This window comes from Sebastes umbrosus, chromosome 24 (genome assembly GCF_015220745.1).
Source record: "Sebastes umbrosus isolate fSebUmb1 chromosome 24, fSebUmb1.pri, whole genome shotgun sequence".
NCBI lineage: Eukaryota > Metazoa > Chordata > Actinopteri > Perciformes > Sebastidae > Sebastes > Sebastes umbrosus.
In genome coordinates, this window is record NC_051292.1 from 1,520,604 (window position 1) to 1,648,300 (window position 127,697).

Sequence of the window (127,697 nt, forward strand, 5' to 3'; positions counted from 1 at the left end):
CGACTCATGTCAGCTTGTTTGTGCTGGGGGGTGAGTGGCTACCCCACCTGGTCAGGTGAACCTAACATAAGGATAGACTGCCATGAACATAAGTCAATGTCTGGGATTGAGCTAAGCCACCTGACATTATATGTATTGGAGGTTATATTTGACTCTACATTTACAACTGTGACGTCATAACTCATTGAACCGGATAACAATAACTTTACAACTACCTGCCAATCCTGGGTCTCGAACACATCACCTCAGGCAGCTCACAATGCCCAACCAGCGTTCTAAATCACTGAGCTATACCATCTGACATCCAATTTAACGGATGTTATATTTGACTTTACATGTAGAACTGTGACGTCATAATTCATTGAACCAGATAACAATAACATCTCAACTACCTGCCAATGCTGGGTCTCGAACACATCACCTCAGGCAGCTCACAATGCCCAACCAGCGTTCTAAATCACTGAGCTATACCATCTGACATCCAATTTAACGGATGTTATATTTGACTTTACATGTAGAACTGTGACGTCATAATTCATTGAACCGGATAACAATAACTTTACAACTACCTGCCAATCCTGGGTCTCGAACACATCACCTCAGGCAGCTCACAATGCCCAACCAGCGTTCTTAATCACTTAGCTATACCATCTGACATCCAATTTAACGGAGGTTATATTTGACTCTACATGTACAACTGTGATGTCATAACTCATTGAACCGGATAACAATAACTATCTGCCAATCCTGGGTCTCGAACACATCACCTCAGGCAGCTCACAATGCCCAACCAGCGTTCTTAATCACTTAGCTATACCATCTGACATCCAATTTAACGGAGGTTATATTTGACTTTACATGTACAACTGTGACGTCATAACTCATTGAACCAGATAACAATAACATTTCAACTACCTGCCAATCCTGGGTCTCGAACACGTCACCTCAGGTAACTCAGACTTCCCACCCAGCGTTTTAACTCACTGAGCTATTTCATTTAACAAGGAACTACTTGTCGGAGGTTATACTTGACTCGTGAATATGTCAATAAAGATATAAAAATCTGACCTAACACTCATGTTTTTTTTGGTCTTATTTGACTTCTTCATTTTGGATGTTGGCCCTTAAAACTCACCACTGCACCACATAAGGATTGAACCCACAACCTTCAGTATTCCAAATCATCTTCTCTCACACTGAGCTATCTGTCATAACGCAAGTGATGTGTTTCTTGGTGTATTTGACTTCTTCATTTAGGATGTTGGACTTTAAAACTCACTGCACTTCAAAAGGATTGAACCCACAACCTCCTGTATAATATGTCGAAAAAAAAGTCATAGTTTAGTATATCGAAAAAAATAAAAAAAAGTCATAGGATAGTATTTTGAAAAAAAGTCAGAGTATAGTATGTCGAAAAAAAGTCTTCAAGAGGAAGATGCCACAAGCCATCAAAGAAAGCCGAGCTGCTTGAATTTTTGCACCAGGAGTGGCATAAAGTCACCCAACAGCAATGTGAAAGACTGGTGGAGAGCATGCCAAGACGCATGAAAGCTGTGATTGTAAATCAAGGTTATTCCACCAAATATTGATTTCTGAACTCTTCCTAAGTTAAAACATTAGTATTGTGTTGTTTAAAAATTAATATGAACTTGTTTTCTTTGCATTATTCCAGATCTGAAAACACTGCATCTTTTTTGTTATTTTGACCAGTTGTCATTTTCTGCAAATAAATGCTCTAAATGACAATATTTTTACCTGAAATTTGGGAGAAATGTTGTCAGTAGTTTATAGAATATAACAAAAAATTTAATTTTACTCAAACACACACCAATAAATAGTAAAACCAGAGAAACTGATAATTTTGAAGTGGTCTCTTAATTTTTTCCAGAGCTGTATATATACTCTATAAATATAAACTCCCATGATCCCACACTACTCCACAACACCAAATTCAGTCTTTTGTTATGGGTTTTATTGAGAGGCCCCTAGTGGCAGAAAATTGCATATTGTGTGTTAAAAAAATAAATTCCCCCATTTCCAGCTAATAAAAATGAGCTTACTTGTTGTAAATGCATGAGAGAACAGTTTGCACATATTCTAATCTTAAATATATGTTTCTCTCAGTTGCACAGATGTGAATCCTGCAGCAGCACAGTGCACAGCAAAGACGGCTTCCTGTCACAAATGTTTGCAGCCTGTCATCACATCCCTGGTGAGACTGTGAAAGATTCATCAGATATCTGGTGTGAAGAACATTTTCTGATTTAAGCCCTGCAGAATAAATGAAAAATAAACTTTTTTTGTGTGAAACTAAGGTGCGTTTACTGTTCTGGTAAATTTAAAGCATACCTCTACAATAATAATAAATAAGTGCCACACAAAATGACTCACCCAGGCGGGTTTAATAATGAAATATCAGTCTCAGCTACATGGACATTCAAAATCCCCAATTATACTAACACACATCCGGTCATAGAACAGTTCAACTGCATTAGCTCCCATCATTTGTGAAACCCAAAGCTAATGATAGTTTCTTAAATAAAAATCTCCATTTAAGTGCTACAGGAATGCAAATCACGATTTTAGCTCACAGTTTCTGCTAGAAAAATGATATAGGCATGCAGAATCACATTCTTCAATTTCACTGTTTTACTGGGATTACTATGGAGTTTAAAGTTCACATTTAATAAAAAGAAATATATATGTACACAATTAAAGTGACAGATCATGTCTAAGCTCTATATAAGCCCCATTTGGACTGGATTTATTTCTCTAGGGGAGATTACTTTGATGATGAAAACTTAAAAACAAGCAAGTTCAAGATCTAAGGACGTTTATTCTCGATGGACAGACCATATCTAGATGGCAGGGTTCCTACACATTTTCCAGACATTTTGGTCGATTTTCGTGACTTGGTACAGAGGATGCTGTGACATGACAACGGGGCTTTTGCCTTTGCATATGGCTTTCAATTGCCACCTCCCCCATGATTTTACACAAAGTTTGTATCTATCTTTCTTTTCCTACTTGGAATCCTTAGCCAGCCAGGCTTTATATTTGGGATTGTCCAGCCAGCCCCTCGGACAACTTGCATTTCTCCATTGTGGCCGTCCAGTCCACACTGCTACGCGAAAAGTTGGACAATATTTGACTTGTCCAACATCTTCCACTTTGGGGGGCAGAGCTGTTTTGCCTGTGACGTACAGGCGTAGAGAGGCAGCTCTGTGCAGGGGTGGACTGGGACTGAAATTCAGCCCAGGACTTTGAGACAGCGTAGGAACCCTGAAATGGGGCTTTAGGGGATTGGTTACTGTACCTGTATCCCATTATCTGAGAGTTTCAAAGTCCCCTAAGAGCGTTTTATATGAAGGAAAGAAGAAAGTACAGTATGAGGACGTGGATGAAGTGAAGAAACTCCCTCAGTTTTGGTCCGAAAACTCTGCACTCATCTGGGAAGAAAAGATGAGAAGGACAACAGCTTATTTGATTGTTCAATAAATTTAAGTCCATTTTTCTTTTCTGAAAGAGGAATAAAAAGGTACGGAGACACAAAGTGAAGCAACTTGTGCTGAGAACTGTATCTTAGAAGCAGTATTAAAGGGACTGTTGGTAAGAATCAGAAGTTACAAACAGTCCCTTTAAGTGCAACATCCCAACAGATTAATGCAACAGATTAAAGCTGCATCTACCTGAACGTCAAACTCTCCAAATCCAGAAATCAGATTGTTGGTCTGAAAGCAGAGCAAGACGACAAACAGACAGCAAGATTTACAGCTGGACATACAGAGAGACATAAACTCAGCTTAAATCTATTTAAAAAAAGAAGACCCAGTCAGATCACAGGAGAAATTAAGAAGGAGAAAGAAAACTTCAGATTTCATTTTACAGCATTATAAATGCAGGGTACTCTTTGTGTGTGTTTTAATTTACCTACTGTGATAACTGTGTTGTGTGATAACGCAAAATGTTTGTCGTAGGGTAGCCCTTACGTTAAGATCTTACATTAAAGGTTGAGTCAGCAGTGCAAAGCAGCAATGTGTTAACTAATAGGACAAAGCAGTGCTCACCACAGCATCAATGTCTCTGGGACTGACATACTGCGACAAAACCTTATAGTCGTCAGGAGACATCGGCATCATGTTGTCGTGCAGTCTCGACGGATGTCTGGACAGAAAGCATTGATATTGTCTCTGTTCAAGCCGTTACTAATAAAATATAAAATCATATTAATTATCATAAATACTGCTTACACTTCTGAGACGGATATGAGCTCCGTCTTCATGTAGCCACTCTTCTCTGGACCATTCTCCACGTCCATGGGCTCTGGAGCTGGAAGTCAGTTGAACACAGATTAAAATGTTACAAATTGAATGGAGTTTGGTATAAAAATGTGTATATTGTTACTGGGTAGATTAAGTGTAAGTGGTGAATATTTGATGGTGTTTAATTATACAATATACAAAATATAAGAGTTCTGCAAATTATTATGATTATTGTTTTTTTTTAATTGAATTGCATTAAAAGAAGGTTTGATTAATGTTATTTACCTCAGCTAGTAATTTCAGCTGTCAAATACATGTGAAGTGAAAAGTACAGTATATTATATATATAAGTACAGTAATTGTACTTTACACCACTGGAGTTTGCTGACTTACTCTCTGAGGGTTTGGGGTAGTACTTCCCGAAGGCCTTATCTTTTAGGATGTTGGGGTAGAGGAAGCGGAGCGGGTTCTCCGGGATGTTCTCGGCGGCCATCACCTTGTAGGTGCGGATGATGTCGGGCAGAGAGACGGCGGACAGCTCCTTCTTTGTGTACGGCTCCACGGAGTGGAAGAGCGCCTTGTCTGGGTTCATTAAGAGAGACGTTCAATCAGTATTGTTGATGTGAAATTTGATTTGATGCTTTCCTTTTTCAGACATAACAGGAAACCATTTATAAATGCCCCGATCTTTGCCGAATATATTTGTGTTTTGGATTTTTGGTCTGACATAACAAGACGCTTGAAGACACACCCTGGGTTGTGGGAAGTTATAATAGGAATTTTCCCTATTTTCTGACATTTTATAATTTATTGATTAACTTATAGTATTAAGAACTGCAATAGAACTACACAAAAGGTCATATTTATAAATAAGCTTCAAGGCCAAAAGACACTTATTTTTATGATTTTGCTTTTAATTACTTTTTATCATTTTTAACACCATTGTTTTTATGTATTGTACTGTTTTATTGGTCTTATTTATTGATACATTTTGCCCCTGATGACCTCCGTCTTTAACACCTGTGTTATTGTTTCTATTCATTTTATTTTGTTTTTTGCTGTACAGCACTTTGATGTTTGAAATGTGCTGTATAAAATAATAAATAATTTATAAATAGTACATTTATTATTATTATTTTAAAAAGTGAAGATTTTAAAATCTCCTATTGTTGTACATTTCTTGCAAACTTTCAAGTAACTTGTTTGAGTGAAATGGTATGACCAGCAAATGTATTTAGAAGCCGTTAATTCACTTTTTCAGTCTGATTTTGAATGTAAAAATCACACAATAGTCAACATAAAGGATTTGACACTGTGCTATAAATTGCCCAAAAATCTTTGTGATGTAATATTAGTAGTATAGTAATAGTTAGTAGCTAACTAACCAGGACTAGTGACTTCCTTTAGGGACTGAAAGTTAAAGACAACAAACAGGTGGGTAGCCTTTTCGTGTTGTTTTCTGACTAATTTCTGCGCAGACAAAAAAGAGTGAACGAATTTGTAAAACTATAAATGAATCGCTGAAATTTGGAGGTGTTTTTATGTGGCTGAGGAGAGACTTTGTGGTCACCGTGGACGTCGTGTTCGATCCAGGTGAAGGTGATCGCTCCCTCCCTGCTGCTCTCGCTGAACCTGAGCAGGAAGGTACCAGGACACTTGTCACTCAGCAGATGCTTCTCCCTCTCCTTACTGATGAAGCCCAAGATGGAGCTGCAAACAGAATGACAACAGGGCTGGAATGTAACTCAGTACATTGAGTACTCAAGTACTGTACACATTTGAGGTACTTGTACATTACGTGAGTCTTTTCTTTTCATGCTTTGTACTCCACTGCATTTATCTCAATAGCACCCACCCGTCGTTCCAGAGGGAAAGCAGGTGTCTTTTAATCAGATCCAGGATTCCTTCGATCCACAACCAGAACGGAAAAGATTTCTCGTTGGCACTCTGCTGCTGGGCAAAAGAAAAGGTGTTTATTTTAGCAAAGACACGGTGAAGTGTAAAAAACAACAACAATGAGAACAATAAAATAGTAACCTGACAGAATAAAACCATGTGAAAGAAGAAAAGAATGTTTTTAATGTTAATGATTATTTTCATAATGTTATTGTCAGCAAATAGTGAATTGATTATTTCAGTCAGAAATCGTTCTTTGTAGTTTTTAAAAAGACTGTGACTCACCTTGCAGAACTTGACCCAGGGGATTTGTCCCTCTGGGTTCCTCTGGGCTTTAGCTCCTGCAGAGAAACATTTGAAGTTTTACATTCACGCTTAATTCCTCTGTGCCAAAGGCCTCCACTGAGCCCTAACGGTGTAAAACATCTGCAGGTATCAGAGGCGTTCATCTTTAAAAAGGTGTGCTTCCTACCAAGCAGCTTGTCAGCCAGCATGTTGAGCTGCTCCTGGTTCAAGCCTCGCTTGGTGGCGGAGGAGAACTGCCAGCTGAGGATCTCGGACAGCTGAGACCACTTCGCCAGCGGAGGGGTGAGGAAGAACTTCAGATTCTGAGGATGACGAGAGAAAAGAAGAAACTTAAATAACAACATGTCAAACATACCTGAACTTTTGAAGCTAACACCAATATTTATATATATATTAGCTCGTCATGAAGGAGGCTAAATAACGCTCCAAATGTACGCTACATTTTGGCGAGGAAGAACTGGCATGGCCATTTTCAAAGGGGTCCCTTGACCTCTGACCTCCAGATATGTGAATGTAAATGGGTTCTATGGGTACCCACGAGTCTCCCCTTTACATACATGCCCACTTTATGATAATCACATGCAGTTTTGGGGCAAGTCATACTCAAGTCAGCACACTGACACACTGACAGCTGTTGTTGCCTGTTGGGCTGCAGTTTGCCATGTTATGATTTCAGCATATTCTTTATGTTAAATGCAGTACCTGTGAGGGTTTCTGGACAATATCTGTCATTGTTTTGTGTTGTTAATTGATTTCCAATAATAAATATGCATAAGATTTGCATAAAGCACTATATTTGCCCACTCCCATGTTGATAAGAGTATTAAATACTTGACAAATCTCCCTTTAAGGTACATTTTGAACAGATAAAAAAATTGCTTTTAAATATTTTAATCGATTGACAGCCCTAATTATATCCCATACTATATTATACTTCTAGATTAATACAGACAAATACTAAGTATCATTGCTTAATCATGTTTTATATTAGTCTGGTGTACGCTGTTTACAGCTGACTTTGCTGTTACTAATCACACCACTGTCAATTAAACTTGCAATTTTGACTTTAATTGCTCTCTTATTTTTGTTTTCGATACTTCTAATCTGTCAATCTGCGACTGCAACACCTGAATCACTTGTGTATCTGCGATAAGACAATATTTGCCAATAGTCGAGAAGGACCCTGACCATCTATTGGATGAGCTTTAAATCAATGCATACCTTATCTTTTGTGTGTGTGTGTGTGTGTGTGTGTGCTCACCTTGGGCTCTGTGGTCAGCATGTTGTACCAGAGGATGGAGGCCCAGCCGCTGGGCAGCTGACAGACGTTAGAGATGACCACAACCGGCAGAGACATGGCCTACAACAACAACACACAACAGGATAAAATCATGAACAAACCCACATAGAAATCCAGAGTAAATAACAACTCCTGTCGTCTGATCTCACCTCCAGTTTGATGTTGAGTCCCGACTGGTTGAGCTGCAGCTCGGACTCAAAGCTGAGCGAGTGAAGCTCCTCTGTGACGATCAGAGGACCCTGAACAAACACACACATATTCAGCTCGCACTAAACTATAACACACACAAAACCTCCACAACTCTCTGAAGGAAACAAATAAGGAATAATGCAACACCTCCTCATTTTCTGCACATGAGCAAAACTTGTGTGTTGTTTAACATGCTGTCATTGTTTCTGATGTTTTATGTCTCTGTAACGTTTTATTCTGAAAGGGTGGAGAAACTTGTGCAATAATCATAAAAACACTAGAGTTGTGTACACTCTGTACTGATGCTTCTTTTAGGCCTAAATTGGCTAAAAATTAGAAATACATAACATTTGAAACCACTTTTGAAAACTAAATATTTAACAAATAATTAATAAGAGACCAGAAATGATCTATAATATTACATTTTTCTTCACACTTCATGTTAGAGTACATTTAACAAAGATATATGTGGATGATTTTATTTGTTAAATATATTTGCCCTTTAACCAGCGGTGGGAAGTAACTAAGTACATTTAAACAAGTAAAATACTTCAAAATTGTACTTAATTACAGTACTTTATATAAAGTACTTTATACTGCAACTCAGAGAGATATTTTACTTTTTATGAATACCTGTAAGCTGTTAATTTTAAGCCGTTTGCTCGGTTGCCATGTTTGCAATAACTTCCTTTTATCCCCTTATCATGTAATATTCTTGCTATTTTGGATTAAAACCAGAACAAGTATTTCTCTCAACAGTATCAGCAGTATCACTGAGGCTCTTACCTCGTTCGTTCGGTTGCCGGCGACTTTCTGCTCTTTCAGTTGCTGCGTGAAGAACAAGAAGAAGTTAGAGAAACTTGCTTTACATAAAAGTTTCCATCATCCGTTTATTTTTAGGTTTAACCCGCCTGCACCTCCCCTCATCAAAGCACAAACAACTTTTACTCTTTATACAATTACCGCTTTCAAATTCTACGTTTCCTGCTTTTAAACAAAACAGCAAAAGTCGATTAAAAATAAACAGAAGTCTTACCAGATGTCTGAACTCTGCTGCCAGGCTGCCGTTCGACTCCTCCATGTTCATGACTTTGGTGTTTGTTCCCAAAATATTGAACTTCCGAAACCTGAAAATAGACACAACATCAATAAGTCAATTTATTAGGAGTCGTTAACAGTAATTTATTAAACATTTATTTACATTCAAATAAGAGGAGGAGGAGGAGGAGGAATATGGGAGCGAGGAGGAAGGAAGAATATGAGGAAGAGGAAAAGAAGATGGAGAGGAGGAGAGAGGAGTTGGAAAGGGAGGAGGAGCAGGAGGAAGAAGATGGAGAGGAGGAAGAGGGAGGAAGAAGAGGAGTTGGAAAGGGAGGAGGAGAAGAAGGAAGTAGGACCAGGATGAGGAGGAAGAACATGATGAAAAGGAGGAATATAAGGGAGGAGGAGGAGGAGGAGGGAAAAATATGAGGAGCAGGATGAGGAGCAATTCAAATATTTTCTAGAGCCCAACGAAAGCTTTTTCCCCCCTGAAATTGTCCTAACTTCTCTTTAGTTATTATTATTAATAATAATAATAATAATAATAATAATAATAATAATAGCTTTATAAGCTCTATACAATAAAAATACATAAAATATATACTGAAATGTGTGTAAATGGATTTGAGACGTACCCTTTCTTCTCCGTCACATCTCTGAGGAACAGAAGAAGATTTATTATTAAACAACATGTTCAACCACACGCAGGTTAACGTGAACTCTTGAACGCAGCTTACTTATCAAACAGGGCCTTGACTTTGAGCTGGTAGTTAAACTCCTGCAGCTTCACCAGGAACCTGAAACAAAAACAAGACTTTCAACTGAAACAGGACGTTGATAGAAGATGGAGAGGAGGAGAGAGGGGGAAGAGGAGGAGAAGGAGGAGGATTTGCTTTGTTTTTGTCCTTTCATCCAGAAACACAGGTGTAATTAATAATATTAATAATTAATAATCCATCATTCAGCAGTCAGACATGAAGCTCAGTTTTTCTTACCGGAGTTTCACTGTGAACTGGACGCCTGTTTTCAGCACCAGCGGTCTCTGTGGGTGGGTGGGCATGCACGGCTGCCTCTCTACAACCAGAGAGCTGCACACACACACACACACACACACACACACACACACACACATTATATTTTAAGTTTGAGCCGTACAACAGGATGAGATTAATTTCCTAATTGAAAATCATTAATAAGGTGATCAATAACGTGTGTGTGTAAGAGGTTCCTTACTTGGAGAGGAGGTTCTTGAGGAGGTCCAGAGCTCGGGCCTCCAGGTAAGCTTTCTTCTGTGTGATGGGGTCGCTGTCGTACGTGAACTTCTGCTCCAACTCCTGCAGCTTCTTCAGGTGCTGACGGACCTGCTGGAGACTCTCCGCTACTGCTGTGAACCTGCAGGACGAGGAGGAGGAGAAGGGGGAGAAGGAGGAGGAGGAGGAGGAGGAGGAGGAGGAGAAAAGGAGGGAGGGATAAAGAGAAGAGGATGTTTAATACAGTCATTGAAGGAAAGATTCTGTTGTTGTTGTTTGTGTGTTTTTCGGAGGATGTGTGTCGACAGGAAGTCTCACCAGTTCTGCAGCTGGTCCACGCAGGCGTTGGGCGGACCGCCGATACAGGCGATCTGCTGCCGCTGCTTCCACTCCGGCAGCTCCTCAGAGATCAGGTCTGACAGCAACAGCTGAGTAACGTTCAGGAGGTCCGTCAGCTGGATCACCACGTCCTGAGAAACACGGCAGACAAGTCATCAGGACGCCTGAAACCAAAACCACCTCTATCTACATCTACATCTACATTTAGATCTTTATATCTATATCTACAGTATATCTAGATCTACATCTACATCTGTTTCTATAAAAGAAGCCAAAACTTCCCTTAAAACATGTGTTTTCCATAATTCTCGCCAATCTTTTCAAGCGTCTTCACAAAGTCAACGCATCTCCGTTTGCTCACCTGTCGTTTGGCTTTCAGCTCAAAGCACATCCTCCCGACCGTCATCTTCTCCTTCTCCAGCTCCTTTGGTGTCATGCCGTTCGGTTCATTCTCTGCACAAACGTAAATAAATCCAGAGTTTAGCTTCACAAACTAGCCTCGTCGGCATCATTTCTTACTGGAGAAAACAACACAGAATATAATATGTACAGCGTCCCCCGTGCACACTATTTCTCTTTCCAACTTGTGGCGTCTTGTAGACCTAATAACACCTTCAACACCAACCTCTGTTCTTCAGTGTGTTGACTTTGAAGTCGTACTCGTCCTGCAGATCTTCCAGGTTCTTAATGTTCTGATCCGCCACCTGAACAACATTTGAGAATAAACTCAATGACATTTTAACAGTAGAAGAAGAAAAAGAACAGTCTTCACACTTTAACTCTGTGAATATGGTGTCATATCACTTATTAATCCATGTTGTTTTACCTGGACTCGGTCTTTTATCTCCTTCACTTTGTTGTCCAGCTTCTGTTTCTCCACCACCATGGCCGACACCGTCCCCTCACCCTCCTGCTGCAGACATGAGGGAAACTTTATAGTAAGAGAATTGCTCCATTTATAACCAAAGTTAATATTTATTTATTATTATTGGAATCTTTATTCTTTATATCTGTGTTGAACAATAAAATATTATAAATATAATTAGCGTTTTCAGTCCAAAATGGCAGCAGCGGCTATTGTCAAAAAACACCAGTTTCGTCTCCTTACTCTTTGATGTTAGCAGTCATTTGGTGGTTGCCTAGCAACATATAAAATAAAAAGACGCAGCAAACTGCAAAAAAAAACAAAAAAACGCTCCATCTGATCGGGCAACAAAAAGGCAGTGCGGTGCGCCTCGCGTTCTCCACTGATCAGGGCCTTACCTCGGCGCTCTTCGCACTGGCCAGGATCTTCTGCTCCTCCTTCAGGTTTCTGGAGATGATCATTGCCATGTGGACCGGATCTTCCTGGAACCGATCCTGCAGAGAGACACTTAAGTGTTTAAATTACAGCTTACACACCACACAAAGGTTAAAGTCTCTGCTCCGGCTGGGTTCGGACCTGCAGGTTCCTCTTGATCTTGCGGATGTTGTGCTGCAGCAGGAAGTTGTTCTCCAGGGCGAAGCGGCTGTGTTGGTCGTCCAGCTGAGCCAGGAGGTCGTGGAACCGAACGGTGGCCAGAGAGTCCTGAATCGCCACCGTGTCCCTGAGGAGGCCGAGAACACACCACTACTACTACAGATGCAACCAATGACTATTTCTAATAATTATTTTTCCAATTAATTGTTTAGTTTATAAGATGTAGAGTCCAAAAGAGGAGGTCTGGCATTTTGCTGTGATAAATGTATCTATTCATCAAAAATGGCATTGAATTAACATAATCTTCTTTAATTAAACTGCATCTTCTACTATGAATAGCAATAGCGATCTTCCTGGATAACTTAGAGTTAATCAGTGAAAACCCATTCTCAAAGAGGTCACTAATTAATTGAATGATTATTTTTTTGTGTTTTTGACCCGCGTTCATAAGTCTTTTTGTATTTATTTACATAAATACTAATTAATTACAGATCCCTACATTAAGAAACGCAACATTTAAAAAGTCTAGAGCTTAAACAATTAATCGATTGATATTTTGAAAATAATTTATTCGCTTTTCGTCATTTTTCGAACAAAAAAAAGAATGTTCTCAGATTATTGATTCGTCTTCTGATTTAAATTAAATATATTTGGGCTTTTGGCTGCTGGTCTGACAAAACAAGACATTTAAAGACTAAGAAAATAAGCGCTTTATTTACCATTTTCTGATTATTTTATAGATAATCAATTAATTGAAAAAAGTGTTAGGCAGATTTATAAATAATAAAACATATTCATTAATCGCTTTGACAACTTTTAAATTAAGTTTTGATCTGTTTTTGTAATAGGGCTGCAACTAATGCTTATTTTCGTTACAGATTAATCCGCTTAATTAATTGATGATTGGTTAATAAATTGACCGCTTCAAATGTCTTGTCTATGTGGAACAATATTTATACAAAATTGGTGTGTCTTTTTGTAAAGTAAAACTTTATTTAAACATTATAAAAAGATCTTATAAAGAGCAAGCCATCACTTTCAAGTTTGTGCTCTCACCAGTCGATGCTCTCGATCCACCTGCTCAGGTACTGTCTGATGTCCATCGGGAAGGAGTCATCATACAGCTGGTCCACCTGTTCCAGGTATTTGCAGTCCAGCATTTGGAGCTGGCACCACTGCGCCATCTTCTGTTGAACAAGAGCAGCTTCATGAGGATTCAGGGTTCCAACTTTTAGGTTTGTTCAGGTAAAAATTAGAATCTGACCATGATCAGATATTTGTTTTTCAACCATAAATACAAAACATAAATTATTTTTTTTTTTTATAAGGATCTCTTGAATATGTACAGTTGAAGAATAAACCTTTTCAAAGCATAAAAACTCATCAAAAATAATACTTTTATTGTTTATAACTGAGTACTATTTCTTATTCAGATTATGAGCAGTACTACTGTTGCTTCTGTTACACATTTTGTATTTTTGTTTATGCTGCAGTCGTCTTAAGACCTTCGGAATATATGAATAATGCAATCAGTGTGGTCAGAGGTCAAAGGTCAGGGAGCTCTGGAGCTTGAAAGAAATCAATGTTTTGCACAAGGGCACTTCAGCAGAGTGAAAGGCTTGAATCCAGCTCCTCTCTTCACTCACTACACCAATCCAGCTGCTTGTTTACAGAGCAAGAAACTGGGAAATTAGAAAATGCTGACTCCATAATTATTATAGGATGTGTGTCTTCTCCTTTTGGTTTCAAGATGCATTCACTGTTAACAGGAAAGTGCAATATCTGAAACTTTAGAGTGCAAAAAAAAGGAAGACAAATGAGTAATATCCTGGAGGAAAAAGAACATGGATTTGACTCATTCTTGCATTTGAAAAAGATGAATATATTACAACTGCTTCATTAAACATGAAATTGATGGTTATTGCTGCATCAAATTTTATTTTATATTATTCAAATCACATTATTATAATTTGTTTTATATATATATATATATATATATATATATATAAGTTGGCAAAGGTGAGTGTAGGAGGAGAAGTCCATAAGTTTCGATTTCCCCACTGCTATCACTCCCTCTGGTGTCAGACTATCCCACAGTGGAAATCTCACCTGAACCAAATTCCATCCAGAAATGTGACTTTTTAAGGATTTCTTCTGTATTGCTATAAATACCAGCGTCACAGCAAAAAACATAACACTTAATCTAAATTGTTATATTTTCACTGGTGAATTCGGCATACGTGTGATTCACCTGGTGTTACCTTGAAATTAGCTAAACACCTGAGACAGGTCGCTTAATTACTTCCTAACTAACATGAGTGGTGGGCGGTGACAGATTCAGTAAACACCTTTAAAAGTTAAATTCTGATATAAATAATTAAAACTATCAGACTAAAACTATCAGACTATCCCAGGGTGGAGATCTCACCTGAACCCTCCTTAGGGCTGATTCTAGCGAACCAGACTCCGTCCAGAAATGTGACTTTTTAAAGATTTCTTCTGTATTGCAATAAATATTAACGTTACAACAAAAAATACAACACTTAATCTAAATTGTTATAGTTCATTAGTGAATTCGGCATACGTTTGATTCACCTGGTGAAACAAGAAATTAGCTAAACAGACGTTTTTAACGTTATAGACTATCAAGTTCAACTAGCTGCTAAATTTAGTAGTTCAGCTTGTTTGAAGAGTTTTCTCTCATTAAGAACAGATAGCTGATTTGAGATACATTATGTAACTTCATGAAGCATTAATTGATCAAACTTACCTTGTATTTTGAGGAAAAGTGTCCAATATATTACCGAAAAAGTAAGTTTTTCCTAAATGGTGCAACCAGTTTGCAAGGCAGCTGCTGCTACTGTAGTGTACAGGAAATAGCCTCAGCCAATCATCGCTCACGCTTTGCGACATGGGCCCGCCCCTTTTCTTTTGACAGCCAATCAGAACGATGCAAACCGGCTGTTCTGTCAGTTAGCTATCCTCCCCATAATAACAACTATACACAGTATGTTTTTTTTAGATTTAGTGATATGAGCACAATATCAAGAATAAACATGTGTAAACAATTTTTTTTATCATACACTCTATGTGTGTCAAACTATATGTAAAATACTATTTATATGATTAAAAGCAAAATAATGTAGTTTCCCAGGGAGAAAAGCCACTAATCAGAAGAGCTTACAGTAACCACGTGTTTTCAGAGAAAGAGAAAGTAACTCCTACAACTCTGAAACTGAAACCTATGATGAAATAACCAGTTTGCATATTACTACATTGACCAAAATAAGATAAGAAAATTATTTTCAAAACACATGATTGGAAAAAAATGTTAGATAATAAAACATAATACATGTGTTTCAGATTTGGCCCCAATAACAATAATAATAATAATATGCTATATCACAAGTGGAAGAACCATAGTTATCAAGATTATAATTCTTACAGTCTTTATATTTTTAGATTATAATTTACAATCTTTAATGCACATTTTTAGACTATAATTTACAGTCTTTGATGCAAATTTTTAGACTATAATTTACAGTCTTTAATGTACATTTTTAGACTATAATTTACAGTCTTTAATGTACATTTTTAGACTATAATTTACAGTCTTTAATGTATATTTTTAGATAATAATTTACTGTCTTTAATGCACATTTTTGCACATTTTTAGACTAATTTACAGTCTTTAATGTACATTTTTAGTTAATAATTTACAGTCTTTAATAAACGTTTTTACACATTTTTAGACTATAATTTACAGTCTTTAATGTACATTTTTGCACATTTTTAGATTATAATTTACAGTCTTTAATGCACATTTTTAGACTATAATTTACAGTCTTTAATGTACATTTTTAGACTATAATTTACAGTCTTTAATGTACATTTTTAGATAATTTACAGTCTTTAATGCACATTTTTAGATTATAATTTATAGTCTTTGATGCACATTTTTAGACTATAATTTAAAGTCTTTAATGTACATTTTTAGATTATAATTTACAGTCTTTAATGCACATTTTTAGACTATAATTTACAGTCTTTAATGCACATTTTTAGATTATAATTTACAGTCTTTAATGCACATTTTTGCACATTTTTAGACTATAATTTAGAGTCTTTCATGTACATTTTTAGATAATAATTTACAGTCTTTAATAAACGTTTTTACACATTTTAGACTTTAATTTACAGTCTTTAATGTACATTTTTTATATAATTTACAGTCTTTAATGCACATTTTTGCACATTTTTAGATTATAATTTAAAGTCTTTAATGCACATTTTTAGACTATAATTTACAGTCTTTAATGCACATTTTTGCACATTTTTAGATTATAATTTAAAGTCTTTAATGTACATTTTTAGATTATAATTTACAGTTATAATAATATGTATATAATAGTATAATAATATAATTTAATTTGATTTAGTATAATAACATAATTTACATAGTGTACATAATCCTTATCAGGTTATCAGGAAAACATTCATTTTGGGGGAAATATCCAGAAAAGTGTGTATTAACGCCCTCTTGTGGCCACGGTTGGTAACCGCAACTACATCAGTGTCAAGTTAGAGTTATTGCATACAAGCTATGATACTTCCGGTCATTATTCAAAATAAAAGTCTTATAAAATACATTAGTGGCCTACGGTGGCCCTGAGGGCTCACTGCAACAACGCGAACGACGTGTTTAAGTTAGCCGAGCCAGCCACCTTCTAACATTAGCTCTGATTATTTCCTTGTTGTAATATAAGTAATATTTGAAAGTATTCGGCAAACAAGCTACATCAGAAAAATTTATAAATAACATAATTCGGAAAATGTGTTTTAACGCCCTCTTGTGGCGACGGTTGGTAACTGCAACTGCATTGATACAACGTCCGGTCATCATTCAAAATAAAAGTCTTTCTTTCCGTAATATAAGTAACATTTAAATGGAAAGTAGTCGGTAAACTAGCTAAAGCCTCAGCAACATGATATCCAAGTAACATCATATTCAGTCTGCCTTCATGCTAATGATAATTATATGTAGTTATTTATAATAATAATAATAATAAAATAAATAAATAATAATAATTAGTATAATAATAATAATAATAATAACAATACTACTAATAATACTTATTATTAATAATTAATTATTATCCATTCATTATTATTATTAAATAAAATGTATAATAATACTAATAATAATTATTAGTATTGCATCTCTTGCTCTTTTATTTTGAAGGATTCAACCGGAAGTACAGCTTCTATGTAATTCGTCTAACTTGATTAAACCGCAGTTATAGTTACAGACTGAATATGATGTTACTTGGATATCATGTTGCTGAGGTTTGTATGTTGTATAATGTAATATATAATAAGACTTTTATTTTGAATAATGACCGGAAGTATCATAGCTTGTATGCAATAACTCTAACTTGACACTGATGTAGTTGCGGTTACCAACCGTGGCCACAAGAGGGCGTTAATACACACTTTTCTGGATATTTCCCCCAAAATGAATGTTTTCCTGATAACCTGATAAGGATTATGTACAGTATGTAAATTATGTTATTATACTAAATTAAATTAAATTATATAATTATACTATTATATATATATATATATGTAAATTATAGTCTAAAAATATGCAAAAATTTACATTAAAGACTAAATTATTATCTAAAAATGTACATTAAAGACTGTATAAGACATTATTATTAAATTAGATGTATAATAATAATAATTATTATTATTATAATCGTAATTATAATAATAATAATATGTAATTATTTATAATAATTATAATAATAATAATTATTAGTATTATAATAATAATAATCCTTATCATAAATAATTAATTATTATTAATTAATTATTATTATAAATCTTTTTCGGATTTTTTTCAATGCGAACTTTGTTTCTTCGTTTCCTGTAGTGGATTATTTTACCTTATCTAGTTTACCTTATCTTATCTTACCTTATGTAATGGTGATTAATGTTGTTTTTTTTGATGAAAAGCGCTCTATAAATAAAATGTATAATAACAATAATAATAATTATTATAACAATTATAATAATAATAATAATAATAATAATAATATTTAATTATTTATAATAATTATAATAATTATTATTATTAGTATAATAATAATAATATGTAATTATTATTATTTAATTATTATTAATTAATTATTATTATTAATTTTTTTCTGCTTTTTTTCCAATGCAAACTTTGTTTCTTCGTTTCCTGTAGTGGATTATTTTACCTTATCTAAAGAAAATCACTTTTTATAGAGATGAACATAATGACACAATAAAAATATGATTTCATACAAGCAACACTTCCTGTTACATCCTTCAAAATAAATCTTTATGAATTAAACAGTGAGCTGCTTTTAATGTGTAATTAAGGTTGTTTATTTTTATGAAAAGCGCTCTAAAAATAAAATTTATAATATACATATGATACATACAATACATATAATAATATGTTATTATAATAATAATAATTATTAGTAGTATAATAATAATACTACTACTACAAACAATAAGAATAATAATTATTATTAATAATTAATTATTATTAATTATTTTTTTCTGCTTTTTTTTTTCAATGCAAACTTTGTTTCTTTGTTTCCTGTAGTGGATTATTTTACCTTGTCTAAAGAAAATCCCTTTTTATAGAGATGAACATAATGACACAATAAAAATATGATAGAACTGCTCAGTGACCTGACCCCTTTTTTTTGTTTTTGTTTTTGCAGGAAAGCAAACCAACGTGCACCAAATAACTTGGATGGACATTTTGTTCACTGCAGAATCACAGACGTGAAACTGTGTGTCACTCGTTGACGTTCCGTTCCAGCAGCAGTACAAAGAGTTTTGGGTCAGAAACCCCCGTGATGCACAACAACAGTCAGGACATCTGCACTGAGCTTCATATCAGATCAAACCTCCCTCTGAGATCACAGTTCCTGCCCTCACATTGTAATTGGCTGATGGATCCCAAACTTTGCTGGCTGTTTATACACTATTTTACCACTCAGTGATTAGATCTGAAACAACCTCTAGATAAAAGCTGGTGCTGATTTTCTTGAGTTTTTTGCTCCAGCGAAGGAAGGTTGGAGTTAAAGTTTGAGTTCAGAGGTCTGGCTTTGGTGTGGAGCCGTGCAAATCAGAGTATTATTGCTTCCCACGGCATACAAATATTAGTTTTATCTATGATCCAGTATGTGCCGTCAGCTGCAGTCGGTCTAATGTCCACTAGATGCAGCTTCACTCTATTACACAGGAAAATGATTGTGTCCATACCAGGATAATTAAGATTTTCTGTACTTACTTGTTCGTAGCTTTTATTTCAGTATCTTGTACCAACTTTACACCACCTAAAATCTTGTTTTTGCTGACCTTCAGTGTTTTAGCTTCTCATCCTGCTGCAGTGTTGTAGAAGTTTACTCCAGGGTGTGTCAGTGGGTGTTGTTACAGGTGCAACAAATCACCTTTCAGCCACTTTCAGTCTCTTTTTCCTGCAAATGTATAGTGCTTGCAAGCTATAAAACCAGAGAAGAAAAATTGCAAAATGCCAGAAAAGAAGAAGAAGAAGGAAAACATTATTAAAAATCAGCTTTGAAAATCTTCTGACAACCTTTAGGCCTGAAGAATAGAATTGTGAACTGTTTGATTACAGGTCTACAAATCGTACAGGTTAAGATTTGATTGGAGGTCTGCCTTGATTGACAGGTCTCTCATCCTATCACTTTCCCTTGTGCTGGTCGTCAACTCATTAAATACACTCATAAGGGGAGACGGGGCAGCCATCTCAAAGGAAGAACATTGCTGACAACTTTCTCGAGAACAGATCACAGCGAGGAGTTTGCAAACAAGCTTTGGGTCAGCTCAGAGTCAGTAGGTTCATGTTTTTCAAAATAAAGGCGCACGTGGAAGACACCCTGCAGGGTTTGCTGTTGTCAAAGCTCAAATCAGAACACGTTTTCACAAGACAGGAGGACAGGAAGCAGTAGGAGTCAGTCTATATATCTTTTTTGAATATGCATTATGCAATTTTGCCAACTTCATATCTAATTCATTAATGAATTATACTCATGCTTTTTACCATTGCATCGTTCTCATTGCCAGGAGGATTAAAAAGTTCACCCACTAGGGGACAGTCATTGAAAAAAATCAGGTTTTGCACAACATAAAAATGCCGATAACTGAACATGGTGATACTTCTGACAAAGTTACTTTATAGTGAAGAAAAAGTGACTCTATGTGTTTCTCTTCAAAACGTTCCACCATTGTTCTTGCTTGTTTACTGCAAACCTTACTTGTCATCCCGATATACTGCCACCACTTTTCACAGTCTAGAAGTTTAGATTAAGAACTTCTGAGATCTCCGTTGTGCTTTTCTGATCTTTAGTTGTTCCTTCAGAATAACTTCTTTCTATAATGTTTAGTCTGATATCTAATTGTTGTAGTTGGATAAAAGCACAAAGTATGAAACTAAAAATAGGAGTCCTGTCCTTGAGAATACTCCTTGCATCTCTTTCATAGATGGGATAGATTTTTAACAAAATATTGATTTTTTTTTCTTCACTTTTGCTGAAAACAAAGCTTCTATATGTCCTGCAGACGCCGCGGCTTCCTCAGGAGCAGCCGCAGTGGTCGACCACCATGGATGGGATCTTTCCGTAGATGATTTGCTCCTTGCGGTTGAAGTAGAGCATGTTGATGGGTGACATCTTGGTGGGCGTGCAGCAGGGCCCCGCTGTGCCCCGTGGGTTGGCCTTGTTCACCAGGTGTGCATGTGGGTACTGCTGCAGGTGCATGAACTCGCACTCCCCCGAGCAGTAGTTGGCCCGGTAGCGTTTGGGCGCGATGATCCAGTCCCAGCCGAACTCCTCGAAGTCGACGGTGAGCGGGTAGCGGCAGCAGCGGGTCTCTGCAGACTCCTCGTCACAGTTGAGGCCCGAGTCACGGCGGGATCTCTTGGGGTTGTCGAGGATCTTCACTTCGATGAACGGTTGCTGGAAAGGAATTCAAAATACATGTAGGCAATGCAACAGACAAAGCACCTGCAACCAACATGTCGTAGTTCTGTCTGTAGCCGTGGTGCCATGCAAATACATGATCAGCACTATGCTTTCCACTCTACTTAGGTCAGCTTCACGTTGGTTTTATTTTAAAAATATGAGAGCACCGCTATTCAAGATAACTTCATCCCAACGTTTAAAGAACCAAGATCCAAATCCGATCTTTAGTAAACTTCCAGAGTCCATGTGCTTTGAAGGTGTAAGTTAATATGTCTGTATCGTATATCGTATCGTATCGTATCATATCGTATGATTTGTGGTTCACTCACCAGTCCTTCCTCTCCGGGCTCTGCTGAGGTGACGGCCAGATCTCCTCCACTGGAGTCGTAGGCGTTGATCTCGAGCCCGTAGTTGGTCTCTGGTTGACGCAGCCAAGCCTGCAGCAGTGACTTGATGTCAATGCTCTGCCAGGAGCCGGCACCGGCGTCCGTGTCGATCTTCAGGGAGCGGACTCTGACTCGGGTGTTGTTTCCCTCCTTCCCGGGTTTGAGGCGGGAGATCTGCAGGAAGACGGTGGTGACGATGTCGGCCGGCCGCAGGTGAACCCACAGCTGAGCACGGAGGATGTTTTTGGGTTGGATCTTCGGACTGAGGCTGAACAGGCAACAGGAGGACAACTCGTCCTGGGCGATCGGATCAGCTGGAAGAAATCATTCAAATGTGAAATCATCCTGTTTAATACAAACAGGTTGAACATTTGGCTTTTGTGTAATCAACTGGTCTGTTTGTCCAACAGTTTGTCAAAACTACTGAACAGATTAGCATGAAATTTGCTGTATGTAACCCAATTTATACAATATTTAGACCATTGCGCGGGTTTTAAACGTAAACATTCTAAATGTGTCCCAGTTTATTTCCTGCTGCAGTGCATGTAAATAACATCAGCTGACAGGAAGTACACATGGACCCAAACTGTTGCCTAGCAACGCAATTCTGTTGCAATTCCGTTGAAATGAGCTAAAACGGAGCGTTTCAGACAGAGGGTAGACAGTATGAGGAAAATAAAGTTTTTTTTAAACATTAAAGCATGTAAACATGTTCTAGTAGAAACACAAAATACAAGTATGAACCTGGAAATGAGCACGATATGGGACCTTTAAGAAATATTAGTTTTAAAAAGAAATTTCTAAATTAAAAATAGTCAGTGATTAAGGTTACATGATCCATATTTCTACTGTCTGTTACCACTGACTCAGTGTTTACTAGGGGTGGATGAAATTATTGCAATATTGTGTTTTGTGATACTGTATTAATTCTCAAAAACCCTGTATTGAATTCTAATTAATAGTTTACATGCATAGATTAACTCACGAAATACTTTACTTTATTTACAAAGATATGCAGATCCTACTATTCTGATTGCATATACTTTTTTATGCTCAGATTTTATGCATATAGCAGTGTTATTTATACTATGATAGTTTTCCTAAAATTAGATTTTAAAAAAATCGCAATATATTGCCTTACTCACAGTATCGTAATATATCCCAATATATTGCCAGTATTATTGATAGTATGAGGAAAATAAAGTGTTTTTTTAAACATTAAAGCATCTAAACATGTTCTAGTAGAAACACAAAATACATGTATGAACCTGAAAATGACCACGATATGGGACCTTTAATATAAATATTTGAAACAAACGAAAATATATAGAATATTTTTGTTTGGTAATTACGTTTGGTAGCCATGGTGATGATGGTTCTCCATTAGAACAGTAGTATAGTATATATAGTATATATATAATATTTGGTATGGTTTGGTAGTTACGCTTGGTAGCCATGGTGATGATGGTCTCCGTGGTGGCCCGGTCCTCGTCCTCTACTCTCGGGTCGTACTGGTCCAGCAGCTGGGTCAGAGGAGGCGCTTTGGGCAGCAGCTGGCGGATCATGTCCCGGCTGATGTTGGGAGCCTGTTCCAGCCGCAGGATGCTGAGGATCTGGGTCTTGATGCTGTGGAGCCTCATCTGCTTGCTGTGCTCCCTGAAGTCACAGGCTGAACACTGCTCTCCTCCGTTCTCCACCAGCAGCTTGGAGGTCTGGTTCATCTCCATGGAGGAGAAGCTCTCAGAGAAGAAGAGGAGCAGGCTGAGGAAGAGGAAGAGGAGCATCCTGGAGAGACGAAGAGGTCAGTGCAGAGTGACGCTGTCTGATATGAGTCTGTCCTCTCGAGCCTCACCACTTCATGATTGGCTGCTAGGAGCAACTTTTTTTGGATCAGAAGGGAGATTTAAAGAGGTAGCAGGATTTAGGCTGAGTAAAGAGGGCTGCTTTGTGTGATGGGGCTTGATTTTATCACAGATTTATTTTTAAAAATGTGACAGACGAAATAATTTAGAAATGTTATCAATTTTATTTGATAAATTATTTATTTTAATATTTCAAATATATATATATATATATATATATATATATATATATATATATAGAAAATGTTATCAATTGTTATCAATTGTATTTCATAATGACAGTTTTCAGCAATATATATATATATATATATATGTGTGTGTATTTTTTTTTATTAGAATATTCTTTTAACTTTACTTAAAGCAAAAAATGACCACTTATAGTAACTTATAATCACATTATAAAGCATTATAACAGTGATAATAATGTATTATAAAAAAAGATTATAATTAATACACTATGATCCTTGCAAAAAAAATTGAGTGACCAGCAATTATGAAGTATTATTGACCTTATAAATCATTATAAAATGCCTTATAATGTGTTATGATTGTTGTTATTACACACTAGGGATATTTATGAGTCCTAACTATACTTATACAATACTATAAGCAGATTATAACGCATTGTATGTATGTTCAAACAACTTTTGTCAATGTTTATAACATTAAAGTGAAGTTCTTTTCAGTCAGTCTGTAAAGAAAATAATAAAATCATAAAGTTCTTTTTGCCTCTGCCATTGTTTAGTCTCATGATTAACACCAGTCATGCATACGCCATCAACAGTATCTGATAATAAAATAATAATCTCTGACAGGTCAGGTGACTCACTCACACTTCAATCCACCTTGTTGCCTGGAGCGACAGAGGTGAAGCTACACCCTCCACACCTGTCACCTTACCTGACACTCCACCCAGAGGTGTTGGCTGCATCTCGGCACTGCATGCATTGTGAAGTCTGAGACAAACAGGACTCTTTGTACTACTATCGTTAGTTACTCTGCACATAAACAATAACATGATCCAGCTGCGGTTATGAAAACAGGAAAGTCATTTCCTGTCACACTGGTTGCATGAAATACAGAAAGACCATTTAAGTTTCCAGAATGTTTTATTTCATATAAGTGTAGACATACAGCGTTTCATCTCATTTAATTTGCACAATGGCATAAGGAGTTTGACGTATATGGTGGTCCGTGTGTCTGCTGCCTGGAAGACAAAACAAGATAGTTTTATAGTACAGTTCAGCACGAGAAATGAGCTTCAACAAGACAAAGAAATACACAAGAAGCTGTTCAGAGCACCAGTGGTTAAACTTTCCTTCAAATCTTATCTGACCTTTTTGGGGGGAAAGACAAACTTACTGACTGGATCAAAAATGAATAATAAACTAAAGCGAGCTTTAAAGACCCTGCAAAATTGGCTTCAAATCTTCTCACTTAGTATTTATCTGTTGTTTATTAAGGCGTGAATATTGAATGTAACAATCAAAGTTTATAAAACGTCTTTAAGCTTTGATCCGTCATCAAATTTTTTTCCAACTGAGCCCCGCCCACTTCAAACTAGTGAGGAGAGCGCAGAGAAAAACCCACAAAAACAGACATTTCTGATAGAAAATAACCAAAACTGCTCCAACTCTGGCACAATTGATTGATTGGATGACAGAAAAGGTTTTCAGGGCCTTTAATTAACTTTGTATCTCACCTGTATTCAACAATGTCCATGTCCATGTCCATGTCCACCACGCCCACGGCCGTGCCCGCCATGCCCGCCGCCATGCTTGCCATGCCTGCCGCCATGCTTGCCATGCCTGCCATGCTTGCCATGCCCGTGCCCGTGACGTTTTTTACGACGACCACCATTCCCGTCATCGCAGCTGCTGCCGCTCCCGCTGCCGCTCCCGCTCCCGCTGCCACTCCCACTCTCACTCCCACCACTGTGGTCACGACGATGAGGGCTATTTCCACGTTCTCCATGGCGTTTGGGGCTGCGTCTGTGCCGATCCTGATCGCGGCCGGGGCTGTTTCTCCTTTGGTTGCCGTCACGATCCTCGCCATGGTGGTCATCTCGAGGGCGGTCACGGCCGGGGCTGTGTCTCCTCTGGTTGCCGTCGCAATCCTCGCCATGGTGGTCATCTCGAGGGCGGTCACGGCCGGGGCTGTGTCTCCTCTGGTTGCCGTCGCGATCCTCGCCATGGTAGTCATCTCCAGGGCGGTCGCGGCCGGGGCTGTGTCTCCTCTGGTTGCCGTCGCGATCCTCGCCATGGTAGTCATCTCCAGGGCGGTCGCGGCCGGGGCTGTGTCTCCTCTGGTTGCCGTCGCGATCCTCGCCATGGTAGTCATCTCCAGGGCGGTCGCGGCCGGGGCTGTGTCTCCTCTGGTTGCCGTCGCGATCCTCGCCATGGTAGTCATCTCCAGGGCGGTCGCGGCCGGGGCTGTGTCTCCTCTGGTTGCCGTCGCGATCCTCGCCATGGTAGTCATCTCCAGGGCGGTCGCGGCCGGGGCTGTATCTCCTCTGGTTGCGACCACCTCTATCAGGGTCCATGTTGCGACCCCCATGACGGTCCCTATCAGGAAGATCATCTCCAGGGTGGTCTCCACCATGAAAATCATCTTCACGATGACCCCCATGACGGTCTCCATCAGGAAGATCATCTCCAAGGTAGTCTCCGAGATCAAGATCATCTTTCCATTGACCCCCATGACGGTCTCTATCAGGAAGATCATCTCCAAGGTAGTCTCCACCATGAAGATCATCTTTCCATTGACCCCCATGACGGTCTCTATCAGGAAGATCATCTCCAGGGTGGTCTCCACCATGAAGATCATCTTTCCATTGACCCCCATGAGACCCCTGGTCCCCTGGCATGGGGTCTATGTTGAAGCCGGATGGGTGTGTGCCTGTTTCATCATCTATCAGAATCAAATAACGAGATTTGTTTCAAGAATAAAGCTACAATTTTGAGAAAAATGGCACAAGACTCAACAAGAAACTTTTACTTGCGTCTCTACAACAAAGGAAGAGATGAACTGTGCATCTTACCGCAATTTCCGAACATTTTCTGCCGACGTTGTTGTCTTTGAGGCAGATGATTTCTTAATGCGACAGCACTAAATAAAAGAAAACAGGGAGGTTGACATGTTACAGTTAAACCAGTTTGACTGGAAAATGACACTGCATTAAAAAAACCAATAAGTTTAGTCATGTGAAAACTTAATAAGTTCAATCCCTTTAAGTTTGGAAACAGCTTTTAAATCTCTGAAGAACCTTTTCAATCATACTAGAATTAAATCTGTCACTTTAGTTTTTAATGCAATCCTGGTTCGCTTATTTTCTCAGTGTTATAAAATAAAAAACGTTGTTCCCGATTCTGACTTTGACAGGAAGTAGCTCTTTAATTTCTGTTGTGCTCTGCTGATCACTTCTAAGCATCTGTTCAGTGTTAAACAAAAACCAAGTTAATTAATTCACATTATCAACAAGTGACAAAATATGCCTCTGCCTCGACTGGAAACACACTAATCAATTTAACCGTGTTTTATTTCATTCAATCTCAAATTCTGCAAAACATTCTTTGACAAATTTTAGGTGAAAACCTCATTCCCCAAAACACAAGAAAAAACTGTGTACTTACATGAGATGAACCGCAGTCAACAACTATCCCGTCAGTGAGTGGAGAGACGATGCACTATGATTAATAAGCACTGTCTGTCACAGCTGCATTCTTGTTCCATCACGCCACCGTACGAGGCAGGTAAACAGATAGAGGTGTTGTCCTCTGACATTTGTTAGTTTGATCCTGAGCCAAACAAAATCCTGTCACCCACAGATGGATTTTGGGACAGTGGGCCCCTGGGAACAGACATGTAAAGGGCCCCCACCCCTCCTACATAAGAACAAGAGCCACAGATTCAAAGAGACATATTTTTTCGTTGTTTTGCATCTGTTTGTAGTTGATTTGCATCTCTTTTTGGTCATCTTGCATCTTTTATTTTTGGTCTGGCATCTATTTTTGGTAATTTTGTGTCTCGTTTTGGTCGTTTTACGTCTTTTATTGGTCGCTTTGCATCTCTTTTTGGTTGTTTTGCATCTCTTTTTTGTTGTTTTGTGACTTTTTTGGTCGTTTTACATCTCTTTTTGTGTCTTTTATTGGTAATTTTGCATCTCTTTTTGGGCATTTTGCATCTATTTGTAGACATTTTGCATCTCGGTTGTTTTGTATCTCTTTGCGTCTCTTGTTGGTCATATCGGATCTCTGTGGTCGTTTTGTGTCTCTTTGTGACTTCCCAACAAGAAATGTTAGCAGTAACTTCCTACAAAGGCTCAGTGCCCAGTAGGCCTGTTCAGTAATCCATCCATGCTGTTACCTATTATTCTGTATTTAAAGACAACAATAGCTCATATTAATGAATGTATGTGTTGTCTTTGGAGGCAAACACTACTGAGATGATTTAGCTAGAATCCAGATGTATTTCCATTAACAGGCAGACATGATGATCAAGACTTAAATCTGGCAGTCCAACATTTCCTGAATTATTGACCCTTGTCAGCGGTGGAAAGCAACCAAGTACATTTTGAGGAACTTGTACTTGTGTCTTTTAACTATAAGTATTGAGGGTACACTGCCAAGTAGGTATTATAAATGTAATTTCCAATGAGACCACAAGATAGCAGCATACAGCAACTTTAAAATCACATCACTGGCTTCAGAAAGGTGAAGCTTAATTAGTAACTATTAAAGACAAACTAGCAGCATGTTGCACTGCAGAGTGCAGCTGTGAGTCATATACAAACATGAGAGGTTGAGTGAGAATTATTAAAACAATTATTTCCTTTACCGTTATCCATCTGGAAGCAAGTTTTCAGGTCATGTCGCCACCATCCCAACAGCCTGCAGGAGACAGAAGAAGAATGTCATAGCTTTCTTCTCAGTGCTAACATATCTGTATCAGTCTGTCTTAAAACAACAACAACTGAAGTTGAGATTTCAGCAGTCTGAGTTTGACAAATCAAGTGGGTATGGGACATTTGTATTATTTATATGTCAACTAAATTACCCCCTAATTTCTCTGAATCATGCAATCTTTTTTCTTCTTCAATCTTTAAACACAAACTCCAAAGTTTCTCAACGTATCTTTGGAAACATTTAGATAAAGTCAACAATGTCTGACCAAACAACACGAGTTTGTGAAGACTGAACCAGATCTCAGCGGTCATGAAATCTAACTGTTCTAAACCTCAACCAGGTCTTGTATCACATGTGCTGCATTGTCCCTTCATGCTTTATAGCTATGTATGTCCATATGTGCCATGTTGCTGATAAATTGACTCCTAAAGTCTTGAATGTTGTAAAAGAAGCTCACCTCAGACATGACCTTCAGGAAAGCTTTACTAGAAGTGCCCTCTACGTCAAGCTGATTAACCTTTGACCCCATTCACCCTGCCCTCTAAGTTTACAGATGATGGATGATTGTTCCTCCCAAAACAAATGTGCGGCGTTTGATTTCCACAAGAGCTGGAAACAATAATTGCAAATTAGCTTGTCGTAACTTCTCTAAGACAAACTGACATAAACAAAGAAACCAGTAAACATGTTTTTAACACGACTGTACTCTTAAAAATGTTTTAAAGACATATTTGAGCCATTTTCCACCACAACAAATGTAAAGAATACGTATCTATTGCATCATGTGCGGTTAAAAACACGGCTTTGTGTTTGGAGGAAACACAAGTTGGTGTTTTGAAAAGTTGAGCATGCAGACGTGTTAAAAATGACTCATGGTTTTTAAGAGTTCAGAAGCAATATGGCTGCAAGATGTTTTGGTTGCATTGTAGCCGCTGACATGCCTCTTGTATGTTCTCCTCTTGTTTTTCTCACAGTAAAGGAGGATGTGTGACATCTGGAAGCGCTCAGGAGGCAAGACCGAAACTTCCCCCCCTTGTCGTTTCTCAGGGCACAAACATCAAAGGAGGCGGCAGATAATGTTCTGAGGCTTCAGCGAGGAGCCGCCACCGCTGCAGTCTCAAACCAGGGAGGTTGTCAGGAGGCTGTCGAGAACCTAGTGTGAATGATACGGCACTTCTGAACACATGCGGGACAGGTGTGAAAGGCCTGAGAGTTACAGGACAAATTGAGGTTTTAGTGCAGGATGACAGGTGAGCGTAAACAAGGAGTCCCCCTTTATGTCCCTTGTGTCTTGTGTGAGGTTTCTATCTGACCACCAAGTAGGGTTGGCCAATCTGGACGTACATATCAGGAGATTAGTTACTGAAACACATCAATATTTTTCCATTATTGTTAATAATGTCTCTGGTTGTATGCGGCCGCTGAGGTTGCAAGTTTTTATGCAGTGAAGCAACTTGGTGCTGGAAGATGTGGTTCGCCTAGACAGACATACCCAAAATAAAGAATAGCTCCCCATCTACCAGATCTATCTGCATGATCTTGGTCTCTATGGATAGGTAAGACCTCAGAGAATTCATCCTCAGTGTCAGTAACATTGTGACTGTTACTATGCCTGAGTAAACTGTGTCGAACCAAAGGATTTACATTTTTATCCTCGCCTAAAATGTTTTCTAGATTAGACAGTGGATAACACCATTAAAGCAATGATGCCATGCACAGAGATGCCACTGAATTCATTCAGCAACTCCATGTGTACAACAAAGCCAAAGCAGATATAAATAACACAAAGCACATAGATTCTACAAAGGTTTTAGTCAGGATAGGACCAGGAGGACTCTCCATTTGGCCACTTGGATACCCAAAGTGTGCCAAATGGGATTTCTACCTCTTGAAAGGGAATCAGGCTCTAAAATACTGCTGATATATATAATATGTGGTGGTTGCCACGAGTAAGTAGAGCAGGGTTAAGCCAGAATGAATCACTAGACCACTAGGACACCTCGAACCCTTTAGAGCACCCGTAGCCGGCTTTCTGCTGGTTTGAATCCCAACAAGAAAAATCTGCTTGAGGAAAATTGATCCCCGACTGTTGCAGTATGTTGCAAAGGGTAAACATTTTAGGGCTTTCCTCAACCGAAGACATTTTTAGTCGACTAACATACAATTTAATTGACGAATCCATTAGCTGATTTAATCGACAGATCTGTGAAGTTTCTCCACAAAGAATCACACAATAGCACCACTTTAAATCTGGTGTTTACCAGATATGTGCTCATAAGTTTCTTGGAAATAAGTCATTCAGCATGAAAAAAGTATAAAAAAACGACTGAAAAAGGGATCGAAACGTCTGATTAGTCGACTAATGGACTGAGAGGGAGCAGCCCTAGTAAACATGGTTCAAACATCTAGCGTTTCAGGTCCAAGTCTGACAACTGAAGGGGTGAGACTTTCTCACACTGTTGAAGTGAAGAGTGAATGAAAAGGCGCAGAAACACCTGCTGCTGCTCCTCTCAGGTCTTTTATTAAGAGGAAAGGTATGTCTTTGTCTCTGTAGCCTCCAGCACCTGATATTTACTTTACTTTTACAGCTCCGCGGGTTCTCACTTCAGTGAAATCATCTCAGTTACAAAGCAAGAGACAATTTACTGTTTAGAGGAGTTTTAGAGAAGGATAACGTGTACTTTTGGTATTCGAGCATGAAATGAAGTATAAAGTACCAAGTTTTGTTTTGTTATTTGGTTGAGGAATGGGTCAGGGTGAAAGCCTGTGCACTCTTACAAGTTATACCTCTAAAAAGAAGTATACTTCAATTTTATTTTATGATGTAAACTAAAGCATAGTTCAAGTATACTTTATGTAATAAGTATACTAATATCAATGTACTAGTAGTAAACTTGTAAGTGTGCTACTTCAATACTTCTTGGGACTAAATTGGCCCACTTTTTAGTTTATAAAAGTATACTTTAAATGTAAGAGTAGTAAACTTTGTGTACACAACTACATCCAAGTTGTATTTTGTACTGCAAGTGATACTGTTAGTTTATTAGTTATACTGTATAGTTGTAGCCCACTTTTTAGTTATACTTTAAAGAATACTCTCAGTAAACTACTAGTTTAGGTTTCTTTAAGTTAACTTATAGTACTTGCCAAATACACTTTACACTTTTCTGTATACTTTTCAGGATAAGCCAAGTACACTTAAGTATAATTTTGTTAAGTTCATCTCTGATAAGTACATAAAAAGTCACTTGAAGGCATACTCTCTTATTTTAAGTTTTAAAAGATGTATACTAATACTTGAATGAACTTCTTTTTTGTAAGGGTATTATGTGAATTTTGAAAAAAAGCATTAGATTGCATGATCTTTTTTTTAAAAACTATATAAACTATGTTAAATGGCAGTATTTGATACAATTTTATGATACAATACTACATAATTAAAAACAAAAACAGATTTATAGAAATTCAGCATTAAAATTCCCCATTTTTTAGTATTTTAAATAAAGCCTTTCATACACGTGTTCTGCACTGTTAATAATTAATTTCATATGCATCACTTTATCATCATGTTTCCCTAAATTAAAGCCTGACTGGACGCTCACTTCCTCTACAGCTGCTGACATGCTGTGAGTTTATACAAGTGTAGAATACAAACAGCTTCAGAATATCTGCATGTTATGTGTAAAGTCTGCTGCACAAATGTGAGCCAAACTTTTTTTTTTCACACCAAATTCTTGGTAATTAAAATGATTTGCAGGAAAATGCAGAAAAAATATTTCAAGATGAGTCAGACATTTGGGCTTCAGAGTTTGGATTGTTGTAGAGATGTCAGCAGCACATGTGTGTCTCTGATGACTTTCATCTGATGTTATAACTCTCATGCACGGATCTGCGTCTTGTGGTTCCCAGAAGTGAGTCTAAACAGTTCAGGAGTGTTTATGGAGACGCTGTTGGGAGGATTTCAGCTTTGATTGGGACGGTTGGGATGGACCATTTATTGATTTGCATGCACGTGATGTTGATGGAGAGACAGAGGACCCACCTCTAGGAGGAGAGGACTCCTCTGTAGTTCAGTGCCTCCTCCTTTTGGTCATCTTGCAACCTCCGCACAGGAAAGCCTCTTTTCTCTAATTATCAAACGGGAGCAGGGGGGATAAGTACGGTTTTCGCCACTTTCGCACCGTTTCTCCAAACTCTCAATGGGACCCGACGACTGAAGCCAGCCTACATCTCTCACAGACCTGCAGCTGCAGACATGGACTTTTACGCGTTTGGTTCTGCGCGCCTGCTGTCCCATGGATCTTTACGCATGGTGTTGCTGTGGGTCGTGCAATTAGGAGCGTTGGCGCAACATGGTAGGAGGATGGCAAACTGTTTTTACGACTCAAGTTATCCGTTTGATCCATGAGGCACATGATTTAATAGCCGAAAATAACTTTCATCTTCTTTTTCTTATAATATATGTAAAAACAAACAATAACAAACAAACAAACACTGGTACAGTTCAGATCAAAAAATGCATAGGAGGTCATAGGAAATAGTCCATAGTGCAGGGAAGTCACAGGATATATGAGTTCATGTTCAAGAGACTCCTTAAGAGATAATGGAAGAGAGATCAGGTCCAATATAATTCAGATAGGGCTGCCAAATATTGTGGAACTGATCTACTTTGGCATGTAGAATGTTTGTGAGATATTCCAAAGGGACCATCTCAAGTATGACTTTTCGCCTGCCTTGGACAGAGGGTTTCTTATCACTGATCCACTGTAGTAATATATTTTTTCTAGCAGCAAATGTAAGAATGTTATATAACCTTTTGTTGGCTGCAGTAGTTATATGTGTACTTGAGATTCCTAATATCAAAGACATTGGATTCTCACATATATATTGTTTCTAATCATTATTTCTTTAAATAAAAAGCAGAAAAAAAGAACATCTTGCCTGTTAAATGCAGCAGATTCTGCAGAGACTTGGCCTGAGGATGCATTCCTGTCACTCAGCAGGTCCAGAGGTTAGATGGACCTGCAGAGACAGACAAGAGATCACAGATCAGAGCAAACCAAGTCACACACAGAGGACAAAACTGAGACACTTTACTCAAAGAAAAATTAAATTTGTCAGGTTAAAATCTTCCTCACAGAGACTTTTCCTCTAATTGATGCATCAGTTATTATCAGACCACTCGTTTTTGTGCCCATCAGGGAAGCTTTTGGAGATGATTCAACAAAGAAGTTGCTCATAGGGGAGATGACAATGTGTGTTAAATATTATTTACCACACTGAACTCAATTACAATCAGGAGTTACTGAAGAAAAGGGGCAGTAAAAACAACATGAAGAGAAATAAAAGAAACAGAAGTCCTCATAAACATGCAGCTGTAATTGACTCCTTAAAAGAACATAATACACTTTTTCAGTGTCTTCTCCCATAATGCCTTTCTCTCTCTGATAAGAACTTTATTTGACTAGAGCATAAAGCTGCTGTCTTCGTCAGTCCAACGTGTTGCTCATATCTTTGTCTCCAGGCCGTCCACCAACACATCAAAGCACACAGTTGTAAACTTTAAGGCAGGCCATCGTAAAGTGAAACTCAGTGGGTCCTCGCAGACAAGAATACCAGGCATTTCTGTGCCAAAACAAAGTCTACCGCAACTCCTGTAACTCGAGGAGACACATTGTCCAGTTGACAAACAAAACAAAACAGTATTGGTTTAACTTGCTGAAAGAGATGTGTTTAAACAGCACTTGTAAAATACTCCCCCAGGTACTTAAAATGCCTTCTCATCCATAAAAACATCTTGTTGTGCCACCAAACATGACATGTTTACTATGTTACAAAGAACCGTGGGTCAACGAAAAGATCACAAGATGGCTCAAGTTGCAAAAACAGATTGAGACAAAAACTTGGAGGTGTTCAATGTTATAAGTATATAATACGAACATTCAGGCTCAGCATATTAGCATGCTAACAGTGATTACAAATCATCTTGAGTGGGATATGAATGTTGTGAACCAAATTTTTTAGCTATCTATCCAACAGTTGTTTATGCATTTGAGTCAAAATGTCAAACTCATGGTGGCACAAAGTCATCTGGATTCATCCTCTTGGAAACACACACATTTCATGGTTATCCATCAAATTTTTGTTTAGATATTTTGGACCAAAGTTGGCAACCAGGTGTGAAAAATCAATTGAGATCCTCTTCTGTATGTGAAGCCCTAACTTGTCCTCTTCTTCCATTTTGTCTGCTCTTTTTATTCTTGTCTTCTTTCAAAGACGTACTTGTTTTTTCCTCTTGTGCAGGGTATCATTTGAGAGCTTTTGTGTCTCTCAACGGTATAAATGCTGCTTTTCCACCTTGTCAAGAACCTTTTCCATCACAACTGGTCTTTAAGAATCCATATTTTCCAAATCCTGCATCTTAAATGCAGACAGTCAAGTGTGTTTTCCACCACAAAACTGCTGTGATAATGAGTCTTAAATCATTTAAGCAGATCTCCTCCTGACCCATGACCCTGTCTGTGGCGGTCTGACTGAAGTGTCCGTTATCGTGGTGAGTGACAGGCCCTCTGGGAAACAGAGCCGAAGCCTCAGTTGTGTTAACATCACGCTCTCCCAAATTAATCTTCTTTCCTGAGAAACTGGAGAATTCCCTGCAGAGTCACTGCACATCTGGGCTGCTGAGGGCCTCCCTCCCAGTGGGATCTTTCTCCCTCCGGGGGCCGCTTCATTAGCTCACCACCCCCCCTCCGGCTCGGTAAACTTATTAAGCAGCCAATTGGACCAGTTTAGCCGCCAGCCCAAGTCTCCCCGATTGTCCTCCTGCCTGAAAACCTGGTTGTTTGGACAACCTGTGACCTTAAATCTTGTCAGAGGAGCTCCCAGACGCGGCGTACACGCAGACAGGCGGCGATGTAAACAAGAGCATTTGCTTTCAAATGGCTGTCAACATGACGTTCAGCCTGTAAGACCTTGTTTAGGCTTAGAATCACCGGCAGTAACTTCGCCCTGTCCATTCAAGGCTTTGACGGTCTCAAGACATCCTAAATACCCAGATTGTTTGTCTTCCATGATGTGACTTTACTCAGCCGCCACAATCAAACTCAAACAGGGAGACAAGCTGAAAGAACAGCCCGTTCTTTTTGTTAAGAAAAGCCTCTGTTGACGACTTTGACCCATTTCACTTGACAGATGTAGAGCTTTTGAGAGTGTGCTATAGTGTGGAAAACTACATGTTCTGCTCAAACAATTTCCCCGGTTGTTTCAGCCTGCAGCTGCAGGCGGTGTTCAGAGGCCAGTCATGCGCCATTGGCTTTATCGTCCTTACCCGGGGCGAGTTTAGAGAGGCGAGAGGCTCACAGGAATGTCTGTTATTCTTAGCAATTTAGATAACCTCTGGGGGTGAAATGATCCTTCCTGCTCATCTCCTCAATGACCAACTGACAGTTTAAAGAGCAGATCATGACTTTGGCACCTTTTCCGTCTGACCGTTTCCTTTGATAATGAAGTTCCTCAGGAACAAATCATTAATTTACAAACATATTCCCAAAGGATCTAAAAAATATAGATTGTTAAAATATGCTCAATTAAATCCTTTATCCAAGCCTTTAAACTGAGTTTGTTCCAGTCAGTCAGTCAACTGTGCTTGACCTTGTTGTGTTGAATAACTTTATTATTATAAAGACTTAATAATTAACTTTTATTTTGAGCAGCTGAAACTCTTAATGTGCATTAAAGGAGGTGGTTTTGTTCTCAAAAAGGGGCTTCATTTTTGAGGGTGAGAGAAAATGAGACCTTAATTAAGATTGTTTTGTCAAACTACTATTCCCAAGGCCGAGAATAAATGTCCACACAAAGTCAAGCCAAGGACAGTCAGGCTTTTGTGCTCTGGTTCCCACGATGACATGAGCTGCTTTTGTTTTGTCTATCTTGATCACATCTGTCCTCTTAGACCCTTCCTGACCACAACCAGCAGGACTCAGTCAAAGATAAAGACGTGACTCCAGGGTAAACCTGATCGCGGCCTGAGATTCTTCCGTTTTCATTTCCTCTTGAATAACTTGACAGCTCTGGAGCTCAAAAAAGACAAAGTGAGGGGAGGAGATTTTACGTTGGAAAACATATTTTTTTCAGCAAAGGCGTGCATCCAAAGATATTACACACATCTGCTAAATGAGTGTGTAATTTCCACCATCCTTGTTGTTCGTCACACCTCAGCTCCAGAGTGTCACCCAGGAGGTCACCGGACTCTGCGTAACCCCTATCGCAGCGTCGACTTTGACTCCACAGAGATCCAGAACACAGCCATCCAGGACCTGATCTGTGACCACTCGCTGTCGCCGGGCTGGTACAGATTCAGGATCAACAACAAGCCGGCGGAGATGCCGACCACCTGCGTTGAGGTAAGACGCCAAAGATAAAAGATGTTGTGTTCACATCTACCTCCTGTGTCTCTACTTGATTGTCAAAATCAGTAAATAAAAAAGCATCCTCTGCTTGCGCAAACATCTAGCATCCATCAGGTTGGTTTAATGAGCACCTTCAGCTCAGGTGGAGAGTATAATAACCCCCTCGCTGCAGGTAATGACTGTTTCTGTTGACGCCCCCCCACCTGCAGATGAACCGCTGTGGTACACAGGCTCCGGTGTGGCTGTCACTGAAGGACGCCTCCCTGCCGCGGCCCGGCGAGGTCCGCCAGCTCTCTGCCTGCGCCACCTGGCAGTTCTTCCACGGCAGCACCAAGGACTGCTGCCTCTTCCGCATCCCCATCACGGTGCGGAACTGCGGCGAGTTCCTGCTCTACCGACTGCAGCCCACGCAGGGGTGCATGGGATACTGCGCTAAAGGTGAACATGCTGGATGGGTCGACAGAATCTGTTTTCAGATGCTTTGTGCTAATAGTAAACATGTAGAACATCAGGACATCAGATTTTTGAGGCAGATGCATGTATTGATATTTGAGAGTTTTAAAAATCTGATAACGTTATATTGGCTAATATTTTTGCACAATAATAACGAGAAGAAATCTGATAAATCTCATGTTTCAGTTACTCCAGATTTGGGAACAAGACTCTGCCCGCCAGGTGAGGTAGAAGTCAACGGCAGATGCAAAGGTGAGACATTCTGATAATATAAATCAAACCACACACTGTTCATCATCGAGGTACTTTTAGATAATCTGCTGTCTGTGTTTTCAGCCACCGTCCCGTCCCTGCCGTCCCGGCCGACGATCACCCCGGAGCTCATCGGCCACAGTGTCCACCTGAGGTGCTCCTTCATCCCGCCGCCGTGGAACCAGCCGCTGGGCTTCCAGGTGGTCTGGGCCAGACACATCGGCCACAGCATGAAGGCCGAGATCAGGCAGGAATCCACAATGAAGCCCTTCTCTCTGGTGGAGATGGATGGCGTTCACTTCAGGCTCGGAGAAACGGTAATTTCTCCCAGACCGTGCTGAAAGTTTCGGGGAGCACATGTGGAGGGTTTGACCCCTCGAGTGGGCAACGTAAGCCGTGGATCATGCTGACCTCTTTCTGCTCGGGTTCAGCCTCACAAAGTAAAGGCAGAGAGGCAACGTGTGTCATATCCCGTTAAGAGAAAGCAAGAGGAGGGCGGGGAAGTTAAATCAGTTGCAGGTTGGGAAAGCCTCGCTTCACATGCTTTACATTTAAACCTCTCCATTTAAATCTTCACAGGGAATTCTGGGGATTTTTACATGATGCACACATACAACAATGCTGTTTCTTTACACTGGTTTCTTGATAGCTCAGCACTTGTACTTGGCACTTGGGAAATTTGGGAGGCGTGCGCTTCTGCAAGCATCTGCAACCTACAGTTCTTGTCCTTATTTTAGGAAAGAGAAAGAAAAGGCAGAGCAGATTCATAGTGGCATGGAAATAGTAGGCTAGTTTGTTGTATTTGTGTTTCCACAATGTTTGAATACAGACTTCAGAGCGGTTATTCCTCCTCAGTGTATGTGCATGTTGGTGGTCATCAGCTGTATTCTCTTTCCAGAAGAAACTAGGTGATGCAAAGCATTTGATCAGCCAGTTCTTTGTCTTTGCAAGTTCTTTGAGGTCGGCTTCGTGCGTCCAGACCATAAGTCACTTTTTCAATGCAGGATCAAGGAGCTCGGAGAGGAAATGCATCTTACATTCAGCTGCGGTTGTCGCTGTTTAGATTGGACAAGGAAAATCAACATACAAGTGAAGACGTTTGTGCTTGTCACGCTAAATTATCGCTCATGAAACTAATTCTGGTGAGCAGGGAAACGAAGAACAAATCTGAACGTTTCCTCACACAGGGGTTTATTTCTTACAGCTGAAGTACTTCCGCATTGGGAGTAATAATTGTTATAGTTAAACTTCTTCTTGAGGCTGCTGACGGCTCTCATTTACTGGAGAAATCACCTCTTGCCAGGAAACATTAAGCTATTAGATTGTCACCGTGATGCTATTTGAAAGTGAGGTGATGTCACTTGGACTATTCACCTTCATACAGCTGTGGACCATTGTGCTCGTTGTCCATATTTGGACACCGGGGTTGTATTAGTTGTGTCTGGAACGTGTTGCAGAGGGCTGGGCTCGCTCACTCAGCCTTTCTTTAACACATGTTGATGTAGCAGCTGAGTTGGGTCAAAGGTCAGGAGAGTTAGTTAAATGTTAGTGCTCTTAGAGCTACACAGGGAAATGTTTTGATACATTTCCAGTTTATTTAAATGTTAACGTTTAAACATCGTGTAAACCACCGAGCAAATGTCCTGCGAAGGGCCATGCAGAGATGAAGCAGGTCCGTCGCCTGAAGCCGGAGGAGGTGAAGGATTTGTGATTTTGGGCTATGAAAATAAAATTGACTTGACTTGACGAACTTTTGCTTGAAAATCAATTTTGAATTTAAAAACACAACCAGATCTTGATCTGATCTTAATCTTGATCTATGTAGGTTTGTTTTTTTAATGAATCAAACCCTGGTAGAAAGATTTAAACTCTATTATACCTTTATCTTTAAGTTTTCTTTTGCATATGTGTGATGTTTTCCTTGCAGTTCTCCTGCAGTGTGTCGACTTTCAGAGTCAACTCCAGCCACAGCAGATCTCCTCCAAAAGAAAGTGAGGGTTTCTACGCTGGACTGAAGGTAAACATTCTTGTGTCATGTTTTAACTCCAATCTACACCAACATACAGAGCAGTTATCAGTCTCTATAAGCACCATAGATGTGGGTCAATAGGGACTTATTTTATTTTAAGGTAAAACACAATGTTTTTCCCTAAACTTAACTGTGGTAAAGTGGTTTTGTTGACTAAACCTAAAGAGCCAGTATGGTGCTTATAGCGACAGATAACGCCTATTTAATGGCCTGATAACTGTTGAATCGGGTGCCAGCAGTCATACAGTAGCAAATGTAGAGAAAAGCTAACCTAGTAGAGCTGAAACCTGCCCAGTCAAACTCACCAAAGCCTCTTTGTTCCCTCTTTCTCTTCAGTTCTCTCCAGACTCACTCCACATAGCCGAGAACAGTAAAGATCACGAGGTGACCGTCCACAGCACAGTGCCCATCCCCTGCTTCGGCCCCGACCACGGACACCAGTGTGGAGTCCCTCTGGCTCTGAGCGTCCACGACCCAGGTCAGACCTGCAGGGAAACAGGAGATAGTGTTTGAGTATACAGCAAGTTAACCATCTTGTTGTGCTGAGACAGAAAATCCTAATTTTGGCAACGGGATGAGCCTGCAGCAACCACCACAGCTGACCAAACATACCATACTTTTAACCTTAACTTCTTATTTAGGACATTTTAAAAGGAATTGTTCTCGCAGAAAGCTGTTTAATGTAGAAAACTCTTTTCATGAGTTTGTCTTGAGTTCTTCTTCTGTTATGCTCTGACTTGCCCCGTACATCATTACATCAAAGCCAGCTCAGGAAGACATTATAACAGTTGTGCAGGCAGCTGCATGCTGTCCGTTAACACTAACTCACTGCTGTGTTGACATCCACAGACGGTCTCGGACACGAGGCCCCAAATGTGGCGCTGTCCGCCTGCCAGGTGGAGCTCCAGCCTAACGCCTGCAGTGGAGGCAGCTGCGGCGGGGCAAGCTTTTTTGTCACCGCTGTCACCGATTTCACACGAGATGGGAATCGGCCAAGTCTGGTCGGAGTTTTGCCGGGACCCAACGCACCACGACTCTGGAGAAACTACGTCCCAACGTCCCTGAAAGTGAGTTGAAATGAAACTCCTTGGATGTTCAAAGATAAACATACATAATGTTTTCTCATGAGTGTGAAAACCAAATGTGTGCATGGAGTGATTATCATCTAGATCACTGTTTCACAGCTTCACGGGGATCACGAGGCCTTCTTGATTTTAAGGGGTGTAAGACAACTTTAAAAAAAAATATATATATGTCACTTAGTCAGGGGTTTAATTAATGATAGAAAAGGGGTCCTTTTAAGGAAAAATGTTGGGAACCACTGATTTAGAGCATGTTTAGGGTGAAAGGTTAACAACATAGTCAACGCAGAGGTTCTAGGGATTCACGAAAAGTTGATTTGGAGACATGCAAACTGTAGCGAAAGCTCTTCAGTGGGTCTTAGGGGTCCTGTGGTATGCAAACTGCCAAGGCCGTGGTCCTTACTGCCGTTCCTGGACTCCTTGAGACCAAGGGGTCTTTGAGGAGGTTCCAGTGGCCCTTGGGGATTCCAGGAGTCCTGGGGGGAATTTATTTAAGAGGGCAACTAAATGAAGAATAAAGTAATATAATTATCAAACTTTAATTAGAAAGACGGCTCTAATTACAGGTCCCTCTGTCATACTGTTTACATATACACACAGTGCTTTATAAAACTGGAGGGGACGGTGGGAGTTAAGGGCCAAAAATGTGCCTGATGACTAGAGCGCTGCTCTACGTAGTCATTAGCTGCGTCAACACAAGCTATTACATTCTGTAAGACATGATGTCAGCCCTCCAGACATTGTGTCTCTAAAGGGCCTGGAGCAGAGGAGTCTGGTGAAAACTTCAAAGCTCGAGGTCAAAGGGTCACATGGTGGAGCCCCCTAATGTATGTTCTCCTCTGCACCCAGGTGACGGTCCAGGACGTTCCTACTTCCATCTGCTACTCTCTGACTGACCCACATGTCATTACTCTGGACGGCAGGTAATGTACCTCTTTATCGGTTATCAGCAGGCGTCAGATGGTAATTTGAGTTTCACTAAAACATCTGTATGTCTTTCTGTTTTCTGTGCAGGCGTTATGAAAACCAGCAGACGGGCACCTTTGTCCTTTACCGGAGCCTTGTCAGGGAGTTTGAGGTCCACTCTCGCCAGTGGGACTGCGGCAGCCGACATTACGCTGTCGCCTGCAACTGTGGCGTTGCGGCGCGAGAGGGGAACGACGTTGCCATCTTTGACATGTGCAATGGCCAGCCGCAGGAAACCAGGCCGCAGCTTACCCTGAAGAACCTCGGCGACAGGGAGGGCAGTCGAGTCAGGGTGCTGGAGTCCCACCAGGGGAAGAAGGTCACCGTAGGTATCCGAACATTTTGACACTGGTGCAGATTTGTTTGGAAAAATCATCAAACATCTTTTCATGCTTGAACCGTCAGTTGACTTTGATTACATCCATCACATAAATTTGATCAAGTTTGCGCAGCTCTTTTGCTGCATGAGGAGATTATGTTAATGAGCTGCTGGATGTGACTCTCCTCTTGTAGTTGATCTTTCCCTCCGGGGCCTTTGTTAGGGCCGATGTTGGCGATTGGGGGATGAGCCTGTCCGTACGGGTGCCCAGCGTTGACTACAGCAACACGCAAGGCCTCTGTGGCACCTTTGACCACAATGGAAACAACGACTTCCACGGCTCTGATGGCGGCTCCTATGGCCCTGATGACCTGCATCGCTTCATAGAGAGCTGGAGGTCAGTCCGCGACAATTAAAAATAAAAATGAATGTTTGTTTTACTTCAAACTCTAGCTTTAGATTTGGCTGAAATGGTGGATTCTTCACAGAGCTATTTGTTCCTGTCCTTTCTTCTGCGTGTGTGCTAGGATAGCTCCCGGTGAAAGTTTATTTGACAGGACGCCTCCTGGGACGACGCAGGAGTTCAGGAGGCCTTTCTGTCAGTGCCAGAAAGGATACAGCACTTCTCATGACGCTGGCACAGGGATGAGGAACTTATACAATCCGTCCGCTCACTCCGACTGCATAGCATACGATAATGTGGATTACACATCTGTGTTCCCCTCTATGGACACAACAGTGGAATACATCAAGAGTCCAGAGAGAGAGGAAAGCATCCTGGATTTGTCTGTCTTTAATGGTCATCCTCTGGAAAGGAGGCATCTTCGGTTTCACAATCAGAACAGTGACGGTGATGTTGAACTGGACGATGAGTTCAAGGAGGATCTTCTGCTTTCCATTGGCAGGACGAGGAGACAGGCGTCATTTGAATTCCAGCCTGTCTTTGCTGCTCAGAGCCTCAGCCAGGCCGACCTGGAGAACCTTGCCTACTTCTTCCCTGAGGATCACTTGGCGGAAGCTCGGCCGGAGGTGCAACCTCAGTGGCCCACGCCAAGTGGCCTGACCTCAGCCAAAGCTCTGGAGGTGTGCCAGATAGCTTTGGCCAACTCCACTGTTGGTGTGGTGTGCCGGGGGCTGCTGGGACGCCGTCTGGACGAAGCCGTGGATCTCTGCATTCTTGACCTGCAGCTCAAAGACGACCTGGGCTGGGAGGAGGCACTGCTGCCATACCTGGAGAACGAGTGCGAGAGGAGGCTGTTGGAAAACCGGACCCAAAGAACCTTGGAGGTGGGCCCACCGGAAACGTCCAGGGAGGTGGTGACGGCGCTGCGCTGCCCCAACTTTTGCAACGGAAATGGAGAGTGTACAGAGTGGGGCTGCCAGTGCTATCCTAGCTACAGCTTCTACGACTGCAGCCTGGCCATCAGTGAGTATCCAGAGACTGTTGATCCAATCCTTAATGGGTTTAGCAGGTCAAGTTTTATGTGTTTAACATGCTCAAACTACCCTGCCTTACTACAAAACATAAGCATTTTTCTGATGATGAAGAGTAGTCTGTTAAATAACTAATATTCTCTCTTTTGATTGGTTTGTAATGTGCTCCTCTGATAGGCCAGCCAGTAGAAATAACAGATTTGGAGAATGGAGGACTGTGTGACATCCGCGCCTTCAACTGCCGCAACATTCGAGTCTTCGGCCTCGGCTTCATCGACTCTCCCGATCTCAGCTGCCATGCCACCAGACTGAAGGTGAGGAAAGGCAAGGTCAAAGGTCGGGCTGAAAGCCTTGACACACCAAGCCGATTGTCAGCTTTCGGTCAGTTTAAGGCCGTCGGTGAGCGTCTGTTTGCCTAGTTTTTGCATTGTGTCCCGCATCGTCGGCTCTAGACTGCCCATGTAGGAGGCTTTTCAGCTGATTCAGCATGTTGAATCGGCGGTGGAGCTCGTCGGTGAGAGAAATCACTCTGATTGGCTGTTCAGCTTAAACGAATCAGAGCACGAGAAGAGAAACAGACTTGAGGAAAGCAAGCCAGCGAGTAAAGTCAAGAAGAAAAACACGTAAGGCTCTTCTCATTGTTCATCTTCATCTCATCTGATCATTCCAGTACACAGATATTTTCACAGCGACATGGCCGTCTGGAATGAGTGAGAGTGGTCTGAAAATGGTCGGCAGACGCCGCTTTGTTTCATGTACGTATCATAACAACGGCTTGTATATGCGTTGTCCTCGGTCTTCCGGTTTCCCATTTTGAATGACGAATACAGACTACCGCGCCTCCTGGTGTGGAGAGTTATTTCCTGTCACGCAGGCGCAGAACGTACGTGTTAACTAGTCCTCAGCTGTAGTCCTTGCGCTGTGTTCGAGTGCAACTTTTTTGCCAAGACATAGGCAACAGTCGGCCTTCATCGCCGCTAATTCTTTGACGTCGAGTAGTTGGTGTGTCTGGGCCATTAAATATGTCCCCTGGATGGTGTTGCTCTGCCTCCACAGTACATGAACGGAGTTTGGGTTCCAGGGGAAAAACAGCGAACAAAAGCCACCTTCCTCAGCTCCAAAGCTTTAGACTGCGTTGTCCCATCTCTGAGCAACACGGCCGTCAATACAGAAGACTTCATGATGGACGACAAACCATACGCACGCTGGGAGATTAAGGTAATGTCTCTGATCTCGTTTGTTGTTTGTTGGCTGTTTTGTCAGAAGCTTTTTCTTTTCCAGCGTCAGCTCCTCTCTTTCTTATCCCAGGTCACCAATGATGGCTCACAGTACAGCCAGGCCAAGGTGCTGACAATCTACGATGGCGTCTGCCAGGTCTGCGAGGCATCGCGCTCAGGACTCTGTAAGTTAAAGGTAACTCGCATACAAAAAACAAGTGTTCTTCTCCATGCCCAGTTGTTCATCTCCTCCACACTGATGACTCAAAACATTTACTAAAAAATGACTATTTCAATGTTTTTTTCAAGCTCAGTCCCAGAAAACCCATGCCACCAGTTACAGTAAACAAACCCTTTCATGACTGTCAAAAACTGCATTTATTAAAATCTAAGTAGACAGAACTCACAAAAACAAGTTCAATCTGCCAATTTACATCCCGAATAAAAAAACAAAACAATGATTAAGACTTAAAACTAAGGCAACAAATGATGAGGCACCTTAAGTTAAAGCCAGGCAAAAAAATATGTCTTAAAGTTTCTTTTAAAAATGTCCACAGAGGTGAAGCTTTCACCAACTTCTTGCGTTTTAAGGGAGGAAAGTCATCATTCATATGACTGCAACAGGTCACTTGTTAACAGAACTAGGAGACAGATGTGATTCAGTGCGTGTTTAGTGGAAAAGTGTGGTGAAGCGATTTATACGCTCTGAACAACTTGTAGCTGGTTGAATGACTAAACCAGAGACGGTGTGATTTCCTCCAAACATGCAGCAGCTGGCTTTTTAAAAACCCGACAAATGTACAGAGGGGGTCCTGCTGTTACTGGAACAGCTTTTTATGGGACTGGAGACAGGACAACATGTAACCTTACAAGCAAGACACCAAGAGATGTGCTTGCCAAAGCTGAACTAAATTGAATTAACTTAAGCAGAGATGGAGCAGATGATATGCTGATTTCCTGTTATGTACCTGGCATCTCCAGATAAAACCACACAAGAAAAACAAACCTTTCTGGATTCTGCCTCAACATGTCAGCGTTTTAAAACAACGTTGTAAATATGAGTACACAAACAAACCTTTTTTTTTACTGTCTCTGGCTGCCAGGAGAAGACGTGTAACATCGACGGGATGTGTTTCGCAGAGGGAGTCTCCAGTCCCAGCAGCCCTTGCCTCCTATGTGACCCGGACACCTCCAAATTCACCTGGTCTGTGAATCAAGGTACAAACAACTCATTGTGAATCTCATCCTACAAAAAGAGAACAACCTTTTTAATACATCAACAAAATCCCCACAGATAATCTGCCTGGACACGTTTCATTTGTACATATCAGTCAAAAAATAGACATTGTTATATAAAAAGTACACACTATATGGCCATAAATATGTGGACAAGGGTGTCCTGCACCCCTTTTAGTCTGGAGCTGCTTGGCCCCTTAGTTTCAATGAAGATAAATCTTTTTTTAGAGAATAGTGTTCCTCCAGGACGTGTTTCTGCCTCAGCTTGTAGCCCACTAATGATGAATAACAGTATTTATCTTACTGCATTAGTGCAGTGGCAGTCGTGGTAGGCTGTTACTGTGGTAGCCGTCCCACTGTGGTCCTGTTTGTCCCCATTAGCAGATCAAAGCAGCGGAGGTTTAAGTTTCCCAGCATGCCCTGACCTGTCACTTAACCACTCTGAGACAGAGGGGAGCGGAGGAGAGGGGGTAAATCACATGCTTGATTACCACAGCTGCACACACTGACAATCATCCTTACTTACACTCAACAAACCACAGGTCCGTTGTAACAGTGAGGCTGTAATAGCTGTGCACTGCGATGAATGACCAACTTAACACATTGTTTAGTCTCACATTCATCCTTCAGGCCTGAATTTTAAATGAGTTTCCAAGAATAATCTAATAATAATAAAATAACGATAAAATAGAATAAAATGTTACAACTTAAATACCATAAAATAAGTAATTAATAAAATAACAATAAAATAGAATAAAATGTTACAACTTAAATACAACATAATAAGTAATTAATAAAATAACAATAAAATAGAATACAATTACACAACTTACTGTTTCCAGGGCGTTATAGCTAGACAGTTAGGTTAGGAATTAATCAGTTTCTTAACATATAACCATCATGCTGAGAAGGTGTTTCGTGGGATTATTGTCACTTTCTTCCTATTAAACATCTGCGGGGAAATAGTGATCTCAGTAAGTGAATGCCACATGATCTGAGAGCTCCATGTGGAAAGAAAAGCTGGAAACCCCTCCAGACATGGACATGTGTGTTTACAATGATTCTTCCAGGAACAGCCTGGCTGGAGGAATGTTTCTGCCAAGGCAAGCTCACTTGTAAAGAGTTTATTTCAGGACAGGAAGTAGATTCTGTCACCGAAACACAAAGGCTTGTAGTTGATGTAATGGTAAATAAGAAAGGAATAACTGTTTCTCAAATTTGTCCTCCTCTGTCTTCAGTCAACGAGCCGCCGGCCTTCCACCGGCTTCAAAGCCACCTGCGGACATTTGCCGGGGAGAACTTTGTCTTCCAGTTCGCAGCATCAGACCCCGAGGGCTCGGCACTCCTCTTCCAGCTGGAGGAGGGGCCGAGGGGGGCCGTCCTCTCGCCCGCCGGCCTCCTCATCTGGAGGGTCCCATCGTTTCCTGAGGAGGAAGGACGTCAATCGAGGCGCTCCTTTCGCTTCACGCTGTCGGACGAGTGCAATGCCCAGAGCACCTTCGCCGTGGAGGTAGAGTTGGAGAAGGAGAGATCAGAGGGTGCAGGAAGGATTTATGGGCATTAATGCTCACAGTACTGTTTAAACATTGTTAAATATATCAGGTTGTGTCTTAACAGTGTCTCTCTTTTCCATCTATAACACAGATTGACGTGGTGCCATGTGGGTGTCAGAACGGAGGTACATGTGTGACGGACGTCAATTTCCCTGCTGGCAGTGGGAAGTACCTGTGTGTATGTCCCGAGGGTCAGCAGGGCGACCTCTGCGGCGAGGATGTGGACGAATGTCTGTCAGCCCCGTGCACAGCCGGCAAGTGCGTTAACACAGCCGGCGGGTACAGATGCGGGTGTCCTCCGGGGCTGAGAGGTAAGAATAATGAAATCTATCACAAAAATAGAGCCCTTGATTTTTAAAGCTCACTAAAAGCTTTACATCTGTTGGGTGTTTCTGGCATAACGTTTGCAGGTGTAGAGGATCACAGTTATGCTTTATGATCGCAGAAACAATTCCCTGTGTGTGGTTTTGGCAGGTGTGACGTGCCTGGAAGATATCAATGAGTGTGAAAGGAAGCCGTGTTTCCCAGGAGTCCAGTGCTTCAACAGCTTTGGCTACTATGGCTGCGGCCCATGCCCCAAAGGCATGCTGGGAAACGGGACAATATGTACAGGTAAGCATGAGCACACTATGCATATGTTTAAGGTGTTTAAGATACCGTGCTTGTGGCTTAATTGTTCAATTTTGATCAGCTACTAAGACAATATTCACACAGAACTTCTTACAGTGCACACAAACAAGACCCGTTATACATGATGATAAAGCTCCTACCACCGAACCTGGATCACATTAAGAGGCATAACATCAGATACTGCTGTTGAAATGACGTGTAGAGTTCTAAGAGCTCACATAATAAAACATTTTCTATATAATTATTTGCATGCAAAGATTTCTCTGCGGCTGTTGTACTATCAAGTTGGATAAGAGCATCAGCTAACTGCCCTGAACGTCTCTGAAGAACACAGTACTGGCGTTGAATGGAAACCAGATGGCTGATGGCCGCTGATACCTCTGCCTCCTTCCATGTGCTCACTTTGAGTTGCAGCGACTGCTACCTGGAGTTAATGCTTTGAAAACACTGCCGCTGTGGGAGAACTGCTTCCAGCTAAGCTTAAATTGCTCAATCTTGTTTGTGTACATGCACAGAGTACACAGTAAACACATCACTAATAGATGCTAATACTACATTTTTATACGTCTGATATTAATAAAGGTCCTGCAGCTGCTTCACAGTGAACACCTCCCAGCAGCTAGGAGTCTGTAGTAAAGCAGGAATGAATGCTGCAAGGCTGCATAACTTAAAGACTCATTTGTGGCTTCTTGTTTGTGGCTTTGTTTGTATTTGTTAGTTAGTGGTTAGTGGGGAACTCCTCTTGGTTGCAGACACACTTTGTTTTGAGTTAAAGCGGCTGTTTTGTTACTTCCTGCAAACTTTTCAAGGCTAATCAGTCTCTCTTTCCATTCTGAGGTCATGTGAACGCAAAGTTGTTTTACATTCATGCTACCAGCGAACACATCACCATGCTTATTTGAGGCAGCCAGGTTCGTTTCTAGCTGTGGTGACAGGTTGACATAGATGTTATGATGTGCAAAAGTTCAACAAGGTGCTAGCCAGATAAATGCAGAACTTGTGTATTTAAAGTTCATAATACATGGCTTTAAAACAAACCTGGGCTGATTAGCAGTTGTAAATCATCTCAAGTGTTTGTGTTGGGTTCTTGCAATTGCATTGTTGTCCTTTGAGTAATCAAAGAACCTCCAAACCTGGCATCTAAGCAAACCGAGGTGTATGTTTCAAGACATTATCATCCCTGATGGAAAACTTGGCTCACGGCAAAACACGCAGCATGAATTACTGTCAGCAACGTATTGTTTGTCATTTTTATGGAACTTTGTAAAAGTAGACTCCTTGGATTTCCTCATCCTCTTTGTTTTACTGCTTTAGTCCTCTGAACGTCTCCAGCAAAGGGACTTTGGTTTGACTTATTTGACCTCCTTGTTCAGTTCAGTGCAAAAGATGCATGTGTCAGGGGGCCGTTAGGAACTGCACCGGGAAGTTCCTAAATCATAAATGTCATGGATGCAAAGCCGACTGTGGTGAAGGTTTTTTCTTTGACTCTTTTTCTTTTTTTCTTTCGTCTGCTGTTGACATCAGAGCTGCAGTCAAAAGCACACGAGTCAAGACTAGGTTCACATGTCTAAAGTACAAATACTGCTGAAGTAGTTTCTTAAAGATCAGAAGCTCTGTTTTAAACAACATCAAACTAATCAATTTACGAAAAAGTCAAGACTCAGAAGCTTTGTGATGATGTAATCTGCCTCTGTTAAGCAAGAGATGTTGGCCGAGACAACGCAGGGTAAATCAGAGTCAGGTTTGTTTGACTTGCTGCCAGTGTTTCCTGCTACGCTCGTGGCTTGTAAATGTGTTGATAGGCTGTGAGTGGTTCTCATGCCTCATTGAGATCTTTGCACAAACTCGATCCAAAGTCTCATCTCTTGCTGAGCGTCTGTCTTATTAAAAACAACCACCCAGGCTACAGTATATTCTTCAATCCTTCACCTCTTTGCTATTGGTTCATTGCAATGTGGGTGATCTAGAGACTGAATAGGAAGTAATTCCAGAGCATCAGATAAAGGCATCATATGGCAATCCAAAATATAATCTTTGTTTTTCTTCATACAGCAGTCCCCATCTCTCCCACATCTGCTCCTCTTCCGACGGTCTACAAGATACCAGATGTTCTGCTGCAACCACCCAAAATAAAGACAGACACTTTCCGGAAGACCTCAAGTGGTAGCTCCCCGCAGTCAAGGGCTGAGGCGGGGAAGACAATTCCAAGGATTGACCCAAACCGATCACAAACTAAGACCGCTGCTTTGAGATGGATTCCAGGAAAGAGCCTGAACCCGGCGCTCACTAAGGCAGAAACTAACAAGAGCGTCACAGCAGTTACACCAATCATGTCCCAAACAAAGACTAATGCTTTGAGTAGAATTAAACTTAACACATCCACAACTAACACAGACACTTTCAGTAACATCTCAGGAGTTACACTGGACCAAGTCAAGCCTGATCAGCCCAAAATCAGCAACACTATTGCCAAGACATCCACTGTAGTCCAACCTGCGGGAAGTGGCAGACTAGCTTCAGGTAAGCCCAACGTTTCCAACAATGTCTATCAACTTGTAGTGGACTCTGCTGAGTCCATTTAACAACATTTAACAACTTATTAATGGACGCTTGGAAGGCCCTTCTGACCACAGTTTGTGTCTCAGGATCTGGTCAGTCTCCGGCTGTGAATGTGTCGGCTACGTGTGCCAGCAGGCCCTGCTTCCCTGGGGTCCAATGTATCAACCGCAGGCCGCCACACGTGGGCTACGTCTGCGGCCGTTGCCCGCCCGGCCTGTACGGCAACGGACGCGTCTGCATGAAGAACGCCAAGGCAGGTAAGGGATTTCTTTCTGAACATTTGATTTTGCAGTTTTGTAATCAATGGACCTGCAGCTCTGACACCTAGTTGTGACATCTCCATTCACATAAAAGAAAATTAGAATACAAATAAAACAATACATGCATGAATATCAACATACATGACTAAATAAAGCAGATCCAGATGAAAACATTTGTCAGGAATGTGGAAACTCTCCAAACATTGTGGGCTACTTTATTTTGTTGTTACTATGTTCTGGTTTCCCTGATGTTGTTTTTCTTGGTTGGAAGGAATCACAGTTATTGCAGCAGTTAAATCAATTTTAGTGTTCGGAGACAGCCTGGACGCTCGGCCGCAAAGTTTCAACAGAAGATTGCTGAACATTATATTGTCACAAGTGGAGCAGGGGGATCTTAACTACTGAGAAGAGGCACTTTCATTCCAACTGAAGTCCCTTTACTGTGGATGGTGTTGGTCTGGAAAGTCACAATGCGGAACAAAGTGTTAATGCACATGAGTCAGTCAGCCTCAAACAAGACATGAATCCCTTAAATCATTTTGCAATGCTGTTCTGCAGAAAAATTGTTCTCTTAACATTTTATTTGTGCAAGGATTGATTGTCCAAGATGCCATTATTTAAACAGATTTCCCTTCTCTCCCGCTTGACTTTACTTTATTATTATTTTTCTATTCTCGTGCAGCACAAATGCAGTTTACAGATTTGCCACCATCAATTTGTGTGGAGCATGTGGAGAAATTGTGACAGGCTAGTTACGGTTTCTAAGCTATGATTGGACAATAACTGTTTGGGCGGAGGGGTTAATTTGCCTGAGGCACTGATGTCACCTCCTGTCTTTCCTCAGCATCCAATCACCTCCCTCAGCAGCAGACGCTAGGCAAAACCAGCCGATCCCAGCACGGAAGCAGCAGCAAAGTCTCACAGCTCCACCTTCCCAACCTGCCCAGCAGGCACGGCATCAAACACCTGTCCTGGTCTGTGACCAGAGCTAACCGAGATAATGCACCACACCAGGTTCCTGCTTCAGGGAGGGGAGGCGGGACAGGGAGGAGAGAGGCGGTCACTGTTGCTTTGAGAGATATTCCCAGAACATCAAACAGCGCCCTCCATGTCACTGCAAATACTCACATCCCCCGCCATAGTGCCAACCTCAGATCGGACGCCAGGACGTACACCAGATCTAGCACAACTATCTCCAGGGATTTTATGGTTCCCCATGTGACGGTCTCTAAGGTGAGTTGACCATTTTTGTGCCTCATCTTGATGTATAGGTGACAATCACCTTCATTCTATGTTTATCTCCCAGCAGTCTGAAAGGGCATTGACTGGTGCCACACCTGGCAAAGTGACGCAGTCCAAACAGACAACCCAGCCCCAGCTCAACCACCTGGCATCCACCCAGACCAAACCCTGGACCCCTCCAAGACCCGCCTTCCCTCTTACAGCAGCCCTCACTGCTCCGTTGTACTCGCTGTCTGAGTCAGAGTTCTCTGCAGATGGTGATGAGGCTGAGCCTGGATCTGAAGGTCCAGAGATGCCGCAGATGGGCCCGGCATTGACCTTCACAACGCCGGGAAAGACGGTGTACAGCCCCTCACTACAAAGAGCTACCGCCATCCAGCCAGGAGTTAGGATTGGTATGACGGTGGACAAACATGTGAGGACTTGCGCTGACCGGCCATGTTTTCCTGGTGTCCCGTGTGAACCAGCCATGGATGAGGGTTTCCGCTGCGGGAGGTGTCCTGTAGGATACACAGGAGATGGACGAGCCTGTCGAGGTACGGCTCTTCAACTCGTTTAATGATAGGAAGAATTATGAAAAACATTTATCCCCTTCAGCTTTAACATCTCTGTCTGTTTTTCAAGCTGTTTGCAGGCATACGTGTGGCAGGAACATGGAGTGTGCTGCGCCCAACACGTGCCGCTGCAAACCAGGCTACACTGGATTCGACTGCCAGACAGGTAAACAAATAAACGGCTTATATAAATTATTTTAGCTATTATTTCTCTATATGTATTTATTTGTTTGTATATTGTTGTTATTTTATATTCATCCATATTTTCTCAGCCATCTGTGAGCCGGATTGTGTGAACGGGGGTGTTTGCGTTGCTCCGGGTGTGTGTCACTGTCTCAGAGGGTTTCATGGAGAAACCTGTCAAGAAGGTAAAGCTTGCCTCCTTTTCCCAGTTAAAGCTACTACAAGGAACTTTAATCATGTGTTGATTTGGGCGGTCCCTGTGGACAAAAGCGGTAGTCTATGCATCTTCCCATAATATTACAAATTAATTAATTTTCTTAAATTTGTCGTGGTAGAAAAGTAAAGATTATAAACCATCACATAATGAATGAACTGTTAGAAATGATATGACTAATTGAAATGCGTCTCTGCAGCTCTGTGCAGGTTACCGTGTGAAAACGAAGGCACCTGTGTGGGACTGCAGACTTGTTCGTGTCCTTATGGGTTTGTTGGACCTCGTTGTGAGACCAGTGAGTTCACCGTTACTCCTGTTTTTTCCATATTCACTTCTCTTACTCCTACTGTCATGGTTGTGATGTTTTCTTGTTGTTGATCGTAGTGGTGTGTAGCCGTCACTGTCACAACGGAGGCCGGTGTGCGTCTCCAGACGAGTGCATGTGTCTGACAGGCTGGACCGGACCGTCCTGTGAGACCGGTGAGTGTGTTTAAGAGTGTTTTAGTGTGTGTGTGTGTGTGTGTGTGTACTGACCTCTCAGTGCTGATGCTCTCGTCTCTCTCTCCAGCTCTCTGCTCTCCCGTGTGTCTCAACGGAGGTTTGTGTGGTCGGCTGAATGTTTGCGAGTGTCCTCGGGGTTTCTACGGAGCACAGTGTCAGAATGGTACATTTACAACTTCAGCCATCAATAAGTGTTTCAGTAGTTCAAGCATTCATTGGGTTATTCTTAAATCAGGTTTAAAAAGGCATCATTTGAATTTCAGACAGAGTAAGTTCCCATGGTTGATTTTTATTTTCTTTCTTCCTCGTCCAGCTGTCTGCAGTCCTCCCTGTAAGAACGGCGGTCTGTGTATTAGAAACAACGTGTGCTCCTGTCTGCAGGGATACACCGGGAGGCGATGCGAGAAAAGTCAGTCTTTCGTCCTCCTCCCTCCTCATCATCATTTCTTTGTCCAATTTATTTCCATCATCCTTCCTCCATTTGTCAACATTCTCCACTTGATTCTGCTTTTCGTCCCTCTCTTCCTCCTCTTCGTCCTGCTTTCCTTACATCTTCCTCAAGCAGTATCCTCTTCATCATATTCATACTTTGCCACCATCTTCTTTCTCATCCTTCGCTCTCTTCTTCTGCCATCTCATTCTCTTCCTCTTTTTTATTTAATGAGCTGAATTTTCTACATAAGATCAAATAAAATCTGGTCACTTAGTCCTGTAATGTTGCTTCTCACTTCACCTTTAAATCATTCCTCTCTCTCTCTCTCTCTCTCTCTCTCGCTCTCTCTGCAGGTGTGTGTGAGCCCATGTGTATGAACGGCGGCAGGTGTGTCGGCCCAGATGTTTGCGATTGTCCGTCAGGTTGGCGAGGAAAGAGATGTGATAAACGTAAGTGCCGTGGTACAGGAATCAGATCCGTACAGATTCTTTACATTTAAAACATCATCCTCCTCCGGGCCAACCTGTTGGATCCCATGATGCATCAGTGTGAACACCTGCCTGTCTTTCCCTCTCAATGTCATCACAAATCGACACCAAAACTTGTTTGTTAAGCACGAGATCAATCTGTCCAGAAACTATCCAGCCAACAAAGCAAAAACAGAAAACTCATAAGATTATTGTTCAGTCCATAAAATATAAAGAAATAGTGAAACATGCCCATCATAAGATGTCTTCAGACATAGTTGCTTTGTCCGACCAAATCCAAAGATATTCAATTTACAATGATACAAAACAGAGAAACACTGAAATCTTCACATTTGAGAAGCTGAAATTAGAGAATATGTGCTTGATAAATGGCTTAAGAGTGCGTCATCTTAATGTAAAACTCACCAAACTGGAGCAGGAACGGTGACACTGTCCAGCCGAGTTGTGAACAGATGCTTCTTACAAAGACGCTTCCCATATGGAAAGCATCAGCTCTAATGTCTGCAGGGTTTTATGGGGCTGACCTTCAGACTTCTCAGGGAGATGCTGCTGAAGCGACGGCTACCTAAAAGACATCCAAACATCAAGGAAGAGGGGATTAACCACAGCTAAGCATTATCTGTTGAAGCAGTGTGTAATCAGCCCCGCCCTCCTCCTTCATCAGTGAACACCTTAGACACCTGTCACTCATCTGGATGGCCTGTCGTCTGTCATTAGGCATCTGTAAAGTCTCCACACCTGGTTTGATCTTTACTGCAACATTTGGTTTCCTTTTTTTTTTTGCCTCCATTTCCTTCATTGTTGTTGTTACTTTCTTGACCTCTCCAACATAATTAAAAATAATGAAAGAAAACTAAAATGACTGAAAAACAAGAGGAACTGAAGTATTAATTACTCAATCAATTACTCGCCCCGTGCTACCTTGAATTCTTAAAGAAAACTTTGTTTTTCTCTCATGCCTCCGCGGTGAATGGAGAATCCAAAAACGGTGAAGTCTTAATGAATTGAAGTAAATGGAGGCCGTTTTCATTCTTAAAGTCTCAGAGCAGTCATGTCTTCAGTCCTTGCAGCTCTAATGTGTTGTGTCGTCTCTCAGCCAGCTGTCTGCAGAAGTGTCTGAACGGAGGGGAGTGTGTAGGAGCCAACACCTGCCACTGCGTCCCGGGCTGGCAAGGCATGCTCTGTCAGATCCGTGAGTATCCCAACAAAATACACACAAACTCATCCACAGAAAATGCATTTCATCTACTCTTAATATCACTCGGCTGCCAGTCAAAATATGCCACAGAAAACTTGGCTGATTCATATGATTGCATAGTCCAGGAGTTACTGTACCCTCTGACGTATCGTTTGTATGTGTGTTACTCCTCAGCTCACTGTGAACAGAAATGTCTTTACGGCAGTCGATGTGTCCGACCCAACGTCTGCGCCTGCCGGAGTGGATATTCTGGTTCTCTTTGCTCCAGAGTGGTAAGAAGGACTGAACATGAAGCGTTGATTTTTAGTTAAAGGGGGCTCAGCGTTTGACTTTATAATGACTGTCAATCACTTAAACTTAAAGAAAATAAATGTGGCCTGGAAATGTTCCTTTTTCTTGGCTATTTAAAAGTCTTCTAGTCAGGTTTTCACTCCTTCGAAATGAGATAAAGGTCTGAAACAAATGCCATAATTGCATTTTAGGTGCCTTGCTGAGCAGCTTTAGGAAGGAATGCACAAACGTCTCAGTTATGTTCTCTGCAGCTGGTCTGAGACTCACACATGTATGAGAAACACGTGAAAATGCATCCAATCTCATGAATTGACCAGTGACACATGATGATGTATTATGTAAGCGCAGTGAACAAAAAAATATGGATGTGAATGCTGCAGTGATCAAAGCAAAATGCAGCGCTGCGGTGTTTTGATTGTGAACATTTTATCTTTTTAACTTGCCAAAATTCAGCTTCAAGATCTCCAGCTGTTTAACCTCCTTTTGCACCATGCAGGCACAGGCCGTTTGTTTTTCAGCTGGAAACGAAAATGATGTATGCAAATCCTTCCTTAATATCTAGGCTTCCTATTTGTCATGAAAGTTAAAGAAGGCAAATCTGAGAATCTGACAAATTCATAGGGGAAGTCAGGAGAAAAGGTTTTAGGCTGCTACTTTGACATGTTTTCTTGTTGCTTTTCAGTGTCAGCCATTAGAAAAGCTTCTTGTTTTTTTCAGCTCCCTATTGCCCGAGGTTGAGACCCACTTACAACCAACAGACACCAGACAGTTGGAGTTCAATCAGCACCGATAAAACCTTCAGGTGAAACGGAGCGTCGTCAAATGGAAACCCAAAGTGTCTCTTCACTGGGAAACAAAGCTGAGTAAGGTTTCATCTCTGAGCACTTAGAAAAAAACTGGAAGCAGGTGGGGAATTTAGGTTTATACAACTTGATAACAGCAAAAACACGTGAAAAAAAGACTTTTAGAAGTGGTTATTTCTTGATAAACTACCATTTATGTGTTCTCTGCTAAGCATCTGCAGCTGCAGCAGGTGTTGACAGGTAGGATTAAATGATATGAGGATGTTACCTGTGTAACCTGATCTCTCTGAGTAACCTGGTTTCTTGAGTGCATGTATGAAAACTGGATCATTGTGATGATGAAGTGGTTATTTATCCAGAAACACTTCCAAACTCCAATACTGACACATACAACATGTCAATTAAGCAGCTTTGGAGCTCATAGATCTCGGCTAATGGTTTCCCCTCGCTTCCAGTCTTTGTGCTAAGCTAGGCTAATGAGACCATTTCATCATTCAGTATCTGTAACACCATATTCTCTTTAAATGGCAGATTTATTATTTCATCTTACATGAAACACTTCATGATTACAAGCAGCTATTTCATTCAATGGTCAGACTGATCATTTAAAAGCTACAGATTTTATTGTAAATCGTCATCATGTTCAGGTTCTACACTACAAACCCAAACCTCTGTATGAGTATTTATTTATTTGGTTGTTTTATATTGTCACATACTTCTTGTTGTATATATCTTAATCCCTGTATAATCATTGTTATTTCTTATTCAAGCATTGTTTATTGGTTGTTTTGTAAGAAAACAAATAAAGGTCCTGTAAAGGTGTTTATTTCTTTTTTTTTACATTTTTGGATCTGATTTGCTCAAATGAAGGCGACCCGGACTTGGAAGAAGTCAGAGGACAAGTTCCAGTTTGAGTTTGTGTCAGATTAGATTAGAAGAAGCTTGTTTGTTGGATCAAATTTTATGCAATCATTTTTAACATAACCACATAAGTTATTATCGATTCCAACTTCACTTTTGATAAACGTATCAATAGGTAGGTCAGTCCTGTTTTATTTCAAAAAATTTGATGATTTCTATCATTCTATCAGTTATTCATGCATTTATTTTATCAATAATTGACTATTGTAATTCACTCTTCACCTGCCCAAACAATAAAACACGTTCACGCCTTCAACGTATACAAAATGCTGCAGCCAGGCTGTTAACTCGATCAAACAAAAGAGATAATATAACCCCCATTTTAGCCTCCCTGCACTGGCTCACAGTTAACTTCAGGATTGATTATTTTTAAAGCGTAACATGTTCTATCCCCAGCAAACATCTGTGAACTTTTATGCCCCTATCTTCTAAAGCTCTACAAACAGTCCCCCGATCTATAGATTAAATCTAAGTGTGCTTTAGCTGTCACAGCACCAAAACTCTGGAAAAGCTTCCTGTTGAATTTTGTCTTGCAACCTCACTCATTTCTCTTAAATCGCTACTACAAACTCACTTTTATAAACTTTGTTGGATGTGTTTCTTGTTATTTTGTATTATTTAAATAAAGTTATTATTATATGATCCCATCATACTAAAATAACAATAACACCTGTTCAATGTTGGGTTCCTAAAAGTGTCAGACCTCACCTTTTGTATCATGGTTGGATGTACTGCATCTGTCTCCTTGTACCCATAATCCCTTGTTAACAGCTGTTCATGGAGCTGAAGACCTCCAACATGGCCACCAGAGGATGAGTTACCTGAAGGTCAATAAAAGATGAGTCAATCACACAATGTTCAAGATGTTTTAATAACATTATGATGTTTAGAATTTGTTTATGAGAAGCGTTTATTTAGCTGATGTTTTTTGGGAGCGGGCAGCGCCAGAGAAGCATTTGACTTTGCAACAGGGGCCAGACAAGTTCACGGCCAGCGGGTACGGGGCCACAAAGGCGGAGAGGAAATGAGGATTAAAAGATTAATGAGGCCGCATTAGCTCCAGACCAATTAGGATTCCTCTCTGCCTGCCTCTCCCTGACTCCTGCCTCTGCACGGCCGAACACTAAAGAGCCGGCTGACTTCTTACGACTGATTAGGACGGAGCTGGACGGTTTGTTAGGACCACAGCAGGAGCAACAAGCTCGGTCCTCTGTTGATATTTGTTGCCATCACTCTAATCCCTGTGTGATTCTTTACAAATTTAAGGAAGATATATCTGCTTCCTGTTGCAAGAAGGTGACCTTTGACCTCAAGAAATCTTATTTTATATGCTTACTTACTGGAAACAGGCTGGAAATCTTCAATATTTCGCAAGAAAAAAACCTTCTAGAAATTATCATTAGGGCTTTACTGCCCTCTGGTGGTAATAATAATAATAATAATATCAAGAATATAAAACTGCACAGAAATGCAGATAAAACTTAAAGATCACATCAACAGGTTTAAATTAATTTCCCGTTCATGACGAATGAAATCAACAACCTGACTTGTAGGTCGCTCCGAGCTTTTACAGCAACACTCACAAGGCATCGTCCCTTCACAGATATTTATATCCACCCCCAAAGATGGCACTGGGCAAGGTGGAGGAGGACGAGGAGGAGGAGGAGGAAGGGAGGGGGTGCATGTGTTCATCCTGGTGGGCACTCACAGGACGGGACGGGCGGGTCCACCTGGACTGTTCACTCAGTGGAAGCTCAGAGACGCCGCCAAGGCTGCAAAGTTGTCCTCTGTCCTGCAGGACGCCAACAGGCGGGACACAAACATACACACACACACTAGTTATTAGTAACCTGCAGTGTGAATCACTACGTTAAAGTGACCACCAAGTTCATCTGCTGAGTGTGAAGGAAACATGATGTGTGAGAAGATTTCATTTGGGTTAAAGGAGTTTACTCCTCTTTCTCTGCATTGGTTGATTGGTCAACTCTGAATGAGGACACAAAATAGGAGGCAAAAAATAAATGTCATTTTTGTGTAAATTAATGCTTTAGTTGAGGGCAGCAGAGTCATTTCACCTGTCTAATTTCTTTGTGTGTAAAGCATTTTGTTTTGTTATGCACTACAGTGAGATATTGAAATGAAATGAAATGTTTTGAAATAGAAATAATCCCCTTTTCTGCAGCTATTTGGTTTTATTTAAACTGCACTGTGTTGATGAAACACGTTGCATCATGTATGGAAGGTGAAGCATGATATTTACTTTATTTCCTGAAGTGTTTTGATTAAATGCATATTGGCACAGACATGTTGTCTGCAGCAGCGTCAATCTAAGACCCAGCCCATTGACATGTGTCCTCTGTAGTGGACATTTTGTCCACATGCATATCCTCTTACTCTTTTGACCTACTCTATCAACCCTTGGTGTATTGTAAAGAGGACATCATGGGCTTTCCAGTGATATGGCATGTGTTTTTTTAATCAATTTGAATGTATTCTTGGTTTAATATCACTCTACAGTCTTTTCACACTGAAATAGTCCTGTAGTCCACTACAGTGGACAATAAAAATAAAGTTTAACAACCTAAATTGTTAAGATTTTCTTTTAACCCTAAATAGGAAGGAAATCACAAAAAAAAGTAATTGGAAGACTCTTTTTTTAACTCGGTTCCCAGGAGGATATGATCCAGAACATGTTTAATAGACTTCATGATTAGTCTGTTTGTTATTGAACCCTGAATATCGCCACAAATATCCATATTGTTGCTCTGAGTCTATCCTCGGCTGTGAAGGCCTCATATCGGTGGAGCCTAATTTAAACCTGTATCCTCCAGACCACAACAGGTGCCTCCTCCTCCCCTCCTCCTCCCTTTAGGCTCCACCTGTCTTCCCTTCTCCGCGGCGGCCTGGCGACCCAGAAAGCAGCCGTCATTCATTAGCAATGGTATGCCGATGGGCCGGACGCACGGCGCAAACCCCCTCGGTCACCGGATCGGAGGCAGCTGCTCGGCCCCCCGGTGCTATTTTCACCCTGAAGGATAAAGTGATGTGCAGGAGCCGCACGCACGGCCCCAGCAGCCCTAGCAGCTCCAGTCAGCTCCTGCAGCTCCAGTCAGCTCCAGCAGCTCCAGCAGCTCCAGTCAGCTCCAGTCAACTCCAGCAGCTCCAGTCAGCTCCAGCAACTCCAGCAGCTCCAGTAGCTCCAGTCCTCCCCCAGCAGCTCCAGTCAGCTCCAGCAGCTCCAGTCAGACCAGAGCAGAGCCAGGATGAAGTCCACTGCAGGCACCGACGGCTTCACCTCTGACCTGGACGACCTGGACAGCGGCAGCGACAGCTCGGACGGCGGCTGCAGCCCCCGCAGAGAGCCGGGGGAGGTGGCTGAGGAGGAGGCCGGAGGAGGCTCCCGGAGAGGCAGACGGAGGAGAAGGCGGAGACGCAGCAGCGGTGGAGACGCGTGCGTCGCCGGTGTGAGCAAACAGAGGCAGGCGGCCAATGCAAGGGAGAGGGACAGGACTCACAGCGTGAACACGGCCTTCACGGCACTCCGCACGCTTATCCCCACCGAGCCCGCCGACAGGAAGCTCTCCAAGATAGAGACGCTGCGCCTGGCCTCCAGCTACATCTCCCACCTGGCCAACGTGCTGCTGCTGGGGGAGGACTGCCGGGACGGACAGCCATGCCTCGGTTACCAGAGCATCCTGCACGGCACCACGGTGCACAGCGCGCCCTCACTGAGGCCCATCTGCACCTTCTGCCTCAGCAACCAGAGGAAACTGGTGAGCGGCCACTTACACCTGTTGCACCATGGTAACGTGCAAAAAAAGAGCCCATTACTGTCTCCTGCAATGCAGAATTGCTCGGGGGCTGATTTTTACGCAGCATCTATTTCAAGGTCACTCCATCGAGTGTGATACGTTTAGAGCAGATGATGCACCTGTGCAGGCTGCATCTTCTCTATGTTTGAAATAGAATTTCAGGTGCTGAGTTTGCGCGGGTCAAAGGTGATCTGAGTTGACCAAAGTTGACACCTGTTGCACCAGTGATTGACGACACAAAAAGAAAACAAGCTGTGGTGCCTTCAAAGGTTTTAGTGCTTCACTCAGTTACACTGGATCCTCCTCTGTAGAATGGATCTTAAAATGAGAAAACTGTTTTAGGTAAATATCTGGCACACTCCAAAACTAATGGATTAATGTGATGTGTTAAAGGAGAATTGATTATGAATAATGATGAATTACAGGTAACCAGTTAACTCCTTATATTTATACAGATAACACCAGTTTGAGAGTGCTGTAGATGAAAAATTAGGTTCCAAAATGGATTAAAAGACACCACAAAGCACCATGGTAATGGAAAAGTGCTGTAAATATTCTAAATGTAAATTGATATTATTAATATTAAACGACACTGATGACTTTCACCCAGTGAACGATCATTTCTATCCTAAATACACACGTGTAGTAGTGGATTAGAAGTGTTTACAGTAGTTTGGCTGGACACCTTGCAGTTATAAATAGAGGCTAGAAACTGTCACAAGATCATTTATATTATGTCAATATTACCTTTATGCAAAACTGTATTTTCACATTACAGCAGCGTAAACTTTAGTATTTTTACTGGTGCTCTGCAAACATTTATTTGTCTCATAAAGTCTTCAAATCTTAATTTTGCCTCCACAGCTCAGAGATGGAGGGAAGCACTCAGCTGCTGTGTGAAGCCACGCGGCTCCGGACAGACGGGGAGTCCACCTTGATGTTGTTTACATGTAGACATACACCTGTAGGACTTTGTACATAATATAAATATATTTATTTTTTGGATTAGACTAGAGAAACAAATTAACACTGAAAAGCACTTTCTGTTCACGTTGGTGAGCTTCTGAACCTCGGTGTTTTGGTTGAGCTGTAACCTGAGCCGATGTGTAAAGTTGCACCTGACGGGGGGGCTATTTTAGTCCCACGAATAGTATAAACTACCCCACCACCGCCACCCCATGCCCAACTCCTTAAAAAAAGCCTCGTCGCCTTCAGTCACATGTAGGAAACTGAAGAGCAGCTACTGCAGCGGTTGCTGTCAGTTGAGCGGCGTTAACGCTGCTGTCAGAAATATCACAATTATTCAGAGGCACTTTAAAGGATCGTTAACTTTTCTACCATCTCTACCGTACCCTGCAACAAGGGATAGCACTATTTGTTTTTACCTAAAGCACTACCATAAATATGTGCTTCTGATAAATATGTTGCTCGATTATCGCAAAAAAAACTTAATCACGATTATTTTTGGTCAATATTGAGATCACGATTATTGAACACGATTACTCATTGACTTGCATTTAACGTGCATTTATTGAACTTAAAAAAGTGGATTTCCTTGAACTTTAAATATATAATTTAACAAAAAAACAAAACAATTATCTTGCTTCATAAGCGTCGGAAGGAAAAAAAATGAAAATAAAGTTTGATTAATGGCCCAGCCCTCATATCCGTTACATCTAATCTTTTATTTTTTGGTGCATTAAAGGGTTACCTTTAAAGCTGGGTGAATTTTAGATGCACGATTGCATACAAAGCTAATGGAAAGACACGATTTAGGTGTACAAATTGACACAAAGCCAAAAAAGTGTGCACATCCCGAGGCTTTATGAATCTACTAACGTACAGAGACGAGAGGAAAAAGAATGGCACATGTCCACAGGATCTGTCATTTCCACGCTTCCCATTCATTGTCTATGTAAGGAGCTGTGCAATGCATTCTGGTATCGCCGCGGTGCGATTTGAGAGACAGGGCGTCACATTGGATGCTCCTCATTTGCATAAATTTGAGGTCTAGCCTACTTTATGCAAATCAGGGGAATCCAGCGTGACTCGCTGCCTCTGGAAACGTTTAAACTAAAGACTCGGTTATACTCCCAAACGGAGGCGTACACGGACATCTGCGGACACCTCGCGTCCAAAAAAACGCCCCGTGTCGACATCGTTCACCTATTTTAATGCCCGTTGTTTTACCATAAGTGGAGTAAATTTGGGGGTTTCACGGTGCTTTGCCTGCTTTGACAATAGGAGGGAAAACGCGTCACGTTAGTTTGGATAAACTCAGGGGGAGATTTCAGGTAGCTTTATGTAAGAGTGGTGCCCTGGTTGGTTTCTATTTGTTGGTAAGTTTGGGGTCATTTGATTGGTTCATAATGAATTATTCGAGTCCTAATTGTTGCCGCCTTAATGCACAAGTGGAAATCAGACATTTCAAAACTGGGTACTGATGGAAGTTTTAGGCACCTCAAAAGCTCAAAGCTTTTCACAAAATTAAGATTTGTTCCTGATGTGAAGATCCAATTGGAAAATGATCAAACTGAATGGGAGACTACTTTAACCCTTTCTCTCTCAGCCTTAAGTGGTTGATAAACATATATTTGCAGTGTGATGAAATGTTTACTTTTGCATTGTTGCACAATCTCTGTATCACTTTAAAAACGCAAAACTGTGACGTTTTGCGTGCACATGGCATGCAAAGTGCATCCTTTTGCACTAATCTGGAGAATATATAAATGTAATCCTTTTACAATCAACTGGATCCCTTGATATTTATTATACAGCACATATGGATGAAAACGTTGCACACTACCTCAGTTTTAAATATGAAGGCCTACCTCTAAATCTAATGTGTAACATGACTGTATAAAAATGTACTTGAATACCTGACAACTGTGTCCTTTGCACATCGCAAATACTGGAGAAGCTGCTTGAAGATAAATGTATTTTTGTACAATACAAATAAAAATGAGAATAATATCAAACTTGTCTTCTTTGTTCATTGTCCACAAATGCTCAAAATGTATTTCTACTTTATGTCAAAACAATTGTAGTTTGTGTGGGGGGACCCAAGTTCAGTAACAATGAATGAATTTTGATGTTAGACTGGTTATTTGTATAAGATGTCAACCACAAAACACTCATGTCAAGTCAACATTATGATAGTAATTAACAGTATGTACATTTGATAGATACATAAGTTTGACTAATATTTTGTTTGTCACAATTTTCTTTCTCTGGCAGAAATTTGTTTCATAAATTCCCAACAGATAATGTATATTTTTTTACCTCATTACATTTCTTTCTGACACATGGAAACTTTTTCCCACATTTATGTGGCACAAAAACATCAAAAGTGGGTTAAACATTTTTCAGTTTGTGTTTGAGGCTACACATTTTACAAAAAGTGCCTTCAGATTTGTTGGAAAAATTATTATATGTTTAATGTTTTAATGCACTTTCTTCCAACATAAGGTCCGTGTTTATTATCACAATTCAGAGTAAATTAATAAAGCTCCTTTTTCTATCTAAATACAAAAATGTTGATAAAAATAACAATGCCAAAGAACACAGTCGAACCATTTCAATAATCTTTTATTTTCATAAAAAAGTCAATCGGTTCATATCAGATTAAAGAAAGTAGAAACCAATAATAATCAGTTAGCTGGCGAGGCATCTTACAGGGGGCGTGTCCTCTGACGGACTGATCTAGACACGCGGTACACGTTTACCCAAAAGTCAAGAAAGGAGGCGAAGTTTAAGAGCCAACAGGAGCCAAAACATGAGCTGGGTGAAACAAAAAGTCAAAAAGGGGAGAAGAAAAAAAGAAATGTTGGCAAAATTGCTTTTTCGTCGGCCTCAGTCGCATGGCAAAAACGCAAACTCGAATATCAAACAAATCCTGGTTGTGATTCATACGAGCAGCGGCCATCGAGATCACATGGAATGTTTTGTATCCAAATTACAGAAGGAAATACAATAATAATAATACCAAAATAAAAAAGATGAGGGGTAGTATTCATCGTTTTCCGCTTCCACCGTGAGCCGCGACACCTAATGTTACGCATCTTTTTTTTATTTTGTTTAAATGCGTTTGAGTGGTGGAAGGCTGTTTGGGGATAAAAAAAGTAACAGGAGGTAGAAGAGAAAGAAGGAAAAAGACATTCTACTGCTCCTGCTGCTACTTTTTAAAAAAAAGAAAAGAAAAGGGGGAATAAGCTCATCTGGCAGTGGAGGTTTTAGTCTGTCTCCTCTTCGTCCGACTCTGACTCTGCAGAAAGAAAATTATTGACTTGGTCAAAGTGATCAAAACTTCACTGTGTGTTTCAACGATTAAGATGTTAACATTAAAAAATTACATATTACACAAGCCTCTTATTCTGGGTTAGGGCTGAACAATTAATCGAACTTAAGAGACGTCCCAATCATGTTTTTTGCAGTCAATGCGATCGCCGATGAGCCGCGTGTCGGCCGATACAGATTTTTGTTGTTTTGCTATAGCAGCCGGTATACAAGGCTCCAGACCACCGTCGCCAAAAATAATTCCAACCATCCCAAAGTCAGCGTAAAGGTCTTTGCACACCGAGTCAGTCACGCACAGAAACCATGCACATCTGCGTCTAACGGCCTAGTTTTTGCGGTGTGTCCCGCGCCGGCGGCTCCAGTCTGCCCGTTTTACGGCCAATTCAGCACGTTGTATCGGCGGCGGAGCCAATTCAACATCTTGCTTTCATTTTAGAAACAATTAAAGCAAGAAAATAAATTCACAGATTGATATTGAAAATAATTCATAATAAAACAGCCCTACATGTTATTTTGAGTCATTATCTTAAAAAACACCAGCCATTTTGACTTTTAAAACCGAGCCGAACTCTAATAAAGGTTCAATTTCATTGTCACATTTATGCTGGTTCACAGGGGAGGGAGTAGTCATTATTGGGAACACACTTTCCTGCTATGATAAGTCAACATATCTGCTGTGAGACCGGTTTATTGCCTCATGGTGAAAGGGTGTGTGTTGTGTGTTGTTGTTTTTTTACCTTCCTCTGCATTCTTCAGCCACTCGACGAATTTTTTCATCTGCTCGAGGAAAACGCTCTTCCCCTTGGCAACGTGGGCATCAGTGTACCACTTCAGTATGGCCTCTTCGCTCAATACATCCGCTGTTAGGAGGACAAGGACAGTGTAAAAGCTGTGCTCACAAACTTTACATCCAACATACACTCAAAGTGCCTGCCTTTGCAAAGGATCACTTAAAGAACAAACAGTTGACTGATGCTTGACGGGAAGTGCTGCTTGTGGCTCTGATTAGCTTCTCAACCACTCAATAGATTTTTCAGGGAAATGTGTAATCAGAAGCTGCATGTAGAGGCCAACGACAAGCCAACCTTGCAAGTGTTTTGCTAAAAGTAACACCAAGCATTAGGGAGGTACAACATTTTAAGGTCAGGGAAATGTTAAAAAATGACCCCATACTTGTCAGCATTAAAAGTGAACGGACTTTCATAAACCTAAAACAAAATCAGACAAAGTGTCAGTGGAATGTTAAGGCTACAGCCACAATAATACATTAGCGTCCACAATACTCCAGCATATTCAAGCACCTGGAACGGAGACGTTTCAAAACACTGCCGACGCCGTTTTAGTTTTTAAACTCGGGGGGTTGCATTTTAATCTGGACGGACAGAAACGGAGACCTTTGAAAACGATGGCGCAGACACCCACATTTGATTCTTGATTAGGTCTTATCAGTCCTTCCCTGATTTGTCACGCTCTATCACGTGAACCTTTTCCAGAAGAAAACAAACCTCAGCCTCGACCACCAGTGGTTCATTTCAACATGGATAACGAGTGACAAGTGTTGCCGACCTTGTTGTCTCTGCTTGCAGCTGTTGTGCAGTCAAATTCTGCATTTTATAATGCTACTACTGCCTACATGCGCAGGAGGAAAGCTATAATTTGAGCGCTTGGCATCAATTCCTGTGTCCAGCAATGCTTCCGGTTTACAGGCACACGCATGCCCAGTGTATGCGAATGGTCATGTAATATTTGTTTTCAGGCGTGGTAGTATGGACGTAAATTAATTCTGAAATGGCACCAAGGCGACACCAACCTTTGTAGAGGAGCACCACGATCTTCTGAAAGGCCTTCATGAAGTGGATGTTGTCGTAGCAGTACTCCTGGATCTTCAGCAGCAGGCTGAGCTCGGACAGACCCTGGGAGGTGAAGGCTTTCAGCAGAAGGCTGTATTGCTGCAGAAATGAGAAGCCATGTCAGAGAAAACAGCTCTCCTTTCTGGGGCAGAGATGGAAATGCACTCAGCTAGCTCTCTTAGGAGTTATAATGTATGTAGTGAAAGCTTGTTGGTGCATCAAAGTGTATTGATTAACAGCAGACAGCTGAATGGGTTCCTCTTCACACTACTGAAGTTTTTGTTGTTCTTGTTCCTGTCTCTGGCCACTTTCACACCATGATCATCACATCAACAGTACAAATTACACTTGTGACGCAAGACAACTTCACACAAGCCCTCAGCACTGAGCTCTACTACTTCAGGGTGAAACAGGCCAGAATAAAATAAGTTTGATACAAAGATTCATCCTAAATTCACTCGCTTTATCCCTCGACTACAGAAAGAGCAAGTTTAGCATTCAGCAAGGCAGAAACGCAGTACAACTACTGGTACAAACATCATCCCGTACACAAAATTATCAAGATAATTGTGCTTTAAGTTAATAAAACTTTAAGTTGGTCTTTTTTACATAAAACTCTAAACCCTAATCCATCAAAAACATGCAGACTATTCCAGTGTTTTTCCTGCTTTCAACAATTCCAAAGTAAAACAAAACATTTGAGGAAGCTTTAATGTAAAGTAAAATAAAAGTGAGAACAGAGCTACTCTACTGCTGAAGACAAACTGTATTTCACAGCACTGAACAACACTTTCAGACTTGCCAGAACCTGCAGTCACTTTGGCAAAGTTCACAATCTATTGCCCAATCCTTGCAAACCAACACATGAGCAAATTCTCTGTTTTGGTTCGTTAACTGTGTCTGATGGATTACTCTGTTTTAGTAGTGCTTTATTCAACTGTTTAAAATGCATTTAAACTTCTTCCAGGACTTAACGGTGGTGCATACCTTCAAGTGTTTGATGGCTTGTTCGGTCACCAGCTCTTCTTTCTTGTTCCACTCCACAGAGCTCATCACGCAGGTCCAGATCATGCTGATCATGGCCTGCTCAGAGAGGTTGGCCTTTTTCATCTCCTCTTTGGTGTAGGCGATAATCTGAACCAACAGAGAGAATAAAAGTGCTGGATTAGCATTTATTATAGGCCACTAAACAACACATTCACACTTTGAAAAGGGGGAAAACGGAGTGGATAAGTACTGCATATGGGTATGTTGTGTAATTTCTGAATGATGCAGTTCAGGCCACTAATAACACTGACAAACTGCTTATTTGTACTAAACTTTATGACTCATTGTGTCAGCTACTGCTTGACCACCTAATGTGTCAGTCACAAACACAAAAATTATGCAACATGGCAAAGGGAGGGGAAGTATCAATATTGAGGACATTTGTCAAACACAAAAAGCTGTTACAAAAGAGGAACAATAAGGACCTTCACCTGCACCGACAGACATTTAACATGACAATAACAGCTGAGACAATGCCTCTGTCAGTTCGAACTAAATTTAGAAACATCCCAAGCTGCCTCACCAAATTGGTATTTACTGCAGAAATATTGTTTATTGTGAAATATTTGCTATTTTGTCCAGCAGCCACTGAGGCCAAAATTCTAGCTAGACCAGGATGTATTTATATTTCACTTCATATCGTCTGTGGCAGTGCAGCTGTAGCCTTGCTTTCTGATCCCAGAGAAACCTCACCTCCTTCTGAGGTTCACCGCCGGACATCAGCACCTGGAGATCCTTCTGCAGCTCTTTGCGGGCGCCGATGGATTGCTGGTTGCGGGCAAAGTCAGACAACTCCTTCAGCCCGGCGTCAGTAAAGTACTTAGAAAAATGTTCGCAGCTCCGTTTGTTGGCAGGAAAGAGTTCCTGTGGGGCAGAGATATTTTCAGGTTAGAGCTGATGCATGTACGAAACCGGATGAAACGGCAAAAAATGCAGAATAACTATGTGCAAACAAATGTGACAACTTGTGCAGGACTTGAAAGTAAATCTAAAACACACAGATGATTTGCAAGCTATCACACATTAAAATAGTTAATTTACCATCAGCCTGTTGTCCATGCCGACTTTGCGGAGCATGGCAGCAACAGAGTTGATGTCCCTCTCATTGATCCATGCCTTGAACAGCTTGACAGCGAAGGCTGCAGATACTCCTAAATAAAAACGAGTCAAGAGAAGTTGGGTTTCTGTTGTGCTCTCACGGAATACAAAGTCTCCCATGCTGACTGCGTAGCCAGTATGAAAAGGTCTTGGAACATGTCCACAAACCCAGAATTAACATTTTGGGGAGGACCTAAAGAGAAGGAAGCCTTCCTACTCATTTCCAATCCTTTCTACAGAATTTCTCCTCACCCTCTTTGACGAGGTTCTCGTTGTAGAGGCTGTTAAGGATGGAGGCTGATATGTTGCCATTGGCCAGGAGGATGCCGGTCAGCATGGCCAGTTTGTTGCGCTCAGACTCAGTGAACCCCTTTAGAAACAGCAGCAACTACAGAGAACAGAAAGACAAAACAAATACAGGTTTGTTGTGTGTACAGTTACAGACGTTAGTTAATCCCACACATCTTTGATTTGAATGCAGGCAAATTCCTACTGTACAACAACGCAGGTGTGGCTTTACCTTCAACTTTATTGTTTTGCAGCTAGCAACCGATCTGCTTTATAATGTGTGTCATTGTTGTTTTCTTACATTTTTTAATTTGCGTTTTAATCTTCTAGTAAGAAGATTAAAACGCAAACTGCCTATACATTTTTACAGTTTTTCAGCTACAAAATTAAGTTTCACTCTAACTATAATCAATAACTGTGACATCACTTTTTAACACTTGCTGAATTATTGTAAAACTGTCAAAGTATTAGTATTAATTTGTGCTTCACCTCAGAGACATGTCTAACTGCAGAAAATGCATTTGAATGCTGACAGCTGAACTTAATTGCAGAGCATTGCTGAAAATATAGAAATCTTGGTAGAATGCACTCAAACATTATGTCCACCCCTAATTTCCTGTTAACATATAGTGAGAGTTGTGTGCTACTGCTGACAATTTATAGTTTTTCAGCTACAAAACCTGTCAAACCAGTACGACAAGTTGTGAGCTTAGTTCTGTTCAAAAACCGGTCTTGTATCCTGTTAAAAAAATGAAACACACCTTCTTGATCTCCTCTTCGAAACCCTTTTCCAGGTACTTGTAACGCCTGATCAGCTTGTTAAAAACCTAGTCGGGGAAAAAGACGCATTAAGTTAACTCATTGCTTAAACATGTATGAAGTCTAAGGTGGCATTTCCCATATCTGAATTAAAAAGAGGAATGTCAAATCCGTTGTGGATCAATGATGACTGATATTTAATAAGTGCATATAAACGTGTACAAACAGTAGCTGGGCGTGCTTTCTACCTGAGCATATGCTTGCATCGTCTCCAGGTCTTCTTGTGCCGTGAAGAGGCAGAACTCAGTGCGGGTCATGTCGTCAGATAGAGTCCCACCTGGGGCTGCAGGAGAGAAAATAAAAGCGACCATTTAAGTTAAAACAGTAGTTGCTCGCTTTCATATACTTCGGGTCCACATCACATTTGTATGAATGATTTTATTTAGCTTCAATCAACCTCTTAAGACCTACTATACATGTCAGATCAAAACATTTCTGCATCTGATACCAAAGCATTAGCAAAAAAGTGTTACTACTTATTTGTTTACAGTCCACAGGTTAACTTCTTAGCCATATTGTGCTGCACAAGTAAAATTATGCAAAATAATTCAAAATGCATGCATTTTTCTCACCAACAATTGTCTACTGCACTTTAAATAAACATATCAAACTTAACATGTCTTTGCTCTACGTGAACAAGTTTAGATCTTGAATTTGATTCCCTTTTTTAATTATTATGTCAAGACTTAAGCCGATGTAAATAATGCCTTTCTTAACACAACTCACCCAGCATTCCGCCAGCCACCAGGATGTCAAAGAGTGTCTCTGCATACCGACGGTAGTCAAGCTTGGCGCCAGAGGCATCAAGGAATTTTGCGACCGCTTCCAAATCAGTGCCAGTTTGATTCAAGCCTTGTACGATACTTTCTTGAAACTGAGTAGGGTCAAATCTCTCCTTTTCATCTGTGGAAAAAGGGCACACATGTTGGATTCAGAAAAGAAACAACAAGGGAACAAGATTTGTACATAGTTAGACATGCAAAGCAGAAAACCACGTAAATCAGCAAACCTCTTTTCCTCGTTTTGAACCGCTGGCCTGTTAGCGTCGGCTTTTGCTGCTTCTGATTACTCATAAAAGACACCCTGAAAAAGGATAGAACACAAGACAGTTAATGTTTGCTCAAGCTGTGCAGACTACACCTTAACACACAAGTGAACAACACAAAGTGCTGCCTTTAATTATGTTTTGTATTGCCAGCGTCTGGGTGTAACTTGGGTGAGCTCCATGTAACTGTCATGAGTTCACCACTATAATTTATTCTTACATAACAAGTTTGATAACAACGCTTAAAAGGCTGCAGCTAAATATGTACCTTTAACATTCTAAAGGATAAAGCTGGTCATATTGATAAAAAGTCTCATGAAAAGACCAAAACAAACAATGAATTGATCCTAGTAACTAGTATTGTCTGTGAAGAGCTCCATTGTTGTCCAATTACAAACACACCCAAGAGCCACACTGTTCCACTTGGTGACACGTCTTTTTATAAATCTGTTCGCTGTAATATATTTTGACCTGTAAACGCTCACCAGAGCACCAAATGTTACGACACATGTTGTAAAAAGTACAATAAATGAGCCATTTATTTGTGTAAAAACTACTTTTTTTTTTACAAATTTAAACAATATAGTTGTAACCAGGGTCTGAAATTAAATTCATGTTTGTTACACATTTAATTTCATGATTGTCAACTAAAATCTTCTTGAAGGACTAAAACTAGATACAACAATAGTGTTGGTTTCATTTGATATAGTATACAGATAATAACAGGAGGGCTTTTTGATAAAGTTATCCATACAAATGAAGACAAAAGGCAGTCTGAGGTGGTACAATGAAGCTGGTGGGTGTCTGTAGTTTGTTATTAATCAGGAGGATTAAATAGTTTACACCTTTATCAAACTGCCTTTGGTCTGTGTTGTCTTCATTTTAGACAATCAAAAAGCCCTCCTGTTATTATCTCTATATGTATCCTTTACACAGTGTGATTTTCAACAAAGCAGGGATAGAAATTCATGTGTGTTACACATTTAATTTCACGAAGGACTAAAACTAGACACAACAATAGTGTTTGTTTCATTTGATATAATATACAGATAATAACAGGAGGGCTTTTCGACAAAGTTATCCATAAAAATGAAGACAAAAGGCAGTCTGAGGTGGTACAGAGAAGCTTTGTAGTTTGTTATTAATCAGGAGGATTAAATAGTTTAGTTGGTGTTGATATAGTAGTGTTGGTTTTATTTAAAAAATAAATATTATCCATACAAATGAAGACAAAAGGCAGTCTGAGGTGGTACAAAGAAGCTTTGTAGTTTGTTATTAATCAGGAGGATTAATTAGTTTACACCTTTATCAGAAGTGTGACCCTGAAGCAGACATGTTCTGGTAACTTTTTGAGCTTTAAAAGGATAAATAAATGAAGGATTCTCCAAACTACAGCTGGCTAATTGTAGCTTTGCATCAGCTAACTCCAGGCCTTCACCATGTGTTAGCTAGCTAGTTAGCTGGCCTGCTAGCTAGCTAACACGTGTTTGTTTATTTATTATAATAAATCACTCTAAAACACACTAAAAACAAACATGATGTAATGATATGACATTAAACACACCTTCCTGTTGACATGTCATCATAAACTTTGAGTTATAATAGAGACAAAGTTAAGATATGCAAGATATAATGATGCTAAGTTAGCTTGATGCTAATGCTAAGTTAGCTTAAATGTGGCTAACGGCTAAGCTAACTTGATGCTAATGCTAAGCTAACTGCCCATGATGGCAACATTCCCGGATGAAAAACATCATTTTAAACTGTTTATTTATACGTTTTAGCGGTTTTATGATTAGGTTAAGGTGTTAGACAACCTTGGGAAGGTGTTAATACAAGTACTCACCGAAAGTAATGCAGATAAAAACCGGTATTTGAGCAGGAAGGATGAAACTAAAATGTGTCGACTCTCTCAGCGGCCTCAAACAAAAAGAAGCTCGACGTCAGGACTTCCGCTGGCTCCGCCTCTCTGCGCATGCGCGGTTTTAAAGGGGCTTTCCATTCCACAACAACAATACAATAATAATAATAATAATAATATATAAATATTTTTTTTTTATTTATTTTTTTGTTTATTTGTTTTGCACAATTTAAGACTATACAACACAACAATAAAAAAATAAATTAATAATATAAAGTGCAGGAAGAGGCAAAAAAACCCACTGGGCTTATCTGAAGCCTCCACCTAGAGACAAGAAATAATATGACTACATAATAGTGATAACAAAACAATTAGGAATAATTGGAATTGGAATTCTAAGTATATAGTATGTAAGTCTAATGCAGTGAGGGCTAAAGTGCAAATGTACTACAGAGTATTAGGGCCACATTGAGGGAAAAAAACATCTGAGATTTCCAGAATAAAGTCATAATATTACGAGAATTAAGTCATAACTAAACGAGAAAAAAAGTCGTAATATTACGAGAATAAAGTCATAACCTTACGAGAAAAAAAGAAAAAAAGAAAAAGATTACAAATTACTACTTTATAATATTATGACTTTGTTCTCATAATATTATAACTTTTTTTCTCATAAACCTTTGACTTATTTTCTCAATATTACGACTTTTTTCTCGTTATATTATGACTTTATTCTCGATATCTCCGATTTTTTTTTTTCCTCTATGTCGTACCGTCGTACCATAGACCTACAACAATGATAAATAAAAATTAAAATGTAAACAAAAAACAGCTATTCATTTCCATTTTTAAAAAGCCATAGGGAGCCACTGGAGAAGGGCTGAAGAGCCGCATGTGGCTCCGGAGCCGCAGGTTGTAGACCCCTGAATTAGATGATGAGCTGTTGCATATAGTTGCCCTTACAGAAGGAACTGGAACTGATTGATTTATCAGCTAGAAGAAAAGAAAACATGTGACCTGCCAATACAAAGCTGCATAAAGCACAATTTAATCTCCTCAATTTTTTATTTAGTTTGGTGTACAAAGCTAGGCCAGTAGTTCATGGTGTCAAGTCATGGAAAAGAATGTCACAAATTCCTGCACACTGTCTGCACTAAATTTATAGAAAAGGCATCCTTTCGGTTAAAAATGCTCATCACAAGAAGACAAATCTGCGTTAGTTCAGAAACAATTATGGACTGCCTGGTGTGGCTGTACTGTGACACTTCAGTTCTTTGTGGTTCTGTGGTTGTGTGTACTGAATGAGTATAGAGGAAACACTGGGTTTATTTAATGTATTCTTCTTTTATTGATTTAGTGATACTGTAGGATAAGAGCAAAAAAGTTATGTAATAAAAATGAGAATACATGTGCAATATTAATTCAGTCAAAAGTTGAATTTGTTTGTAAAAATGTCCACGTAAAGACAGTTTATAGAGTATAACTGTATTATAGGACTGCACAATTAATCTGATTTTAATCACGATTTTGGCTTCCCACAATTTAATAAACATGATCGACAGCGATATATACTTTTAAAATCAGTGCTCCGCTCACAGAAAACTCTGCTGCATTTCAAATCAAGCGCTTCCTGAACTAACAGCCAGCCACCAAAGGGCGATGGAAATGTGTCGGCTTCACTTTTGGGGAGCCGTCATGCTGCTGCGAGCGCACACTACAGCCACAGCCTAAACTTACTGAGTGTTGTGGCTGCAGTCCAGAGTAGAAGAGTAATATACTGTATGTTATACTTGTTTTGTTTTTACTTGTTAAGTCTTATTTTGATGCAAAGAGATGTAGATTAGAAGGACTGTAGCACAACATGGAAGTGAAAGCAGTGCTCTGTTTATTTAAATATGAAAGTGCAAGAAATCAATGAATAATCGTGATCTCAATATTGATCAAAATTATAATTTTGTTCATAATAGTGCAGCTCTACTGTATTACTTCATTATTGGCAGTTACAATCAGTCAGTTTAGCTTTAGCTCATCACAGTCAGTTTAGCTTAAGCTTAGTTTGATCAAACAAGAAAACAAAAAAAACACAGATTTAGTTTCAGATGTTTAAGGCCCACGGTTTGAAAGATCCCGGTTTGCTGGCTGGAATCTGGGAACAAAATAAAACAAGAAACAAATAAAAAAAAAAGTAAATAGAAATGTCAACTATTGGCAAAATCCACAGTGAATGGTGCTGATACAGGGTAAATACAAACCACTATATTTACTGTGTAAGAACACCAGTATTTTTCACCTTCTGAGTGAACGGGGAGGCACAAGCCAGACAGGCCCTCTCTGGTGTCGCAGGGCTGTCCAGGGAAAACGGGCCGACTAAACCGGACTCTGAGCGGGCTGCAGCCACCGCGTCTTTGATGGCGAAGAACACTGAACTGCCCAGGAAGACGACCGGTTCTCCAATACCCTGCAGAGCCAAATAATCCACAACATTACTTGTTACATAAAACAAGGGAGACTGAGACAGAAACAAAGAAAGTAACAAATAATAAAGAAAATGTAGGTGTACATATGTACATGACCACCTCTGACCTTTGAGGAGTAGATGGCGTGGGGGTTGAAGGAGTCTGACAGCAGATAAACGTTGAAACGAAGCGGCACGTCGCAGACCGCAGGGATCTTGTACTGAGACGGACCTCGAGTGTACAGGAGCCCAGACGGGGAAAACTTCAACTCCTCCAGAGTGTAGAGACCCAAACCCTGCATGAACGCTCCTTCAATCTGAGAGAAGGAGGGAGGAGAGAAGAAAGGAAGGGAGGAGGAAGGAAAGGAAGATAGATGGAGGTGAAAAGTAGAACAGTGCTCAGAGACGGTACAACTTATCATTTAGATGAGCTTTTAAAGGAGACAGTGTGTAACATTTGTGAAACTGTGGTATGTGGGGGAGGCAGGAGGACGATGCTCGCTGCAGGAGTTCTGTTGTAGCGAGGTATTACCAAAACAGAGTATCTACCTAGAAACTTAAAGGGACTGTATGTAATGTTTTACACGTATAAATCGTTTTTTTATGCCAATGTGTGAATAGGTTGTAGCATAACCTAAAAATGAGACCTTCCTTGATTTTATTGGTTTCCTCTATCGGCCTGTAGACTGCTTTTTATGTTAAGAACCCAGACCTGTGTGCCTGTGCGCCAACAAACGACCAGCCCCCATCACAACTCAGACTCCAACACAAACTCCGCGGAAGCACAAAACCCCCCCCAATATGTAGTGAAGCCCGTTTTGCAAAACAGGAATGTGACCGATGTCGGAGGAAAACTTGTGCTGTGGGAGAATAACAGAGCCAGTGCGAAGAGTGTGTGTGCACGTGGGAAGTAAGTGGTGAAGCAAGACAGAGAGAGCGGCTGCGAGTGTGTGAGAAAACGAGCCAGCAGCGGAGCAGAAGAGAGTTAGTTTAGCTCTGAGAATATCAAATGAATGTACAGTGGAAGTGGAGTGACGGGGGTTAACTCCGGAGCGAGTAACGTTATCCACTCCGGCCCAGGAGACCAAAACTACGGTGTCTCCCCTGTGTCTTCTGACCACGGTCGGGAGGTTGAAGCAGGAAAAGTTAACACTAAGATCAACATCGATTCATGGAGGGACCTTCATTTGGGCGGCTTACTGCCAAGCATGTGAAATATATAGTGATGTGTGGTTTCAGCTGCTACGGTTGCTAACGGTATGTCACGTTCAGTCTCGTGTGTGTCCGTAGTGCGAGCACAAGCGCGAGCAACAGGACACTGACTGACGACTTAACGGCCACGGGTGTCTCTGTTAACGAGACATTTCTGATTCTTACATTCCCTTTAATGAAACACACAGGTCACTCACCTGGCCGATGTCCATTGAGGGGTTCAGACTTCTACCGATGTCAACCACAATGTCTGTCCTCACCGTCTACAAGACAAAACCAATAAAGTTCTTTCAAATTCTGAGGATGCCACTCCCTGTTACGATCTGATGAATCTGAAGCGGTTCAGTTCTGACCCTGTAGTCTCCTGTGAGGGAATCCAGCTCCACCTCACAGCAACACACTCCGTACGTAAAGTAGGCGTAAGGTTGCCCCTCCATCTTGTCCCAGTCCATGTAAAGGTCTGGACCTCTGAGGACACACAGGAAGCTGTTACTGTCACAGTAAATAAACACATTAAATCAGACTAAGTTGGTTTCTGTTGTACCTGTAGAATCCAGTGGCGGATAAACTGATTTTCTCAAAAAATGCTGCGTTGACCTGAGTACAAATTAAAGAGATATTTTCATTAAAAGGCTGTAAATTCCAAAGTTTCCCACAGCAATCCCCAATAATTCATGTTTTCCCTTCTTATCAAATCATACCCAACTCTCCCATGATCCCTTGGGGTCCTTCTGCCTGATTGGCTCCAGTCGCTGGTACAGAGTCTGGCAGGCATTCTGAATGAAAGAAACACTTAATTATTATATAATATTACACAGTGGTGATACAGAATGGCTTATTGTTGCTTAACAAGAACCAACAGATAATGCAGGAAGTGGACTTTACCTTGACCGCCATGCCGTTGGCGTCAGTACCGAAGGAGGCAGCAGAGGGGCAGGTGTTGGGAACAGTGTTGGTGCTGGTTTCACTGATGTAGATCTTAGAGGGCAGGATATGAAGCTCCCGACTCGCCACCTATTAGAGCAAACAGGAAACAAACCCGGAGCTGAAACGATAGCACCAGCTATCTTCTTTATTTTCGTTTCAAATCGCATTTGAATTTTATCCAGAAAACCTGTGAAGGAATGTCACTAAACTAAATGTCTAAATTAAAACACGTGTATTTTTTTCTTGTGATACATTTAGACTAGGGCTGTCAAAATTAACGTGATAATAACATGTTAACGCAAGTTTGTTTTAACGCCATTAATTTGATTAACGCAAATTGCGATTTTTAATTAACCTCTTACCGACGATCTTTCGGAGGTTGTAGCGGGCTTAGTTTTAAAGCTAGAATGAAGGTACTGGTGTCATATGAAACTAGGAAAAACTGACGAATCCATCGGTACCAACCATGTCATACTAGCTTGTCAGCAAGGAGGATAAATAATGATCAAAACTTGCGCTAAATTTTGGCGAGGAAAAACTGCCATGACCATTTTCAAAGGGGTCCCTTGACCTCTGACCTACAGATATGTGAATGTAAATGGGTTCTATGGGTACCCACGACTCTCCCCTTTACAGACATGCCCAAATAAAAGGTGAGGGATTTAATTTACAGATAAAGTAGGTTTAAGAGTCTGTGATGTAGTGTGGAGGCCAGTGGTGACTTGCTGCTTTGTCACAGTACCTGTTGGATTTTAGTGTGGAGTCCCTGACCCATCTCCGTCCCACCATGAGAGACCAGAACAGAGCCGTCTTTATAGATGTGGACCAGAGCTGCAGCCTGCAAGCACACAATCACCATCGCAGTCAATTAAAAAAAGCAGATGATGAACAGAGAGAAAAGATAAAGCTTATTTCAGTATCTGTGGAAATTTGTGACCTTTTTTGTTTGAGCAGCAATAGACTATAACATTAAAGGGATAGTGTACGCTATATTTAAAATATTTTCACCGCTTTATCTCGCCGTCAGACAGCCCTTTCTGACGGGGAACTAAAGGCGTTATCTATGCTCTCTTCAAATCCACCAGACTCCCTTGACAAAAACAAATTTTACCTCGCAGAATCTACTATAATCGGTTAGTTTTTTTGTGTTATTGTGTGACTTTCAAATCCAAACTAACCCTTTAAAACACCAAATAACACAAACAAACTAAATGATCGTGGCAGCAGTAGACCAGCAACTTAAAATTACTGTTTTTGTCAAAGGAGTCTGGTGGATTTGAAGAGAGTTCAGTTCCCCGTCAGAAAGGGCTGTCTGACGGCGAGGTAAACCGGTGAAAATATTCTAAATATAGCGTACACTTAAACTAATACTGATTTTTTTAGGTGTCTATAATCTGTTTTGCTGCTGCTCCTGTCCACAGCAGTACATTGCTGACATACTGAAGTCAGTATAGGTGGGAAAATATCGTAACAACCACAAAAACCATAACAGTGCATGACACAAAAAGTTGAGAAAGACTGAACTGAATCCCACAGACCTGATTTAAGAAGCCCTCTGCAAATGCGATCCCGTATTTAATGGGGATGATGGACATCCCCCTCTTCTTCCAGCGGTTCTGCTGGTTAAACTGGTCGGCAGCTCTGCGGCGGGCGCTGTAGTCAGATTTGACCTTACATTCCTCCCAGCAGCGCAGCATGTTCTCAGGGCTGAACTCAAACTTGTAGTGGGTGACTGACGGCCCCTTGTACATGTTGATCTCCCGAATCTGACAAAGAATTTGCAATCAGTAATTCTGTGCTGTTACTGGTCTTCTGTTAAAAGAAAGATATTGACCAGTGTCTGTCCGCTACCTCTAGTTTTTGGGAAATTGTACATATTTTTTTATCATACACACTTTCACAGGATGAATAACATCAAGCGTATGGCGTGGAATATGACCTGGTCTGCAGGGCGTCCCAGCAGCATGGCCACGTCGTTGATCATGTTCTCCACGACCACGATGCTCTGGGGCACGCCGAAGCCCCTGAAGGCCGTGTTGGAGGGCAGGTTGGTCTTGCAGGCGGCAGCATGGCCTCTTAGGTTGGGGATGTTGTAGGCGTTGTCAAAGTGAAGCAGGATTTTTTCTACTACCTGCAAGAGGAAGAAAATTATGATTATATGATGCATTTTTTTCTCTTTATAACTTAATAAACAAGCTTTGACCAACCAGAATAGATTCATCGACAGCGTTGCCAGCATTGGTGTAGTACTGGATATCTGCAGCCATGATCCTTCCATCATTCATGAAACCCACCTGAAACAAACAACAATCATGATTTCTTAACATCTTTTCATCACTTGAATAATGTTATAAGCTGTCAGATTTATCTTGGGACCCCTTGGGGAGCCTCGAACCCCGAAGTCGGATTTAAACATTTGTTTTGAGTGTGTTGTTGTACTTTGTATTTTGCCAGGATAGGGTGACGTCCTCCTGTGATCAACATGTCCTCTCCTCGCTCCAGGACACAGCGGACTGCACGACTGGTCCTGAACAGAAACAATTATATAAAGAAAAAGAAGAATTCAAGACCTTTCCAGCCTTTCTTTGATTAGTTGAATACACACTTTTGTTTAGTGTTAATGTTTTCTGTATTCACTGAAGATTTCTGAAATTGAAAAGAAATTTCTGATCCAGTTTGTTGTTGTTGTTGAGTCATGAAGCAAATTCAATTTGATTTTAAAATGCGTCGTGGATAATCGGATCACAAGTGGACACGACCACCGAGACGCATTGTGATCCGATCACTCAAACCACTTGCCGCATTGGTCTGGGATGTATTTGACCACATATCTTTTGTAGTGTAAATGCTTTAGCGTCCTGATGCATCCCCGAAAAGGACGTAACAGGAAAATACGTCATCAAAGCCGCGTCTCTCATTTTTCTCTAGTTCACTGGTTCCCAACCCCTCCACTACGGGTCGCCAAAGCTTCACAGGGGGCCGCAAGGCCTTTTCGATTTTAAGGGGTGTCAGGCAACTTTTTTTTAAATATACAGTTGGCTTATATTTCAGCATTTCATTCATTTCTGTGATTTCAAAAATCTTGTGCGATTTGGTTTGCCTGGAATATAGACCCAGTCTGTGTTGTTTTTATCTCAGCAGACAAGGCACAGGAAGTGCATCGCTGCCTACTTTCGGTTAAAAACAACAACACATTTGGTCTTTGCAAACGGAAATGATGTACATGTTTATTTGCATATAGAGTGGGTGAGTGAGATCCTATCGCAAGTGGTCATTCATGTGGAAGACCTATTCTAATGCCAGGCGTGAACTGACGTACTTAGAGCTGTCTGATTCTGATCGGATCACCCAAGACGCATGTTAATGCCAGTTGTGAACAGGGCCTTACTTCCATGCAGCCAAAGAGGTAATAGAAGCCAGTATCGCAGTTTTAACGACCTTTCCGCCGAAAGCTCCACCTATCCTTTTGACGTGACAGGTGACTCTGTTGGACGGGATGCCCAACGTCTCCGCTATTGCGTCCTGCAGTCAGGAAATTGAGACAAAGCAAACAACCTCTGAATTCTCTTTTAGCGACATTTTATAATAATCAGTCTAAAAAATGATGAATACATTACCAACTAGTAAGTACCAGTCTCTCTTTTTATCAAATAATTGAAAAAGAAAGAACACATTTACAGAGCTAATCAAAATATCTGTGAACCTGAATTATTGTCGGCGCCTGAGTGGAGACGTAAGCGTTGAACTCCGTCTCCTCACCAACAGGAACAACCAGCATGCTCTGGGTCTCCATGTAGAAATGCTCCTGGCCACCCATTCGAAACTCTCCTGTGGTAACAATTAAGAGGTAAAAACACTTCCTGTCATTATTTTCAGTACATGCATGTCGTTCTACTAAAACACTTTTACCTTCATGAACCTGATCAACACTTTCAAAGGCTTCAGCCGCATTTCCTCTCTCAATCCTCCTCCGAGGCTCAAAGAAAGACGACTTCTCAATAGCTTCCTGTCACAGTGAGAAACAACAAACACAATAACAAGCCATCATGTAAACTCATGCGCCTTTTACCCGAAAGAAGTGTGTATAGTAAAGCAAGAGGGTATTTAAAGAGTGAATCCACACTGAAGAGAAAGAGCAGAAATGTAGTGCTGCACTGCTCTCTATAGGTTCAAACTTTTAAAGCACATTCCTCGTCTGCTGCAAGTAATTAAAGTTAATAAATATGTCAGGTTAAAATGATGCACAAAACCACATTTGATGCACAGAACAACAGCGTCTTGTGTTGGATTTGTTTGATGACAGTAGATGCACAGAACAACAGCGTCTTGTGTTGGATTTGTTTGATGACAGTAGATGCACAGAACAACAGCGTCTTGTGTTGGATTTGTTTGATGACAGTAACAGCTGGATCCACAGACCTCTTGGGTAAAAACCGGGTCAGGCAGGTCTTCGTAGCCGACCTTCACGGCTGCTGCTCCTCGTCTGGCGTGCGCCCTCGTATCAGCGACCACCGCACATAACATCTGACCGACGCAGCTCACCTGCAGAAAAACAGCAAGGGAGACAATTATACTGTAGATAATAAACAAGGTGAGCCTTGTAACATATTTTTTTCTATATTAGTAACATATACTCTTATCATATTCTCCATATTATTCAGCTCCAATTCTAGAAAGTTTAAACTAGGGCTGTCAAAGTTAACGCGTTAACGCAAATTCAAATTAACGCCACTAATTTATTTAGTGCATTAATGCAAAATGTACATTTTATTATATATTCCTCCTTCCTTTTGGAACTCTAGTTGACTTAAAAAGCCAGTTCAGAGCTGTTCTTTATACATATACTGTACACACACACACACACACCATTAAAAAAGAAATGTGCACACACTCATACTCTACCTCGGTCTCTGCAAACAGCTCCTCATCATAACCACTCATTGTGCGAACTTTCTGGCCAGGAATATCTTTGGCCGTGATGACATCGACAACACCAGGAAGCTGCAGAGCCTCGCTCACATCCAGCCCTCTGTTGGATAACAGAAACATTTAAAACGAGAAGTGTCGTAAAAACCAAACGCTTTAAAGTCAGAGATCATCCTCCCTTCTCCTTACGTGATCTTAGCGTGTGCTCGAGAGCTGGTGACCAGAGCCAGGAAGAGCTCCCCGTCTGTTCTGGGGATGTCGTCACAGTACACGGCTTCACCTGTGGCCTGGCTGATGGCAGAGCGATGCATGATGGGACGCCCCACAGGGTCCTGGTCGCTCTGGTCCTTTGACACATGCTGAAGAAGAAGAAGAGGAAGCAGTAAGGTATATTTACTGTAAGTGGGGGTGGGCGAAAGGAATCACAGTCTAGTTTACTGCTAAGTATGAAAGAGTTTTGAAGTATTTTACAGTGTGAAAATGATATTTTCTGACCTGGAACTCCTGCAGGCTGGGTTGGATCTCTCTGGGTAAAGTTTGGATCTTCTCAGGAAGCTCATCTTTAATCACATTCTGGACACAGAAACTCTTTGTAAGTCTGGTATAAATATCTTGCAGGATCTACCATGTTACATCTCATTAGGTGTCAGGTGAAAATTTAAATTTGAGGCAAATAAAACAATGCAATGTTTGTTATCATTCCCGTCCTACCATTTCTATAAGTTTCTGCAGGAGCTCCAGGTTGAATTTGAAGAGGAAGCTGAGAGTCACAGAGCGACGAAACTCCACTTTTCCTCCAGGAGCCGACGGAGGGAGGACAAACTCATCCAGGAGGACGTCATAGGCCCGGCTGAGGGTCTCATCATCCCAAGGCCTGAAGGAAACACTCTCTCGGGTCATGCATGGTTTCTTTTATTTTTGTCTTTACTGAAAATCATGATGCTTTCTGTTTTCAGTTTACCAAGAGTTAGAGAACAAGTGGACAGAAGAAACATCAAACAGGACAAGAGCAAATGGCCAAAAAAAGAAAGAAAAGAAGGGACAGAAGAGGTTGGTGAGGAGGAAGGAACATGGCTCCGACCTTGTGATGATAGCTGCGCATGTTTTGGTGGCATTAACAGTGGTCGGTCCCATTCCTCCGTAGTAAATACTGACATCCTGAACCACCCTGGAGCCCTCTGAGAAAAACACTCTCATCCCGGTCGTCACTGTGGAGAAGGAGCTCTCCTTCCTCGGAGCCTGGCGGAAAGCTCGAACAAACTCCCCCTGCAGGACAGACAATGTGGTTTCACCTACAGACATGTTTTACATTTCATCAGCTGGTCTAAACAAATGCACACCACACAGGAAATGGTGTATTTTGCTTTGTTTGGAATAAAAATAAGAAGCTGGGGAAGAATACGTGTGTGTGCACGTGGAATAAAGCCTTGATTCCACCACAGGAACTTTAGTTTCATTCTCCTCCTCTGCATTTCATTCATTACATCCAAAGTGCATCAGTGAATATACAATATGCAGCAGTTAATATCATGGGCGCTGTCGTTTATTTTTTTCTAATGTGTTTTTTTAGATGAAACAGGCGGGCACACTAAGCTGCAGGCTGCAGAGTGTGTTTACTGCGGTGACCACCAGCAGCCCTCGTCACATGTAATGTGGCTTTTTCATACGTCAGCAGACTCATTTGCCTAATCTACGCAAGTCTTTAGTGGGTTGAAGAAACCTTTTAGATCCTTGAGAAGTAGTTCCTGGGACTAAAAGTAAAGACCATAATAAAGTGTAAAGGGGAGTACTCTCAGAAAGAATACTGGTACCTTTCTGGAGAAGGGAATGAAGACAGAAACAACAATCTCTTCTGGCCTCAGGATGGTTTTTCCAAAGCTCACAAAGAAGTCTTGATTCAGAGGAACCTCTCGTCTTCCTCCTGACAGATTTAGACAGAACCGCTTGTTAATCACGAGTGAAAAAGAGTCAACACCTCTGGCATGAATCTGCGTTTTTCTACAGTCTCAACAGCAACTTACTGTTTGAAATCACGCTCACTTTGCAGTTCCCTGCAGCCAAAACAGGGTTCAGGTCTGAGTTTGGGTACGCACTCATGATGTTGCCCCCAAGAGACTAAATATGCAAAAGCAAGAATAAACACACATTCAAATGATTTTTTTGTAGGACTTCATCTAAATTCCTGTAAATCTATGGACTGATATTTCAAACATCTTGTGTCAAGCATCTTTGGTTTAATATATATTAGTTAAGTGTACTTACGGCCACGTTACGGATCTGCTGGCTTCCCAAGTTCCCCAGCTGTTGGCTCAGGGCTCTGAACAGTTCGGTCTTCTCCTCCGGAAACTGAGGAACTAGCTTCTCCAAAAGAGACCGAACCTCAGTAAGACTGCAGCCCGCGCCCACCCAAACACCTGCAGAGGAGCCAGTTTGTTAACCAACAAAGCTGCAACTTTGATGCTGTACTTTTCTTTTCCTACTAGTCTGCTGAGTTTCATGAACCTCCATCCTTGAGGTTGTCAATGACAACCGGAAATGTTTTGTATTACCCACCCTGAGGTGTCTGAGTGACCTCAAACAGCTCCAGAATTCTGGTTGGAGATATTATCAGCGGATGCAGGATGCCTTTGAACTTTATTTCTGGACCTTCAACACAAAGCAGACCAGAGTTTAGTTAAACTGGGACAACTAGGATAATAATATATCTGCAGAACACATTATTTCACCACTAGAGCTGTCAAAGTTATCATTTTAATGGCATTCATTTCTTTGTCAATTTCTTTCTCATGTCATACTAGCAAAGGAGGCTAAATAACGCTCTAAACTTACACTACATTTTGGTGAGGAAAAACTGGCCATTTTCAAACGACAATATCTGTCATTGTTTTGTGTTGTTAATTGATTTCCAATAATAAATAAATATATACATGCAGGCATAAAGCAGCATATTTGTCCACTCCCATGTTGATAAAAGTATTAAATACTTGACGAATCTCCCTTTAAGGTACATTAGTAAAAAAATGTGTGATTAATTTGCGATTAACTATGGACATTCATGCGATTAATCACGATTAAATATTTGAATCGATTGACAACCCTGTTTACCACACAAGATCCAGTCTACAAAGGCATTTCGTCAACTGAGGACCTAAAAAAAACCCTGAGAGTTTTAAAAAAGACTCAAGACTTTTGTTTAAAGGTTTGTTTTGTCACCCTTCTGTGAAAACAGAAATCCCCCTTTTCTAGTTTGGAATTAAACCTGATTATTGCCATAAGCCATACAATGAAAATAACAAAAAAAAAAGCCAGAGGCATCTTCCAAAACCTTCCCTCATGATAACAGCCTCTTTAAGAACACCTCTTTTCACAATTGCCACTGTGAAAATCATGAAACATTTGAGTTGTAAGTTGTCTTCGAATCGATGGCACCAAATTATTTCCTATAAATAATAATACTAGTTAATGAAGTGACTCTGGCCTGTTTCTCTGTAAAAGCTTTACCGCTGACCTATGTTGGTGTTTCCCATGACCAGCGGAGCTTGAGGGTTTCTGGTTTTGAGCTGGACCAGCTCCTCCAGGGAGATGGGGGACACCCAGCTCATCCTCTCCCCATGAAAGGTGAGTGTCTTTGGGTTCGCTGTTTCTGCCATCAGCTGTGGAGAAAGTGACATTTTAATATTGCAATTACTATTAAAAGAACTTTTTAGCATCGATAATTCATCAGCAGATACTCATGCAACATGAGTATAATCAGAATTCAGCGCAGTTCGTTTACATAATTCACTTTGAACAATAAACAACGTCAATACTAGCAGCTTAGAGAGCTTTGGCAGTGAGCCAGCTGATACACAAGACCTCAAATGACACCATGTGAGTTGATAAAGTGTTCCGAGGGTGTAAAATATTAACTTCTTGTGGCATGAAACAACATCTTGACTTACAATCAGTTCAGGGGGGAAGATGAGCTCCTGTGTCGGGTCCAGTGGAAGAAATTCTTCTTTGTCAAACAACTGTGGCTTTTCCTGGAGCACATTATGAGTGGATGAAGAGGTGGAAAACAAGCATCGAAATGAGACTGACCATGGCATGATTATAGGAATGCTGTGTGAAGTGAAATAAAAGGTGAAATCTCAAAATGTCTGAGGAGGGTGTGGCGGATATCTGTCTCTTAGATGACAACAAAAGATAAGGGAAGAAAGGCACAGAGAGGAAAGATAAGGTTAATAAGAGCAGAGGAAAAGAAGAAGTCATAAGATAGAAAAGGTTAAAGAGAAGACAAAGGACAACAATACACAAAAGCAAAACAATGACTTTAGAAAAAGGAAAAATAATGCTCACATGCTCTGGTTCATCAGTCTTTTCCTCTCCGTTGAGGCAACAGTCTCCAGCTCCATTGGCTTGGCAGCACTTGGCTTCCTGTTGGGATTGATTGCAGCAATTATCATTATTTTTTTAATCATCGGACCAAAAGGATTCAGCACTGTTGAGGCCTTTTCTGTTGTATTTGTCATTGCCATTGTCTAATTTGTCCTGCCACAGTTTCATAATTACACTTCTCAACAGGTGGGCTGGCTGGCCATCGCCGAGCGCTGTTCCTCGGCTGCAGTGCGCACACTGCACAGCCCTGCAGGGAGGGACGGGGCCCCCTGTTCTCAGGGTGGACTGTCCTGTCAGACTGTACTGTCCTCCTTCTCAACAAGCTAGTATGACGTGGTTGGTTCCAATGGATTCATCAGGTTTTATAGTTTCATATGATGCTAGAATCTTCTATAAAAGTAGCTTTAAACTGAGTCCGCTACAACCTAAAAATGGCAAGTTGCGTTAATGCGACAAAGAAATTAGTGGCATTAAAAATGAATTTGTGTTAACACGTTATTATCACGTTAACTTTGACCAATGGATTCCTTTGGTTTTCTAGTTTCACCTGAGGCCAGTATGATGCCTTCACTCTAGCTTTAAAACTGAGCCCAGCGCAACCTCCGAAAGATCGATTGCATTACCACATGGTCATGCTCACAAAGAGTCTCAGTCTCACAACGATCTGAAGCTCATGCATTGTGACAACAACCAGTTCTACGAACAGACTAAGTTATAGTCGGTCGTAAACCAATCTTATCGTTGATTATTCATGAATTATTTAACTTATATTGATTGTGTACCTGACAGAAGGTCTTGCAGCCGTCAACGATGGGGCGATATCCAGTACACCGACACAGATTACCTGAAAAGCAACAACACACAATGAGGAGAGGACTCGGTGCAAATCAGATTTGTGAAACTGTGTGTAAGGACAACGTGCAAGACTCAGTTAATAATCGCTGTGTTCACATGCATATGAATAAGTGAACTATGACTGGAATAAGGCACTGCTGCATTGCAAATAATTTGTGTTACATGCACATTGTCCACAGCGCATTCCAATGTGATGCTCTTGGTGGGATCTCTTGTTGGGTCTCTAAACTATAGAGTATGGTCTAGATCTGCTCTATATAAAAAGCGTCTCGAGATAACTTCTGTTATTATTTGACGCTGTATAAAAATACGTTGAATTGAAATTAAAACACAAAAAAGCACAACACAACAGAAAAAAAGTGCACATTCATCTTTTTTCACATAGACATTTCTTACTTCTCGTTTTTACGTATCTTGGAACCATATCGCAGATAGATATAATAGATTTCAGAAAAAAACAAACCAGCTAGAGCCAGTGTGATGTCCTCCATGGTGGGCTGAGGCTTGTTCCTCAGCAGGGTGTACATGGACATCACCATCCCTGGAGTGCAGAAGCCACACTGGGAGCCATGAGCCTTCGCTATTCGCTCCTGCAAACACAGCATCCACAGTTTAGAGATTTGGAGAAACAGACATGAGTACCAGCACAGGAGCAGAGCGATGTACTGCTGTGGACGGGGGCAGCAGAAAAACTGATTTTTAGCTACTTAAAAAAAATCTATATAAGTTCAAGTGTATGTTATATTTACAATATTTTCACCACTTTACCTTGCTGTCAGACAACCCTTTATATCTAGACTCCTTTGACAAAAACTGTAATTTTACCTTGCTGGTCTACTGCTGCCTTGATTGGTTAGTTTGTTTGTAGTTTGTTTAACTTTGGTGAATCTGAACTAACCCTTTAAGACACACAATAGCACAAACAAACTAACTGATCGAGGCAGCGGTAGATCAGCATCTCCCGTGTTCTACGAGGTCAAATTACTGTTTTTGTCAATAGAGTCTGGGACATTGCTATGCTCCCATACTGGTACTCCTGTCTGTTTCTCCAAACTGGGAGCGTTACTGTAGGTAATACACTGACTATAGATAAGTACCTCATACAACTCCACTTAAAAAAAAATACAATCTATGAAATAGTGTCAGCTGCTGTCAGTAATCTCTTCAAGAAAACAACATTTTTAAACATTTGAGCTGGATTCAGTGAGAACAGGTGAAAACAAAGGAGATGCTCTCTACTGACCTGCACAGGATGGATCCTGGTCTTGGTGCTGCCGACGCCCTCCACTGTGGTGACGGCGGCTCCGTGAAGCTGGCAGATCGGCAGGAGGCAGGCGCTGGCTGAGTAATGTCTGATGGTACGGTGAGGGGAAACTGTGCTGATGGATCTGACACTTTATATCCTGCAGAAAACATTTCAGTGTACTTCTGTCCTCCTTGATTATACTACTACTGATACTGTGACTGTGCTACTGGTGGTACTGCTACAGTTACTTTCAGGAATGGAAATTACCATCAGCCACCACAGAAATCCTGTTAACTCTTATCTGTGGATGTCCAAACCACTTATGCAGAGAAACAGATTACATTCAAACTCCCTCTTGTTTTCTAAAAATCAGATTTAGTTCATAAAATTGCGACAGTGTTTGGTATTTTGGAATTCATCCAACCATGTTCATGGCTGAATAAACTGATTTTCCGGTCTATGTTGCACCCAGCTGTAACAAATACTGACATTGGTGGGAGTTTAGCAGACTCCTTCGATATGGTACAGTTTGGCTGCAGCTTTAATCAGAAACACTAGTAGAAGAATTTTGTAGTGTTGTTCCGATACCAATACCAGTATCGGAAATGCGTCCGATACTACCAAAAATGTGTGTATTGTGAGTATGCCAGTCTATGCACCGATCCGATACCATCATTTAATAACCCAGAAAAAAAAACTTGTTTAACCGGAAATCAATTCTTCTACGCTGCTCCAAAACGGTAGCCTTCACTATGCCAAAGAACCCATATTGCCAAGAAGTGAAAGTTAGTTGTTCGTTCCATTGCAACATCAGCGCCCAGCAGCAGAGCCACGCTTCCGCCATTTTGGACTGAAAGCGTCTACCGGACGGCAGTAAAACGTCGGCCTACAAAGTGCCGTACAAAAGTAAAACAATATTATTTCTATTGTCATATTCTACCGAAATACCCTGTGTTGCACAATAAAATATAATAAATATAATAAACGTTTTCAGTCCAAAATGGCGGCAGCAGCTGTTGTTAAAAAAACACTGGAGTTTCATCTCTTTGCCTCAATACTCTTTGACTGTGCTCAAAGAACTGTCTCCTGGGATGTATCATGGCTGCCACTGGCAACTACCGATTTAGAGCAGCGAAGAAGAACTAGTGGAGAGTGTAACTGTAATGGTAGTCAGAGCAAGGAAAATGTGAGCCATTTGGCAATATTTCACATGGGAAAATCCAACAATAATAACTATTTTATTAACTTTTTTCTTTAATTACGCTAGTATCGGAATCGGTATTGGGAAGGAAAAAATGGTATCGGAACATCTACATACAAGCAGTAGGGTCATGTGGTTTATCATAAAGGATACATGATGGTTTTGGTGGCCGGTTGGAGGCGTGACAACATGACCGTGCACGCCCCGCATCCTCCGCCACCGCAGCCATACTTGGTTCCAGTTAACCTCACTGACGTCACAGTCAAGGAAGTAACCAGGGGGTGTTGAAACCTGTAGGTGGCGCTCACATCAACATCAAATTCAATCATGAAACAACATTTGTGACGGTGGATTTGAAGCTGATCTTAAGGATACGTTTCTCTCTGAGAAAGGACAACAGCATGGTTTCAGGGTCCGCATGGTTCTCCGTTACCTGTTTTAACAGAAAGAGAAACATTTCATGACTTTCCTCTACCTCCGTTGGGTTAGTACTTTCATGAAGTGAAAATTAGATTCTTTCCACGCTCGTTAGTGTTTTTTAATATGGAGGACGGAAACTGCGAACATAAAAAATAAATGAATAAATAAATAAATGACTCGATAAATAAATAAATATGTCATTAAATGAAGCAAAAATCATATTAAAAATAAATATGTAGCAATTAATTAATTGAAAAAAATGCGACATAAATTGATATTTCTGTTTTAATTTGCTTCTTTATTTATTTACTCTTCTGTTTAATTTTTCCTTTGATTTATTTATGTATTTATCTTTATTACATTTTAAATTTATTTTTGCATTCATTTTTTATCTATTTATTAATATTTGCAAAATTGTTTTATTATTTTATATGTATCTTTAAATGTAAGTATTTATTTACGTATTTATTTATTGATGAACGATTTTCCCTTTGCATTTCCCCCCATATTTATTTCCCAAAACATATTTAATTCTAATTAATTCAAGGCTTATTCTCGTAATATTACGACTTTTTTCTCGTAAAGTTATGCCTTTATTCTCGTAATATTATATATAATATTAGATAATTATATTTTTTTCCCCTCAATGTGACCCTATACTCCTTCGTACTATGTCATGTTGAATCTTCTTCCCACATTTTTTCCTCTGAGCTGGAGCCATTTGAGGACAGGAAGGCATTTCTTTGTCACAATCTCCTCCCAGATCTAAAGTTATAGCTGATAACCTGATATCTTATTTTTTTATGAAATCACTTAAATATGACAACATGGTTCGGTATGATTTAAAATATATATATGTATATGTACTACAACAGCAACAGTCTGAAGTGCTGAAACGGGACTTTACTGGTCTGCTAAACACGGTCAGCTCTGTGAATGCTCAGGTGTTTATCAGTGGACCCCTGCCGCCAATCAGAAGAGGAGTCGAGAGATTCAGCAGGTTGCTGGGACTGAACACATGGCTTTCAACAGCATGCAAATCCCACTCAGTGCATTTTATTGACAATTTTAACTTTTTTTTTGGGACCGCAGACATCTCTTCAAGGCAGATGGACTCTGCCTAAACAAGTCAGGAGTAAAATTGTTCAACTCCAACCTATTCTACTTACTGCGTCATTCATCTGTTCCCTCTGCCAAGGACGCGAGACAAGAGGAATCACCACTGGAGGAAGACACAACACAATGTGCCAGGGGACCTCAAGGAGAATCATTTCACCCCCCACCACAAGCCAGCCCTGGGATACAGCAGAGACAAGAGGAGGCGTCCTCATCCTCGCTTATCACCCTTTCTCCCTCCTCCCCCCTCTTGGAGTTCACTGACCACATGAAGGAGCTGGTCAATGCTGGAACTAAACTTACTCCCCGCCCTACACCCATTTTCTCTCCCATGATCCCCCCACGAGGTCGACCTCGAACAACTTTGGCACTATCTCCACAAGCACGACACATACCACCTCCATCCCCTCCACAATGGAATCAGCCTCTGTCTCCGCAGTCTGATAAGGATGTTCCTTTACAAAATGTTGCAAGCACAGATTGATATGTGCTGGGTCCAGGCTTCAAGGCTAATGATACACGTGACTGTTTCCAGGAAAAGCTGGGGCCCTGTGTGATGAGAGCTTCTTCTATCTCAGTTCTAATAAGTAGTAGAAAAAGAATGGTGAATCTGCAAAGAAACAGGAAGATTTTTACTGATTGTGCTAATTTATCAAATTTAGCATTGATTCCTTGCCAGCCAAACCATGTCCCAAAAAATAATAATAATGCTTCTAGCACATTAAAGCTAGCCCTGTTAAACGTCAGGTCTTTGGCAGGAAAAAGTTTTTTAATCAATGATTTTATTATTGAGCACAAGCTTGATTTTATGTTTTTAACTGAAACTTGGTTAGACCAAAATAACAGTGCAGCTGTTCTTATCGAGTCAACTCCTCCCAACTTTAGTTTTATGAGCGAAGCTAGAATGCATAAGAAAGGAGGTGGAGTTGCCATATTGTTTAATGATTCTCTCCAATGCAAACAGATATCTTATGGACATTTTGCTTCTTTTGAATATGTCGCTCTTCAGCTGAACTCCTCTTCTCGAGCTTTGTTTCTCAATATCTACAGGCCACCTAAATACTGTGCAAACTTTTTTGATGATTTTACTGAACTGCTGTCTGTAATTTGTGTTGACTTTGACTGTGTAGTCATTGTTGGTGATTTTAACATCCATGTTGACAACCAACAGGACAGAGGGGCCAAAGAACTGTGTCAGGTTCTTGATAACTATGGAATGAGTCAGCATGTGACAGAGCCCACACACAATAGGGGACACACTTTGGACTTAATCATATCAAAGGGCCTGAACATTTCCAAGGTTGTAGTGATGGATGTTGCTCTGTCTGATCATTCATGTGTATTCTTTGAGAGTACTCTTCCTGTGCACAGGAATGATAAGACAGAGGTAATCACAAAAAGGTATATCACTGAAAATACCAGTGATCAATTTGTTCAGGCTTTCTCTTCCACACCCACCCTCCCCTGGACCTCTGTCAATGAGCTTGTAGATAATTTCAATTCTAAAATGACAAGTGTTATTGATACCATTGCACCCACCACGGTGAAGATTGTCTCTGGTAAGAAAAAATCTCCATGGAGAAATACCATGTTGGTAAGAAATGAAAAAAGAGAGTGTCGAAAAGCTGAACGCCAGTGGAGGAAAACAAATCTACAAGTTCATTATGACATCTATAAAGAGAGACTTTGCATTTATAATTCAGAACTGAAAAATGCAAGGCGGTCCTTCTTCTCTGACATCATCACCAAAAACAATAACAATGCACGTGCCCTGTTTGCTACTGTCGACAGGCTAACAAACCCTCCTGTGTCAGTAGCCTCTGAACTTTTATCCTCCAGGGCCTGCAATGAATTTGCTTCCTTTTTTACAGAAAAAATTCACAAAATCAGACAAGCAGTCACTTCCTCCATAGCAGGTACAGGATGTTTGTTTCCCCTGCGTCCACTTAAACCTGGTGCAAATACCATGACACAGTTTTATCCAATAAATCAGACATACCTGGAGGAAATCATACAACATCTAAAATCCTCCTCATGCTGCCTTGACATTCTGCCAACAGGCCTTTTCAAAAAAGTATCAGATTGTATGGTCTCAGAGCTTTTACAGATTGTTAATGCATCTCTTGTTTCAGGAGTGTTCCCACAGGCCCTGAAAACTGCTGTCATCAAACCACTCCTCAAAAAGAACAATCTGGACTCATCAATAGTAAATAATTACAGACCGATATCAAATCTTCCATTCTTGTCTAAAATAATTGAAAAAACAGTTTTTCAAAAATTAAATAGCTTTCTGGCACTAAACAACTCTTTTGATGTCTTCCAGTCAGGTTTTCGACGAAACCACTGCACTGAGACTGCTCTTGTTAAGGTCTTCAATGACATCCGATTGAACACAGACAGTGGTAGAACTACGGTTTTAGTTTTACTGGATCTCAGTGCTGCATTCGACACGGTTGACCATAATATATTACTAGACCGACTGGAAAACTGGGTGGGTATTTCTGGCATAGCACTCAGCTGGTTTAAATCCTACCTAAAAGACAGGGACTTCTTTGTGTCTATAGGTAATTGCAAATCTGAGCTGAACAAAATCACATGCGGAGTTCCCCAAGGCTCCATCTTGGGGCCTCTTTTGTTTAACATCTACATGCTCCCACTGGGTCAGATTTTTGAGAACAACAAAATAAATTACCATAACTATGCAGACGACACACAAATTTACATAACTCTATCACCAGGAGACTACAGTCCAATACAAGCACTGAGTGAGTGCATTGAACAAGTCAATAATTGGATGTGCCAGAATTTTCTTCAGCTGAACAAAGACAAAACTGAGGTTGTAGTTTTTGGAGCCAAAAAAGAAAGATTAAAGGTTAGTGCTCACCTACAATCTGTGATGTTAAAAAGCTCAGACCAAGCCAGAAACCTTGGTGTAGTCATGGACTCAGACCTGAGCTTTAACAGCCATATTAAGACAATTACAAAGACAGCCTTCTATCACCTGAAGAATATAAGAAGAATTAGAGGACTGATGTCTCAGCAGGATTTGGAAAAACTAGTACATGCATTTATCTTCAGCCGACTTGACTACTGTAACGGCGTCTTTACCGGTCTTCCTAAAAAATCGATCAGACAGCTGCAGCTGATTCAGAACGCTGCTGCTAGAGTCCTCACTAAGACCAAGAAAGTGGATCACATCAGTCCAGTTCTGAAGTCTCTACACTGGCTGCCTGTCTCTCAGAGAATTGATTTCAAAATACTGCTGCTGGTTTACAAAGCACTAAATGGTTTAGGGCCAAAATACATTTCTGATCTTCTGCTGTGTTATGAACCATCCAGACCTCTCAGGTCATCTGGATCAGGTCTGCTTAGTGTCCCCAGAGTCAGAACTAAACATGCAGAAGCAGCATTCAGTTTTTATGCACCAAATATCTGGAACAAGCTCCCAGAAACCTGCAGGACCGCTCCAACTCTCACTTCTTTTAAAACAAAGCTTAAAACTTTCCTGTTTGCGGGTGCCTTTCATTCTGACACTGCACTATAACTTTTACTCTTTTGAGTTTTATGCAATTTTAGCTTCTATCCTAGCTTTTATTTTTAGCTTGTTTTTATTTTCTAATCTTTAATGTTTTAATGTTTTTATGTTTTTATAACTGTTTTAATTATTTCTTAATGTTCTTTTGCATTTTGTCGCAATGTTCTTGAATGTTTCTGTAAAGCACTTTGAATTGCCCTGTTGTTGAAATGTGCTATACAAAATAAAGCTGCCTTACTACCACGTACAATTTATCTGCTTGACCTTTTTAGTTGCTTATCCTGTTACTAAATGCAAAGCACATTAGCACACCAAGTACTGATTGATAGACTGCAAAGAGTTTCATAATTTCCAACTACCTTTATTTATGTATTTATTTTTATTAAATGTATTTATTTATTTTTGCATATTTTTTCATCTATTTATTTTTTTTTCTTCATTTTATTATTATTATTATTATTATTTTATATTTATCTTTAAATGTGTGTATTTATTTATTTATGCACGATTTTCCCTTTGCATTTCACCCCTTATTTATTTCCCCAAACATATTCAATTCTAATTAATTCACGGCTACATTTATTTTTAATATTATTTTTGCTATATTTAATAACATATTTATTTATTTATTGAGTCATTTATTTATTTAAATAATATATACACTAACACTTAAAAAAAATTGAAGGACAATACAAAGCACATTAGCACACCAGCTACTGATTGACAGACTTCAAAGAGTTACGTAATGTCCAACTACCTTTATTGCTTCTGCACTTTTCCCCTCAAAACATACTATGTGTCAAGTTTAGCTGTTCAGGTACTGTTACAGGTGTGATGCACAGACTGGTGCACAGCTGTAGTCTATTGTTCTAAAGTAGAGCTCTTAGTTCAGCTGTTCAGGTACTGTTACAGGTGTGATGCACAGACTGGTGCACAGCTGTAGTCTATTGTTCTAAAGTAGAGCTCTTAGTTCAGCTGTTCAGGTACTGTTACAGGTGTGATGCACAAACTGGTGCACAGCTGTAGTCTATTGTTCTAAAGTAGAGCTCTTAGTTCAGCTGTTCAGGTACTGTTACAGGTGTGATGCACAAACTGGTGCACAGTTGTAGCTGTTCAGGTACTGTCAGAGGTGTGACGCACAAACTGGTGCACAGTTGTAGCTGTTCAGGTACTGTCAGAGGTGTGACGCACAAACTGGTGCACAGTTGTAGCTGTTCAGGTACTGTCAGAGGTGTGACGCACAAACTGGTGCACAGTTGTAGCTGTTCAGGTACTGTTACAGGTGTGATGCACAAACTGGTGCACAGTTGTAGCTGTTCAGGTACTGTTACAGGTGTGATGCACAAACTGGTGCACAGTTGGAGTCTATTGTTCTAAAGTAAAACTCTTATTAGTTGCAGCTTTCAAACAGACATCTGTGTCGGACGATAGAGAACAAAAACAACTCCTGTCTGACAGCTGAAACCAGCTGAGACAAGATCAACTGTTTAAGACTTCACTTGATGCTAAACGTACCTTTTTCCCGTTGATAAAGAAGCACAGAATATCCCCTTCTTCTTTGTCTGCAGACATCTTTCCAGTGCAAGAGACGACTCTGATCTGTCAACAGGAAAGATGAAGTCAGTCTGCAACTACAGGATTTCCGCCCATCAAGACTGTCAAAATAAACCAATCGAGGCTTTAAAATCAGGTCACCAATACTGAACTATTAGGGCCAGTATTAGGGCCACATTGAGAAAATAAATCTGAGATTTCGGGAATAAAGTCATACATTTACGAGAAAAAAAGTTGTAAAATTATGAGTCTAAAGTCGGAATTTTACGAGAAAAAAGTTGTATTATTACGAGAATAAAGTCATACGTTTTAAGAGAATAAAAGTCGTAATATTATGAGAATAAAGTCATAAATCTACGAGAAAAACAGTCATAAAATTACGAGAATAAAGTCGTAACTTTGTATTATTACGAGAATAAAGTCATAACTTTACGACAAAAAAGTTGCAATATTACGAGAATAAAGTAGTAATTTTACGAGAAAAAAGTCATAAGTTTTACTTGTTATTTTAGAGGGGAAATAGTGTGAAAATGAGGAACGTGGAGCACCTTGTGATTTTATACTTTAGTTTAGGTTTCACAAATAACCAAGTAACTTCATCTTTTGGCACATCAGCCCCACATTATCATAAGAATCAGGATCGTCAAAAGATTGTGCAAGAAACTGCATTGTCCTCCCGCCCGCTTTGTTGGTTGCTGTTAATATCTTTTCCTAATATTACAACTTTTTTTTCTTGTAAAGTTACGACTTTATTCTCGTAATATTACGACTTTTTTCTCGTAAAGTTACGACTTTATTCTTGTAATATTACGACTTTTTTTCTCCTAAATTTATGACTTTATTCTCGTAATTTTACGACTTTTTTCTTGTAAAGTTATGACTTTATTCTCGTAATATTACGACTTTATCTCCGTAATATTATGTCTTTATTCTCGAAATCTCAGATTTAGTTTTTCCTCAATGTGGCCCTAATACTCCGTTGTAGAACTATGCAGAAGTACACTCATTTACTTAAACATTGAAGTGGTACTTTGCCTTAGTATTACCTTTTTAGTGACATTTATTATTATTATTATTATTATTATTATTATTTACATTTTTACTCATTTGCATTTATACACTACTATATGATATGTCTGAAGGCAGTTGTTACTTTGAATATTGCATTTTTCTTTTGACCCCATGTCAAATATTTCTATTAGCTTTAAGCATTTCATGCAAAGAATGGATTTTACTTCTCAGGTTGTTTGATCTGAATATGCACAAAGAAATGAAGCTACCCAGGATATATATACCTGGACCACACAAAACAATACACTACTTCAAGCTATTAAGGCAAGGCATGCTTATTTTTTAAAATACATCAGAATAACACAATAAAATATGCATATATAATAAATTAAAATAGAATACAATTATATTTAAAAAGTAAATTTAAAAAAAGCTTGCATGTATATATAGCCTATTTTTAATATTCACATTGTGGTATTTTAGGATATTTTGAGATATTTTCCACTGAAAATTATTTATTAAATGCAATTTCATAACATATATACAACAATTTAAGGTTTCTGGTGACTTTTGTGGTGATATTTTTTTTTTATCATGAAAAGTGGAAACATTCTGCTTTTATTTTTGTTTAGATATCAGTTGATTTCCTGTCCCACACTGCTGCTTTTCTCTGACTTGATCCATCAACGAACCGCCCACCTCTAACCTGATGTGACCTGTGTAACTTAAACAAACATAGCCTGCATTTTAAGGGAGGTTTCAGGTACTAAGTGGGCAAAATCATAACTGAAGAATCTCATTATTCACTGCCATAAGTGGAAGTAAACAATTAGAAACAGACAAACAGACAAACACAGTATCAGACAAAAAGCGGTACATTTAAAGCCATATGCCTACAGCAACAGTGAGTGGTGAATAGAAAATGGGTGACATTTGACCTCCAGTTAGAGAAGCAAACAACCACACACACACGCACGCACACACACACACACACACACACACACACACACACATATATTTAGATATATATATATTGAAAAATTCAAAACGCAACATAATCACAGTTTCCACAGTTATATGTATCCCAGGTAATTTATTTGTCTTGTTTATAGAGAACATGTGTGACTTTGGTGCCTCATGCATTATTATCTGGGGTCCAGGCCTGCAGGGTTGAGATAAATATATATATACTTATATCAATTCTCATAACATTACAGCTATTGGTCCCACTGTAGAATATATACAGGAGTCTTTGCATTCTGTAATTGTTGGCAGGTGTTCATTTTTGATAGGTCCTCACTCCTGTTACTCAAACTGCACTTGAGCAAAGCTATGAAGCTCGCCTGACTTGTGATCCAATCAAGTGTTAGTAAATGTCTGGAGAAAAAAAAATGTGATGATATAGTTTTACGTCTGTCAGAACGACAGAGAAGAGAAGACACAAAGAAAAGGGGATATTAGGGTGATCAAACCTTAGTGATGCTGCACGATTGGGTCACTTTTTGTACCATTTGAGTGGTTTCCCTAGGTGAAAAATTACCCAATGAACTGCCCTTCCTCTCCTTCTATTGGTATAGAGACAAAGAACAGCTTGACAGGCCACTCAGTAGCCTCGACCACTCAACACACAACGATACAGGACTGATGACAAAACCAAACGTCTTTGTCATGATATAGAAACTGTGCTTTTGGGTTCACATAGCCAACTAATAAAACTGATTGTCTTCTGAATGCTTTATTTTTCTTCTCACACTTGTCTTCAGGCACATAAAATAACAGAGAGGTTCTGAATGCTTTCCATGCACCACAGGACAAACCCAATAATGGCCAATAATGCCCCCTGTCATGTCTGGAATCACACGTTTCTATGATGGTGTTCTACTGACTCTGTACCGCAGCGTGCGCACACACACACACACACACACACACACACACACACACACACACACACACAAACACACAATTTGCCAAAGGTTCACGAAAACAAGATGAATGAATGAATGACTGAAACTCATGTTTGTTTTCCCACTCCCTTTATTTATTAACCTTTTTTTTGGGGTTATCTTTTGCAAATAGTAGTAGTAGTAGTAGTAATAATAATAGTAATGATAACACAATAATGGTACAACAGCATGCCTCAGTGTAATTACAGCCGCAATTCTAACTGACAATCTTCATTTGTAGTAACTTCAATCTGATAATCACCATTTTAATGTTTCACATTCACATCAGTATTTTCCTTCTGCTGGATCTCAAAACCTTCTTGCTGCAAAGCTTCTTTCAGCTGAGCCTGATAAACGTCTTTAACTTCATGTCACTAAAATACAGAAATTCTGTTTCTGCATTCACTAGGTAGCATTTAGAAACTAAACTAAAATCAAACCAAAAACAGTTAACCTTATGTTAAAGAAGAAATGATATATTTTTTAAAAGACCTCACAGCCCCAGGAGTAATGCATTCAGTAAATAAAACCCTAAACCCTTCTTTGATTCTTCATTGCACACTTCACTTCTATTATTTCACCAAAGATTTCTTTTTTTTTTTTTTAGAGTTATTTTTTGGGGTGATTTTTAAGCATTTTATTGATAGGACAGTGGATAGAGTGTTGGAAAGGGGGAGAGAGAGATGACATGCGGAAAGGACCACAGGCCGGATTCGAACCCGGGTCCACCGCTGCTAGGACTGAGCCTTGGCATTTACATGGGCGCTCGCTCTACCGACTGAGCTAACCAGCCACCCAAAGATTTCTATATATGCATCAGTGGACTGAATCAGCACCCCACAGGTTCTGCAGAAATAATATATGCCATCATCTCAGGGGGCTCAAATGAAGATGATATCTGCCAGCATTGTTTCACAGCAACGATAACGTCAAACATTCTTTCAAAAGCAGCGAGATTTCAGGCTCCTTGTCGGGACGAAGCTTAAATCAGGAATCACCTGAGAAGACAAAACTGTGATGAGTCATTTATACTTCAGATTAAATAATCTAATAACTAAGAGTCAGATTGCCATTAACTTTCCTGATCACATTCCTGCTACTGAGAGGATGAACCCTTTTGGTTTCAATGACCCCATGACCTTTCCTCTAGCGCCACCCACAGAACAAACTTTACAGTTTTAGCTCCAAGAACAGATAAATCCTCCGTATGACCAAATCACTGCTGAGTTCAACAAGTAATTCATTCATTAAAAGTAATTAAATTAATACGTACCATGTAATCGATCAAAAGGGGAGCTGTCTTCACCTATTTGCTCCAGGCCATAGTGATGAGGGCTGGGTTTCCACCTGCATAGTCAGACCTGGTAGATCTGCGCTTCCTGCGAGCAGCTCCGCCGCAGGACTGCAACACAGAGAGGATGGTTAGACTTCAGACAGCCTGCTTTACGAAGGTCAGCACTTTGTGAATATTTAGTTGTAGAAATTAATTACATTAATAATTAATATTATATATAGTATACATTTGTTACACCTCTCCGGGAACCATCACCGTAACGTGGTGGAGAGGTTTGTGTGTCCCTATGATCCTGAGGGCTGTGTTGTCTGGAGCCTGGTGCTCCTGGTAGGGTCTCCCATTGCAAATTGGGCTCAGGCGAGGGGCCAGAATAAGAATGGATCATAAAAGAAGAAAGAAATGAGGCAGAGGAGGAGTTACCCGGCCCGGAGGAAGCCCGGGGCCCACGTCTGGAGCCAGGCCCAGACGGAGGGCCCATCAGTGAGCGCCTGGTGGCCGGGCTTGCCATGGAGCCCGGCCGGGGACACCCTGAAGAAAAAAAGCTCTTCACTCTTGCAAGGATCCTGGAGGGGGCCTGAGAGTATGCCTTTCCAGTCTACATGTGTTTTTTGGACTAGGAGAAGGCTTATGACCAGGTCCCCCTGGGAGATACTGTGGGGGGTGCTGCGGGAGTATGGGGTGAGTGGGTCACTTCTCAGGGCCTTCCAATCTCTGTAAGGCCAAAGTGAGAGCTGTGTTCGGGTTTTCGGCAGTAAATCGGACTCGTTTCCGGTGGGGGTTGGCCTCCGCCAGGGCTGCGCTTTGTCACCAATCCTGTTCGTGATATTCACGGACAGGATATCGAGGCGTAGTCGGGGGGAGGTGGGTTTGCAGTTCGGTGTGCTGAGGATCTCATTGCTGCTTTTGGCAGATGATGTGGTCCTGTTAGCATCATCGGTCTGCGACCTCCAGCACTCACTGGATCGGTTCGCAGCCGAGTGTGAAGCGGCCGGGATGAGGATCAGTACCTCTAAATCTGAGGCCATGGTTCTCAGCAGGAAACCGATGGATTGCCTACTCCGGGTAGGGAATGAGTCCTTACCCCAAGTGAAGGAGTTCAAGTACCTCGGGGTCTTGTTCGCGAGTGAGGGGACTATGGAACGTGAGATTGGCCGGAGAATCGGAGCAGCGGGGGCGGTATTGCATTCGCTTTACCGCACTGTTGTGACGAAAAGAGAGCTGAGCCGGAAGAAAGCTCTCGATCTACCGGTCAATCTTCGTTCCTACTCTCATCTATGGTCATGAGGGCTGGGTCATGACCCAAAGAACTGGATCGCGGGTACAAGCGGCCAAAATGGGTTTTCTCAAGAGGGTGGCTGGCGTCTCCCTTAGAGATAGGGTGAGAAGCTCAGTCATCCGTGAGGAACTCGGAGTAGAGCCGCTACTCCTTTTTGTTGAAAAGAGCCAGTTGAGGTGGTTCGGGCATCTGGTACGGATGCCCCCCTGGGCGCCTCCCTTGGGAGGTGTTCCAGGCACGACCAGCTGGGAGGAGGCCAAGGGGAAGACCCAGGACTAGGTGGAGAGATTATATCTCCACACTGGACTGGGAACGCCTCGGGATCCCCCCAGTCTGAGCTGGTTAATGTGGCCCGGGAAAGGGAAGTTTGGGGTCCCCTGCTGGAGCTGTGCCGGACCATTGTGGTGAAGAGGCTAGCTCTTCACCACGAAGGCAAAGCTCTCGATTGACCAGTCCATTTACGTTCCAACCCTCACCTAAGGTCATGAGCTTTGGATAGTGACCGAAAGAATGAGATCGCTAATACTAAAAGTGTCTGGAATGATCTTCCTCTGTAGGGTGGCTGGGCTCAGCCTTAGAGATAGGGTGAGGAGCTCAGACATCCGAAGGGAGTTCGGATTAGAGCTGCTGCTCCTTCGCGTCAAAAGGAGTCAGCTGAGGTGGCTCGGGCATCTGATCAGGATGCCTCCTGGACGCATCCCTTTGAAGGTTTTCCGGGCACGTCCAACTGATAAGAGACCCCGGGGTAGACCCAGAACACCATGGAGAGATTATATATCTGGTCTGGCCTGGGAGCACCTCGGGGTGCCCCAGGAGGAGCTGGAAAACGTTGCTGGCGAGAGGGATGTCTGGAATTCCCTGCTAAACCTGTGACCCGGCTCCGGATAAGCGGAAGAAAATGGATGGATGGATAAATGGATGGATGGATGGTATTACTACTGTTATTGAAGTAAAGCAGTATTTGCTGCAGCCCTGCTTACCGGAGCACAGGATTGGCCCTGTGTGGGGCACAGCTCCAGTTTGCAGTGCAGATAGAGTTCATTAGTTTCCCCAGAGAACTGGAACACGTTGAAAGAGAAGACGCTGGACGTTCCCTGTCCGTTTCTCTCCATGGTCACCGTCTGGTCAGCAGGGTTCGGGCATCTGCTCAGAAACAGGAAACAGACATGATGACATCACTTACATCATCAGTTGATTCTTACAGCCGCTGACAAAGTCTCAGAGTTTTTCTCACCCTTTAATGACGAGGTCGTATCGCAGACTACTATTAGGTGACGGCTGGCTGGTTGCCCAGCAGGAGTCGGTCACTATGGCGACCATGTTGCCGTCCAGTCCCTCCGTCTTCAGCTCCAGCCAGAGCTTCTGGTTCAGCTGGATCTCGGTGCTCGGCACCACAAGCTGCATGCGGCCGGGGTCGGTGTAGGCATTCATCATCAGAGTGTAATTCCAAACTCCAGATACAATCTGCTGCACCACCGAGCTGGAGAGGACACACAGACGCACACACACACTTCAGCTGTCTTGAACTTTAACTCCAACAAGCTGCTGCACATTGACAACCAGGTGAAGCTCAGCCGGCTTCCACACACCTGTCTTTGATCGTGAAGGACACACTCCTGATGTCTGGCTTTGTATAGAAGCAGGAGAAGTCGATCTCTACTTGGTCGTTGCGGGTGATGATGTCCATGGATCTGTTCCTCATCACGATGGCGTTCTTGAAGATGATTTGGCTGTTGTTCGTCTAGATTGAGACAGGAACACAGACGTGTTTGCAGCATGTGCTCTCCTCTTACATCAATCACAGAGAGCAGGATTGGTGGATAAAACTTGTTCAGCTCTTATGCTACATAGTGCTGGATGTGTGGCAAAAAAATCTGTTTAAAATGGTCCTCTTCACTCTCTGTGGAGTCACTCACATGCCAAAAGAAGGAAGCCTAACGTGTCCTGAGAATAACAATATACAGTATGGCATGCCTGGCTGAGACTTGTTCCTTTGAGTCTACAGGGAAGTGATGAGCAAAGACAGCATGTTGTTTTGTGCTTGTTGAGAGCAAAAAACTAGAGCAGGGTACCCACCATAACCTCCGTCCCGCAGATGTTGCTGCTGTTGTAGCTGAAAGTCACCATGTGGGTCTGGTCGTCCATGTGACCTTTGCAGTTGGGGTCTTTGAGGTGTAAGGTGGAGTAGTCGATGCCTTTGTCCTCCATCAGACATCCAGCCAGAGTAACAGTGGCAGAGCTCTGCATGCAGACTGTCGGCTCACCTGAACACCCAAAAATATCACCACTTCAATATGGATTCATCTGCAGCTGAGCTATTCAATAAGGCAATAAGGCTCTGCACCAAACCACAAAATCCAAACAACTGTGCCTCTGCCAGATGTTTGCATAGCTAATATCATCTTGCATCTTGTAGGTGTATCAGCAGGTGCTTCTTGAGTTACATGCTCTTCTGTTCTCGGTCGGTTTACTTAAATACAAGTTTGTTTCAGAATATTTACTATGGAAGACAGCTAACGATAAGAACAGTAAATATTGTTATAAAAGGATAAAATAATCTACCGGTTGGGGATTTTATCTAAAAATGGAAATAAATAAAAGCATATTCAGCAGCTGTGGTCAGGAGGGAATCATCCTGATGGTCTGAACCAACTCTCCCTCTAAAGAAACATCACAACCTTCATCACACAGTTGTTGCACTCTACCTAAAGCACTTCTTGGTTTGTACTTGGAGGCAAACAGGGCCCGACAGAAGCAACGAGTTCCACCGGGCTTCTCTCCGCAGAACTCATGATCGCTGCAGTACTGGTCCTGACAGGCCTTAGGGTCAGCAGCTATACACACACACACACACACACTCATGAGCTTCACTTCCAAATGAACGATGAATGACATGACAATAACATGTTAAAAAAGGTTATTGTTCATGTAAACAAGTTTTGTGATGAATATATTTATATAACAGCTCTCTTTAGAGCAGACATCATGACACTAAATAAAAATACTACTAATAAAACAACTAGATAATAATAGATTAAATAAATAAATGTCTCTCGCCCCATCTCATCATATGAAACATAACAAGTGAAAGTGAATGAGGATCTTACGGCAGCCGGCCGTTGACCTCCAGTCCTCTGGTATGCCGACTCTTTTCAGGCTGCAGGCCTTGGCGTAAGCCTCCAAAAACTGGCAGTTGAGACCGTCCGCCGACGGGTAATTGCACAAAGTGTTGGTGCAGGCGGTTATGTACGGCTCTGGGTCAATGTGGTCGTGACAAGCAGCGAAGGGTGCCTTCCTCGTGAGATTACAGCTGTTCCAGCCATGCAGAGAGGAAGAGTGAGAGTCAATTACCAGTTTTGTGAACAGTATTATGTGTGTTTAGCTTCCAGAATCATCCCTGCTCATATGACCCTGTCGTGGCACCATAGAAATGTATGATGAAGAAGACTCGTTCCTGTTTGAAGGATGAAAGGAGTGTGTAGAGTTTTGATGGGTCAGTTTTTACTGTTCAGTTGAGCGGTCGCAGTCGATTGTACTGTTGACGGTGTCGTTGTGCTGAATCTCACAGCTAGGGGGTGACAAACAGCCCAGATCATTACTCTTGAAACCTCTACACCATTAATAAGCAGGTAATATCAGTCAGTACATTACGTTAAGAATAAGTCGTACCCAACAGCACTGTAAGAGCTCTTCTCTCTAGGCAGGGTGGTGGTGATGTTGGGATTAATGGGGTTGCCACACAAGCCCCCTAGAGGTTCAGCAGGTCCTGGTTGATGTCACAATTAAGGACAAATCAATGAACTTTCAAGCTAATAAGCACAGCTGTCATTCTGAAATTCAAACACTAATTTATTTAAATATGAAATATTTAGTCCAGATAGGATTTAGTTTTCTGTACCGGACACATGTGCGGTGTTGCCATCAAAAAAGACTGTCATGTTGGAGAAAGGCAGCTTGGCAGTAACTCCAGTGTGGTCCTTGGAGAGCTCCACACCGTGAAACAGCTGAGCCGTGGCGTTGAGCATCAGAGCTTTGTTACCAACCTACATCACAGCAGATAGGCAAAGTGAAGGAAACACTGGCCTAGACATCACAAATACACACATACATGTGCTTTGCATGGGCACTTGAGCACTTTATACGTCTACCCCACTACATCTCAGAGGGTGTCTTAACTTCAAATACATCCACACAAAGTAATGGTCATCAGTGACTGATCAAACAAGCTCATAAATACACTGTTACTTGCTCTTAGATGGATTGTGGCAGCTTACCCGAACTCTTCCACCTTGTTCCAGATACATTCTTACACCTGGCCATGGCAGCGAGATTGTCAAGTGGTCCAAAAATGACACATCTTTACGGCGTTGCTCCCGGAAACCCGCCGTGAGGGAGAAACTTGAATTAGACATCATCAGACTGTACTCACACCGATCCTCGACAGACTGGACTCTGCCGTGGAAATCAATGACGGTGGAGCCAGTCACAGTGCACACGAAAATGGGTACACACCTGATGGAGATGGAAAGGGACAGATATTTAGTGTCTTTATTTCTGAAAGCAAAATCTAAAAACCACAAAGACATAAAGATGTTGAAGACGTTGTTTCCAGTTAATACACATTTGAGAAAAATGATCCCCAACTTAAAACTTAAAGGGATACTCCACCAATCTGACTCATAAAGGTCAGTTTACTGGTAACTCAGCCTGTGAAAACACTTGTATCATCTGTAATAATATCTCTCTAATCACTCTAAGATAATAAATGAGTCTAGAATAAGAAATATCTTGAGTTAGGCTATTGGGTTGCATTATGGGAAATGTAGGATCCCGTGTTTTTAAGCTGGACTCTACTCGGGTCCGTCAGAATATCTCGGCCTCTGCTGCTTCCATCTTGACCATTTCTTTATCTGTCCTGTTCAAGTCTCCTACTTTAAGGAGGAGCAATACTACAATACTGCTGGAGCACCTCTCTGATGACTTCAGTATGTCTAAAGTGTGGACAATAAGTGAAAGGGACTATCTGTATCTCTTAACTTTAAAGAAATATGTCATAATAAATGCAAACCAGAAGTAGGCTGTGCTATTGTCACAAAGGCAAATGGGACTATAACAAACCTAACCATACATACATATCCATACAAATAATCTGAACAATCACTCAGTGACCTCAGATTAAAGAAAAACTACAACTTCACACACATTTTGAGACACATATTGGAAAGAAAAAGCTGCACTGCAACCTCAGTCCAAGGGTTTACTGCTTGCAGTTATTATCATTATTATTATCATTATTATTATTATTATTATTATTATTAACGGTGTAAAAGATCTGGTTCTGCTGCATCGATTTGGATCTTTTTTTAAACAGTCCATCGTGACTCTGATGTTGAATGTTATTGAAGTGCAGTGCTAAATCTGTGGAGCAACCCTTTAAGTTTTATAGACTGAATCATTAATCAGCTGATCAAAACAAAACTAATTGGTTGATTATTAGAAATAGAAATAGATTCATCAATAATGAAAGTAATCGTTAGTTGCAGCTCTAATCCGAATAATATCAGAACTTTCTCATCAAGTCTTTGTTTTGTGGCGTTTGTCTGAATACGAGTCGCTTTCAGTCCACATGGTGCACTTCATTTAAATCAGTCAGTCAAACCTTTATTCAAACTTTGTTCCAAATATAAAGCAAACATATTTACGTGTTGTTGCCCTGGCAAACCTCCGTGGGTCCACATGTACTGACAGTTCTGACGGCTGCATACGCATCACAGATGACTTTGGAGCAGTTTTCTGGGCTCGTCTCAATATCTGAACCGGCTAAGAAAAGGACATCTGGGGGGTGATAGGAGGGTTATGAAATTAGTTTAATATTAAACTTCAACAGAATTTAAGAGAATGAAGTAACAGCAAATACAAAATATCAAATTTTTGTTCAGAGAATCCCTGAAGAGTCTCAGTCCCTTCTTTGGGAACCACCAGATTTGCCTACCTGAGACTCTGCATCCGCCTACATCAAAGAAAACAGATTTGGAAGTCTGATTATTAGTAAACGACCATGAACCCACAGATGAGTTATCGACCGTTGCAGTCATGTTCTAGAAAAGGATTAGACAAACATCAAGGTCAATACTGTAATACTGAGTGAACAGTTTAGACTTGAATCCCCCTTTTTACATATTTTCCTCCAGTTTTAGGACAGTGGGACGGTGAGAGCAGTGGTGGCCTAAGCTTCAGATGACCAGACTGGCAGGATGAATCTGAGTGAGGAGGCAAAGTTGCCCCTCCAGAATTATTAAAGATAATTATTTCTAATCAACGTCTTTGGCCACTTGAGGGCAAAAAGAGCCCCCAAACAAACAGCCCCCCTGGTCATGTGAGCCCAATATTCACTCTCCCTTTAGCTCTGGTTGGTCTCCACCAGCTCCTTGTTAGCTGCTTAATGTTACACTTTCTTCATGCGGTTTGGTGCTGGGCAGGTCGTGCACAGGGAGGTTATCACAGCTTGTTTGCTGAGGACAGCTGCCAGAGTTAGTGATAACTCTCTGTGGGTTTACACTACCAGGGACCGCTCTCCTTTTACTCGTAGTTATTGTTCATATAGAAAAATATACACATTAGTGCTGCTTTTATTCAAAATACATGTTGGTTCCCTGAAATTGTGGGACTGTGTATAAAAAGAAGCATAATTCCTACACTGTTCATCTAATGTTGATGTACAGTAAATACCCTAAAAATAAAAGCTGAAGCACTTTGATGTCGTAGTCACTGTTCATTTAAATCAGTGTGTGGAAGTACAGAGCAAATACTACAGACATGTGTCACTGCATTATTGGTATATCACTGCATTGTATATTATCAATGAGTGACTGTTTCTATGTGCTAGTCATCTCTGATGATGTCCCACTTAGTAGATCTCATATATTACAATTAGATTCAAGTCACAGATCATTTTCCAAATATTACCCAGCAACGTTTGAAAAACCCAGAAGGTCATATGAAAAATGTTTCCAGAATCCACTGCACAACAGAAAAGACTTTGAAACCCATTTCACAGGTTGCCATGTAGCCAAAAGTGTTAAATATAAATATTAACACATTTACACAGAAGCATCAATATATTTCAATAAAATGGATCATAACATTTTTAGGTTTGTACAAATAGAGCACAGAGATGTGTAAATTGTGACATCCGTCTTTGTTTCGATGAGGAAATCAAACCAAATATGTCTTTGTCCCGCTGCAGACGGAATTCTTTAAATCAAGATGGTTGTTGAGTCTTTGAGGCTTCCTGTTAAACGACCTTCTGGCTCACAGACTCAACTGTAAAGGTCAAACACTGAGGAACAACTGGCTCTACTCTCAGGGACCAGATGCTATGAACTTTGCAGTGGTTAACTTCTGAAATCACAGCCTGAGGTCAGGATCAAGTTCACTTGTCATAAAGCAGATTGGTTTGAGGACATACGTCGCCATAGTAACATACTCAGGGTCATCTCTGGGGCCGAAGATATATCTATACTTACAGCATCAGGTTTATATAACGGAAGCCCCTGCAATCTCACAACTGTTTGTGTCCCAAGGTTGTAGAACCATAAGTTTATCTGAAAGCATAAACAGAAGAGAGACAGAAAACATTAGGGAATGGTTTCCAACATATTTTAGAAATTAACTTTGATGTAAAGTTCCCTTTGCCACACAATGTCTTTCAAATGTTCATGTTGTACAAAAGGCTGAAAGGTCAATCAGTGTAAAAACATGGAACTGATGATTACTCACCACATAGTCGGACTTCTCTTTGTATTGTATAATAATTCTGCAGGTTGAAATGGAATCGATGTGTGGGGGTACTTTGATGTCGTTTGACCCATTACCTGGCGTCACAGCAGCCTCTAATATACCTCCTCCATCTTCCAACTTCAGACAGTCTTGTGCGGTGTCAGATTGGTTATTTTTAAAACACATTGAAATAGATGAATTGATGGTCACCTGTGAAACCAGAGAGACACCAATGATGAAGTAACAATATTAATCTTTTCAAGACTTTGACTCAACAGCAGCATAGTTTCATCTCATTTAACATTTAGTTAGTTACATTTATTTCTCCGTGTTTAACTCTAAGTGGTTTTTAATTAATCAAAATAAAACCTGTACAAGTCAATAACGATATCTAAACATCTTTCTCGTACCTTTTTTCTCGTACCGATAGTTTTACTCTTTGAGGCTTATAATAATTTGGTAATGCTCTATTTTATGGCTCTGTTATTTCTCTATAATTCCATAATCATCTCTTGGATATTTTCCGGAAAGAACTATGAACTTTGATATTGATCTCAGGGTTTTAGTTTGCTCAGTTAGTTGTGTAGAGTTTAATAACAGAGGAACGGCTCCATTTTACATTTTTTATATTTTTTTTCCCAGACAGTCAAACAGTCTGTCTGTTAGATAAAAACACAAACATGGTTTCATTTTACTCACATCCAGGAATGTGTAACTGCGTCCATAAAAGCTGATGGGACACGAGCTGATGTTGGTCGTTTTAGACAGATTGAGGTCGACCTGGCTGGCAGCAACTACAGCGTGAATGTGAAGCAAAACAAACATCATACATCAATCCATCACGACCAACTTTACACTGTTTATTCCCAATTCACACCTCTGATTTAAAATAACATTCATCATCGTCATGAATTCTGGGTGTAAAAGATTAAATGAATGAATAAAATAAACATTTAGAAACACTTCATTTTACAGGTCCACAAATTGCATGGTAATTTGGTGATAATTAGCAAGTAACCTATTTGAAATTTATTTGGAATAACAGCCAAATTATCCCAATATTGACCTCAAAAGTTATCAAAAATTACAATAAACATTATTTAATAATTGTACTCCACTATTTCCCAGTAGCTTATTTAATACATTTCCAGGAAAAGAATACAAAGTGAATTGATATACTTTATTTCCATGTCTGCTGATAAATAGATAATAATTAGAAAATAACTTCTTTGAAATTTCTAAAAAAACTCCCTGAATCATGACATTAGCTTCCAGGTTACATTTGTGTCCCACAATGGTGAGATTTGTTCCTGTGATGAAGTGTCTTCTATTAGTTTTAGTTTTCCACCTCCGATGAAGAGTAGCTGCTTCTCAGCCTCAGGGCCCTATTTTAACCATTAGATACTATTTTAGCATATAATTATTAAATAATGTTTATAATAAAGTCATTTTTTATCAATTTTGAGGTAAATATTGGGGTAATTATATAATAATGATAATAGTAATAATAATTATTTTGATAATTATTAATTACTTTTGATAGTCTTTTTAATGTCTTTTTGAGCTTATGTACCAATGCAAATTGGTGCCTTATTATTAATATATATTGATAATTTATTAATATGAAGTTTATTGATATTAATAATTATCTTTAATATTTCCTAATAACCAGACCAGCTCCTATCTGCGTCCCAAACAACTGAAAACGTTTCAATGGCTGCTTACCTGCCAGCAGGAGGAGCAGTGCAGCCGGCTTCATGATGGAGCCCCGAGCTGGGAGAGATACAGGTCACATAGTAAGAGACTGCAACACACTTCATTTAATCCATTCATACAGTATAAGGGATAGTGCTCATCAAACCTTTCTTGCATGCTGCATGGGGTTATTAAAAGGTTTCTTACTGTATCTAAAATCCATTAAATGGACCCTGACTGATTACCTTAAGTTGTAGCTTGTTCACCAAATTACTGCGACTGCAAAAGGCTCCATGTGAACTCTTTTAGATGAGGCCCATGCAGTCGCAGTGAGTGAAGGTGATGAATATAGATTGTGAGTGGAGAAAATGCAAAGCATGTTGTTATCAATAGCAGTAGTACTAGTGGTGTTTAATTTGACGTATTTGGAAATAAATAATAAATCAGTTTTTCTTTTATCATCCAATGAACACATGTTTACGGAAGCCCTGAAAGGCAAGCGAGAATTGTTTTTTCTGATGATCCAAGTCTGATCTAAATTATTTTCTCTCCTGTGTTTATGACTTAAGAACAGGTGGATTTTTTTTGCCAAGATAATCTTTCTAAGTTCCTTTTTTGTCGTCTGTGAAACAAGAGATTTGTTTTACCTGTTTCACAGACAAAAAAAGGAAGTTAAAAAGATTATCCTGGCATAACATAATCCACCTGTTCTTAAGTCACAAACACAGGAGAGAAAATAATTTAGATCAGACTTAGAAAAATTCTCCCTCGCCTTTCAGGGCTTCCATACAGTTTGCATCTGAGTGTGTCACACTTAAAGGTAATGAAGAAACTGAAAAGTGGTTGATGTTATGAGGAACTTCAGTTTCACCATAAAATATAACAAGAATAACTCATCAAATGAAAAGAACTGAAACAAAATAAACAGGAACAACATGAAAGCAGTGTAATAATAAGCTTTTTAAATGTGGAACAGAAGGGGGCTTTATTCCATAGTGTTCAAGCTAAAAGACTCAACAACAGCTGGTGCAGAATAAGGAATTAATAGATCAGAAATACTTTGAGAGTAACCAAAAGAATCTCAAAATGATAAAATTAATATTTCTAAATCATTTTAATAAGCAGTGCAGTATTTTTCTTTTTTTCCTGAATTAATATTCTTGTCGATACACTGAGTTACCATGATGCATCTTGATAGAAGCAGAATGATTTTAAAGACCAGCGGTCATCCTGTTGGTGTATAAGCATCGTCTACCTGAAGCCAGGCAGAGAGAGGAAGAGTGTGCAGCTCGTCTTACCGTCTGGAGGTCGGGTGGAGCAGCAGGGAGATGAAGCTCTGTAGATGGAGGTCGGTGGTGAACCACTCTGGGACGTTGCTGCTCTCGGGCAGATGTGTCTGCTGTGTGCCTCTCTCTGTCTCTTTTTATGCAGGTACTTCTCATCACGCCCCTTACATTCTCAAAAACTCCCCAAACCGGCTCTTTGTGGCCTTTAGCAGTCCGTTGAGTAACTTGCTTTTCTTAACCACAAAAGAATGCAGCAGCTCATAAAGTAAGAACATTTCACAACCTGTGAGACGCCCTGAGGAAAATACGTTCCTATGTGACCAACCTAAACATTTTTTCTACCAAATCTCTGAAGGATGTTGATATTTTTTTTATGGTAAACGTGTTTCAGTACAAACACATTTTCTTAATACTGACACAGAGGGTTATGAATTGTTCACATTTAGGCAGAGATAATTGGCTCCTTGGAGATGAGCCAAGCCTGCGCAGAATCGATCACCAGCGATTGCCGTGCAATGCATGCCGGTTAGATTTGTGTCCGACTTGCTCTGAAATCATTCAGACGTGGGCAACGATAACCTCACCAAATGGAGGTGGCCGCAGTTTTTAGAGCCAGGCACCGCAGTTGCTCTCCACCGACTGCAAGACCCAGAGCATGATGGGAAACGGCTGGCTGTCACCTGATCAAAGAGCTGATTGGCTCTTAGTTTTGACAAAGAACACCATGTGTTCCAGAAAGTCAGAACTTTCTCTGTAATTGTAATATTTAACACTAAATTGTAGCTAGTCTCATGTTGTGCAATGAAGGTTTCATCTGTTGACAAACATATCTTGTGTGGTTGATAATAATAATAATCATCATCATTATTATTATTATTATTATTATTATTATTATTATTATTATTATGGTTATGGTTATTATTATCGTTATTTATATAGCACTTATCAAAACGAGTGCTCATTACAAAGTGTTTTACAAGGCGGACATAAAAATAATAAAAGATAGAATCCAATGCCAGATACACGCACCTTTGCACATATATATTAGGGGTGTAACGATTCATCTACTACATCGATGTATCGTTTTATACTCCTACAATCCAACTACATCGATAGGTACTCGGCAAGTTGTCCTTCACGGGAGACGTATATCGATATAAAATCGATTTGAAATGCAAAAATCGATTGTATCGATACTAAGGATTTGCAACTTGTATTTAAGGACGACAAACGTTATATGAAAGTGTTTTTTAGCACTTTTATTAGTAAAGAAATGTTAAACGTTATTCCGGTTCACTCTCCAGACATGCGCCTGCTTGCTAGCTCTGCCCTCTGCAGCGCGAGCACGCATCCATGGTGTCCACCTGAGATTCCCCACTCTGCCTCCGCATCTGCCCCCAGGTCGTCCACCTCACATTCCCCACTCTGCCTACGCATCTGCCCCCAGGTCGTCCACCTCACATTCCCCACTCTGTCTTCGCCATGCCCCCAGGTCGTCCACCTCACATTCCCCACTCTGCCTACGCATCTGCCCCCAGGTCGTCCACCTCACATTCCCCACTCTGTCTTCGCCATGCCCCCAGGTCGTCCACCTCACATTCCCCACTCTGTCTTCGCCCTGCCCCCAGGCCGCCTGCTTGAGATTCCCCACTCTGCCTCCGCCTCTGATCCCAGGCCGCCTGCTTGAATTTGTTATTTTAATTTTTAAGACTGGTCTCATGTTGCTGCCAGAAGAGTTAAATGTTCAGACGAAGGCTGTTAAATGTGTAAATAATGAAATAATTATAAACTATGAACTATAGCAAGTTTTGTCTTGAAGCTTGTTGGCTGTTATCTATAATAGTAATAATAATGATGTGAAATTGCATAGTTTTAAGTCATAAACCTTCAAATATTCTTGGGGGCAGAGCCCCCAAACCTCCACTCCAAATTTATACTGGTCCTTTGCGGGTTTTTAATAGAAAACACTGATCTTCTGGTGTTGCTGCTGTGCTTTGTCTTGACTTATTGTTGACGTGGGGGCATATTGTGAAAGGAGGGAAGGGCCTGTAAAACGTCCGTAGCCCTGGGGCCTCAAGAAACATTGAGGTGCCTCGGCAGGTTCCTCAGTATTCAGTCCTAATGACCTTTTGAAAAGTCCAAACTGCAGATCTGTATTTAAAGAAATCAATGTTTTAAAATCTTAAATATCCCTCTCTCATTCCTGATATTTAAGAACTTGTGTATTTCCTGGTCATTTCAGTGTTGATTATTGCATATCTATCGTATTTCTAATAACTCATTCCTAAAAGCATATCAATATGTTATTTGGTCTCCCATCACACTGATGAAGTCAAACCTGCAGCTACTGGTGACAAAGTTAAAACAAAGAGAGAAACTAACAAACTAATCAAATGTTACTGGGTGAGTTTATAGAAATGCATCACATGGTTTCTTTTATTTCAGGTGAGCAGGTTCCCCTGTGTGATCCCTCCCCTCTTTTCTTCAGCAGCCAGGTGTCAGTAGCCAACATTACTTTTTGCACCTGGGGGAGAAGAGACAATGTGGCTATTTATACCCGGTTGTATATAGCATGGCAGAGACAAGCACCCAGGTGTCCAAAGCCAACAATGCTCTTTGCATCCAACCCGGATACACTAAATACTGTATGTGTATATGTACTGTATACTGTATATTTAACGTAGCCAGGTGTAAATAGCCAAATAGCTGCTGGCTGGGTGCAAATAGACACTCTATTCTTTAATTTGTGACTATTTCTAAATTACTTTTAAAACTTGTGCATGCTGTATGTTTTTGTTATAGGACAGGCATGAAATACAATATATAAAAATAAAAAACAAAGAACTTACCTACAAATCTGAGCTCCCAGAGAGGCGTGGAGCCGATGGCTCATTGATAAAGGGGGGAGGACCTGTAGTGGAACCTTATACAGCATACAATGAGGTGGGCTACTTCAGCAACATGAACAGCACCATTAAACAGTGACCTACTGGTAGGCCTTATCAGAACCATGGACAGCACCATGGATTTATCATTAAACAGTGACCTGCTGGTCGGCCTTATCAGAACCATGAACAGCACCATGGATTTATCATTAAACAGCGACCTAATGGTAGGTCTTATCAGAACCATGAACAGCACCATGGATTTATCATTAAACAGTGACCTGCTGGTCGGCCTTATCAAAACCATGAACAGCACCATGGATTTATCATTAAACAGTGACCTGCTGGTCGGCCTTATCAAAACCATGAACAGCACCATGGATTTATCATTAAACAGTGACCTGCTGGTCGGCCTTATCAGAACCATGGACAGCACCATAGATTTATCATTAAACAGTGTTGGATTTATTATGTACAAAAGTGCTTACTATGATCTACAATAACCTGACTGTCGGATTTGTTATGAATAGAGTGAATTGTGGGGAAAGAGAGGAGAGGGAGGTGCTGTTCTTCTTTTTCAAGGCCAAAGGGAGGAAGGAGTCAGAAGGAGATAACAGAAGAAGAAGACATGCAGCAGAAACATCACGTACCATAAGCTCATGAATATTAATATTGTGTAAACCATGAATAGGCTGGATCAGGGATAGCTCGGGGTTCAGACTTCGCGAACTGACCCATGCACTGTATGTTGTCAGGGACACGTAGGTTGGATCCAGATATCTGTAAACTCTTTTATTTTACTTATGCAACATTGATTGTTCGGAATAAATTGTATTATTATGCTTTAACCCGTCTGTTTGGAAAATCTCTTTGTCACACAAGATTAACCAGCACGTAACTGGGCCTTGACCTCTCGGAGGTAGAAGGCCAGTTCCTTCAATTGGTGACCCCGACGTGATCTTCGGCATTGAGAAGCGTGTCCAAAGGACGGACAGACCGGCGAGAGAGAGAAAGGGATCCCTGAAATCTTAAAGGTGAGCAGAACCTGTTTTATCGAACTCTGCATATTGGCTTACTCTAAATTATCTCTCTTGTTGTGCTGAATCTCCTTTGTAATGATAAATGTTGCAGAAGTAAAGCTGCCCTTTTTAAATTTAGGGGAGAAAGCTGCCCTTTTGGTAAAGACTAAGAGGAGGAAAGCTGCCCTTTTTAAATTTAGGGGAGCAAGCTGCCCTTTTGGTAAAGACTAAGAGGAGGAAAGCTGCCCTTTTTAAATTTAGGGGAGAAAGCTGCCCTTTTGGTAAAGACTAAGAGGAGGAAAGCTGCCCTTTTTAAATTTAGGGGAGCAAGCTGCCCTTTTGGTAAAGACTAAGAGGAGGAAAGCTGCCCTTTTTAAATTTAGGGGAGAAAGCTGCCCTTTTGGTAAAGACTAAGAGGAGGAAAGCTGCCCTTTTTAAATTTAGGGGAGAAAGCTGCCCTTTTGGTAAAGACTAAGAGGAGGAAAGCTGCCCTTTTTAAATTTAGGGGAGCAAGCTGCCCTTTTGGTAAAGACTAAGAGGAGGAAAGCTGCCCTTTTAGTAATAAAAACTGTATGAGTGTACATTAATAACTAGTATTCAGAGGAAAATTAAAACTTACTGTTGATACTGGGCCAACATCGCTGGAACATCAAAGTGTCCAGTAGAAGCTTATGTTGGTAGGATCACAGCGAGGGGCATAGCGACCCATTTACTCTGAATCTAGTTACTGTCATAAACTGAATAAACCTGTGTGAAATAGTACTGGACAGAATGGACGGAGAATTTGACAAAGACTGTGAGGAACGGGGTGGCTGTGGGCCTCCCCGTTTATCATTTGGACAGCAATGGGCTAAAGTTAAGACCAATGTAATCTGTACATTTGATCCCAAGACTAGAAATAAAGAGACTCAAGACCTAGATGAGTGGTATAACATGACAGTGGAGGAAGGGCATTTTCCAGCCACGGAAAGTGAAGCCAAATTCATGCCAGTGATGAGAGCATTAATACAGGTGGTTCATAGAAAGCTGCTGCAAGCAAGACAAGACAAAGAAAAGGGACATATGTTTGTAAGGAGGAAATTGAGGAAGAAAGAAGACGAGTTGGCAAGTAAATTGGTAAAATATAATGTGATACAGATGGCTGCACTATCAGCCTTAGGCAGCCAGACGAAAGCCACCCACGCAAAAACCGCTGAAGCAAAACCACTAGTGAAACCCTCACCCAGATGAATACAGCAAAAGAGGAACCATGTACTCTCGATCACGGTCCTCTTGATGGGAAACAATCTGCTCAGGCAGCAGAACTTACGGCTGTAGTTTGTGCTCTGCGGTTAGCGGAAGGGAAGGCAGTGAATATTTTCACAGACTCTGCGTATGTGTGCAATGCAATTCACAGAGATATGTCTGGCTGGGTGCAAGCGGGTTTTAAGACTAGTCAGAATAAACCTATGGCTCATGAGGAGTTGATGAAAGAGTTGTTGGAAGCAATCCAGTTACCACAGAGGGTAGCTGTGATCAAAGTGAAAGGACACAGTCAGGGCACTGATTTAGAGAGTATAGGAAACGAAGCAGCTGATGCAGCCGCTAAAAAGGCGGCAGGGTATTTACCTACTATGATGGTCATGACCACAGCAGATCTCGGTTCTGAGATAACTGATTTCTCCATTATACAAGCTCAGGAATCTGCCACAGCAGCAGAACGAACCATCTGGGAAGATAAGGGAGCTATAGAACAGTTTGATGGTATATGGTATAACGGAGATCAAATAGTTATGCCCCCCTGTTGGATGTCCTCAATATTGACTCAGACTCATGGACTTGACCATAAAAGCCACAAACAGATGTTACGAGATCTCCGCCACTGGTGGATTCCCCGGAAACATGCTACTATAACTGACTTCTTGACTAAGTGTGACGTATGTAGTACATGTAACATCAGACCGACCATCACTCCTAGGGCAGGAAAACATCCTTCTCCCACTGTCCCGGGACAGGAAATCTTTATGGATTTCACAGATATGGGAGTAAGGGCTGGGGGGAAAAGATTCCTCCTAGTAATTGTGGACGCATTTTCACGTTGGGTTGAGGCCTACCCTACGGGAAAAGAGGACGCAAAATCAGTCATTAAATGTCTGGTGAATGAGTACATTCCGAAACATGGGTTTCCTAAATTGATCAGGTCAGATAATGGTTCACATTTCAAAAATAAAGACCTGCAATCTGTTGAAAAGGCTCTGGGACTACAACACAAATTTGGCACTGTGTATGATCCACAATCACAGGACTCACACCATTTGAGCTTACGTGTGGCCGACCTTTCCCAGGGCCGTCCCAAAACCCCTCTCCCCTTCCTGACCTCGGTTACAGACCATACTATTTGAAGGCTAATGCTCTTGTGTCAGCTCTCTCCTATACAGGTGACAAACCTGTCACCCCTGTCACAGAGGACGTTCCAGGACCTGACCCCGGACCACCGGAACACCTTTGGTTGAAGGTGTTAAAGAGGAAGTGGTCGGAGCCACGTTGGACAGGCCCACACAAGGTTCTGGCCAGAACTGCAACAGCTGTGCAGCTTGCAGGAAAAGGACTCAACTGGTGGCACCTAACACAGTGCTCCAGCAGCAGGACAGGACCTGAAGCAGAGGAGGCAGCCCCACAAGGAGCCCAGGCTACGTGAAAAGAGGGTCACGTATAATTTTTTATTTTTCATATACTGTATAAACTGTGACTGTGATGAGATACACATAAGGGAAAGAAGGTTACAAGGTCTTGCCTGTATTTACAGTTAAATCAGGCTAACATGGTTGTTTAGGTGGACTCATCTAGGTGGTTTTTGAAAAACATTATATATCACATTGTATTAAAAATTGTTGCTTAGAATAAATGATAAAAAATATAGATAAAAATAGATAAAAAGAGAAACCAGGGGTGGGGAGAATCCACCAGAGAGAAATTTCACTTCCTTTCCCAAACCAGTATAAAATAGGATCACCCAGATAAAGTTTTTCAGTTGCGCGCAGGAAAACAAACTAGAAGCATCATGCAGTGCGGCAAACTGCTAGTAGCGTTTGCTGTAGCATTTGTGTTTACCTCTCTTGTCCTCGTTCTTCTGTACAAACTTTCTTCATGTGATTTGTCATGTATTTTAAATGTTTTAGGGAATGTGAGAGAAAATACCATGACCCTTGTGTAGAGTTTGTGTACTCAGATAAATCTGAATAACCTGGGAAAGCACAGACTGTACTAGTTTAGATACATTACTTATCATCCTCGCCTCTGCACTCTGCTAAAACTGGCTAATCGCAAGTAACTCTTTAACAATAGACAATGCTTTCACTCAGAAGCAGGGTGGAAGGAGTGGGCTACAAGGGGGGGAAGGCTAAACCAAGATTATAAAGAATGATGTAGTGAGGTAGCTTCCCTAATGAATATAAAATAGCTGCAGGTTTTGAAAACATACCTCTAATAAGTGCTCTGATCCCTATCACTCCTAACAAAAATATTGACCGCATTAACTACATCCACTATAATGTTCTCCGTTTGACTAATCTAACCCGTGATGCAATTGCCGGACTAGCTGAACAAACGGCTCCTACGTCACTGATGGTGATCCAAAATAGAATGGCATTAGATATGCTGCTGGCAGAGAAAGGCGGTGTATGCTCAATGTTCCAAGACTCATGTTGTATTTTCATCCCTAATAATACAGCGCCGGACGGGACTGTAACTAAGGCGCTAGAGGGGCTCCGGACGCTGTCTGAATCCATGCACGATGACTCAGGTATCAACAGCCCCATTAACGACTGGTTAGACCGTACCTTTGGGAAATGGAAGTCCATGGTGGTATCTCTATTCTCCTCAATCCTTGCTGTGTGTGCATGCTTAGTATTATGCGGTTGTTGCTGTATTCCATGTATTCGCCACCTCACTGAGCGTGTGATTATTTCTGCTGTGCAACGAAAGCATCCGGATGCACCTCCTTCTTATCAGATGGCCATGTTCCAAGCGGAGAGACAGGGTCTCCTGGAAATGGTGGGGGATAGTGAAGATGTTGATCCTGAAGAGGTTGTGTGATGATGCTTATAATTAATACATCTGTACGTAACATTATCTATGCTTATAATAAATATATCTGTATGTAACATTATCTGTAGGTGAACTTAGTTAAGTTCAAAAGAGGGTCTGTTGGATTTATTATGTACAAAAGTGCTTACAATGACCTGCAATAACCTGATTGTTGGATTTGTTGTGCTTGAAGTGTTTGCGAGGACAGGAAGGCACGCGGGAACTGCATGCTCTGTTCTTTTTGCAAGGTCAAGGAGAGAAAGGAGTCAGAAGGAGATAACAAAGAAGAAGATATGCAGCAAAAATATCACGTGTCATAAGCTCATGAATATTACTATTGTGTAAACCATAAAAGACTGGATCAGGGAGAGCTCGGGGTTCAGACTTCACGAACTGACCCATGCATTGTATGTCGTCAGGGACATGTAGGTTGGATCCAGATATATCTGTAAACTCTTTTATTTTACTTATGCAACATTGATTGTTCGGAATAAATTGTATTATTATGCTTTAACCCGTCTGTTTGGAAATTCTCTTTGTCACACAAGATTAACCAGCACGTAACTGGGCCTTGACCTCTCGGAGGTAGAAGGCCAGTTCCTTCATCTCTCATTCCTGATATTTAAGAACTTGTGTATTTCCTGGTCATTTCAGTGTTGATTATTGCATATCTATCGTATTTCTAATAACTCATTCCTAAAAGCATATCAATATGTTATTTGGTCTCCCATCACACTGATGAAGTCAAACCTGCAGCTACTGGTGACAAAGTTAAAACAAAGAGAGAAACTAACAAACTAATCAAATGTTACTGGGTGAGTTTATAGAAATGCATCACATGGTTTCTTTATTTCAGGTGAGCAGGTTCCCCTGTGTGATCCCTCCCCTCTTTTCTTCAGCAGCCAGGTGTCAGTAGCCAACATTACTTTTTGCACCTGGGGGAGAAGAGACAATGTGGCTATTTATACCCGGTTGTATATAGCATGGCAGAGACAAGCACCCAGGTGTCCAAAGCCAACAATGCTCTTTGCATCCAACCCGGATACACTAAATACTGTATGTGTATATGTACTGTATACTGTATATTCAACGTAGCCAGGTGTAAATAGCCAAATAGCTGCTGGCTGGGTGCAAATAGACACTCTATTCTTTAATTTGTGACTATTTCTAAATTACTTTTAAAACTTGTGCATGCTGTATGTTTTTGTTATAGGACAGGCATGAAATACAATATATAAAAATAAAAAACAAAGAACTTACCTACAAATCTGAGCTCCCAGAGAGGCGTGGAGCCGATGGCTCATTGATAAAGAGGGGAGGACCTGTAGTGGAACCTTATACAGCATACAATGAGGTGGGCTACTTCAGCAACATGAACAGCACCATTAAACAGTGACCTACTGGTAGGCCTTATCAGAACCATGGACAGCACCATGGATTTATCATTAAACAGTGACCTGCTGGTCGGCCTTATCAGAACCATGAACAGCACCATGGATTTATCATTAAACAGCGACCTAATGGTAGGTCTTATCAGAACCATGAACAGCACTATGGATTTATCATTAAACAGTGACCTGCTGGTAGGCCTTATCAGAACCATGAACAGCACCATGGATTTATCATTAAACAGTGACCTGCTGGTCGGCCTTATCAGAACCATGAACAGCACCATGGATTTATCATTAAACAGTGACCTGCTGGTCGGCCTTATCAAAACCATGAACAGCACCATGGATTTATCATTAAACAGTGACCTGCTGGTCGGCCTTATCAGAACCATGAACAGCACCATGGATTTATCATTAAACAGTGACCTGCTGGTCGGCCTTATCAGAACCATGAACAGCACCATGGATTTATCATTAAACAGTGACCTGCTGGTCGGCCTTATCAGAACCATGAACAGCACCATGGATTTATCATTAAACAGTGACCTGCTGGTAGGCCTTATCAGAACCATGGACAGCACCATGGATTTATCATTAACAGTGACCTGCTGGTAGGCCTTATCAGAACCATGAACAGCACCATGGATTTATCATTAAACAGTGACCTGCTGGTCGGCCTTATCAGAACCATGAACAGCACCATGGATTTATCATTAAACAGTGACCTGCTGGTCGGCCTTATCAAAACCATGAACAGCACCATGGATTTATCATTAAACAGTGACCTGCTGGTCGGCCTTATCAGAACCATGGACAGCACCATGGATTTATCATTAACAGTGACCTGCTGGTCGGCCTTATCAGAACCATGGACAGCACCATGGATTTATCATTAACAGTGACCTTCAATTTCAATGTGAATGGCACACCACCAGAGACATTAACAAAGAGTGCGGGAAAAATTATGACGGCAACCCCTGGAGGTTGCCGTCTGCTTTATGGGCTACGGTGACCCATTTGCGACCATTGACATAATTTTGCCCGGCCCAGTTGTTAATGTCTCTGGTGGTGTGCCATTCATATTGAAATTGACCCTGGTCCAACCCACCTTTCAACCTGGGTTGCAAAGCAACAGCATATTATCTCTGCCTATATGTGAACAATTTATAACCTTCTGTGTCAGTATTAAGAAAATGTGTTTGTACTGAAACATGTTTACCAAAAAAAATATCAACATCCTTCAGAGATTTGGTAGAAAAATGTTTAGGTTGGTCACATGGGAACGTATTTTCCTAAGGGCTTCTCACAGGTTGTGAAATGTTCTTACTTTATGAGTTGCTGCATTCTTTTGTGGTTAATTACTAAGAAAAGCAAGTTACTCAACGGATTGCTAAAGGCCACAAAGAGCCGGTTTGGGGAGTTTTTGAGAATGTAAGGGGCGACTTAACAACTTTTTCCCATAGACTTCCATTGGGAAAGAGATGTCTGTAACTCAGCAGATCATTTTGTTTGAGTTGAATCAACTTCCCAGTACGAAAACTTGAATATCCATTATTTAAGTCATTAGGTCCTAAAAGTTGTAAAGTGCACTACTAGCCGAATCCAGAGTTTTTTCCCTTCCTCCGTTCATGTGAATTAGACCCAGACCGAGGCTGGAGCGAGTGCTGGGATGCGGGGTTAAAGGAAACGCCACAGCGCCTGCTCTATGGGCCCAATGGATGCGGAAGACTGCCGGATGATCCGAGTAATTTATCTCTGGGCAGTCGAGCCATTTTGGCATCATGTGCCACTGAGAATGAACGGGAGCCCGCCTACAACGCTGCATCCAGTACTCTTTATACATCCATCCTGACCTGCTGCTTGGCTATTCCATGGATAGTGCCATGGATTTTACCAACAATTTGCTCAAACCTCAGTCAGATAAAGGATAAAAAAAGACAGGCACACTAAACTAGTGGGGCAGGCAACCAAGGATAGAAGGCAAATGAATACACAGTTTGACATTCAGTGATGTTGGATGCCCATACATTCATACAGCCATATAACCTACACAATCAAGCCACACATGACAACAATCTACACATGTGCAAGCAATGTGTGGCCTGTTGTTAATGGGTAAAATGGGGAAAAGGTACAGTACTGGTGAACTAAAGCGTAAGGAGCAAAGAGCAGAGGAAGAATCTTGTGGCTGAATGGTTTGCAAGGATGAAAGAGAGGAGGAAGGTGCTATATGACTAGCTCACATTACTGTATATAGTTCAGGAATACGTTCCAGTTTGGCGTGTTCAAATGAGATGCAGATTTTGGAAATTGGACATATCATGTAGGCTACAATGGATTCCATGTCACATAACCGCTACTCCGGATTGTGACAGCATATTAAAATAATTGTCTGTGTTATTTATTGGTTATGATGCTTTAGTGGATTATTCACACTTTATTCTGAGCTCCTTTATCAATGAACAGACTAACACTGTACATTTAGCTCTTTTTTAACTGACAGAAAGTTTTTATTAGCTTTTGGTTCCTTTAATTTCAGATTTTTTCTAAGGGGTGAGCAGGTTCCCCTGAGTGATCACTCCCTTCTTACATCTCTGTCTTGCTCGCAATCTTTAAATCTTTCCTTGACGTTCACATGTCAATCATGTGCTGCATAAATCTTTCAAAATGACATTTTTCATAATGACATGGCCTTTCTATCCTGAGGGGGTTTCAGGTGTACATACTGCATCTGTCATTCTCATACCAAAGATACCTTCGTTATATGCAAAGCAGGTGGTTGCTTTTAGAACATTCTTTTATTTGTGACTTTTTTTAATGGATTTTCTACCGCAAAGGATTAGAGAAAAGGGCCAATTGCAAATGCCTTCATGCCAAACACAATCATGCTCGATTCCCGGTCCTCAAAACATACCTTGGCATTAGTGTGGAGTTCCTCTGCCTTGCAACAGGAGGAGTACTTCCCATAGTACGGAGGGACAGCAATGGGTCTTTGGTGTAATAAGAGCATGGCAGCTCTTACACATGTGGAATTGTTTGGCACTTGATATAATTTAAACGGGTGATTTATATAAAAATTCATCCCCGTACAGTTGTCATGAACGAGGAAATAAGATATAGAGACCAAAAAGGTTTTTTGTACCAGGCTGTAAACATGTTTACATGCATTTTCACATGGAGGTCTTCGGGGATTGACTCCCTTTCGGAGTCTCAAGTGGCCATTTGAGTAACTGCAGTTTTTGGCACTTTCGAGTTTGCTTCATTTTTCTGCACAGGAGCGACAAAACAATTAATAATGACAAACACATAGGATAGAGTAAAGCCAGACCTAATTCAATCTGATTCAGGGCAGACTGAGCTCACCTGTGGCTCCTCCCAGAGCTCCTCAGGGTCATGGCAGACAGGGAAGACTTTCAACAGCTATATATCATGATTTATTGGGAGAAACCAAGCGATTCTGCGTAAAATCACACATTCTGCACCCCAATATAGCCCAAATAGAATCATGCTTTTTATAAAAAAAGACTTTTAAATGATTTGTCATCATGAAATTGAAATATGTTCCATATTTCCTGCTGCGCTTTACGTCTGACCTGGTTCCACCTCCATAGGATGCTCCTGAAAGAAGTTAGCTTTCAGGCTGTTTCAGCCATTTTCTGAGAAAATATGCCAATTTGAAAAACTGCCGTGTGGGCATCACTTTCCATTCATTTATTCTATTTCCCATTGTAATGTATGGAAGGTGGCACGCTTCCCGCACAGGCATGCTAAGTGCTAGAGGGTGCAAACGATAATGAGCGTGGCAACAACATACTAAATATCAGCAACTTTTACAGTTAGGCTTGTAGAGAACCACTGACCTTACTTTGGTGGTCCGTGCTGCATGTTAACCTCTTACCATTCTGCCCTCTTCTTTAGAGGGGTAGTGGTGGGGGACATGGGATGTTCAGAAGTAGATAACAAGTCAATTATTAACAATTATTATTATTATTATTATAACAAGTCAACACTAGATGCCACAAAGAAGTGGTGTACATCATCTGAAAGAGACCTAGAGATTAATTTGAAATGCAGCCCACCACTGTGTGTCAAGTTGTTCTAGTCATAAATCAGAAATAAAAATGTATTAATAAATTAATTAAAATAAATTGCAAAAGTGTATAAAAGTTTGTGATGGTCATCCCCATTTTCTATTATGTCTCATAAATTGTTGCAGCAATTTTTGGGTCAATACCATTTGTTACACCGATTTGGTGCTAAATTATATCATTTTTTTACAACTCGAGAATTGATAAAAACGATCAATAATCCTTCCAAAATACCGCATTAAGACACAAAGACCTTTAGGAACACCATAGAAAAAGCCATGCAGTGATTTGGTATCAAAAACTTTTGACATTTGGAGATTTCTGCAAGAATTGCATTTTTCGGCGAATGGATGGTGAGCACTTCTGTTGTGTAAACTGCTCATAAATCCCCTTATTGTCAATCTAGCTAGGAAAGCCATCCATCCTCTGAATGCTCTAGGTCTCTAGTTTGATCCATCCATCCTCTGAATGCTCTAGGTCTCTAGTCTGATCCATCCATCCTCTGAATGCTCTAGGTCTCTAGTCTGATCCATCCATCCTCTGAATGCTCTAGGTCTCTAGTTTGATCCATCC

General features: G+C 40.9%; 8 protein-coding genes and 1 long non-coding RNA gene across 25 annotated transcripts; 2 read left to right on the forward strand and 7 right to left on the reverse strand.

Annotated features, from left to right (window-relative positions):
- Nucleotides 1-2,383: 2,383 nt before the first annotated feature.
- stat1a (signal transducer and activator of transcription 1a) lies at nucleotides 2,384-14,949 on the reverse strand. 7 transcript variants are annotated; one of them, XM_037761440.1, is made up of 25 exons: nucleotides 14,813-14,949; nucleotides 13,099-13,229; nucleotides 12,025-12,169; nucleotides 11,847-11,942; nucleotides 11,410-11,493; nucleotides 11,209-11,287; nucleotides 10,945-11,036; nucleotides 10,563-10,714; nucleotides 10,228-10,386; nucleotides 9,990-10,082; nucleotides 9,732-9,791; nucleotides 9,630-9,650; nucleotides 8,990-9,080; nucleotides 8,740-8,781; nucleotides 7,914-8,003; nucleotides 7,726-7,824; nucleotides 6,631-6,766; nucleotides 6,444-6,499; nucleotides 6,118-6,215; nucleotides 5,833-5,972; nucleotides 4,656-4,844; nucleotides 4,251-4,329; nucleotides 4,068-4,164; nucleotides 3,690-3,731; nucleotides 2,384-3,449 (listed from the first exon to the last, which is right to left on the reverse strand). In XM_037761440.1, the coding sequence occupies exons 2-25, from the start codon at nucleotides 13,224-13,226 to the stop codon at nucleotides 3,420-3,422; spliced, it is 2,298 nt and encodes a 765-aa protein (XP_037617368.1). In that variant the 5' UTR covers nucleotides 13,227-13,229; nucleotides 14,813-14,949; the 3' UTR covers nucleotides 2,384-3,419. The 7 variants fall into 7 exon arrangements, with proteins under 7 accessions (XP_037617368.1, XP_037617365.1, XP_037617366.1 ...); XM_037761437.1 differs by having other exon boundaries at nucleotides 11,410-11,496; XM_037761438.1 differs by having other exon boundaries at nucleotides 11,410-11,496; nucleotides 13,099-13,226; nucleotides 14,813-14,925.
- A 4,428-nt stretch (nucleotides 14,950-19,377) lies between these two features.
- LOC119483400 (growth/differentiation factor 8-like) lies at nucleotides 19,378-23,282 on the reverse strand. 2 transcript variants are annotated; one of them, XR_005205664.1, is made up of 4 exons: nucleotides 22,905-23,282; nucleotides 21,404-21,774; nucleotides 19,745-21,068; nucleotides 19,378-19,592 (listed from the first exon to the last, which is right to left on the reverse strand). XR_005205664.1 is itself a non-coding variant. In XM_037761491.1 (3 exons), the coding sequence occupies exons 1-3, from the start codon at nucleotides 23,242-23,244 to the stop codon at nucleotides 20,688-20,690; spliced, it is 1,092 nt and encodes a 363-aa protein (XP_037617419.1). In that variant the 5' UTR covers nucleotides 23,245-23,282; the 3' UTR covers nucleotides 19,378-20,687. The 2 variants fall into 2 exon arrangements, 1 of the variants encoding a protein (XP_037617419.1); XM_037761491.1 differs by having other exon boundaries at nucleotides 19,378-21,068.
- A 1,130-nt stretch (nucleotides 23,283-24,412) lies between these two features.
- LOC119483395 (spore wall protein 2-like) lies at nucleotides 24,413-28,214 on the reverse strand. Of its 5 annotated transcripts, XM_037761484.1 has the most exons (6): nucleotides 28,159-28,214; nucleotides 26,955-27,119; nucleotides 26,363-26,430; nucleotides 26,119-26,232; nucleotides 25,025-26,046; nucleotides 24,413-24,529 (listed from the first exon to the last, which is right to left on the reverse strand). In XM_037761484.1, exons 3-5 carry the CDS (start codon nucleotides 26,376-26,378, stop codon nucleotides 25,031-25,033), a joined length of 1,146 nt encoding a protein of 381 aa, XP_037617412.1. In that variant the 5' UTR covers nucleotides 26,379-26,430; nucleotides 26,955-27,119; nucleotides 28,159-28,214; the 3' UTR covers nucleotides 24,413-24,529; nucleotides 25,025-25,030. The 5 variants fall into 5 exon arrangements, with proteins under 5 accessions (XP_037617412.1, XP_037617410.1, XP_037617414.1 ...); XM_037761482.1 differs by having other exon boundaries at nucleotides 25,025-26,232; XM_037761486.1 differs by lacking the exons at nucleotides 26,955-27,119; nucleotides 28,159-28,214.
- A 4,115-nt stretch (nucleotides 28,215-32,329) lies between these two features.
- On the forward strand, nucleotides 32,330-57,353 carry si:ch211-246m6.5 (von Willebrand factor D and EGF domain-containing protein). 2 transcript variants are annotated; one of them, XM_037761406.1, is made up of 33 exons: nucleotides 32,330-32,581; nucleotides 36,444-36,628; nucleotides 36,844-37,072; nucleotides 37,274-37,339; nucleotides 37,424-37,656; nucleotides 39,267-39,356; nucleotides 39,705-39,846; nucleotides 40,218-40,435; nucleotides 41,300-41,373; nucleotides 41,465-41,741; nucleotides 41,930-42,132; nucleotides 42,263-43,161; nucleotides 43,347-43,483; nucleotides 44,226-44,387; nucleotides 44,478-44,582; nucleotides 45,490-45,604; nucleotides 46,861-47,132; nucleotides 47,267-47,486; nucleotides 47,650-47,787; nucleotides 49,858-50,325; nucleotides 50,451-50,621; nucleotides 51,469-51,857; nucleotides 51,931-52,402; nucleotides 52,491-52,586; nucleotides 52,693-52,788; nucleotides 53,017-53,112; nucleotides 53,202-53,297; nucleotides 53,386-53,481; nucleotides 53,632-53,727; nucleotides 54,105-54,200; nucleotides 55,336-55,431; nucleotides 55,612-55,709; nucleotides 56,446-57,353. In XM_037761406.1, the coding sequence occupies exons 1-33, from the start codon at nucleotides 32,482-32,484 to the stop codon at nucleotides 56,464-56,466; spliced, it is 6,252 nt and encodes a 2,083-aa protein (XP_037617334.1). In that variant the 5' UTR covers nucleotides 32,330-32,481; the 3' UTR covers nucleotides 56,467-57,353. The 2 variants fall into 2 exon arrangements, with proteins under 2 accessions (XP_037617334.1, XP_037617335.1); XM_037761407.1 differs by having other exon boundaries at nucleotides 51,934-52,402.
- Nucleotides 33,165-59,470, reverse strand: LOC119483410. Of its 3 annotated transcripts, none has more exons than XR_005205666.1 (7): nucleotides 59,161-59,465; nucleotides 58,161-58,273; nucleotides 54,645-54,804; nucleotides 53,352-53,458; nucleotides 45,462-45,592; nucleotides 39,674-39,853; nucleotides 33,165-33,248 (listed from the first exon to the last, which is right to left on the reverse strand). It is a non-coding gene; the product is annotated as an uncharacterized LOC119483410 (long non-coding RNA). The 3 variants fall into 3 exon arrangements; XR_005205668.1 differs by lacking the exon at nucleotides 33,165-33,248 and adding an exon at nucleotides 39,241-39,350 and having other exon boundaries at nucleotides 59,036-59,470; XR_005205667.1 differs by lacking the exons at nucleotides 33,165-33,248; nucleotides 39,674-39,853; nucleotides 45,462-45,592 and adding an exon at nucleotides 46,924-47,119 and having other exon boundaries at nucleotides 59,036-59,438.
- A 721-nt stretch (nucleotides 59,471-60,191) lies between these two features.
- si:ch211-246m6.4 (basic helix-loop-helix transcription factor scleraxis) lies at nucleotides 60,192-64,241 on the forward strand. The gene is made up of 2 exons (XM_037761499.1): nucleotides 60,192-61,225; nucleotides 62,129-64,241. Exons 1-2 carry the CDS (start codon nucleotides 60,716-60,718, stop codon nucleotides 62,162-62,164), a joined length of 546 nt encoding a protein of 181 aa, XP_037617427.1. The 5' UTR covers nucleotides 60,192-60,715; the 3' UTR covers nucleotides 62,165-64,241.
- A 593-nt stretch (nucleotides 64,242-64,834) lies between these two features.
- bzw1a (basic leucine zipper and W2 domains 1a) lies at nucleotides 64,835-73,691 on the reverse strand. Of its 2 annotated transcripts, XM_037761479.1 has the most exons (12): nucleotides 73,554-73,691; nucleotides 71,672-71,745; nucleotides 71,389-71,565; nucleotides 70,851-70,945; nucleotides 70,605-70,670; nucleotides 69,808-69,943; nucleotides 69,499-69,608; nucleotides 69,151-69,321; nucleotides 68,398-68,544; nucleotides 67,371-67,509; nucleotides 66,298-66,420; nucleotides 64,835-65,528 (listed from the first exon to the last, which is right to left on the reverse strand). In XM_037761479.1, exons 2-12 carry the CDS (start codon nucleotides 71,733-71,735, stop codon nucleotides 65,497-65,499), a joined length of 1,260 nt encoding a protein of 419 aa, XP_037617407.1. In that variant the 5' UTR covers nucleotides 71,736-71,745; nucleotides 73,554-73,691; the 3' UTR covers nucleotides 64,835-65,496. The 2 variants fall into 2 exon arrangements, with proteins under 2 accessions (XP_037617407.1, XP_037617408.1); XM_037761480.1 differs by lacking the exons at nucleotides 71,672-71,745; nucleotides 73,554-73,691 and having other exon boundaries at nucleotides 70,940-70,945; nucleotides 71,389-71,466.
- Nucleotides 73,692-74,892: 1,201 nt separating this feature from the next.
- aox6 (aldehyde oxidase 6) lies at nucleotides 74,893-97,483 on the reverse strand. 2 transcript variants are annotated; one of them, XM_037761416.1, is made up of 35 exons: nucleotides 97,354-97,483; nucleotides 91,143-91,200; nucleotides 90,921-91,017; nucleotides 89,564-89,672; nucleotides 88,784-88,910; nucleotides 88,248-88,309; nucleotides 87,427-87,504; nucleotides 87,030-87,110; nucleotides 86,597-86,741; nucleotides 85,642-85,734; nucleotides 85,351-85,502; nucleotides 85,110-85,203; nucleotides 84,900-85,009; nucleotides 84,170-84,354; nucleotides 83,800-83,962; nucleotides 83,584-83,661; nucleotides 83,278-83,447; nucleotides 83,065-83,191; nucleotides 82,582-82,704; nucleotides 82,072-82,168; nucleotides 81,866-81,990; nucleotides 81,551-81,684; nucleotides 80,602-80,689; nucleotides 80,370-80,456; nucleotides 80,102-80,293; nucleotides 79,701-79,928; nucleotides 78,905-79,000; nucleotides 78,121-78,249; nucleotides 77,937-78,011; nucleotides 77,780-77,832; nucleotides 77,589-77,703; nucleotides 77,433-77,498; nucleotides 76,152-76,340; nucleotides 75,859-76,026; nucleotides 74,893-75,714 (listed from the first exon to the last, which is right to left on the reverse strand). In XM_037761416.1, exons 1-35 carry the CDS (start codon nucleotides 97,408-97,410, stop codon nucleotides 75,664-75,666), a joined length of 4,002 nt encoding a protein of 1,333 aa, XP_037617344.1. In that variant the 5' UTR covers nucleotides 97,411-97,483; the 3' UTR covers nucleotides 74,893-75,663. The 2 variants fall into 2 exon arrangements, with proteins under 2 accessions (XP_037617344.1, XP_037617345.1); XM_037761417.1 differs by lacking the exon at nucleotides 90,921-91,017 and having other exon boundaries at nucleotides 97,354-97,437.
- Nucleotides 97,484-101,153: 3,670 nt separating this feature from the next.
- Nucleotides 101,154-112,798, reverse strand: LOC119484007 (alpha-tectorin-like). Its single transcript, XM_037762563.1, has 18 exons — nucleotides 112,421-112,798; nucleotides 111,395-111,489; nucleotides 110,696-110,905; nucleotides 110,443-110,520; nucleotides 108,909-109,014; nucleotides 108,619-108,751; nucleotides 107,191-107,428; nucleotides 106,815-106,959; nucleotides 106,586-106,682; nucleotides 106,422-106,484; nucleotides 106,024-106,265; nucleotides 105,622-105,750; nucleotides 104,993-105,180; nucleotides 104,506-104,657; nucleotides 104,151-104,396; nucleotides 103,897-104,059; nucleotides 101,620-101,748; nucleotides 101,154-101,344 (listed from the first exon to the last, which is right to left on the reverse strand). Exons 1-17 carry the CDS (start codon nucleotides 112,452-112,454, stop codon nucleotides 101,653-101,655), a joined length of 2,415 nt encoding a protein of 804 aa, XP_037618491.1. The 5' UTR covers nucleotides 112,455-112,798; the 3' UTR covers nucleotides 101,154-101,344; nucleotides 101,620-101,652.
- Between the last annotated feature and the right edge of the window lie 14,899 nt (nucleotides 112,799-127,697).

What these genes read in the sequence shown, in the direction of transcription:
- stat1a (XM_037761437.1), bottom strand. Translation starts at nt 13,226, where the DNA reads ATGGCGCAGTGGTGCCAGCTCCAAATGCTGGACTGCAAATACCTGGAA. An exon ending in AGATCAAGAGGAACCTGCAG is followed by an intron (nt 11,943 to 12,024) that starts GTCCGAACCCAG and finishes GTCTCTCTGCAG; the next exon opens with GATCGGTTCCAGGAAGATCC. An exon ending in GTCAAGGCCCTGTTTGATAA is followed by an intron (nt 9,651 to 9,731) that starts GTAAGCTGCGTT and finishes TCTGTTCCTCAG; the next exon opens with AGATGTGACGGAGAAGAAAG.
- LOC119483400 (XM_037761491.1), bottom strand. Translation starts at nt 23,244, where the DNA reads ATGCTCCTCTTCCTCTTCCTCAGCCTGCTCCTCTTCTTCTCTGAGAGC. An exon ending in CATCACCATGGCTACCAAGC is followed by an intron (nt 21,775 to 22,904) that starts GTAACTACCAAA and finishes GATTTCTTCCAG; the next exon opens with CTGATCCGATCGCCCAGGAC. An exon ending in AGCCCGGAGAGGAAGGACTG is followed by an intron (nt 21,069 to 21,403) that starts GTGAGTGAACCA and finishes ATTCCTTTCCAG; the next exon opens with CAACCGTTCATCGAAGTGAA.
- si:ch211-246m6.5 (XM_037761406.1), top strand. Translation starts at nt 32,482, where the DNA reads ATGGACTTTTACGCGTTTGGTTCTGCGCGCCTGCTGTCCCATGGATCT. An exon ending in CGCTTCATAGAGAGCTGGAG is followed by an intron (nt 42,133 to 42,262) that starts GTCAGTCCGCGA and finishes CGTGTGTGCTAG; the next exon opens with GATAGCTCCCGGTGAAAGTT. An exon ending in GTGTCCTCCGGGGCTGAGAG is followed by an intron (nt 47,487 to 47,649) that starts GTAAGAATAATG and finishes TGGTTTTGGCAG; the next exon opens with GTGTGACGTGCCTGGAAGAT.
- si:ch211-246m6.4 (XM_037761499.1), top strand. Translation starts at nt 60,716, where the DNA reads ATGAAGTCCACTGCAGGCACCGACGGCTTCACCTCTGACCTGGACGAC. An exon ending in TCAGCAACCAGAGGAAACTG is followed by an intron (nt 61,226 to 62,128) that starts GTGAGCGGCCAC and finishes TTGCCTCCACAG; the next exon opens with CTCAGAGATGGAGGGAAGCA.
- bzw1a (XM_037761479.1), bottom strand. Translation starts at nt 71,735, where the DNA reads ATGAGTAATCAGAAGCAGCAAAAGCCGACGCTAACAGGCCAGCGGTTC. An exon ending in GGTGGCTGGCGGAATGCTGG is followed by an intron (nt 70,946 to 71,388) that starts GTGAGTTGTGTT and finishes TCTCTCCTGCAG; the next exon opens with CCCCAGGTGGGACTCTATCT. An exon ending in TCGAAGAGGAGATCAAGAAG is followed by an intron (nt 69,944 to 70,604) that starts GTGTGTTTCATT and finishes TGTTCTCTGTAG; the next exon opens with TTGCTGCTGTTTCTAAAGGG.
- aox6 (XM_037761416.1), bottom strand. Translation starts at nt 97,410, where the DNA reads ATGTCTGCAGACAAAGAAGAAGGGGATATTCTGTGCTTCTTTATCAAC. An exon ending in GCTGCAAGACCTTCTGTCAG is followed by an intron (nt 87,505 to 88,247) that starts GTACACAATCAA and finishes CAATCCCAACAG; the next exon opens with GAAGCCAAGTGCTGCCAAGC. An exon ending in ACGCCATCTACTCCTCAAAG is followed by an intron (nt 76,027 to 76,151) that starts GTCAGAGGTGGT and finishes TTGGCTCTGCAG; the next exon opens with GGTATTGGAGAACCGGTCGT.
- LOC119484007 (XM_037762563.1), bottom strand. Translation starts at nt 112,454, where the DNA reads ATGAAGCCGGCTGCACTGCTCCTCCTGCTGGCAG. An exon ending in AGCTCTTACAGTGCTGTTGG is followed by an intron (nt 106,485 to 106,585) that starts GTACGACTTATT and finishes GTCACCCCCTAG; the next exon opens with CTGTGAGATTCAGCACAACG. An exon ending in TGCGACCGCTCAACTGAACA is followed by an intron (nt 106,266 to 106,421) that starts GTAAAAACTGAC and finishes CACAAAACTGGT; the next exon opens with AATTGACTCTCACTCTTCCT.